The sequence below is a fragment of the Gracilinanus agilis genome, chromosome 4, assembly GCF_016433145.1.
Source record: "Gracilinanus agilis isolate LMUSP501 chromosome 4, AgileGrace, whole genome shotgun sequence".
Lineage (NCBI taxonomy): Eukaryota > Metazoa > Chordata > Mammalia > Didelphimorphia > Didelphidae > Gracilinanus > Gracilinanus agilis.
This window is the reverse complement of record NC_058133.1, coordinates 375,327,178-375,471,356: the sequence shown is the minus strand read 5'-3', so window position 1 is coordinate 375,471,356 and position 144,179 is coordinate 375,327,178.

The following is a 144,179-nucleotide window of genomic DNA, read 5'->3' as shown; positions in this document are numbered from 1 at the left end:
TTAAGGAAGTAATGAAGAACAGACAAAGTCAGATGGCTCAGTGAATAGAGCAGTGGGGCTGGAGTCAGGAAAACCTGAGTTCAAATCTGGTCTTAGACATTACCAATATGATGCTGGGCAAGTCAATTAGCTTCTGTTTACTCTTCATTTATTATTCAACAAGACTAGTGGTTATTTGTTCATTTAGTTTTCTTATGTAGGGATCTAGTTGAAGAAATGTGAAAATTAAAATTTTGTTCTGGAGACCTCTCCATATGTTCTTTAAAAATATACTACTTATCTTCTCATTTACTTATTTATCTATTCATTTCCTTATGTATTTTTGCTTATTCATTTTTTATTTTATTTGAAAATAGATATTTTTGTTAAAATAAACACTAAAGTATGATTGATAGTTTAGAACAGTGATGGGCAAACTATGGCCTGTGGGCCAGATGGGGGGGGGCTGAAATGTTCTATTAGCTGAGTGACATTATTCCTAATTTGATAAATACAATGAGTAGGATACAATACAATGAAACTTTGAAAGAGTTGCCTTAGAAACAGACTGACAGATGTTCATTTCCTTTCCTTTGGCCCCCTCTTTAAAAAGTTTGCCCATCACAGATTTAGAATATAGACTAGAGGGGGCAGCTGGGTAGCTCAGTGGATTGAGAGCCAGGTCTAGAGATGGGAGGTCCTAGGTTCAAATCCAGCCTCAGACACTTCCCAGCTTTGTGGCTGAGAAAACTTGTGTCTTTTAAGACTAACCTATGAGAAATGAAATGAGAATATAGCCTAAAATACAAAAATAATTTTCTTCAAAGATGAATATTAAACCAAAAGTAGAAATTTGTTCTTAATAGAATGAATGAAAGAGTAATTGAACAGAGACTTTAAAATGCAAACATAATATATAGAAGTTTTATAAATGCAAGTAAGTGTAAATATCTTGAAAATGATAGATGTTGGTCTAGTGATTGTCTCCTGAAGGAAGGGGCAAGAAAATAAGAATATTATGCCAAGATATCTCCAGTTTCCTCATCTGTAAAACAAGAAGTTTTGATTCCATGGCCTCTAAAATCTCTTCTATCTCTTAATCTATGATCTAATGATTATGTAATCACATCTTGTCTAAAAGTCATTGAATAAACAAAAGACACAATATTTGGTATTGTTGTTCAAAAGATATATCAAATGAATGGTAGAAATGTGAGCAGAAACAATATTTCTTGAAATTGGGATGCAACAGGTGAAAAACATTTAATCTTTAGGTTGGGCCTTGGGAAAACCTGGGGAGTAATAAATTATAATTATCAAATCTGAACAAAGGAAGGAAAATAAAATTAAATATGAAGGAAACTTCTCTATGGAAGGGAGGGGTAAATAAGGTGTCTGAATTTTATGATTCACTTGGGGAGGAGTTTTAGCAAAGGACACTACAGTTATTGAAGACTGATTTTTTTTAAAGGAATAAAAAAGAAGTTCCACTGATTTTGGTCTTGGTTTAGAAGAATGGAGAAAGGGAAAACAGTAGCATCAAGTTTTTGTTTTTTTTTTTTCTACCAAAACAAAGTAAACCACATATATTGCTTATTTAATATACTCAAATGCTCAGATGTTTCTGTGATCTCATTGATTCAGGAGTTCTCTCCAAGGATTTAGATCATAACTTGTTTATGACTGAATGTCCTCCCAAAATTTTGGCAGGGTTTCTACTCAATGTAATTGAGGTCTTCTTCACGTTCTTCTAACATGAGAGGACCAGTGAAAACTTCTGTGTGTCCCCCTGTCATCCCTAGTCTTATTTCATGAACAGTTTGATTTCTGTTATGCAATTCTTTGATATCTTTATTTCTGTTCTTCAGAGTCCCTCATTCATATGTATTAGAGTCTACTTGCACTCACAGTACCTCTGTCCATGACTCTCTGTGATGCTTATCATTGGATCTCTAGAGCCAGTTGAACTGTTGGAGTTAGAATGCACATAAAGGCATCAGATTTTTCATTGTTTATTTTAGTTTAAGTTTTGGGATTTTTGTTTTATTCTTGCTTATAAAAATGAACAATATGGAAATACATGATAATACATGTATAACCCAGATCAAATTTCCTGCCAGCAGTAGGAGGAGGAAGAGAAGGGAGGGAGAGAGATAAGTCTGATCATATAACTTGAGAAAATGCGTGCGGAAATTTTTTATAAAATGTAATTGATAATCAATAAATAATAGAACCAATAGAGTTTCAGGTTTTGCTGCCATAAAAATAAATCAGTACAAAGTAGGGTGGAGTACACATGTATGTTTAATTGAAAAGACGGGCCTTTGCTATTATAAATTCAGTGCAAGTAAAGGTGTTTTGCTGTGTGTATACATATACATATGTAAGTATATGTGTGTGCTTTCATTTGCAACTAACAATTTTTTTAGTTTAATATATATTGACCACTTTAAGAGAATGTAATATGATATAATTTAATATATGCTACAATAGGATTTGATGAAAGGAAGAAACAAAACTGATAATTGAAGAAAATAAACTTGTCCATAAAACAGAAGAAGATTTAGGAATGGATACTAACAATTGTGTTTTTTAAAAAGATAAATATAATTATTTACCATTAAAATGAGAGACTAGAGAAAAAATTATCAAGCTTCCAATAAAAAAGCAATAGTAGTTATGATTTTACATAAGGTAAGAGAAAAATAATTACTGTTGAAAGAAGCCAGGAAATGACCTCCAAAAATTGATGCAGAGTGAAAGGAACAGAACCAAAAGAACATTGTACACAGAGACCAATATATTGTGGTAAAATAGAATGTAATGAACTTCTGTACTAGCAGCAATGCAATGACCCAGGACAATTCTGAGGGATTTATGGAAAAGAACACTACCCACATTCAGAGGAAGAACTACAGGAGAGGCAACACAGAAGAAAAACAACTGCTTGAACACATGGGTTGAAGCGAACATGATTTAGGATGTAGACTCAAAATGACCACACCAATGCAACTATCAATAATATGGAAATAGATCTTGATAGACGACACATGTTAAAACCAGTGGAAATGCACATCAGCTATGGGGGAGGGAGGCAAAGGGTGCTGAAGGGGAAAGTAAAAACATGAATCATGTAACCATGGAAAATTTTTCCAAACAATAAAAAATTTTAAAAAAGAAAGAAGCAAATAAAAAACCAGACTATCCTTAAAAATAACAACAATAAAACAAAATAAATGTTAAACATATACGTATATTCATATAAATGCACCATATGCTATAGAATCTAAATATATGAAGAAAAAGATAACTAAATCACAAAACATGGCTTGAAAGAGAGGTAATGATAAAAGGTAGATGTAGTAATCTTTCAGACTTTAATATATAAGAAAATAATCATGAAAAATTATAGAATTGAATATATTATTAGAAAAATGCATATTGCTGGCTTATGGAAATAGTTATTGAAATTATAAATATATATTTATCATTTCTTGTTACTTTAATGAAAAATGATACTTTTCTCTGCCATTCAGAACTCAAAAATAAATGCCAAAAGGCAGAAATAATAAATATATCCCTTTTAGAGTGTAACAAATATATAGTACAAATAATAAGAGGAAAATGAACTAAAACATATATAATTATTAATATTAATTATTAAATGAACATTGAAAAGAAACAATGTTAGAAATAATAAATAATTATACTAAATAATTAAGATGTAACAACATTCCCAAACTCATGATATAGTAATAAAGTAGTCAATAGAGGAAATAATGGTCTTGACACATTTGCATAAAAGGTGAAGAGGGACCAGACAAATTGAATATGCTACCAAAAACAATAAAAACAACTAAAAATGTTAACTTTATAAAACTCCCATATATGCACAAAATTTGAAAATCAGAAAAGAAAAACATATTAAAATAACAATTGTTCTGATGAACAAAACAAAAAGTTGCTTTTGAAACTAATAAACTCATTGCTCTTTCACTAATTTGGTGAGAGACAAAGATAGAAACAGATAGGAAAACCAAATTGTTAATATATGAATTGAAAACAAGACACTTTCTCATGAAGAGGAAATAAACATAATTATCAGAAATTAGTATATATAACTACATATTGTACTGAGATATGCATATATTTTATAACATGCCATATTTTTAGCTCCAGTTTCTCCAGCAATTTGTGCAACAATATGTTCCACAAATGTCTATTTTGTTCATCTTTCTTTTAGACTTGTTAAAAACTGAGAAGGCATTTAAGTATCCCACAACTATTATATTATTGTCTATTTCTTCATGGATTTATGAGGGGGTTTTTCTCTAAATTTAGATACTCCAGCATTTAGACCATAGAAATTTATTACCTCTAGTTTCTTTTAGCATATTATTTCTTTTTTATCTTTTTTCATATAGCAAATATTTGCTTTTGCTTTTTTTCAATAGAATGATTAGACCTCACTTTTTTTTATTCATCTAATGCATAATAATTTTCCACACCCTCATTTATATTCTATGTATATCTTTTTAAGGTGTGTTTTTGGTAGCCAACAGATGGTGGGGGGGAGTAGGGATTCCTAGCTGTCTGTCAATTTTTCATTTTATTTGGAATATTCAATACACTCATATTTAAAATTATGTGAATTAAGTTTAATGTGCTTTTCCATTTGTTCCTATTTTTTATAGATTAAGATTTCCCCCCTTTCTATGCAAACAGAATTGGGTCTTTATTATTTAATGCTAACCTTCTTTAAAGCAAGCTTATTTCCACTAACTCCTTCTTGTTTTCAACTTTTCTTTTATTTCTTCTTTTTCAAGTTTTGGAATTTTGATTAATTTATTAGTTCTTTTTTTTCTTTCTTCCATTTTTCTAGTAATTTATTTTCTCATTGTAATTCCTTATCTTCTCCAAATGTTTGCCCACTCCAAGGGCATTTTTCCCCAGTTTTTTTTCATGAAGTGCTTCTACTATTTGGGGTGTTATTTACTCCAAAAGTGTTAATTTAGAGTGGTAACTCTAAGCACTTAAATACCTCCAGATTATATTTTTAATAAAGTCTTCCTAGCTGGTTTTCATTCTTCCTAATGCAAGCCTTATTCTTATGCTCAAAAGCTTCCAATGGCTCACTGTTGCCAAACCAACAAAGTTCATTAAGTTTGCACTCAAGGCCTCATAACATTCTGATCTTAACCTTCCTTTTTTGTTGCTCTAAACACTCCCTTACATGTATCATGTTCTTCAGCTTAATTATAATTCTTGCTGCCCATTGGACATTCCCTGTGCTTTCTTCTCTCTCTACCTTCAATCATACTATTTTCTCTGACAAAAATTATATATTTATATTTCTACCTAAAAAATCCTTATTCAAAGTTCAAGTCAAATTCTACATTCTTCATTACACTTTCCTTTGTCATTCCATCTACAAATTATATCTAACTCCTTTGAGTTCATATGCAGCTTTCTTTGTTCTTATCTTATAGCCCTTAACATATTCTGCCTTGAATTATAGTCATTTGTAAATTGAACATCTTCCTCACAACATTATAAATTCCTAATAGACCACAACCATTTCCTGTTTATAGTCATATTCCTCTACAACATCTATAACAGTGCCTTATCCATAAGCCTTAAATCAGTGATTCCCAAAGTGGGAGCTACCGCCCCCTGGTGGGTGCTGCAGCAATCCAGGAAAGCAGTGATGGCCACAGGTACATTTATCTTTCCTATTAATTACTATTAAAATTTTTAAAAATTTAATTTCCAGGTGGCTAAGTAATTTTTTCTGGAAAGTGGGAGGTAGGCCAAAAAAGTTTGGGAACCACTGCCTTTAATCATTTTTTGTTGAATGAATCAATGAACCATGCACTATTAATTTCGGTGTTTATTTTCATTAATTCAAGTTTGTCCAGCATTACCTCTCTTTAAAAACCCTGTTCAAGTTACCATGTTGCTTCAAAGTTTTGCATTACATTTCTTTAAAAATATTCAATAGGGGCAGCTGGGTAGCTCAGCGGATTGAGAGTCTGACCTAGAGACGGGAGGTCATAGGTTCAAATCTGGCCTCAGACACTTCCCAACTGTGTGACCCTGGGCAAGTCACTTGACCCCAATTGCCCACCCTTACTACTCTTCCACCTAGGAGCCAATACATAGAAGTTAAGGGTTTAAAAAATTGTTAAAAAATTAAAAAAAATATTCAATAATGTGAACTTTACACTGCTTCAGATCAATCTTCCCTTTCATTATTCTAATTTAAAATTTCATCTTCTACATTGTAATTTCCTTGTTTAAGTTCTTGCATACTAGAAACTATGAGTTTAACAAGATGTCTCCATTTTAATGGAAAAAATAAAGCCACCTCCGTTGAGAGTTTCTCATGATGCAATATCTAAAACTGGGATTTTTTTTTCCAACTAACAATCATTCATTTAAAATAATAGCTTAATGTAGCATTCAGGTCCAATGCTGTCACACGGTTGAGGAGGTGTCAAAGAAACAGCTGCCACCCTTCCAAAACTTCTAAACCCATGACTCATTTTTGAAAGTAAATCAAGAGTGATGCATACTGGAAAATTGTCAAAAATGATGGCCCTTAGATTTCCCTTAGCAGAGTCATTCAGCTGTTAGATATGCATTTTTGTATTCTACTTGGCCATAAGGGGAGCAAAGAAGGCATATGGGACAAGCAAGTCTAGAAGATAGGAAATTAAAAATCCTGAAGTTAATTTTTGGCTTCAGAGCTTTTTCCAAGTCTTTATTGCAATAACTTTAGATTGGGTTGAATTGAGCTTGCAAAGTATTTCATAAAAAAGTCATGAAAATAATAGAGTTCAATAAGGGTAATGAATTTATATACAACTTTAAAGAGTGAAAAATACTTTGTATGCATTTCATTTGAGTCTCACAATAACCCAGTGGGCTACAGATTATAAGTAAAACTATCACATTTATACAGATGAGCAAACTTGGACTCCCAGACTTTAAGTGACTTGTTGATGGTCATATGTAATATAAGTGATGTCACATGTAAGTAATGTTAGTGGCTAATTATGGATTTAGTCTTCCCTACTGTAAATCCATCATGCTCTCCCCTGTACCACATAATCTCTCTAAGGTTCATGTTAAAGTTTTTTAGATAAGAAGAAGACAACAGTTGCAAATGGGGAAAAGATCACCTTTTACTTTTTAAAGTGGCTTCTGTCCACTTCATAAAAAAAGTTTACAAGTAAGAATGGCCACGACATTTGTGATTTTTGAAACTGTAAAGACATAAATATTCTAAATTTGGATATAAATTCCTTGAGAGGAGGAATTATGCCATTCTATGCTTGGCACATAGAAGGTCCTTAGTAAATGTTTATTGATTGATTATTCTAATAATCCTCTTATGTATGGAGTGAAAACTGCCTCTTCTTTTCTTTCTCCATCCATCAATGTCTGTTACAGATAATTTTAGGACATTCTCGAGAGATATGACCCAAGGTAAGTCAATAGAGAAATAAAACAAAGCTGCAAGCAATATATACCTATCCCTAAAGGAAATTAGAACTTTTTTGGTTTACTCTTGGCCACTACATAGAAATGATGGTCAGCTTCTAGGATTTAATTACTAACATTAATAGGCAGAAGAGTAGACATCCTATGTACTCAGAATGGCATATTGTTTATACTTTCTGGTTATGATGAAAATTAGAATGTATACGTGTGTATACGTTTATATATGTACACATATATAAGAATATGTAAAATAATCAAATCATATATAAGAATACCATAATTAGAATTTTAAATTTACATTGTGATTCACATACAAATTTCATGCTGGCCTTTCAAAAATCCTATGAGAATTGCAGTACCTGTATAATTGCCCCAAATTCCACCTTAAAGACATAAGGAAATTGAGGTTCAGAAAAATTAAATGACTTTTTCATGTTAAGACAGCTTATTGTCTTATTCTGATTTTATGGCCAGTGCTCTTTCCAACATACAACAGGTTTAGCTCTGGTTACACCAAACTTTGTATTGAATGGTAGACACTTTAAAAGTCTTCTCTACTTCATACTAACACACTGATCAAGATGGTGTTAAACAGAAAGCAGAAGGAAGTAAACCTCATATTTATAACTGCCAAAACAGAGACCACAATGAAGTCTCCAGGTAAAGGACAGGAGAAAATCCCTTTGAGAGAAGGGCAGCCCAAAAAAAGGGATTCAGCTCTGAAATTTCCTGAAAATGGTGTTATTAATTCTTTCCAACACTGGCAAATGAATTTGAATAATAGGCACAATAAGCAGAAAGCTTAATGAAAAAAGTTATTTACATTTGCACAGATATCATTGAGACTTGGGATTTATCTTGATGACTAGACTATGGCAATCAAAGAATATAGTATATAGCTTAAATCAAAATAGTAAGAGGGAGAAGAAAATCAAAGAGGGTATATCATGGAAAATTTTGTGGTGAATCACAAAGGGAAAGCATAAATGATATTGTATCATTTATTTATTTAGTGTATATTACAGGAAACCCAAATAGGAGAAAGAACCAGGCAATGAGTTTGGGAAGCAAAGCACAAAACATTCTTGAAACTGATATATAACAATTAGGGAGAACTTTAGCTCTCAGACTTCTACTGGATATCTTTGATTAGAAGAGCAGCCAAGAAATTCTCAACTTGTCTCACTGCCTATTTTACACTTTATGTGATACAGAAAATGATGGGAGCAGTCTTGACATAATTCTAATGCACAAAGAAAAACTAGTGACACAAGTAAAAAGTAGGTCTTGAATTTCCTTACAAAGAAGGGACCTTATATAATATATTTAACTTCATTTTTGATAAAGAAGGTATTTTTTCCCATAGCATGAAGGCTAAATCCATATAGGCTTTGATGGAGCAGATCTCAAAGTTCAACAAAGTGCAATATCACTTGATTTTAGAGTTTACATAGGGGAAATCAAAAGAGAGGGACAAAGCATCAGCAAAAGGCTGACAATACAAACAAATGGCTTTGATATTGAAGAAAAAGGTAAGATATATGAGGACATGCACCACAGGGAACCCACAAATGAGCTCAGATTGTTAAGAAGATATCTATCTAAGAGGTAAGCCAGGGCTGATCATTTAGGATGAACATGAAAGAATAGCATACCCCTGTATCCAAATTGCTAAATCCAAAACAAAACAGGATGTTATAAATGCTAAATATAATAGAAATCTCTTTTTAGCTACATGAGGGACAAAGGAATAGGACTGCCACTTGAGAAAATGGGACATTGATGCTGATAATGAAGAGGAAGAATCATCTTTTATTTAAAGTCTATTTGTCAAAAGGAATGATCTTCAAAGAAAGGAAGAATAGAATAGATAATAGTTAACAGGAAATTGAGATCCATGTTAAGAGAAGATATGGTTAGGAAAGTATGTAACTGGTATTCATAATATTAATTTATCAGGTATAAATTAACTATAGCTCAGGATTCTAAAAGAAACAGTTGATTTATTTTCAGTGTTTTGGGGGAAAAAACTATGGAAAATCTAAGATGAACAACAGGAAAAATTATGAGATAGATAAATGTCCTGATATCTGAAAAAAGAAAATGGATGCTTTAATTTACAAGGCAGTGAACTGATCCTTAATCCCTGACAAAATTCTAGGACACATTTTTAAAGGGATGGTTTGTGAATACTTGGAAATGAAAGTGGTGATTGCTATGAACCAGATCACTTTGATCAAAAACAAGTCATCCCAGATGAACTTCATTTTCTTGTTTTTAACAGAGGTAGGAGACAGACGGGTCAGTGGAATGCTCTCTCTTTCTCTCTATCTCTCTCTCTGTGTCTCTGTCTCTCTGTCTCTCTCTCTGTGTCTCTGTCTCTTTCTGTGTCTCTCTCTGTCTCTCTGTCTCTGCCTCTGTCTATGTCTCTGTCTCTGTCTCTCATATGTGTATATGTCCTTCTGTGTGTATACACAATGTAATAAAAATATCATTATTACAGTAAGGCATGTAACAACATTTTTTTTCATGACAGATGTGGATAAGCTGGAGAGATATAAAATGAATAAATCAAATTGAGAAAATTCAGAACTGGCTGACTGACCAACCCTAAATATGATTAAAATATTGATTTATATAGGGAAGGGGGTCTAGTGAAGTGAAATGGATTGATATGTCAAATGGCTCTGTCTTGAGTCCTGCTGTGATCAATACATTTATAACACATTTGATCAAAAGCATGCTTATTGAGTTTGTGAAGGGCACACAACTGAGAACAAAAATAATAATTTTGTAAAACAAAATAGAGATTCCCTCCCTGCCCCCTGCAAAAAGATTTAATAGACTGGAATAGTAGGCCTAATCTCATCTAATGGAGTCTAAAAGAAATAAATGTAAAATCTCACAGTTGGAATTTTAAAATCAGAATGCACAAGTAGCAATGCGGAAGGCTTAGCCAGATGAAGAAGACAAAAGGGTTTTAGTGGAATATAAGCTTTAAAAGAATGTGATATGACTTCCAAAACAGCCAATGCAATCTGAAGCTATATCAACAGAAGAATTGTCTCCAGAAAGTAGTCTGTTGTGTATTCTGCCCTGGGATTTTGGGTATAGTTCTAAGAGGTACATTATAAAAATAGATGACTGAAAAGTTGATGCATACCCAGGAAGGTTTGGAGCACTCAAATCAGAGTATATAAGAACCAAGTGAAGGAATTGGATAAAACCTGGAGAAGAGAAAACTTGGGCATGAAACAAAAAAAGATAATGAGCTGATAATCATTTTTGAGAAGAGAGCCATAGTGGAGCATAATACAAAGTTCCTAATAACTAAAGTTGCCATGAAGTAAAATAGGGTGTCTCAGAGTTGAGAGTTTTCTCATGAATAGAAGTCCTCATTCAGAGCCTGAATGGCCACTTGTCCAAGATTTTGTATTGAGATACCTGAACAGAATGAACCCTATAGCCTCTGAGATCCCTTCCAACTCTTAGCTTTTGTGTTCTTATTCTTTCAAATTGGGGAGGGGGTGGGAAGTGTGGCATTTTCATAAGCATACTCCTCTGCATACTTTTAAGAAGACACATACATTTCCTCATTTCTCTTGCTGTTTCATTTCTTGCCACGAAGACCCTGGAATTGAGTCAAAAAGAGAAAAATTTAGGTAGGAAAAAACCTCACAAACTTGGAGGTAAATTCCCTAAGAATCAAAGCCATAGTCAAACTATTCACGTGATTCTAAAAGTAGAAGGAAAACTTTAGACATCTTGATTTGGGATTTACTTCATGGACGTTGTGGTTTCCAATTAATATGTTATTTTACAAAAAGTTACAAAACTTGTAGGAGCATTCATATAAAAAAGCAACGAATAGCAAACACCCATGTGAGGACTATTTTTAAAAATACTATCATAAAAGTGAGAAGCAGACAACAAATCATGGAAGAGAGCTCGGAGAGTGCCCACAGATATATCCATCTAATGTATTTATGTTACTAGAATGGCTTTCATTTTCAAAGATCCTCTTTAAACCATGTAAGTTATGAATTTAGTACTCTGCTTCAGAGAAAGTGAAATAACCCCAGGTATCGGCTGACACAAAACTTCTTGGAAAGTAATCATGTCCTTTTAATGACTTTCCACCAAAGAAATATTTTCATGGAGATTTAATTTTTTTTCATCTTACATTTTCGCTTTGGTATTACTTGAGTACAAAGAACCACTGCCACCAAACTGACCTCTTTTATCATCTTCTTTGTTTGTTTATTTTTGGTCATCTTATGACTTAGACATGTCCAGACAAATTCTTGTTCACTTAGTAAAATAAATTGTTCCCGTGCTTAAACCTCAGAGGCCATGTTTTATCCCCACAGAAAATGTTCATGGCTTAGTAAAACTACCCTCAATTCAGGGGTACGTTTAAGTAGGGAATAAGTCTAAATGTAGTGGTACAAAAAGCACCACTATGACAAATAACTGAAAATCTATTTTGATAGTCTGCCCATTCTACATAGAAAGTTGTGAGAAATAGTATGCTACTAAGAAGAGAAGTGGAAGCAGTAGACTGAGGGGGAATTAAATTTAGATCCTCCTCCCCAAGTATTAGATATTTCTGACTCTAAAACATCTTCTCATAGAACAACGGGTACTTCTTTGGGGTCCACAAATGAGAATAGATTATAATAATTTCCCTTTCTTTTTTTCTATGGAAGTTCAAATAAGTTTTCAAGCTGACTAGTAAACTATCATATTATTGTTTTGTTCATGCTCCCAAATATCATTTATCTACTCATATTCATTTGTAAAGGAGTTTGATTGAGAGATAAATTTGATAGTTCTTCAATCAACTTCCTGAGTCTAGAAGTCATAATTTTAGGCTGGCATAAGAGAAAAAAAAAACAAACTTTTCTATGGAAAGATTTTATATGGTAATCCTTGAAAAACTGGCATGATACACAAAACTTCTCAATGATTTTCAGTGGCTAGCTCAAGCTCCAAGGTCAGAACTTTGGGAAAGGGACTTCATCATAGACTATACATTCATGCAATGTTTTAAAAAATGATATCCTTGTTGAAATCTAAATTTTCAATTTAGAGATTCACCCTTTTAAATACCAACATGTGTGAATAAGTTCCTGGATGGCTTATATACATGGACCATTTAAAGGTTTATAAGGTGTTTTATATATGTACATCCAATCACACTCCCACTATAAATTACATAGGGCAAATATGTGAATTTCCATTTTAGAAATAAGGAATCTGAGACACAGAGAAATCAAACAACATGTCCACTGTTACACAGGTAGTATTGCACAAGTGATCAGCAAAAGTTGTCCCCAAGTCTTTGAATCTCAAATTAAGTAAAATTACGTAGTATTGTTGAGCTCTCCCCTGGAAATACCATAGCCAACAATATTTTGCTTTCATATTTTTCTTATGATGAGTCATAAGTACTAAACTCAATAAGATTTATCTAAAAATTCATAACTTTTATTTGCATAATACAGAATATATGATAGAACATTTTAGAGCTGAAATTCATCTACTCCAGCACTATGCATATTATATACATGAAGAATTGACTTTCAGGGTCCTGAAGTGACTTCTCTGAAGAAACGTAGGTAGGTAATGGAACAGGTGAGACTTGAATACAGTTCTCCTAACTCCTGCCTAACATTTTTGATGATACAGCTTATAACATCATCTCAAATACCCCCCTCCTTTTTTGAAGCATCCTTTGAAAGTAAAGAATTATAGGCTTTAATTGACCGATCACTTTGTTTGCCTAACACCTTAACTGTTATGTTAAGATTTCTGTATTGCCCAAATTTTTGCTATCAAAACTTTAGCTTTGCATAAAATGATTTGTTTTTATTTTTTCCAGATTACATGTCAATACAATTTTTAATACTTGTTTTCTGACATTTTGTAATCCAAGTTCTCATTCTCTATCCTTACCTTCCCCTTTCCCCAAGATGGCAGGTAATATGATGTAGGTCATACATATATTATTACACAATACATATTTCCATCTTTGCCATGTTATGGAACAAGACTCATATTGCTTCCATTAGAGAAAAAATTAATGGAGGAAATAAAGTGAAGAACAATATATTTCAATCTGCATTTAGACGCTGTTCCTTTTATGGAGCGAGTTATATTTTTTCATCATGAATCCCTTGGAGTTATACTGATCCTTTCCTTGTTGATAATAATTAAGTCATCCACAGTCAATCATCAAACACTATTGTTGTTACTTTGTACCACATTCTCCTGGTTCTGCTCACTTTATTTTGTATCACTTCATATAAGTATTTTTAGGTTTTTTGTGATCATTTTGTTTGTCATTTCTCATGGCAAAATAGAATTACATTACAATTATATATCACAACTTGTTCAGCCATTCCTCTATAATGTCATTTGATAACATGTAGAAAATATAGAAAATGTGTGAGCAAAGTAGAATCAAAAGGAAAAAAGAAGAAAATTGATTTGAAAAATATGTTAAGAGGCAACTGTGAGATAGTAATAGCATTACATCATTCCACATAACCCAGAAAAGATCAGATTAGGAATTTGCAAAACTACTTTGCACTTTCCTTGGATTTTCTTTTCATTAGCTCAGATCACTTATTCTGAAAGAGAAACCTAAATTAATAAATATATTCTATTGTTATTATTTTTTTATTCATGGGGTTCATTAGATTTTTTCTCTTGGGATTTGGTGAAGCTCATTTCTAATTTTTATTTATCCATTTATAATCTTGATAGTTTCTTTCTGTCTTCTCTCACCTTTTCTCCCTTTCTGACTCATGAATTTCTGAAATTAGTTAAATACTATCAGCTAGATAGCACTTTATATTTAGATAATCATACATGCTCACATTTTTTTTCTTTGCCACAAGTAATTGATTTTTTTCCTTGTCCATTTCTTATGGTTCTTCAGTTTTCACAGATGATTTGACTTTGTAAATTGATTTTCAAGATCATTCAAAGACCTCTCTTTCCAATATTTATCACTTCTGAAGATCCAAAAGTATCAGGATGCATGCTTGAGTGCCTCTTCTCTCTTACTTCCCTTTCCAGCTCCCTGTTCATGCTGGGAAAGGAGCCTGAGTAGTCTTTCCAGATTGTCTGCCCAAAGTTCCAAACAACCTCCTTGATGATTTTCCTTCCCTCATGCTTCCACTCCTCCTATCTATCTTTTTCTTCAGAGTCAAATTAATCTTCATCATTTAACTTCATAATTCACAAATCCACATTGATCATGTTTCCTCACAGAATAGATCCACATTATTCAGTCTTTGATATCTTACTTTCTATAATTGACTCCATTTGAATAGATCACATTGATTCTCACAAAAGATTTTGAAAACCAAGGCATCTTGCTCATTAACACTTATGATTTTGATTATGCCAATAATATTAATATCAATGATAATCAATTAACATTTACACAACACATTGATATTTGTAAACATTTACATTTTTTTACATTTTGTACATTTGTCTCATGTGACCCTCACAAAAATCCTGGAAGATAGATGCTATTATATCCCACTTTACATATGAGGAAACTGAAACAGAGAAAGAGTAAGTAACTGCTCAGTGTCACACAGGTAGCAAATATCAAAGAGTACATCTGCTCAAAAATCTAGCTTCTCTTCCACATAAAAACCATTCAGATACTTGAGCAAAGCTACCATGTACCCTTCCCTCAGTTCTTCTACTAAATGTCTCTTCCCCAGATAAATCATCCCTGCTTTCTTCAACTAATCATCATGTGATAAAGATTTAAAGTCTTACTGTCATCGTGAAACTAGTTTATCAATGTAATTCCTAAACTTTAGAATCCAAAATTAAGTAAAATACTACAAATATGATCCAATTAAGACAAAGTACAGAGTGATCATTCCTTATTCCTAGAAATTATGTAAATGTACCCAGAGATCATCAGGTTTCTTTTGTCTATTAAGGTGTACTGAAACCGCTGAATTACAATGAGCTTACATTCTACTAGCATAGTCAGGTCTTTGACAGATGGTTTTATCATCTCTCTCCTCGATCTGTACTTTTAAAACTGATTTTTAAGCCAAGTAAAAATATTTATATGTATGTTCTGATCCGTCAAGATCTTTATGAATAAGCACTCTGTCATCCTTCCAACCCACACATTTTTGGTGAGATATTATCTTGTATAGTCAATTTGCATTCAGCCTATGACATGTTTCATTAATATCTATATTTTGAATATTAGGCAACAGGTATTAATTTGGAGCCACAAAAGTGCTATGGAGGATTCCTAACATACATTAGGCATACCTTAATGGAATTTATAATTTATTAGAAAAAACTGGAAAATTATAGGAGAAAATAACGGGATTTACAGATAGCTATAATGCCCAACTTTGTATAATTTACAAATATTCTGTGTGCCATCTATGTATTTATGCAAGAAATTAATAAAAATATTAAATAGCACAAGAACTGAACCCTTGGTTACTCCATTTGAATTCTTTTGCAGGGTGGCCATTGAATTTCATTTCATTCTTAAAAAATGATGAGTATTGTAGTCCAATATTACTGTGTAGTATATATTAAATTCAGCACCTTTTCAGCAGTTATTTCTGGGACTTTTCCTTTATCTTAAATTTTTAGAATATCTTTAGAAAAATGTTTAGTATTTGGAAATCACCTGAAGCAAATTTATTTTCTTCTCTCTAGTTTGATCTCTATCTGTATCTCAAATAATAATAAAAGGCTTGTTTTTATTTTCATTTTGTGTATACATATGTGGAATGTGAACCATGAGCCTTCTTTTTGAAAGTCATTGGGTAAGGATGTGTTTTATTTTTCATTTTTCTTTTGGATATTTTTCTTTTGTTCTCAGGGACAAATAAGCAGAGGGACATTCTTAAAATTATCTAATGATAATTTCTCCCTTTAACATGAAATATACTGAGCTGGGCTAAACTATTCACCAAAAGCATATGAGAGAACATGTATTTCAAAGCTAATGAGACAAGAAAAAATATTTTGATGGTACAAATTAATTCTTTTTAAACAAACCTTTAGCCTTATATAAAAGGCTTTATCTAACAAAAGAAGCTCAATGAATTATATTACTACTGGATAGTTAACTATAAGTTGGTTTCTAGTTTTATGTGCTATTTCAAAAGTTACCTAAAGAGCTGGGAATTACAAAGTCATGATTTGCTAGGGATCTTAATTGTGTGTGTGTGAGAGAGAAAAAGAAAGAGAGAGAGAGAGACAGAGAGACAGAGAGACAGAGAGAGACAGAGACAGAGACAGAGACAGACAGACAGAGACAGACAGACAGACAGAGAGACAGAGACAGAGACAGATAGAGACAGAGACAGACAGACAGACAGACAGACAGAGACAGACAGAGACAGAGACAGAGACAGATAGAGACAGATAGAGACAGAGACAGACAGACAGACAGACAGAGACAGACAGAGACAGAGACAGAGACAGATAAACAGAGACAGACAGACAGAGAGACAGAGACAGAGACAGAGAGAGACAGAGAGAGAAGCCCTTACAGTTTGGTAAAGCCTATGGACACCTTAGATTTTTAAATTTTTTTTAATAATTGAAGGAAATGCTAAAGTTCAATTACTGAAAACAAAATATTTTTTCTCATCCAAGTTCATGGACTCTAGGTTAATAACCGATATATTCTGTTAGATGCATGATTTAAAAGACCATCTTTCTGAGATGACAATGAGGAGAAAAAAGAAGGAAGGGAAAACTGTCAAAAGAGCCCAAATATTGTAAATAATAAGCTATAAATTGATATTCAAAATAAAATATAATTTAAAATTAAGGAAATGGGAGCAGGTAGGTGGCCCAGTGGATTGAGAGCCAAGCCTAGAGAAGGGAGGATCTGGGTTTAAATCTGATCTCATATACTCTTTGCCGTGTGGCCAGTCACTGTGTTAAACAAATGTTGATATGTAAATGTAATTGGATATTCATATATTGTAAGGTACAATAGATGTATTGGTTGCTTCTGCTTAATGGTTTTTCTTAATGAGAATTATGGTATGATGAGGAGGGTGGAGATTGAGAAGTGACTATGTCATAAAGATGAATAAAATATCTTTAAAATAAAGAAATTTTTAATAAATTGATAGGAATAGACAGGGAAGCCATTGTTTAGATCTTATGAAAACTTACAGAAGATAGAAATAAGAGCAAGTAAATGGAAGAATTTTAAAATGCAGCATTCCCTAGTTAAAATAGTATCAAAGTTGCTAAAGGTCTAAGTGAACTGAGGCTAATGATAGAAATAAAGACAACAAAGGATTCTTTTTAAAAATTTCACTGGGGAAAAGAAAAGGATCAAAGAAGATATAGGACAACAGCTTGGGGGAAAATAGGTTGATGTTAATGGTTTGAAGGAAGGTAGAGTTACTCACCTTATTTTCCTTTACTTTTCTCTGCCAAGAAAAATGTTCTTTGGACCGCATAGGATAGAATAAAAATTATTACTAGGAAGCTGAAAATGAATGTAAGGGAGCTGTTAAGTGAACATCTATTTATTTTTGATGAATTGTAGTTACCAAGTATACATGAACTGCATCCAAGCAGACTGAAATGATCAGCAAATATAATTGCCAAGCCATTATTTTTCCAGTGATATTTGAAAGATTGTAAAGAATAGAGAAACAGCAGAATTAGAAAAGAGAAAATATAGTCCTTGTTAAAAGTAGAGAAAAAAAGTAAATTCTATAAAATATAAGTCAATGAGCTTCAATATTTTTCAAAATTCTGGCACCAATTGTAAATCATAATGAGTATCTAGATGAGGGATTAATCACAAATATCACAAAGTACATTACTTTATTTATAATGTCCTGACAATGAATTAATTTATTTTTAATAGTGATTAATAAGAGGACAATTAGATGGCTCAGTGGATAAAGAGCCAACTAGGAATAGGAGATACTGGGTTCAAATTGGGCTTCAGAAAATTCCTAGCTATGTGACCCTGGGCACATCACTTAATGCCAGTTGTCTAGACTTTAACACTCTTCTACCTTGGAATCAATATTTTACATTGATTTTGAAATGGAAGATAAGGGCTTAAAGAAAAGAAAATGTTTATTAGAATGGTAGATCAGTAATTATGGGTGATATTCTTTTTATATTTCCAATTTGCCTTTCCATGAAGCCTTATTGATCATAGTTTTTATGACATTATGACATGAAATAATTACATTTATTATTTCTGCTTTTCTACATTTAGTTGTGAAGTTTTTATGCCCTAGTACCTATTCAATTTTTATATATGTGCCAAGTGCTGCTGAAAGGAAAATACATTCCTTTTTATTCTCACTCAGTTTTCTCCAGATATCGATTAAATCTAAATTTTCTAAAATTTCATTCACTTCCTTTAATTCTTTCTTGTTTATTTTTTATTAGATGTGCCTGTTATGATAGGAGAAGGTTCACTTATATTGTTTTATTGTCTATTTTCTCCTTGTGCTCTTTGACATTTTCCTTAAAAATCTGGAAGCTACACTATTTGGTGCGTATATGTTAAGTACTGATACTACTTCATTGTCTATACTACCTTTTATCAAGATATAATTACCTTCTTTATCTCTTTTAATTAGATTTTTTTACCTTAGCTTTCTCTATGATCATGATTGCTACTTCTGGTTTTATCATCTCAGTTGAAGCCCAATAGATTCTACTCCATCCCCTTACCTTTACTCTCTGTGTCTACCTGCTTCAAATGAATTTTTTGTTAACAACAAATCATAAAATATAATTCTTATGTTATTCCACTTCCACCACCACCTTTTTTATTCCCCTTTTACTTATCTATAGGGTAAGATGGGATTCTATACTCCAATGAGTCTGGCTGTTATTCCTTCTTTGAGCCAATTCTGATGAAAGTCAGGTTTAAGGGGGCAGCTGGGTAGCTCAGTGGATTGAAAGCCAGGCCTAGAGACAGGAGGTCCTAGGTTCAAATCTGACCTCAGATACTTCTCAGCTGTGTGACCCTGGGCAAGTCACTTAACTCCCATTGCCTATACTTACCACTCTTCTGCCTTGGAGCCAATACACAGTATTGACTCTAAGATGGAAGGTAAGGGTTTAGAAAAAAAGAAAGTCAAGTGTAAGTATTGTCTGTCACTATCCTCATCCTTCCCTCTACTGTTATAGATTTTTTCCCCTGCATCTCTTTATGTGGTGTAATTTATACCATTTATCCTTTCTCTTCCCATTTCTCTTAGTACCAACCTTTCTTTCACTGCTTGATGTTTTTCCCCCATCCCTTCCTAAACAGCTTATTTCCAAACCCTCTGTCTATGTATAATTATTCTAACTACAATGATGATGATAAAAAATTTAAAAGTTTTAAATAACATCTTTCCATGTAGTAATATAAACCATTTTACCTTATTGTCCTTTAATTTTTTCTCTTTCTTATTTACCTTTTTATGCTTTTCTTTTATTCTGTATTTGCAATGAAATTTTTTTATTTACTTCTGTTTTTTTCTTCTGGAATGCTTGGAAACATTCTATTTTATTAAATGACCATTTTCCTACTGTAATTATATAGACAGTTTTGATGATAGGTGATTCTTAGTTGTAAACCTAGTTTCCTTGCCTTCTGGAACATCATATATCAAGCCTCCAGACCTTTAAATGTAAAAGCTGCCAGATCCTATGCAATCCTAACTGGGCTTCTGTGAAATTTGAATTGTTCCTTTCTGGCTGTTTGCAGTATTTTCTCCTTGACCTGAAAGATCTTAAACTTGGCTATAGCATTTCTTGGAGTTGCCATTTGGGGATTATTGCAGGAAGTAATCTGTAGATTCTTTCAATTTCTATTTTACCCTTTTGTTCAAGAATAGTAGTACTGTTTTCTTTGATAATTACTTGAAATATGATGTCTAGGCTTTTTTTTTAATCACAACTTTCAGGTAGTCCAATCATTCTTAAATTGTCTCTTCTGGATCTACTTTCCAGGTCAGTTGTATTTTCAACAAGGTATTTCATATTTTCTTCTATTTTTCATTTTTTAAAAATGTATTTGTTGATGTCTCATGAAGTTATAGCTTATATTTGGCCAATTCTAATTTTTAAAAATTATTTTCTTCCATGAACTTTTGATCCTCCTTTTCCATTTGGTCCATTTTATTTTTTATAAAATTCTTTTCTTCATTGGATTTTTGTGCCTCTTTTTTGAGTTGACCAATTTTGCTTTTTAAGCTGTTATTTTCTTTTTGCATTACTTCCATTTCATTTTTCCATTTTTCTTTCACCTTTTATTTGATTTTTTAAATTCCTTTTTGAATTTTTCTAGTGCCAGAGATCAATTCCCATTTTTCTTTGAAGTTTTATATGTAGTTGCATTGATCTCACTTTCCCTTACTGAATCTTTGCCTTTCTCTTCTTTGCATGAAAATTTTCTATGATTAGGTGTTTCTTTTTTTGTTTGCTCATTTTCCTAGTATTTTTTTTGCCTATGGACTAGGAGTTCTGAAAACTGTTGATTCTGTCTCTTCTGTTAATGGATTGCAGGATTCTGCACTGTGAGATATTTTGCCCTGGGGTTAGGGGCTTCTCTGAAGGCTTGAAAGGAACAAGCAAAATGGGCTTCCAGACCTCACTATGGACCGGTGCCAGGGCTTGGAAATTCAAGGAGTTGTTGTGGGATCAGGATCCTCTATTGTGGACTTAGGCAAAGTCCCAGGATCTCAAAATTGAAATGAGGCAGCTGATGGCTCAGTGGATAAACTACTGGACCTGAAGTTAGAATAGACCTGAGTTCAAGTCCAGTCTCAGATATTTGCTCTTTATCGACCCTAGACAAATAATTTAACCTTTTTTTGCCTCAGGTTCTTCAGCTATAAAATGGGATGAGTGTACTACCACCTGCCTACTAGGGTTCTTGTGAGGATAAAATAATATAATATTTATTAAAATGTTTTGCAAACTCTATAACACTATATAATACGCTAGCTATTATTATTATAGTGTGTCAGTTAAAACTAACAATTAGAATACAGCAAAAATACAATGGGTTTCCTTAAGAGAAAGAGAACTCAATATTATCCTTTATAAATAAAGGCTTCATATTAAGGTTGGTTGACTGTTGTGAATAAGAGTAAGTAGATTCTTTTTTATGTAATAGCAAAATAGAAGAGGAAATTTTAATTCATGTCTTTCTAGACATCAGTTTCCTTATCTGTCAAATGAAAAGGTTAGATTATAGATTCTGTAAGATCCCTTCAAGCTCTAATTCTTATGACATGATAGTAAAAAGAAATTTAAAATATGATTTAAATAAAATTATAAACATAATCCATACATATGTACATATATATTTAAATTATTTCTCTTTCTAAGTGTTAATGTAATACTTTGTGTTTCTAAGGTCAAATTTGCCACTTTGTACAGGGAAATTAAATCTGGGAATTCACCTTGTTTCACAAATCAAGAAGTAGACAGTAGTAATTATAGTTGCCTTTAGTAATATGAAAAGTACTTCATGTTAGTACAGTTATTGCATTAATATTGATTTGGCCACTCACTCATATTGGGCACAGAATACAACTGGAAGCTTGCAGAAGCCTGTTCTAATGCCACACCTTTTCTTGTCCTATGTTTTTACCTAAGATAATAGTCTCATGATGCATTAGAAGTGATAGCATAAAAATATGAAAAGATTAAATATAGGTCTGGATTTTTTAGATAATGCTATGAAATATAAAGAGGTCTCTGAAGAAATGTACAAGCAATTTTAATTTTTAAATTGTTTGGATTTTGGTGTTTTATTTATTTCTAGAATTCTAATTTTTATTTTAAAAAATTAATTTAAATTAAATTAAATTACTACATTGACCTTGATCTTCTAAAATTTACAAGTCTTTCCTATGTCCCAGTAGTTGATGACAAACAATAAGGTATAATATTAGAGAGGGCTGGTAAATGACTCCCTGGATAGAGTACTTGGTGGAGAGTCAGGAAGACCCGAATTCAAATCTAGCCTTAGACACTTATTAGCTATGTTACCCTATGCAAGTCCCTCAACTCTATATCCTTTAGTTTATTCATCTCTAAAATGATCCGGGGAAGGAAATGGCACATCACTCTAGTATCTTTGCCAATAAAATCTCAAATTGGGTCACAATGAATTGGACACAACATGAGTTCAACAACATTTTTTCTAGGCAAATGCATGGTTCAGTGGATAGATCTTGCTTTAGATCTAACCTGTTTTAAGTTTAGATCTTTCTATATCACTACAGTGAAAAACTACCCCATCTTATTTAAGTGAGTTCACCAGTTTTTAAGTAAAACATAGTAAGCCTGTAGCTTTGTATGGTAACATAAACATTTTAATATAATTCAATTAACACAATTGAAACTCATGATGCATTCAATGTCCTTGGGAAACCATATTTGGAATTAATATGTATAAATCTGAATCTGTAACTGTACACAAGCAAGGGAATAGAAAACAACACAACTTTTTGAGGTCTAATGGTGAAATTCTTGGCTCTTGTTGAATGCCTCCTGGTACCAGCACAGCTCCTATATAGGGTTATCCTTAGCACAAATCCTACTATTGAATCATCATAATTATTGCATGCTAGCTTTTTTCTCCTAATCTCTCATCTAAATCTTGGCAAATACCCAATGTGAATACCCAATTTCATGTAGCATAGTATAAGAACTCTTACTCATACAGCGTCTATATTTCTGCCCCATTTCACTGTGGTAAATGGAGAATAAACAAATATTCAGGCTTTTGAGGATTTTGCAAGGTGAGTAACTTTCCAATTATCTTGACAAATAGCTCTAATGTTAACAATACCTTTCAGTGGAGTGATCTTTCACTAGAATTTGTGCACTAAAATGCATTCATATTTACTTGCTAATCCACTGTCTGGCTCACTGATACTCCAAATTTATACTACATTAGTGTTGTTGAGTCATTTTGGTTGTGTCTGCATTTTTACAACCCCATTTGGTTACTGGCAAAGGCACTGGAGAGGTTTGCCATTTCCTTCTCCAGTTCATTTTACATAGGAGGAACTGAGGCAAATAGGGTTAAGTAATTCACCCACGGTCACACAAGTAGTAAGTTCCTGATGATAAATTTGAACTCATCAAGATGAATCTTCCTAATTTCAAGTCCAGTGCTCTCTATCTTCTGTACCACCTAACTGCCCTAAAATATATATATATATACATATATATAATGTCATGTTATGTTATGTCATGTCATGTCATGTCATTTCATGTCATGTTGTGTCATATCATATCATCATATCATATCATATGATATTACATTATATTATATTGTTATGTTATATTACATTACATTATATTATATTATATTATATTTCTAGGTTATTTTTAAAACATGAATCTTTTTGGAATATCAGGAATTAATAATTTTAAAAGTACCCAAATGAGGTATTTAATTTTCTGTCCCATGAATTGCCTAATTATTTCTGCAAAAAATGGATTCATCTGTCTCCAGAGGACTCTCAGATATCCATATATAGCCAAAGTCTGTCTTTTGAACTCTAGTCCTGCATCAACTGTCTATTAGATGTTTCTAAGTGGATGTCTAATAGTCATTGTAAATTTGAAAACTGAACATAGTAGCTTTCTCCTCATTTAGCTATGGATGGAGAGGACATAGTTTGCAAAATGTCAGAAAAGGATTATTAAAAATTGTATCAACATGTAACTGGGAATATATAATTAAATTTTCTCTTCTGAATTTTTCCATTTATGTCACGGATACCCAGTCATTCCGAGCAATTAATCAATCAATAAGCATTTATTTGACAGGTTATATATATTTATTAGGCTATTATTATATAGCAAGCCTTCTGACAGGCAATGGGCATACAAAGATAAAAATTAAAGAGTCTCTATTTTCAAGGAACATTAATAGATTTGGCTACACAAACCAGGCACAGAAAGGAATTGAGAGATTGTAGCAGTCCAATTTGATGCCACTCTTTTTCTTGCCCTATATCTCTACCTAATAAGGTGATAGTCTCAGAATGCTCTTTTGTAAGCAATATATCCATTGTTGGTATAAGCAAAATAAAGACAAAATGGTCACAATTCTTGGCCTCAAGGAACTTAACAATCTAGTGGAGATAGAACAACATCAATACATTTTGCAATTACTATAATATAAAAATAGAACAGTAGTTATTTTTACTACTTATTGCATCTTTTTTCACCTGGAAGTTCCATTTACCAATGAAATCACAGTTCACTTCCTATCCCCAACACTCATATAACTAAAATATCTCTTTTGGCTTGTATGTCTTTTTCTGAACTTTTTCTACTGTTATTTATTTCTATACATTTATAAAGTTAGAGTGTATTATGTTGATCTGATTTTACTTCTCTCTCACTTCATTTAATATCTCATATCTTTGTATTCTTCATATATCTCAATTCTTATGATTTAATACTATTCCCTTATATTCATAAACCACAATTTATTGATTGATTGATTACAGACATCATTGCCCACATGATATCAGCTTTTTGCTATTAAGAATATTAATGCTGGGAATATTATGAATTTTTTTCCTTTCAAAAACACCCATTTTTTGTAATTTATCGCATCTTGTTTTATCCACTCACTTTGCTTGCTTCACATACACAACTTTCAGGGTTTAAGACAACCCCCACTAACCTTTTCACAATAATAAAGCAGTTGTTAATAGTTCATTCATATGTTTTAGGACTAGAATGTACCTTATTAGTCATCTAATCAAGACCTCTCCTACTTGGAAATGGATAAGGAGTGGGGGTTGAGGGGGAGGGAGGAAGATGGCTGGGTGGCTCACTGGATTGAGAGCCAGTCCTAGAGAGGAAGGTGCTAGGTTCAAATCTGGCCGCAGACACATCCTAGCTGTGTGACCCTGGGCACTTAACCCCCACTGCCTAGCCCTTACCACACTTCTGCCTTAGATATTGATTCTAAAACAGAAGGTATGGGTAAACAAAAGAAAGAAAAAAGAAATGGATAAGTGAAATGGAGTGGTTTAGTGGAACGAGTATTGGTTTTAGATTCAGATATCTTCATTTTGAATCTTAGCTCTGTCATTTACTTGGCTGTGTGAGCTTACGTAAATATTTGACTTCTCTGAGAAGTCATCTATTTCCTCATCTATAAAATGGGAGAGATGGACTAAATGACTTCTGTGGTCCTTTTAAGCTCTAATTTTTAAAAAAATATGCTATAGTCACATTTCTGTTGTTGCTCACTTGTCTCTGATTCTATGATCCTGTTTGAGGTTTTCTTAGCAAAGATACTAGAGTAGTTTGTCAGTCCCTCAAATAAGAAGTTGGGCAAACAAAGGTTAAATGTCTTGGTCTTGGTTTTACAACTCGTTATTGTCCAAGGTTGGATATAATCTCAGGAGTTTAGGCCTAACACTTTATCTACTAAGTCAAATTAAGTGGCTTTAATTTGTCTGAGGTGAAAATCTAGCTGTTATAGAGACAAAATTCATACTGTATTCTTCAGCTTCCTTCATTCTTTTTTAATTAACATTTTAAAAGTTTTAAATAATTCTTTATTAAACATTATAATGTAATGTGTTTGAATTATACAAGGATAAATAATTCATAACCCCCACTACAGGAAAAAAAATTGGGCTAGATGTCTGCCAATGTCCTTTCCAGTTTTCAGTGCTATGATCCTATGATCACTGACCCTAAATATGCACTAAGAATAATTTTCTTTTGACATTTCTTAGATAATTTAAATAAAAATTGCATGTACTTGAATAGAGAGAGAATTTCTCATAGGAGACTTCATATTATAAAGTACATGAAAATCACTTCCAAAATATAGGAAATCCCTTATGAATGAACAAAATGAAATTTATGCTTTGGATTGTATTCCTAATTCATAAATTTTGTGATCTTATAAATGCTTGTTCCAAAATTATTTTCTATCTCTTTATTCTAGGAAATTGGAAATAATTTATTCGATATGGGAACCCAAGTAGTAATTCTTTGGGAACAATGATTTTAAAAACATGTTTTAAAAGCAATTAATCATGCTTCCTTTTCCAGGCTTTCTCTCCTATAAAATTAACCAAAATAGAAAGATTAGCACAAAATGATTTGCAAATTCTAACTTTAGGAATGTATTTCAAATAAGTCTATAAATTCAGCAACTATCCCTGTTTTAAAAACAAGTCATCAATGAAAATAAGGTTTGGAATAAAGGAAAAATAAATGCTGTTTCTGAAATCTCAAACTCCATAATTGACAGTTTATTTTCCATCATAAATAGAAAGTTGGTATGAAAGCCTACTTTAACTACTTTTTATTTATTTACATAAGCTTTTTGTACTTTTATTTATTTCTGCACATTTATAATCTGAATGTGTTATGTTTATCTGATTCTATTGCTTCATTATCACTTCATTTAGCACCCTGTATCTTTGTATTCTTCATACTTCTCAACTCTTATGTTTTAATTATATTTCATTATATACATAATTCACAATTTATTTAATGCCTCCAGAAAACATGACTAGATGAGGTGATTTTTAGCTTTTGCTACTATGAATACTGATGCTGCAAGTGTTTTTTTGCAAAATACTCTTCATGAGCTTTGCTATGACTTAAAAAATGTCATCACTTTGAAGTCTGCCTAATGACGATGCTTGCTAGGCTCATACTCAACTGAAGGACTTGTCCCCAGGACTGTTCTCAAAACCTTTATGCTCCATGATAAGGCACTGGAATATAAGTGGGATGGGAGTGGGATATAAGTTTTTCTTTACTTCTATTACAATGGTTTTTCTATTGCCTCTATACAGCTTAAACTTGTATTTTAATGATTGAAAAAAAAAGTATTGGATATAATTTTTCATTATTATAAATGGTCTAACATCAGTAATTTTTATTACATTGGCTATTTAAGGTGCCTCTTGCCATAAATTTGATAAACGTGAACTTTGTGATTGAATTTCTCAATTTTAATCTCAGATAAAAAAGATAATATTGATATAATAGATAATATATAATATTACACAGATGTATAATAAATTCAGCCTAAACTATGTTGAATTAATTTAATACTTTACAAAATGCAAAATACATTTTGATTTAGTTTAATTTACCTTCTTTACATTTCACAGAGTAGACTATTACATATCTGATGTTTTCATTTTGTGCAAAGAAAAACTACATCAAAAATAACTCATCTCTCCTTTCCTAAAAATAACAAACAGTATATACCTAAAACCATCAACAAGCATTATATGCAAGGGGGATGAATTAGAAGCCTTCCCAATAAGATCAGGAGTGAAACAAGAATGCCCATTATCATCTCTATTATTCAACATAGTACTAGAAACACTAGCAATAGCAATTAGAGAAGAAAAAGAAATTGAAGGTATCAAAATAGGCAATGAGGAGACCAAGCTATGACTCTTTGCAGATGATATGATGGTATACTTAAAAAATCCTAGAGAATCAACTAAGAAACTGGTAGAAATAACCCACAACTTTAGCAAAGTTGCAGGATACAAAATAAATGCACATAAATCATCAGCATTTCTATATATTTCCAAAACATTAGAGCAGCAAGAGGTAGAAAAAGAAACACCATTTAAAATCACCCTAGACAATATGAAATACTTGGGAATCTATCTACCAAAACAAACATAGCAATTATACGAAAACAACTACAAAACACTTTCCAAACAAATAAAACTGGATCTCAACAATTGGAAAGCCATTAATTGTTCATGGGTAGGATGAGCTAACATAATAAAAATGACAATTCTACCCAAATTAATTTATCTATTTAGCGCCATACCTATCAAACTACCAAAAAACTTCTTTATTGAATTAGGAAAAACTATAACAAACTTCATATGGAATAACAAAAGATCAAGAATATCAAGGGAAATAATGGGAAAAAATGCAAAGGAAGGGGGCCTAGCAGTACCAGATATTGAACTATACTATAAAGGAGCAGTCATTAAAACAATATGGTACTGGCTAAGAGATAGAAGGGAGGATCAGTGGAATAGACTTGGGGTTAATGACATCAGTAAGACAGTATATGATAAACCCAAAGAGCCCAACTTTTGGGACATGAATCCACTATTTGACAAAAACTGCTGAGAAATTTGGAAAACAATATGGGAGAGATTAGGTCTAGATCAACATCTCACACCCTACACCAAGATAAATTCAGAATGGGTGAATGATTTGAATATAAAGAGGGAAACTATAAATAAGTTAAGTGAACACAAAATAGTATACCTGTCAGATCTCTGGGAAAGGAAAGTTTTTAAAACCAAGCAAGAGTTAGAGAAAATTACAAAATGTAAATTAAATGGTTTTGATTATATTAAGCTAAAAAGCTTTTGTATAAACAAAAACAATGTAGTCAAAATCAGAAGGGAAACAACAAATTTGGAAAAAAAATCTTTATAACAAAAAACTCTGACAGGGGTCTAATTACTCAAATATACAAGGAGTTAAAGCAATTGTATAAAAAATCAAGCCATTCCCCAATTGATAAATGGGCAAGAGACATGAATAGGCAATTTTCAGGTAAAGAAATCAAAAGTATCAATAAGCACATGAGAAAGTGTTCTAAATCTCTAATAATTAGAGAAATGCAAATCAAAACAACTCTGAGGTATCACCTCATGCCTAGCAGATTGGCTAAAATGAAAGAAGGGGAGAGTAATGAATGTAAGAGGGGATGTGGCAAAATTGGGACATTAATGCATTGCTGGTGGAGTTGTGAACTGATCCAGCCATTCTGGCTGGCAATTTGGTACTATGCTCAAAGGGCTATAAAAGAATGCCTGCCCTTTGATCCAGCCGTACTATTGTTGGGTTTGTACCCCAAAGAGATCATAGATAAACAGACTTGTATGAAAATATTTATAGCTGCACTTTTTGTGGTGGCAAAGAACTGGAAAAGGAGGGTATGCCCTTAAATTGGGGAATGGCTGAACAAATTGTGGTATATGCTGGTGATGGAATACTATTGCGCTCAAAGGAATAATAAACTGGAGGAATTCCAGGTGAACTGGAAAGACCTCCAGGAACTGATGCAGAGCAATAGTAGCAGAGCCAGAAGAACATTGTACACACAGACTGATATACTATGGTAAAATTCGAATACAATGGATTTCGGTACCAGCAGAAAGCAATGACACAGGACAGCTCTGAGGGATTTATGGTAAAGAATGCTACCCACATTCAGAGGAAAGACTACAGGAGAGAAAACATATAAGAAAAACAAATGCTTGAACACATGGGCTGAGGAGGACATGATTGGGGACGTGGACTCTAAACTACCACACCAATGCAAATATCAACAATTTGGAAATAGGTCTTGAACAAGGACACATGTTAAAACCAGTGCAAATGTGGGTCAGCTAGGGGTGGGGGGACAACGGGGGGAGAAGGAGAAAGTAGGAGTTTGAATCATGTAACCATGTTAAAAATGAATATTAATAAATGATTTAAAAAAAATAACTCGTCTCCTTATTTGGCCAGGGCTTTATTACAAAATAAGTTATCTTTTTTGTTTGTTTATTTTGTGTTTGTGCTTTCATGATTTTATTTACATTAAATCATTTCTTCTTAACTGTATGCAACCAAAGAGAAATTATTCTGAACTCCAAATCCATTATGACAAAAAATTTATTTTAATGTTTGGCAAATAATTTATAATATCACCTGTTCACTTGAAAAAGGTTTGATTTAAATAAAAATATATTTTCTCAATTTCTATGGCATTGTAAGAGAATTAGATGTTGCAGAAAAGTGATTTTTTCAGTTGAGAAAATCTTATCTAAAATATAAAACAAACTATCATGCTTTTTCAAATAAAATACATGAAACATATCTTAAGCTTTGTTGATGACCATCACTGTTGTGACATTTATTATTGTGCTATGCATTATAAATACCATTTTTTCCTCAAGGACCATTTATCATTGCATTACATGCTTCCAGACTAGTATGCTTTTAAGTATTTGTGTCTGCTTTTCACAGGTTTTCTGCCTTTCCCATTACTGCCAGCTGCTCTTGCTGCTCTGAAGATGCCTGCTTTTATTATCTTTGTCCTTCTAATTTACTCTTTCTAATCTGTTGGGAGCTAGGAAGTTATATGAACAAGAAAGAGAAAATAGACTCTGATTAAGGTCCTCCAACAAAAGTGCATGAGGATTTTTCTCTAGCAGTCTGAGGTATTCAGAAGACCTTTTAATTTCTTTCTTTCTTCTAGGCCTTTGGCTATATTCCAAATAATCAATGTTGCTATAGAGATGACCTCTAGATAACTAAGTTAATCCTGAAATTTCAGCTGAGTTGATGGGGTTTTTCTTAACTGACAACCTAGAATTCCAAAGAGGTCAAAGATAGGAGAAAAGAACCTTCCTGTACAAAAATATTTTAGCAGCTTTTTGTGGTGGCAAAGAACTGGAAACTAAAGGAATGTCCATCAATTTGTTAGGAACTGAATAAGTTATGGTATATGCTTATAATGGAACTCTTTGATTAAGGCCCTCTAACAAAAATGTATGAGGATTTCACTCCAGAAATATTACATTACAAGGATATACCACAACTTGTTCAGCCATCCCCCAAGACTTTCAAATATTCTTGAAGAAAAGACCAGAAATGAATGGAAAATTTGATGTACAAAAATGAGAAGAAACATAAGATAATACAAAAAACAAATTATAACAAATTTAATAAAGTCAAAATGTTTACTTCTCATGTGGTTAAATGGTATATTCATATAATGAAATTCTGTTATGCCATAAGAAATGACAACGATTGCAAAAAATCCTAGAAAGACATATATGAAGGGGTGAAAAATGAAATAATGAGGCTAATAAAAGCAGGCAGTTTCAGAGTATGACTACTCTGAGCAACTCATGATGGAAAAAACATATTTACTGCCATAGGATATAACGAAGTATGAATGCAGATGGGCACACACCATTCTTCACTTTATTTGCTCTCTGGATCTTTCTCTGCTAAGCAATATATATGTTTTCTTTCACATGATAAACATGGAAATATGTATTATATGATCTTTATACAACCTATATCATATTACCTGTCTTCTTGGGGAGCAGAAGGGTGGGCATGAGAGAACATGGATTATAACATGTTAGAAAACAAATATTAAATATATTTTGAACCTGTAACCTGTAAAAAATTTTAATTTTTAAAAATTCAACAAATGAAAATCCAAAGTTAGCCTGCTTTGAAATACAATGGGAATGTAGCATTGAGTCCCATGAGTCATAAAATTGATTTATTTCACAAATGGAGCAATAGTTTCTGAAGGAGGGGGCAGCTGGGTAGTTCAGTGGATTGAGAGCCAAACCTAGAGATGGGAGGTCCTAGGTTCAAATCTGACCTCAGACACTTCCCAGCTGTGTGACTCTGGGCAAGTCACTTGACCCCCATTGCCTACCCTTACCACTCTTCTGCCTTGGAGACAATACACAGTATTGTCTCCAAGACAGAAGGTAAGGGTTTTAAAATAAAAAATAGGCTCTGAAGGTTTGCTAATTGTCATAGTAGAAGCCAAGACTGAACTTGATCTCAAAATAGTTTTTTAAAAGCCTCTCAATTATAATTTAAGTAGTTTATGCTGTGCTTTTTTGTGTATTACCTAGAATAGAAGAGATTAATGGAGATTATCTAGTCTGGCCCCTTCATTTTGCAAATAAGTAAACTGAGGCTCAGAATTTACTTGCCCTAACTGGACTATATTAACAGAATTAACATTCAGATTCAGACCTTTTGGTATCAGATCCAATATTCTTTGAATTGCTCCATAATATCTCTGGTGAAATCTAGAGTGGAAATTAGATAGATACTGAGTCTTTAAACTCATTTGACTTGAAAAAAAAATATATATATATATATATGTATATATACACACAAACATAAATTTATAACATATATACATCATGTGTATTAGATTAGGTTTAGAGTTGTATTTATGTCCTAGGTCAAAATCCAGTCCTTTCAAATGAATATATATAATGAAATGAAAAGAGCCAAAAAAGTATAGTGGGTAGAAATTTTTCTTTGGAATTAGTCAAACAGACCTAGATTCAAGTCCTAAAGCTAATATTTATAAACTGACATATTTCCATGTGACCCTGGGCAAATTATTTAAACTCTAAGAAAATCTATTCTGGATGAAAAGATAATTTGCATCATTTGAAAGAACTTCCTTGGTGGATGGAAACTAAAAAGCCAAAAAAAGAAGGAAGGAAAGGAAGGAAGGAAGGAAGGAAGGAAGGAAGGAAGGAAGAAAGGAAGGAAGGAAGGAAGGAAGGAAGAGGAAGGAAGGAAGGAAGGAAGGAAAGAAGGAAGAAAGGAAGGAAGGAAAGACAAAAGAACAAAAGAAAGAAAGAATAAAAATGATAGAATGAGAAATATATTTAGTTGATACTCTTCCCTCAACAATTTATAAACAATGAATTCTCTTAGGTAGCTATGCAATCTTTTTTTTTTACATTTTTCCATTGTAAAAATAATAACTTGACTTTACACAACACTTTAGGTTTTAAAAAGCCATTTAAATGCATTATGTCATTTGAGCCCCATGTGAATCTTCTCTAAACATCCAGCAATGCAGCAAAAGTTAAAATTAACTTTTTTGGCTGCCACATCATATTGCTCACTTATGTGGAGTTTTCAGTCCACTAAAACCTTTACTAAAATCTACTGGTGAAGAGAATGGCAAACCACTTCAGTATCTTTGCCAAGAAAACCTCATGGAGAGTATGGTCCATGGGGTCAACAAAGAGTCAGACACAACCGAATGACTGAAAAACAAACAAAACCCCAAGTTGTTGTTGTTTTTTTTTTCAGAGCAATTGCTGTCTAACCATTCTTCCCTTATGTTATATTTGTGAAAACGATGGCTTATATTGAAATTTCAAGATTTTACATTTATCCTTATTAAGTTCCATCTTATTAGATTCAGCCCAATGCTCTTGCTTGTCAAGATTCTTTTGAATTTGCTTCTGCCATATAGTGTATCTATCCTACCAGCTTTGTATCATTTGCAAAATTGATGAGTATACAACTTTATCTTCATCCAAATCACTGAAAAAAATGTTAAACATCATGGCACATGTATTTTAAAATATATCTTTGAGGTACTTCACTCTAAACTTTTAGTCATGTTAATATTAACAACTAGTCTTTAACTCTGATCATCCAACCAGTTATGAATTCATCTGATTAAATTTTTATCTAGTCTACATTTCTCTATCACCTCCAGAAAAATATAAGAAACTTTTCAAAAGTTTTGTTAAAATCTAGTTCAAGTATAACCACAGCATTCCTATCATCTTCTAGCTTATTAGTCCAAATCAATAAGAGAGATGTTAAGTTGCACAGCCTACTGCCATTGAAGTAATATCAATTCTTTGTAATCACTGCTTCCCTTTCTAGAAGCTTGCAAATGTTTTCTTTAATAATCCTTTCTAGAACTTTCCCCAAAATCTAAGTCAAGAAGTAGTATGTCCTTAGTTTGAAGATTCTGCTTTCATCTATTGTTGCTGTTTTTATTTTTAATCAGAACAATATTTGCTGTTCAGAAAGTTCTGTGGATCCTCTCTCATTTTCTACCACCTGTCAAATATCAGTAGCAGTGGCTCATCTATCACATCTGTCATTTCTTTCAGGACCTAAGAATATGGTTCTTTTGAATCAAGTTGTGTTAATCAAGGTCAGCTAAGTGATCTCTTGCTATCTCCTAAGTTCTCTTGGAAATCAACTTCCTATTAGTTATTTTTATTCCACCATTTCAGTAAAAAGTCTATTGTCCTTCAGAAAAAAAAACAGAAATGAATTGAGAAAGGCTATTTGACTGCCTGTGTTTACATAACTAATAAGTCTTGGAAGCATAATTTGAACCTAGATCTTCATGACTTGAAAGTCTCACATTCCAGTCACTTTACTGTATTGCCCAATCTGGCTAGAAATAAACATGACTAAAATGTTACCATATTTACTGACCCCATCATTTCCTCCACAAAACCATTTATGTAAACTGATGTCATAAACTCTCACAAATCATCTCATTAGTACCTCTAATTGGACAGTTCGTAAGACAGGAAAAGCTCCTATAAACATTGATATCAGTTATGTTCACAGTTGCAGTTCATTTTGTTACTCTATATCTTGCTGTTTATTTTTTAAATTAAGACAATGAATTATAAACTTTAAAATGAGACTACCATAAGGACAGGGAAGTATTTCATGAGAAATACTTAATATCACAATTTCACACTCAATATGAAATGCCATGTCATAAATGAAAAATGTTTAATAAAATTAGTGTCCTACAGATGTTTCTTCTTCCCTCCACTCATAACATATAAACATAAACATAAACTTTGGAATAATAAGGGAGCAATTTGGAAAAATAAAATAATGGATTTGGTTGGTATCTCCAGATCTGTCAGTATTATATTGTCTAAATACACACCCAGGAGAAGAGTTGCAACATATAATACATAAAACATTTTACTGTATATTTACTTAATGAATGGTCACCTAGCAACAGCAGTGTTATCTGATCAGCAACTCAAATTTTAAGAGAGATGCAAAAAAGGTGTGTTGATTATCTATCATCAGCATTCCTCATTTGTTATTTACCTTTTCTCCCTCCACTTCAATTCCAAGACTCATGAATTTGTGTGCACTGAGATGTCAACAATCCATTTCTGACTCTAAAGTTAATGCAAAAAAGGAGCAACTTTGGTAATCTGCTTATTATCCCTATAATCCCCAGAAACCAGAATGATGCCTCGCTACCATTCAGATCTCTTGATGTTGAGGCATGCATGGAAGCATTCAGCATACCAGAAATAAAGAATAAACTAAACTCTTTTCTCTGTCTCTGTCTCTCTGTCTCTCTGTCTCTCTGTCTCTCTCTGTCTCTCTGTCTCTGTCTCTCTGTCTCTGTCTCTCTGTCTCTCTCTCTCTCTCTCTCTCTCTCTCTCTCTCTCTCTCTCTCTCTCTCTGTGTGTGTGTGTGTGTGTGTGTGTGTGTGTGTGTGTGTGTGTCTGTCTGTCTCTCTCTTGCTCTCGCTCTCGCTCTCTTTTTCAAGATAAAATGTTGGGGGCAGCTGGGTAGCTCAGTAGATTAAGAGTCAGGTCCTAGGTTCAAATCCAGCCTCAGACACTTCTCAGCTGTGTGACCCTGGGCAAGTCACTTGACCCCCATTGCCCACCCTTACCACTCTTCCACTTATGAGCCAATACACAGAAGTTAAGGGTTTAAAAAAATTTAAAAAAAAGATAAAATGTTCCTAGCCTATTTTTCTAACCCATTAAAATCCTTTTTAAAAAATACAGCTTAAAAAAAGAGAGAATTTTTTTGGAAAGGGAAAAAATAGTTTCCAAAAATGTAACTGTAAACAAGATTAACTGAAGACCCCTTTAAAGGAAAAAGTTTGGGCACCTGATATATTGCTTTCTGCTACAATTAGCTCATAAACTCTGTCAGGTTTATTTTATTTGTTTTGGGAGGCGTATGAAATGTCTTACTTTATCAGAGAGAACCAAATCTCTAAAATGAAGCATTCAAGACATCCTTGAAGAATGAGATTAATTCAAATTGGCATATTTTAGATTATATTCTCTAGAGCAGGGTTCAGCAACCTTTTTGGCCGTGAGAGCCATAAATGCCACATTTTTTAAAATGTAATTTCGTGAGAGCCATACAGTGCTCACAGTGCACGCTCCTGTAACAGCACCTGAAGAAAATTGACTTTATGGCTCCTGCAGAAAGAACTATATCTGGCCCTCAAAAGAGCCAGATATGGCTCGAGAGCCATATGTTGCCTACCTCTGCTCTAGAGGTAGTATGGGATTGTAGACCAGGTTTCTTTGATACTGACCTAGATCAGGTTGAATTTACTCCTTTCATCCTTCTCCTCCCAAAATGACTTGAAATTCAGCTATGGCCTGACCCCTTTGTACAAGGAGGACATATATCTTATTCTATGGAATCTTCTGAAAACTCATGGAGCCACATTTCCTGCATTTACTTTTTTTCTGAGAGGAGACTGACACAAAATAGAAAATAATTATGTGTCTGAACCTTTAGAATCTGAACAGGATGAAGTATCCTTCACAGTTCCTAAAAACTCTTTTTTTTTTTTTTAAGATTGGTCAATTCCTCATGGAACCTCTGTTTTAGGGAAACTACCCAGACGAGCCTCCTTTTTTTTTTTTTTATTACTTTTTGTGTTCTATTTCTGACTTTTAGTATAGTCTTCATCAGTTCCCTCAGGACACTTTACTCTCTCTATCTTCTTCTTTTCAACATCCTTTTATGTTCTGTCTCCTCTCCTAAGAAAAAATCTTCTAGAGGACAGGGATTATTTTTCTTTCTGTTTATATTTGCATCCATAGCACTCAACACAATGTATGGCACCTAGTAAGTAGCTTAATAAATGTTTGGTGAATTGCCTTGGTGAAGAGGTCTCCATTCAGGAAAAGAAAATTGTAGGATAGGGGTGCAGGAATGCTCAGGTTCAGACACAAAGTTTTTCCTCTTAAAAATCCATGTATTAAATTTTCAGGTAATCATAAGAGGATTGATCATATTCTCATTTACATTTCTGTTGAGTACTGGATGCCAAGGCTGTCAGATCCAACAATACAATTTACTGGCAAAGCCATAATAATAAGCAAGAAAATTAGGACCTGAGGACTATTTCCACTGCTATTCTACTAATATGAGGACCTTCATTAGTGAAGGCAGATCTTTCAGAGGGGAAGGTGTATTGCCAATCTTTCCTTCAATGAAAGCCAGGCCTTTAAGATTTCCATAAACTGATATACTGTTGACATTCAGGAATATACTAATGGATAACTTTTCCTTCCACTTTCTTCAAACTCAAAGAAATAGCATATAAAACTACTATGTACATTGTTTTAAATAGTTTAATAATATTAAATTTGATATGCAAATTAGAAAACTTAAAAAACTTTGTAAATGTTATTTATTGTTATTATACTTACTAGAATTAATAAGGGGGACAGCCTTATCATTGGCAAAAGCAAAAATCCTCCACAGAAATCCACTATGGTATTTTATCATGGGATGAGTTGATTGTGTATAAATATTAGTAGGTTTTACTAGGCTAAAATTTCTTTAATAATGATAATAACTAAAATATAGCACTTTAAGGTTAACAAATCAGTTCATATGCTTTATCTCATTTGATTCTTAAAATAACCTTTTTCATAACTAATAGCTAGAAATTGCCTGAGGTAAAACTCAAATCTATTTCTTCTTGACTCTAAACACATAATATTTCTTTTCTGAGTAGTAACCTAGCTAATTGTGGAGAAATACATCATAAAGATAGCTATCCAAGTTATAAATTTTATTGGCCATGGCAACTTTGAAGATCCCCTATTAAAGTTTAAAGGCAATATGGCCTGTGACAGTTGAACGAATACCTATGCCAGTAACATAATGGACCATTGAAACTAAAATAATAAAAATGAATCACATTTATAAACATTTTCACATACATTATTTTGTTTGGTACTCACAGGGATTCTGTAAGGTAAATAAAGTTATCTCAGTTTTATACTTTAGGAACTGGGAGTCTAAAAAGTTAGTTTGTATAAGATCATAGTTAAGACTTAGAGCCAGAACTCACTCTCACTGATCATTAGCTTCCTAGCCTGGATTTTTTTCCCCTCTATGTCCTGCTTTTTACCAGAGTGGGAGCTGGATCATATGCTGGATTATAATCAAGAATAGTACCAAATACCATTTCTACACTAGAAAAGTGGAGCTTGTTGGGTTCTACTATGAGTTGGAATCATAAATTTAAGAATGACAAGAGGTCAACTCATTCAACTAAGAATTTATAGATCAGAAAACCAGTGAGGTCAAATAACTTGTCCAAAGTCAAACAGGCTAAATATCAGATAAGAATTTTAGACCTTGGTCTTCTGGCTCCAGAGTTATTGTCCTTTACATTATATAATGTGTCTAAGATACAGCCATAGTTCATGGATTTTACTTTCAATAGTACCTTCCACATAACAGAGAAAATTTGTTGGTATGTTTGCAATTGAAGTGGTGAAATAAAGCAAATGTTTTATAAAGTAGAGAAGTTCCCAGGAGAAATGAGTTAAGAATGAAAGTTTCTCAAAAGTGTCAGTCAATAGCATGATATATAAAAATATGTACTGCATTTGGAGCTGGAGGACCTAGGTTTGAATCTCAGATGTGTTATGATAGAGGTGGGGAGAGAGGGAGTCTATGAGGTGAGAGACTCTTCCAGCTCTCCCTTCCTGCCAAGTATACTCTGGGAGATTTTGAGGAGGTATCACCCCTAACCTGGGTGACCTGGATGGTCATGCCACCCCACAGGATTTGGGGTTGAGGCTTCTGTATAATATGAGGTATGGGGGACCCCAATCCAATTCCGAATGAGGGCGGGGTTCACACAAGGCTCCCCTGACGTCAGTCAATTTCACAGTGGTTGGTCCAGCTTTAAGATGGAGATAGCCAGACCAAGATGTGATTCCCTCCCCCCCTCCTCTCTCAGGCACTCTGGAAAGCTATCTGACTAATGAATGGCTTTTATTAATCACAATTCAGGGTTTGGGGAAAGGAGTAAAGAGTAGAGGGATTTTAGGGTACCCTCTTTTCTATTTCTAAGGGGTCCTTCACTCAGGTGGGAACCTCTGGGGTTCCCACTCCCAAGCATCTCCCCGTACCCCTTCTCCTTCTATTTCTATTTCTATTTCCTATTTCTATCCTTTTCTATAATTGCAAGTCAAACCGGAAAGGGTCTCTCAGCAAGGTTAGATAATGGGGGATGGAGCCTAAGAGATTGCTCCGAAATGGAGTCCAAACACTTAGCTCACTAGATGATTGATGTCTTGCTGGGTGAGAAGTGATGGAATCTTTGACCAGGGAATCAGGGTTTCAATGTCCAAAGAAAGATCCTCAGGAAGCCCTCAGGACTGGATCCAAGCTGATATGTTCTCCTCCTCTCTCTCTCAGTCCTCCACTGGAATTCTTTCTCCTCTCCTCCCTCCTCCAGAGCAATCTCCCAGAATCCCCTCTGGTCTCAACTGTCACCAACTGTCAGCCACTCCTTTGGCTCCTCCTGTCCTATCCACCTTTGCACAAATTCCATCCTTACACTTTGCCTTTTAGGCAAACTTCCATTTCTTTTATTGCAAAATGAGTAGGGTGAAGCAGATTACTTCTAAGGTCCCTTACAGTTTCTAAATTTATGATCCTATGATCAGTGTGATTGACAATTTTGTCTATTAGAAGGCTCTGGGAAAAGCATATATACACAATGAAATACACGGTATTTGATCATGATGCCATCTTTTCCAAAGCAAATCATTAAATATTCAAAAAAGCAAAGATGTTTACAAGAGCAAAAAGTAAATAAACAGGAAAGAATTACTCATAACTTAGCAGACAGATCTCTTATAGGTAATTTGAAGATAACATAATAATGTAGCAAGCTTTAACAAAGTGCTAGTAGTATAATCATTGATGTTTTGCATTAAGTTGTTTTTGTTTTTCCCCTGTGATCTACAGCATGCCAAGGACACCCAAAATGGAGTCACAAAAAGTTGGACACAAGTGAAACAAAATCAATGACCTATAACATAAAGGAATCCTAAAGATATTACAGTCCAATCAATTTAATTAGTGGAAAAAGAAAAAAAGTTCCTATAAGCTAAAATAACTCCCCAAAGATCACATGGATAATGAATAGCAGATCTGGAATTTGAATATAGGTCCTTCAGAAGAAAATATAGGGCTTAACAAGTAATTTTTCCAGTATACTAGCCTATCTTCTTCCCTATTTTAATGAAATTATAAAAAAACATAAAAATATAGAAAATCAAACCCAAGTGAAATACATTAAACATATTATCTCATTAATATTTCTCCTTCAAGTTATCTTGAATAATTCTCAAAACTGTTAATTATAAATTTATGTTAATATTCTTCTTCCTCCTGTCATTCATCTAATTTATTTTGTATTTAGCATACATTGCTTCATACTAGTAAATTTGTAGTTATTGTTTGGGCAGAACAACATAATAGACAAAAGGGTTTTGGGGTTGTTTCAATTTCAAGATTCATCTTAAAACTGCAATCATCCTTATTTTCTATTTCAGTTACCTTCGTCAAAAGGGAACATCTATTTGTGGGAGAGGAATATAGAATGAGGAAGAAATATTTGAAACAAAGTTCTAATTCCTCCTTTATGTAACAATCCTCCAAATATGTTAGCTTGAAACTATATGTCTTCACTTCTCACCATATTGGCCTCCCTTTCCTAAATATAGACTCCAGCTTCTATAAATCCTTTCTACCATGTTGTTCCTATAACTGAATACAAGACAAGATATGGTCCAATCAACCTTTGATCATAGTACAAGAATTTGCTCTTCATTTCTTTGACTCTGTCCCTCTGTATCCTTCTTTGTCCCTCCCTATTTCTCTTCTCTATGTTACTTCATCTCTTTCTCTCTCTCCTAGGTCCTTCCCCACTCCACTGCCTACCTATATGTCATACAATAAATCTTTCCTTTCACTGTTGAACTCCTGAAAAGACAAGAATAGTTGCTTCTAGTTCTTCACCACTTACTTGCTCTTCTTTGTAATCTGACTTCTAATCCTAATAATTTACTGATATTGTTCTATCAAAGGCAACCAATATGTTCAATTGCTAAATCTAAAAGACTTTTCTTCATATTTATCTTCTTTCAAATTTCTGTAACTTAAAACATTATTGATTCTACTCTGTCCCTCTTTTCCCCCTTCTCATCTCAGAAAAAAAAAAGCAACTCTTCTCTCTTGGCTTCCATAATACTCCTTTCTTCTCCTTCCATCTTTGTAATCATCCTTTCTCAGTCTCATTTTCTAGAATCATCATTGTATTTCTTCATCTTTAAAATGGGCATTACTCAAAGCTCTTTTCTGTACCCTCCTATTATTTTTTCCATAATCTCTTGTTGAACTTCGGGATCTTATTTTCACCTCTACATAGATGATTCCAAAACTAGATTGAACAACAACATTTTGCATCATGAAATCCATCCCAACAATTCTTATACCATTTTACCATCTCTACCCAAATTTCCCACCACTTCACACTCAGTATTTTCAGAATGGAATTTATAATCTTCCTGTAGAGAATTTGTCCCTTCTCCAATTTTCTTCTCTTCTATGATGGCAACCATCATCTTCTCAGTCATCCTGCTTTAAAATCTCGTAATCATTCTTTAATCTCCTCTCTCCTCATTCCTCATATCAAACTAGATACTGAGTTCTACATCTTCATATGCTATATCTCTTATTTGCATCCACTTTTCTCTATTCATTCTGCCAGTTCCCTAGTTAAAGCTTTCATCAGGTTTTTTCTTTCAATTCAACCAGCAGTCATTAAACATCTACTATGTGTCAGGAGGTAAGCTCAGTGCCAAAAATACTGAGAAAAAAAAGTAAAAATGAAAGTCACTACCCAGAGAATTTCATTCTACTGGGCAGGAAATGTCACATACTCAAGAAGTGAGTAGGGACAACAATACAATGATGATAATATGAGTAGGTAGAAGGGGACTGATGCTAAAGATGTTGTGGAAGTAAAGTCAATAGAACTTTTAAACTGATTTATTGGATTTGGGGGATAAGAAAGTGAAGGATTGTGGAATTGATAATGTTATATTGAAACTCTGGGAGCAGAGAGTCTCATCCTTGATTGATACATATAATATAGGCAAATATACATATATTAACTCTGACTCACTTCATGTTTAATGCCAGTGATTTAACCAATAAATTATAACTTAAAAATGTGGAAGGGGAGAGGCAGAAGTAAGGAGGCAAATTTTCCATGTTTTATTTTTTAAAAAATGGCATCTTTCCCAAATTTACACAAGGGGAAACATATGACCAGAGAATATTTGAGAATTCAGTTTTGGAAAGTCATTTTTGAATACAATGAATTTGATATCATTAATCAACAAGCAGGTAGTATGTGTCTCTTGGAGAATTTGAGTAGCAATGCACAAAAGGCAATTGGTTATACTGAAGCAAAATTCAAAAAAGAGATAAAGACTGATTATCAAGATTTTAGGGGAATTTCATAGAATCATTGAAGGCCTAGTAGATGACCATAGCACCAAATTGAAGAATGTAGAAAAAAAGTAGAGATGCAAGCTCAATGCAAAATCTTATAGTTCAACCACATAAAAGAGGGAGAAAGAAAACATAGTAAAAGCCATATCCTATAAATAACTCTTTATCTAAATTGAATTTCACAGATAAAGCCTTCCACAATTTGGAAACTTTTAAATCTTGTTCCATTTTATTCCTTTTTATGGGGAAATATATATTCTAGTCCACTTGTACTACCAACTCTTCCCAAAATGTGACACTCCATATCCTTCTGCCATTTACTTTCTTAAAGCTTAGCTCAGGTTCAACTAACTTTGTGTAGACTTCTTTGATGTACCAAATGAATGAGTGCTCTTTATTCTCAAATTTCTTAGAACCATTTCTCTGCATCTCCTCTTTGCCATCACGTTCTAGCTCTCCTTGTATTCATCTGTCAAGAAAGAGGAAGTGTGGCACAGTAGAATGCTGAGTTTTAGTCAGAAAGACTCAAATCCAAAACCAAGCTTGGAGACATTGTCTCTGTGGGTGGTCATTTAGCTGAGCTCCTGGTGCCTCAGACAATGGCTAAAAACTCATTTATTAAGTCAGTGATGGGTTTTTGTCTGTGTTGGTAAGGAGATTTCCTACAGCAGGAGTGCCCCAATCAGAATGAAATCATAGGTCTTTCACAGATATGTGAGTATGTTATATACTCCTTGAGGCCAGTAACTTTGCATTTTTATCATTTTATTCCTAGTACTTTGTACATAGTAAGCAGTAAGTAGTTTCTTGAATTTGTTAAATTATTAACACTTATTAAGGGACTCTTCACTATAGCAATAACAAAACCATTCCACTTAAGTTCCCCAGTATTGAAAAGCAAAAGCTGTGGGGAACAGCTGAACTGAACTAATGCAATCAACTTTCAAAACGAGATTTTAAGCATTTGCCATGTGGACCTAGGTAGAAGAGTGGATGGAGTTTTGTACTCTGAGTCTAGAAGACCTGAGGTCAAATCCCACCTGAGATATAAATACCTGATAGATCAGATACCACACTTTTCTCATCTCTATAATGGGGAGAACAATAGCACATGCATTACAGAATCAAGAGAAATAACACATGTGAAGTATTTTCCAAGGCATAAAAAATTACAAATGCTAACAATTATTAATATTATTTTGAGGAATCAAAGGGAAAGAAGAATAAATGTATATCCTTGGTCAGACTAGCCCACCTTGCACAGAGTATGAGTGGATAGTGTATGGCAAGAAGAGACTTGTGGAAGCTGGAAGGAACAATAGGTGGGAAGTACCTATGATATTGGGGTTCCTATTTCCCACCATACCACACCTTTTTTCTTCATTATACTTATAAAATTGATGATTTTCTCCCTTAGGTTATGGTTTATGCTAAAGGTTGTGGCTTATGAGCAGTGAAGAAGTTTTGTAATAATAAGCTTTGTAATTTAATAAATAATCCTTTTAATCCAATTGCGCTTGTTGATCTGTTTCCTTGGTCCTTTACAAGTGGGAAGAAAATATCATATGGGATACAGCATAATGGGATACAACAGACTCAAACCTAGGTGTAAATATTTCAAGTCCATTGTTCTTTCCACTAAATCACACTATTATATGGTAGCTAAAGAAAACAATTTGACTGAACAGAGAACTCCCTAATGAGATTAGATTGCAAAAAGATATGTTTAAAATATGGAAGGAGGGACATATAATATAAGGTCTGATTTGGAGGGCAAAGCAATAACAATGCCTAAAATTAAAATCAAAATAGAGCTAGGATTTTCCCCTGATATTCCCTTCCCTGATAACAGAATAGCAACAGATGCTCAAATAGAAAAGAAGGTAAAAATTATTATTCATTGGTCATCTTATTGAAAGGTCTCTTTTAGGCTCCTATTTCAATTTCCCTTACTATCAAAAGCATTTTGCTTTTGATAGTAAGGGAAATTGTAATAATATATTGTAATACTGTAATTGTAATAATAATAAAATAAATAATGCCTATTATATATTAGGCCACTGACATTCCCAGGCTGAGAGGAACACATTAATTTGAAGAGACTTAAAAATAATAGTCATAATCATCATCATCATGACAGCTAGCATTTTAAAGTTTGTAAAGGTATATATGTATGCATGTATATATGTGTGTATATATATACATATATTTACATATACATAGATATCAATTTATCTTTACAACAATCCTGGGAGTTTGGTGCTATTATTATCTCCCCTTTACAAATGAGGACACTGAGGCAAAGGTTAGGTAACTTGCCCAACATCACATAGTTGTCTAGGATAGGATAACAGACACAGCTATATATGGAAAACACCATACAAGCATTAAAACAGAATATAAATGTCAATTATTTCTACTGAAAAAAATTGTTAAATTGTTTATTTTATAACCCAGTAGTTAGAGTGAAAGCTTTTTCTTTGAGTCATCCTAAATGATTTTCATCATTTACTAGAAAAAGGTGGCAGTGCATTACCCAGAAATAATAGCAGTAATGGTCATGGTTATCACACTCCATTTAACTGCATTCAATATAATTATTAAAGAAAAAGTGGATTGATTAAAAATCCTGGGATTGAGCCACTGACCTCTATACTGCCATGTTGTACTAAGTATCTTGTTCACAAGTCATATGCTATGATGTCCAAAGAAAGATTAAACTGTCAGTGATTTGAACATTATTTTTCCTTTACTATAGGAAGGTTGCTGGGTGAATTTATTTCATCACTGAATTTTTTGTACTAATAATTATTTTTGTTGGTTATAAAAAATAGTTATGGTATTTGTACTACAACTCAAAACACAAGTTAATAGCAGCATTTGTAACCACTACAATGATAATCATTAACATTTCAATCATACTTTAAGGTTTGTAAAACAATTCAATTATATTATCTTATTTAATTTTATTCTTATAACAATGCTCTGAAGTAGGTATTATTATGATCTTCATTTCTTAAATGAGGGTATTGAGACTAAAAGTGATTAGATGACTTATCCAGGGTCATACTAGTGATATTACCCTGACTCCACATCCAGCACCCTTAAGCATTGCATCTCCTAGCTGCCATTTGATCTTACTGTTAATGTTTTGTGAAGAAGTAATTTAAATTAAGTATGGCATTTTAGTTTCCTCATTTCCATATTCTCCATGAAGAAACAAAAATATGCCAATTTTAGTATAATTTAATTCAATGAGCATTTATAATCACCTACTATGAGCACTGGAGTTATAAAATCAGATACTATCCAGTTTTCCATGGACTCACCATCTAATCCAATTAAATGGGATTCCACAATCTTCCAAAATTTATCACTTATAATTTAAGATTTCCCTAACTAGAGGATGTTTTCCTAAATTAGATTTATTAAATTTGCCTCAGCCATTTGAAACTACTGATGGAAATTAATTAAAGCTAAATAGAACAGTTGACAAATCTTATCAAGATATACCAAAGTCCTATTGCTAGAGGCTACTTCAACTCTTTCTCATCAAGGACTCCTTTGGTTAGAAGATTAAAAATAGAAGCTATTATGATGTCAGACAGACTTTTAAAAAGTCATAAAGCATTTCTAATTAATTAATCATGAGTCAAGAGTAACAATTGACCTCTTTAATGTTGATTGATGTAGCCATTTAGATCTATTATTTACTAACAAGAATGAAATTTCAATCATAATGAGTTCTCACTTGGAATTTCCCCACTAAGAATTGTCACCAGAACCTGAATCAATGTAGAACAGTCAGAACTATAACCCAGGTTAATATTGGGTCCATCCACCTGAGGAACAGCTAGCTAGCTGATTGTCTTAGTGAATGAGAGTAAACCTGAAAGGAGAAAGTATAGAACTGAGAAGAGAAAAAGGAGTGAAAGAAGAGAGAAAGCAAGAAAGCACAGGGTTGAGGGAAGAAAGGGAAGTACAGAAGTAAAGGAAGAAAAAAAAACCATAGGTTTGAGAAGAGGGAAGTACAAACATGATGGAAAACGTATAACACTAACATTCACTTCATAATGGCCAGATCCTTATTTCTATCACATCTAGATCTTGAGACCTTACAAATACACTTGACACCCAGATTATAGCCTTCTCATAAACCTACCTCACCATCCAAAAGGAGTTTTATACAAACAAAGCACCCTTCCACCACTCTCAGCTTAATTTTTCCCCAGTTTTTGAGTTTTACTTAAGGCTCTTCTTAATTAAGTCAGACTACTCTAGTTGTAGTACTGAGTAGTTAGACTACTCAATTTACATTGAACAGATCCCTATATTACTAAATTACATTATCAGTTGGACTATTCATTTTAGAAGTTTGGAAGTAGAGGAGATCAATGGGAGACAATGAGAAACAAGAGTAGTTTGTTGTCCTCTTAAGGTAAGGAAAAACCTAAAAAGGTAGAAAGAGAAATTGATTAAAGGGGAAAAAAGATATAAGAAATAAAACAGAGAGGGATAGATTTTTGAAGTCCTAATGGACTTCAAAAGAAATAAAGGAGGGAAGGAGCAAGATAGGGGATGGAAATTGCAAAATGAAGGGTTCAGATGTCAGTCATCCTTGAGATATAAACCTCTTCTTGTGAATCTTCTTGTGATCATTTTCAGTGCATAAATAATCAAATTATAAATACCTATTTAGAGGTACATCAGGAAGCAGTCATCAAGCATTGATTAAGCACCTACTATATTTATGGTATGTGCTTAATAAATATATACCAAATCTTGTACTAAATGCAGGGTATACAAAAAAAATAGTCTCCTATGTCAGAAAGCTTGAATTATAACAGGGAAGACCATATATAATCAACTAAGTATAGATGTTTGTAGAAAGCTAAGAGGAGCAGGGGTGTGGTACAGTGGATAGAAAGCTAAATCTGAAATGAGGAAGACTCATTTTCCTGAATTCATATTTGCCCTCAGATAACTCTAGATCTGTAACCCTGGGCAAGTCACTTAACTTACTTTGCCTCAGTTTCTTCATCTGTAAATTGACCTAGAGAAGAAAATGGCAAACCACTCAAATGTCTTGCCAAGAAAAACCCAAAGGTCAAGAAAAATCAGACATGACTGAAATGAATGAACAACAACAGCAATGGATATGTGTATGGATGTGTGTATCTTGCACTGATTCCCTTGAATAGAGATGGCCTAAAAATTCACAAAACAATTCATTTAAACCAAAGAAATTTTTCACTGCTCAGATGTTTTAGACAACAAAAAATTATTATAATTTTTCTATTTTTCTGAAAGTCTAAGATATAATACTATATCAATAAGTCATTAATATTGTCTTCTCCTTGATGTACCTGACAAATAATATGTCCATTGCATTAAACCAAAGCTTCCTTACAATAAGATTTCACATTTCTTGTCTTCATTATCTAGGTTAATGCCAAATAAACAGTCATTAAAGTGTCATATGAAGAATTTATAATAATTTTAAAGAACGTTTGTTTTTTAACCTCTCAGGATACATAGTTCCTAATGAATTAATGGTTGACCTTAGCCCTTTTCCTAACTAATTTAGTACCTATTGCTTGTTATTTGGATTAGTTCATGAAACCCAAATCAAAAGATGTAGACTTCTGTAGCAAAGATAATATAGTACACTAGAAAATACACTGACTGAAGCCAGAGGTCTTAGATTTAAGTCCTACCTGATGCATAATCCAAATCATTAATCTTGAGTTAGTTTCCTCATTAATACTATGAGGGACTAGACTTTGGATTACTTCTTGAACTGCATTCTCAATGCTAGTGTCATCACTACTTTCTCTGTACCAGTCAGCCCTACAAATATCTTCTATTCAAATAATCACTTCAAAAGGATGAATGCTAAGTACTACACCTGTGATTTCACCAGAATTGGGAATTCCCAGGTAAAGAAATTCCCTCTACAGTCATATGCTTCCTATGAAACTTTTCTTAGAGAGATACTTAGAATAGTTAATCAATCGATAAATGTATATTAAGGGTCTATTATTGCCAGCCACCATGCTAAGCCCAGGGAATACAAGAAGCAAAACAGGATTCCTGCTTCAAAAAGTTTACTATGTAATGGGAGACAACACACAAACAACTATGTATAAACAAACAAATGTGAGATAAATAGGAAATAATCAACAGAGGGAAGGCACTATAATTAAAAGAATCAGAAAGGTTGTCTTCAGAAGGTCAGATATTTGCTGAGATTTAAGGAAAGCCAAGGAAGTAAGTTTGTGCAGATGAGAAGAGAAAACAACCCAGGAATGGGAGGTAGTTGGTGAAATTGCCTGGAGTTGGGAGGTGGAATGTGTCCTTTGTGGAATCATAAGACCTATGTTTCTGGATCACAGAGTGCAGGGTTGGGGGTTGGGAAGGTAGGGAGAATAAAGTGTTGGAAGACTGGAAAGGTGTGAAGGGGAGATTATGAAGGAACAAATAGAGAGTTTTATCACCAAATAGGTGATTTTATATTTTATCCTGGAGGTAAGAGAGAACCATTGGATTTTGTTGTGTACCAAGCAACATGGTCAGATCTGCATTTTAGGAAGATCACTGTCAGCTAAGTAGAGATTGGACTAGAGTATGGAATATACTTGTGGTAGAGAGAATAAAGTGGAAGAGACACTAACCAGAAGGCTGGGTCTAAATATGTGGTGATGAGGGAGATTATGATTTGGGCAGGTTCATGCCTTGAGTGTATATCAGAGAAGCAATCTGAGCCCTGCTTTATCTTTGTGATGACAGTCTACTCTTCTATTTGAATACCTAGGTACAACCAGAGAGGAACACAGAGTTTACTCAGAACTAGTCATTAACTTGGGTTTATTATAGAATAGAATACAAAGGATTTCTTATCAATTACTTGCAATTCACTGAAGTAAAATCATAAGCAAAAATCAGGACTTCAGCTAGTTCATACACATGTGATGAATTTAGGAGCAAATGAATGTAGCCTGATGAATTCAAATCAGGAAGGCTTGACTGGGTGACCTAATGTGCTTTGGAGCTGCCATATACTGAACTCTCATACTATTTCATTCTGGATGAACATTTTCTTTAAAAAGAGGGAAAATAAACCACTTTCTTGTAAATGTTTAAAGGAAAGTTTATCTCATAATGAGTTGATTTTATATGAACAAGAAAAGATTACTATTAATAACTACATATTTAAATCAGTTCAGACTAGACTCCTGAAAATGTAAAGCCTTTTAAATTCACATCTGAATATGTTCCCCTGAGTGAAAATTATGAAAAGTATGCAACTTTTACAGTAGTAATCCATAATATAAAACTCTGAAGGATCTTTTTTAATTCCCCTAAGGGGATTTGAAAGGCTTATGGAAAGTCCATAATCTTTAAAAATAAGCCTACCATAATTGTGATACAGCTTTAGGTTTACTTCCTCATTTATACAATAATGTTCAAAATCACATTGTCTTAAATCTAGACATACCAAGAGAGATTTAGAATTGCACATGACCTGGATCACACACACACACAATCCCATCAATGGCAATCTAAGAAGCAAATCAGTGGGTCACTTAACCCTACATTTGCTTCTAAGGAAAATAATTGTGAAATCTTTATTTTTAACAAAGTTGCTTTTAATCCTTTAATCTTCAAAATGATTATTGATGTCATTGTATCTCCTTATATATTTTAATCACTGACTTGCATGATCTTTTTGTGATCATAAAAATAATGGACATTGAAATTATGGTAAGAAAATTCAACTATCATGACTATGAACTGAACAAATTATTATAAAGAAGGATATGGATGGGATGGGAACTAGAATGAAAAAAAGTAAACCCATGTTCATCATGAGCAGTGATTCCCAAAGTGCTGCAGCGATCCAGGGGGGTGGTGATGGCCCCAGGTGCATTTATCTTTCCAATTAATTGCTATTAAAATTAAAAAAAATTAATTTCCAGGGGGCTAAGTAATATTTTTTCTGGAAAGGGGGTGGTAGGCCAAAAAAGTTTGGGAACCTCTGATCATGAGTATGGATAGCCTGTTGCAGTCATGAGCTTTGAGATACAAGCACTACTCAGTACTATATCCCATATCACTTCCAGCCCTAAGTTTAAAAATGGAAAGCTTTTTCATTCAGAATATTCATGGGTTTTAGCATCCTTCAAATTTACTTTTGGTCAGTTGATCTGCAGTAATTCAGCAAATCATTCTTTGATCTTTCCAGTGCAAAATAGTCATGATTATGTCTAAGGCACAGCAAATCATAATTTACTGGTTCAAGAATTAGAGCTCCCATCAAAGCCTGAAGATCTGTTAAGATGGAATAATGAATCCATTATCTCATCACTGTGGGTACTTCCCCAGCAGCAGAGATGCCAACCCTTTCATATCTTGTCTTCTTTCTTCTCCATCCAATTCTATAGGTAAGGATTAATCCAGAAAGCCTTCTTCAGGTTCACATACATACCAGTACCTCAGGCCTTTTGTTAAAAAACTTTTACCTTCCATCTTATAAATAATACTGTGTATTGGCTCCAAGGCAGAAGAACAGTAAAGGCTAGGCAATGGGGGTCAAGTGAGTTGCCCAGGGTCACACAGCTAGGAAGTTTCTGAGGCCAGATTTGAAAGTAGGACCTCTCGTCCCTAGGCCTGTCTCTTAATCCACTGAGCCACCCAGCTACCCCCACTCAGTGTCTTTTTGATCAATAAAAGGAAAGATTCTTTAATCATTCCAAATAATTGGCCTGCCTCTTTTACTATTCATTGTGTAATAAATGTTGTCTTTTTGTTGATCTAAAACTAACTGAGGTTAAAAAATTCAAAATAATGGAAAAATATTCTAATAACTGTTAATTGAAATTTGGGAAATGCCATTTAAACGTATATATATATATATGCATATATATATATATATATATATATATTTTTTTTCCTATGGACACGTGGGGACCTTAAAAACCACATTTCCCGGGTTTCCTGTTTTGGATTACGTATTCAAGGTGAGGGACTGTTTTAAATAGGGGGAAGTGACTTTGAACTTCCTCTTTGGCTAGCAGACTCAGGAAGAGACGGGAGGTAACAATAATGGCTGAGGCCACAGTTTTGAATCCTTACAAGCACGTGGTCTAATGATTTTATCTCTATCAGCATGGCTTTAATTAAAATATTAATTTATATTATTATATCAGTCTTTATTATTTTTAATCGTAACATAACTATGCATATAACCTCAAGGAGGTCATTGATAAGAGGAAAGCACTCATGTAACCCAAAATATTTATAGCACTGCTTTTTGTATTAGCAAGGTACTGAAAACAAAATGGATATACATTGATAGGGGAATGGCTAACAAAATAGTGATACATGAATGTAATGGAATATTTATAAGCTTTAAAAAGCTATGAAAACCAAAAAACATAGAAAATTTTATATGAACTGATGCACAAGGACACCATTCTGAGCCAAGGAAACAACATGCCAAGCAATTAATTAGAACAAATATGAAAAAATGACAAAACAATTAAAAGTAACTTCTAAAATGACAAAAAACAAGTGTGACCTCAAAAAAATACATAGAAGATACCTCCATATCACTTTTTTGCAGAAGCAGGAGGTCCATAAATATGGAACATTGAATATATTTTCATATTTTAGTGGATTGTTCAGGATTTTTCAGTATTAATAAGGCCCCTTTCCCCCACATCATTCCGTTGCTATCTTCCTCTTCTTCAAACACCTTATGAATATTTCTCCCAAACACTTCATAATTCTTTTACCTCCAATAGAGACTCTTCTATATATACTTTAACCCAACTATTTCCCTTTGTTTTCTCTTTAATGCCATTTCCCCCACTCTACATACTATCTGGGACTGTGATGTTAGTACCTAAAGGTCATGGTTTAATTGTCCTTTGTAATACAAAAGGTTGTTATTTTAAAATTTTTTGCAGATTTTTCCATTTTTCTTCTGTATATTTTTGTCCTCCTAGCTTCATCTGTAAATGCCAAGGATTATTTATTTTAGTTTGACCAAGTTTTCTTTAGCCTAGTGTGATCCTTAACTCTGAGGTTTTCATTAAAATAATTTTACTTTTATTTATTCTCTCTGTTTAATCATGAAATATGATTCACAATTCGCACATAGTAGGGAGATAAGTAGAAGATAAGTGGCATAATTGAGAGAATGCTTGGTGTCAGGAAGTCCCAGGTTTGAATCTTGACTCAGGCAATTACTGGTCTTAAAAATCTAAATAATTGTTAGTTATTATTATCATTATATCATCTTTCTTTTTAACATTTTACAAATATTCTAAACTGGTTTGTCCTTGGCTGCCATAGTTCTCTTCTGGGCCAGAAAGTCAAGTGTTTGCTGACAAAGTTACTTCTTAGGCTTCTTTGGTCTTCTAGTTAAAGCAGTTGATTTACAATGGTTAGAATTCTAAATTCTAAATAAATTGTATTTTGTATCTGTATCATTTTTCTCTCCTTGCCTCATATTTTCTTACGATTAAAAAAAGTCAGGATAGAGCTGTTTTCATTAAACATCTTTCACTCATTTTTATTTTTCTTCCATATTATTTTCTTCTAGCTTTGTACTACATTTGAGCTTTGTTATAATATCAATGGTCATACTATACACAAATATCTGATTCCAGAATAATGCTCACATCAATAAAGTCTTTCACATTGTTAAAATACAATCAATTTCATTTTTCTGATGTTAATCAGTGTTCCCTACTTACAATGTCTTCGGATTCTTTTCTGAAAGAATATATTCATTATAGAGGCAGGATATTTCATTAGAGTCTATGACGCTTTGGTCTCTCTCATTCTTTATTCCAGATTCATAGTTTCCACTATATTACTTTCATTCTGACCTACTTTTGCACTGAGGTAACTTTGGCAGAAAAAACAGAATCCAAATTAGAAAGTGGGCAGCTCTCTATCATCTCTGTTGTTATTGTATATAAATATGTAAAAAACTAGTATCAATATGGTTATCTAAGAGTTGAGAAAACTCTTTCTGTCAATGTAGGTCAGCACCTTCTGTGTAACTTACTGTATAGAGAAAGTCACCTAGAGCATAGAGAAGATAAATGACTTTCCCAAGATCACACAGTCATACATCAGAGTTGGGACTTGAACCTAGGTCTTCCTGCTTTCATGGCCAATGCTCTATTCACTTTACCTTAGGATGGTGTTTGTCTCTCATTCACTTCAAAACTCTTAATAAATGAAATTTCATATATACATGTGAACATATTTTACCAGCCCTCACCAAAGAGGTCATATTCTTTGGCAACAGTAGAAATTGTTAGTTTTATTTTGTTCTACTGTTGCAAGTAAAACCCCCTTCTCATATACATTATTTTTAGCTCATCTTCCGTTTTCAAATTCTTCCTTCTCTTCTGAAGTCCCCACCTTCAAATGACAGCAGTATTGCCTCATATCTAAGGTATGTGGTTCTCCTTTAACCAAAATAATAGATTATCCACACTATTGTAGATAATTCAGTCATCAATCAACTACCATTGAGCATCTGTCAAAAGCTCAATAAAGATAGCTGATGCAGGCTGATATACATGTTGATGCTCTTTCTTCCTCTATAGTTTGAAAGTTCTATGCTTCTATTAACTGAGATCTGAAACAAAACAACTAGATTATGTCATCTCAGTCATATGCAGAGATATTTTCACTGAATTAAAATTGAATGCCATGTCTTTGGTCTTGTGTAAGATTAATAAAAATATCAGTTTAAATTGGGTTTCTGTGGGCTTGGTTTTTATCTATTTTGTAAAATTATGGTTGAAAATATTCTCCACCATGTTAGCACATATCTATTGGTAAAGGAACCACATAATAAAATTCTGATTCGGTTTGATTTCAGGAAAAATAAAAAGCCTGTCTTAGCAGATAAGTGAATGTGCTTTATTTTATTAAAAACTAAGAGTATATGCTATAAATTATTTTACTATCTTCCAGGGGAAAAAAGCCAAATTTAATATTCTATTTTAGTAATTAACTCCATCTCTTTTTAAATGAAAAACAATTGTTTAGGTTTCCATGTCATTCAAACTATAAGTCCAGAAACCAATCATAGATTCCTTCTTAATCTGATTGCAACAAAAGCTTTGATTTGCTCATTTTCCACCCAGAATCAAATTGTTCTTCCTTAAGTGACCTGGTACCCTACCCACCACCCCCACCCCATCAGACTTAGTGTAGACATTTGATTGGCTTTAGCCCTAATGTAGCAAGCAACTCCTAAATTCAAGTGATCTACAAGCTTCAGTTTCCCCAGTGGTAGGGACTACAGGCATATGCTTCCCTACCTTTGTGGAAAGCTTGTTGGCAGCCCAAGTGTCTAGATGGTGAGTCCTACCATAGATGAGAGCCCCTTCAGAACTGAGCCTCTATATTCTCTACTTCACTGTGGCTAGAAATTCTAATAGTTCTAAGACCCTGATGTCAGAGGAAAAATCATATGGCAACTAGATATATAGGGGTTGGGCTGACTTTATACTCAGTCTATATGCCAAAGCATACCAAGATGGAGGGGGATGAAGGTCCCCCAGGAGGGGTAAGGCATGGAGAGTTCAAGAGGGCTGAGACATACAGTCTACACTGCCTTTGATTTTAGAGTCCTATAATAACATAAGTACAGCAAGATTCGAGATCTGAAATACCTGAGAAGAACTCTTCAGTATCCTCTTTCTTCCTAAGAAAAATATTCTAGACAGAAGATGACTTTATGAAATAATGCCTTTTTGGGAAAGGGAATAAAATAGTTTCATAAGATGGTGAAGAAAGACATCTCTAGTAAATAGATTTTAGGGTATTCATAGCTGTGGATTTTCCATTACTTAAACCCCACATTTTTGATATTTCCAATTTAGAATAGCCAGTTTTTGTACAATACTTTTTGGCAACTACATGATACAAGGGATAGAGCATTGGGTCTGGAGTCAGGAGGACCTGAGTTTCTCACATACTTACTAACTGTGTGACTCAGCCCAAGTCACTTAGCCTGTTTGCCTCAGCTTCCTGATCTATGAAATGAGCTAGAGGAGAAAATTGTAAACTTCTCCAAGATCTTTGCCAAGAAAATCCCAAATTGCATCATGAAGAATTAAACATGACTGAAACTACAGAATAACAATATCCTGGGGCTGGGGGTGGGGGGAGGTCAGGCTTGTAAAATACTTAGGTTATCAAAATTGACTTTCACAACAACACTGTGAAGATGGTGTTATTATTTTCCAGATTTTACTGGAAAAGAAACTGAGCCTCACAGAAGAGAGGTTAAATGATTTGTCTGTGTCACATAGCAAGTATCTGTGAGAGATTCAAACTCAGGTCTTCCTACACTCAGTCAGAATGAGTTTTGCCTTAGAATGGAATAGGAAAGAACATAAATATCTTTATTTTTAAAATATTTCACGCAATGACACATGTTAAAACCAGTGGAAATGCGCATTGGCTATGGGGGGGATGTTGGGGAGTAAAGGGGAAAGTGAGAGCATGAATCATGTAACCATGTTAACTTTTCTAAAAAATAAAAATTATTAAATGTTAAAAAATATTTCCACTAATAAATAAGGTAGAAATTGTTCCCATTTTACATTTGGTGAGCACCTGAATAAGTACAGCCTCAGAGAAAACACTATAGCTCAAGCCTGAGGGGGTTGATATTAATTTTAAGCATAAAGATTAAATACACTTTGATGCAATAGCATTAGCAAATATATGGAGAATAATTCATGGGGAAGTGGGGCACATGGCCCACATATTGTTCTTAATTCAAGGTAGAATCTCTAAGGCCAAGATTATAGTATATTGGAAATTGAGAACCTTGGGTTGAAGATTACAGGAAATTGGAAAGTCACAAGCTGTGAGAGAGCCTTCTTTATGGCTTCTATTCAAAGTCTCTTGTTTGGGAAGCCAAAGTTGGAAGAATTAGCTCAGAATCATGTAATAAAGCAATATAGCCAGAACTTTATCAGATATACCATATGTTGTCACCTTTTTATTTTGAAGCTTTCTGAGTCTTGGAATATGAGGGTTATATGGAATAAGATTCCATGTGGATTGGATACGTTTCCTTCAAGAAATTAACAAAGATTTCTGTTGAAAGTAGAAGATTTGGCTTTCTTGGGGAATTATTGCAAAATGTGTGGTTTTTTTATTGCATTAAAACTCAGTTCTGCTAATGTCTCCAATGAAGTTTTCCTGAGCATCAAAGCTCATTTTATCCAGGCTGTTGAAATTTCTGATGTTTGTATTCATAAAGTGACTCTGGTTTAAGTTGCTCTGTTGCCTGTGCAAAGCTTCACACTGTTGGTAAAGGAATGGTTTTTTTTTTCTATGACTTTTTAGGATATTTAATGCCCATAATAATCACCTATAATGTTCCTTAGAAGTTTAGGAACTAGCCAGTGTTCTAGACAATTCTCTGAGGTAACAGTGTTTGAGACAGGCTGACCAAATACTGAGAGGCTGTGGCAAAAGTGACTCAAGCCACGTTCCTCAACACAGTTGAAGTTACTCAGAACATATGAGTCACACTCTCTAAATCTCTAGTGGTTACCCCCCACCCCCACCCCCAACCAATCCTGATTCTTACTGACTTCATTCTCTAACCCAGCCCCCATCTCGAAGGACAAGGAGAAAGATAGGGAACTTGAGGGTGGACAGCTACGTTCACAGCCTTCAATTAAAAATAGGAGCCAAATATTTAAATTTTATTCACTTTCGACCCTCTCTTTGTCTCCCTGTTTCCTGGCAAGTCTTTGATCATGGTTTATAATGAACACTGGCACTCTGGCAGCTTCCTGCTATGCTGCTGTTCCCCACCCTGTCAGCAGCAGACAGGTACTCCAGTTGGAGCCCCACAGTATTGCATTAGTGATTTAGGAGAGTTTGCCATAGCTCCTGGACCTGAGTTTCACCATGCTGGACTCTGGCAATTTTCCTACCCAATCTCCCCTCCTCACTCTTTCTTCTACATTATGCTCTGGGAATAGTAATTGCATCTATTTTGCTATTTATAGAAAGGATGTCTCAATCTAATTTCCTATGAATCCACTCACCAGCCTATGACTCTGAGTTCAAAACAGTTTTCCTTCCTGGCCACCACTCCTATATATATATATATAGTCTTCTCCATGAGCATGAAAGCTTTTTGAGGAAAGAAACTGTCTTACTTTAAAAGAGGTGTGTCCTAGAATTTAACCCAATGCCTGGCATATGATAAACAGTCAAAAGATTCTTTTTTCATTAAACAAATATTAAATTATTTACATATATAGAGCACTATGTAGATTTTATTATTATTCCTAGAGCAGGAGGAGCAGAGTAGAATAGCAAAAGGTAATAGAGCAGGAAAATGGCCAGGTACAGACCAGTGGAACTCAGATCCAGAAGATAAGATAAACTTTCATATATATTAGGAAGCAGCTAGGCAGAAGAGTGGCTAGAGGGCTGGGCCTAGAGTCAAACAGACCTGAGCTCAAATTTAAGTCAGATGCTCACTATGTCAAATAACCTCTGTTTCTCTCAGTTTCCCCAACTATAAAATGGGGATAATAAGAGCAGCTACTTATCAGGGTTGTTGTGAGGATCAAGTAAGATATTTTTAAATTGCTTAGTACAGTGCCTGGTGTATAAGAGGAGTTTATATAAATGTTGGTTATTACTATTTATTACAAAGTACTCATTTTCTTCATGAGGACTGCTGAAATAAATACTGCAAATATTAACCAATTTTATTTTACAGGTGAAAAAAAACAAGGATCAGAGAAGTTATGGGACATAGCTTTGGTCACCTGAAGAGTAAAAGTGGGAATTGGGGCTTGAACATAGTTCTGATTCCTGTGCTGCTGCTACTTCTACTACACTCTACTTACTATAGAAGCATAGTTAGAGAGTGTCAAGGGAATTGTACCTTTCCAATACATGCTGTTATATATTTTCTATCTCCTTCTAAAGCTAAGGTTTGTTGGAAAATAAATTTTGATCTTCTGGAAGTGGAGCCAAGATGGAAGAACAGAAAAAGTACTCAATCAACTCTCCCAATGTTTACCTCCAAACAATTTAAAAATAATACCTAAAGGCTAATTCTGGATTGGCAGAGTCAACAAAAAGGTCAGAGACATTCTTCTAGACCAAGCAACTTAAGAGGTCAGAACTGTAACTTAGGAGGGGAAGCTGCACCAAAATCTCCATGGATGAAACACCTGTGGTAGGACCAGGCAACAGAAGCACTGATAGAAAGGTTATAGAGAAGTCACTTTTCACACAAATAAAGACATCTATATGAACTGAGAATCATTAAATGCATGTGAGTAGGCTGAGACAATATAATAAAAATGGTAATGCTACATTGTTAATTTACTTATTCAGTGGCTTTCCAATCAAGCTGCCAAAGAATTATTTTGTAGAGCTAGAAAAAAATAACAGAATTTATCTGGGAGAACAAAAGATAAAAATGTCAAAAGGAATTAATGAAAAATATGAAAGAAAGTAGCCTAGTAATACCAGATTTCAAATTATATTACAAAGTGATAATCATCAAAATTATATGATATTGGCTAAGAAATAGAATGTTGGAACAGTGGAATAAATTAGGAACATAATACATAGTCATAAATGACAATAGTAATCTAATGTTTAATAAACCCAAAGATCCAAAATTTGGGAGTAAGAACTCACCATTTGACAAAAATTACTGGGAAAACTAGAAAGCCATTTGGTAGAAACCAGGTTTAAATCAATATCCCACACTGTGATAAAATCTAAATGACTAAATGATTTAGATATAAAAGATGATATCAAAAATAAATGAGGGGAACATGGGAAAAAGTACCCATCAGATAAATGGAAGGGAAGAGTTTATGACCAAATGAGATAAGAAGATTATGAGAAGTAAAATGAATATTCTTGATTATATAAAATTAAAAATGCTTTTGCACAAACAAAATTAATGCAATCAAAATTAGAAGGAAAACAAGGAACTGGGGATATTTTTTTACAATGTTTTCCTAATACAAACCTCATTTCTTATATATAAATAAAGGGAAGGAAACCAAATTTATAAAAATGACAGCCACTCCCTAGGGTTAAATGATCAGAGGACATAAATGAGCAGTTTTCAGAAGAATAAATCAAAGCTATCATAACATTTTTGAAAATATTCTAATTAATTAATAATTAGAGAAATACAAATTAAAATAATTCTGAGATGTCACTGAATACCTATCATACTGAATGCAAAGAAGAAATGAAAAATGACAAATGCTGGAAGGGACGTGGAAAAAGTGGGACACTAATGTGCCACTGGTGGAATTGTGAATTCGTTCAACCATTCTGAAGAACAATTTGGAACTCTACCCTAAGTGCTATAAAGCTGTGTATACCATTTGACTTAACAATGGCACTACTAAGTCTGTATCCCAAAGAGATCAAATAAAAGGAGAAAGAGTCTATACAAAAATATAGCAGCTCTTTTTGTAGTGGCAAAGAATTAAGGGAATGTCCATCAATTGGATAATGACTAAATAAATTGGGGTATATAATGTGATAGAATACTATTGTGCTATAAGAAATGACCAACAGGATGCTTTCAGATAAACCTGGAAAAAATTCTATGAATTCATGCAAGTAAAGTTAGCAGAACCAGGAGAATATCTTATTCAATAACAATAATTTAAAGATAATTATCTATGAAATATTTAACTATTCTTATCCAGCCAATGATCTAAGATCACTTGAAAGGACCCAAGTTGAAAAACACTATACACCTCCAGAGAGAGAGTTGATGAACTTTGAATGCTAGTTGAAGCATATTTTTAAAACTTTATTATTTGACTTTTTCTGTCTCTTTTTTTTTTTGCAACATGGCTAATATGGCGACATGTATTATATGACTACACATGTATTATTGACAACAAATTGCTTGATCTCTCAAAGATGGGTGGGGCAAAGAATGTGGAACTAAGAATTTTTAAAATGTATATGTATACTCAAAAGAGATAATAAGGAAAAAGACTTGTACAAAAATATTTGTAGCCGCACTCTTTGTGGTGGCAAAAAAATTGGAAAATGAGGGGATGCCCTTCAATTAGGAAATGGCTGAACAAATTGTGGTATATGCTGGTGATGGAATACTATTGTGCTCAAAGGAATAATAAACTGGAGGAATTCCATGTGAACTGGAAGGACTTCCAGGAATTGATGCAGAGTGAAAAGAGCAGAACCAGGAGAACCTTATACACAGAGACTGATACACTGTGGCACAATTGAATGTAATGGACTTCTCTACTAGCAGCAAAGCAATGATCCAGGACAATTCTGAGGGACTTATGAGAAAGAACACTATCCATATCCAGAGAAAGAACTCTGGGAGCAGAAACATAGGAAAAAAATGTGCTTGATCATATGGTTCAATGGGGATATAACTGGGAATTTAGACTCTAAATGATCACTCTAGTGCAAATATTAATAATATGGAAATGGGTCTTGATCAATGACACATATAAAAACCCAGTGGAAATGCTTGCTGGCTATTGGAGGAGGATGGAAGTGAGGGAGGAGAAGAATATGAATCATGTGACCATAGAAAAATATTATAAATTAAGTACATAAATAAACAAACTTAATTTTAAAAAATGAATAAGAAAAATGTTTCCATGTAGTTGGGAAATATTCAATGAAATAAAAATATATTGGGAAAAAAAGCATTCCAAGAACTCCATCTAGACCTGACAACTTTTAATGACTTTGTTATTGATTCATTGCTAATTAAGGGAATGGGAAGTCTTCCAAAATGCAGTCTAGGAGTTCTAGGTAATTGAATTTCTTGTGATGCTCAGCATTGGAGAGTATTCTACCTTTAAAAGGTGATCATGATCCTGAGATTTCTGCTAGTGGCATGATGATATCAATGGTCTAAAAACCATTACTTTGAAATTTCAGGATGAGATCACAATTGGAAAACGATGAAGAAATGAGAAAGTTTATCTCCTCCTAAAGCTGAGGCCTAGGATAGCTGCTATATTTTCTTTATTGCTAAGCTTCAGGCATAAAATGTAGTTATAGAAATCATTTTTATTAAAAAAGGCATAAAAGAATAAGGATGTGACACCAGATAATGTACGTGTAAAAAAGAAATGCTATTCTTATTTTTCCTGCTTAAGGGAAGACAAAAAAATTGGATCTTTTAGTTTAAATACAACTCAACCAACATCTATGGGCTTCCTTTGTGCTCTAATAATTGCTCAAATTTCTATAGCATTGCAAGGTTTCAAAAGCATTTTACATCTATTATACTTTCCAAGCCTCCCAGTTACCCTGTGAAATAGGTGCTATTATTATCAACAATTTAACAATGAATAAACTGAGGCAGAAAGAAGATAAATGATTTACCCAGAATAAATATCTAATATGAAATTGAAAATCAGATCTTCTATCCCAAGGGAACTGAGGTCCCAGCAGGACCAAGTTCCATTTTTTTTTTGTCTTTTATACCACCCTGTCTTTTGACCACAAGTATCTATCAGAGGAGATCACATATATATATACAAATAACTATTTTATAAATTAGAATGTGATAAATATACATGAGAGAGAATGTGAAAATACAAGAGATATGAAGTAGGTGGAAAATAAATATATAGAAGCTAACCAGAAAATTCAGAGAAATTTTACAGTGTTTCTTTCTTCAAAACATTAGCATCTTTAGTAGCTACAGGTCAAAAGGAAACTTGCTTTTGGGTTAGTGTTCCATCTTAAAATATTTTGAACTTCTTTGAAACGTTACCCATGAAAGCAACTCCCATGAAAAATTAGTCCAGGGGGCCACCTGGGTAGCTCAGTGGATTGAGAGTCAGGCCTAGAGACGGGAGGTCCTAGGTTCAAATCCGGCCTCAGACACTTCCCAGCTGTGTGACCCTGGGCAAGTCACTTCACCTCCATTGCCTACCCTTACCACTCTTCCACCATGGAGCCCATACACAGAAGTTAAGAGTTTACAAAAAATAGTCCAACCAAATTGCCTCTTTTTGCATATTATACTGGCACTCCTGATAGCCATAGGTGGTACGTATCCAGAAAAGACACTTTTTTTGCCACCAGGTCCATAGAATTATTAAAACTGTAATTATCAGGAACTGACATTGTTTAATTAAGCAAAATGAAACTAAAGAAGATACGTTTATACCTCAGCCTTATTTCCCTTCTGCATTCCAGCCAAATTAAATACTTCTTCAACTAGACCAAGTTTTACCAACTATCCTGTAGTTTTGCTATCCAGAAAGCTGGGCTGTTTCACCTGCCCTGCAATTACTTTCCTCTCTGAAATCCCAGATTTTGTCAATTCCTCCATAGATACACCTCAAGAAGTGATGGGCATTTCCATCTTTCCTATGTTAAAACTTTCCTGTATGTGTTGTCTCTCCTATTAGAATGAGTTCCTTGAAAGAAGGTACAGTTGTGATTTTTTTCTTTTCTAATACCCAGTCCCTAAAACAGTATTTTGTATATAGTAAACATGTAAAAATACTTTTTCTTTCATTCATGATAAGGAAAGCTGAATTACCTTCAGCTTCTGGTGTTTATTGAACTAAAGGCAAATGCAATTTTCTGAGGTGGGGGAAAATATTACTTTTTGAATGAATTTAGAGCATCACTTAATTACTGTTATAATATTACAAATGCATGGAGATATTAAAAGCATGCATCATCCAGGTTTGTGGTGTGAATCAAATGAGACAAAAATTGTATGATGCTTAGCAAAGTATCCTATACAAAATAAAAACTATATAATTTAACTATTATTATTATTAGACACAGGTTTGTTTTTCATCTGTACTTCAAAAACTTGGTGTAATTGGTAGGGATGGCTAAATTTATATAGATTCAAGCTTTTGCAACATACGATCTTCTTGCTATGTTAAACTTCATTTGAGTATATTATAAATGTTTTGGCATTTTGTGTGGACTAAATTTTCAAAGGAAATAGTGAAGTTATTATTTCATCCATGACACATATTAATGGTCCCACCCAAATAATTCCAGCTTTCAAAAGTTGTTGAATTTCCAGTTACAGGCAATAAATGGCTTTCATTTGTTCTTCACAGCTAAAACTATGTGAAAAATAGATAGCTGTAAATACAGTCAGCTTTGTCATGTTTTACTTGGATTATAAAAGAAATTGCTTCTTTCTTTCAAACTATGTTAGTAAAGAAAATCAGCATTTGCTATTTGAAGATATGTTTTTGTGATGCTCTTCTAACCTATCTGTTCTTTAAGAAAAACTTTCACAAAAACCAGACTCTGTTTTTACTTTATTACAGAGGGAATAGAAAATCTTTTGATGCCAGAGCTAAAAATAATTGAGAATTGTTTTTATTTTTAGTTTTAGAAAAAGTCAATGATTTGGATGGCTCTGTAAAAATTATAATATAATGTGCATTCTTACCTTTATTCCTTGTCATTAGCCATCCTCATTCTTGTAATCCATACCTTCTTCACAGAATCCCTGCCTTCCTTCAAGATATAATTCAAGAACCACCTTCACATATGAGGTCTTTCCTTATCTTTCCAACTATTAATGTCTCTCTTCCCTAAATATTCCTTCAAACATGAGCAATGTTCTGCCCACTGCATATCCATGTAAGGATGGAATTTTGAGAAAAGGAGATGGAACCAAAGGAGGAGACAGTTGTTGGCAGTTGAAACCAGCAGGGGATTCTGGGAATTTCTCCCAGGAGGAGGGAGAAGAAGGGTCTTCGAGCTGGGGGCTGGGAAGAGTGAAGAGGCAGAAAACCCAGCTCTAATCTGGTCTGGAGGCCTTCCTGAGGATCTTTCTCTTGCAAATTGATACCCTGATTCCCTGATCACAGCCATTTCAACAAAATTCTTCCTCAAGATTACAACCATCTAGTCAACTAAAATTTTGGACTCCACTAGGAGCAATCTCTTAGACTCCCTCACTCGTTACCTGTCCTTGCTGAGAGACCCTTTACAGTCAAAACTTATAATTAAAGGAAAGGAGAGAAATAGAAATAGAAGCGGAAAGGGGGTGAAACTTAGGAGTTGGAACTGCCTTGGTTCCTGCTTAAGTGATAGACTCCATAGGATTAGTTGAAGAGGGCACCCCAAATACCTCTGCCCTTCACCCCTTTCCTCAATCCCTGATTTGTGAATAATAAAAGCCATTTAGCAGTCAGATGGCATTCCTGTGTGCCTGAGAGACAACAAGGGAGAGGGGAACCATAGCTTGGACTGGCAGCCTCCATCTTTGAGCCAGACCACTCATTGTGCTGTTAGCTGATCTCAAGGGAGGCTTGAGTGAACCCAGACTTTGTTCAGGATCAGATTGGGGTACCATCTACCTCCTCTTGTAGGGAAGCCTTGCCCTCAACTCTTGAGGGACAGCACAACCACCTAGGTCACCCAGTTTTGGAGTGACACTCCTTTAAAGTCTCCAAGTATATATTTGGCCTCAGGGGAGTGGTAAGGAGAGAGTTACCACACATAAAACCTTAGGATAATAGAGTTACTGTTCAAAGGGACCTCAAAAGCTGTTTAGTCCAAATCTTCTCATTTTACAGTTGAGAAAAGTGAGGTCCAAATAGGTTAAGTGGCTTTTCTAAGGTCATATGTGCACTAGGCATGAATTGTTGGATATAGGAGATAAAGAGTAATAACTAGGGAGAAGGGGAGGATGGATTTGCCCAAGAATGCCAAAGTTAGATGGTATTAACAGATATTACAGTCCTTTAATAGTTATGGAAACATCAGAAATGAGCACTAAATAGCAAGAATAATAAGGTAACATAAAAAGCTATCAGGTCCTTCCCACATAAGGCTTTGCTTCCTTTTTGTCTCCTCCAACTCCTCTCTTAACTGAGACAATTCTGTGATAGCCCAGACATGGATTAAAAGTATGCAATATTTTTCTTGGTAATAAAAATTCCTAATTTCATCTTTGAAAACTTGGAATACATAAGTAGAAAATGCTACTTTAAACCAGTCTTTCCAAAAAAGGAGAGTTCCAATAATATATTGAAGTGTAAATCATGCACTTTGCTTCTCTGAAATGTGTATGACAGTTTGATGCCTACCCTGATGTATCTCTTTCAAGATGGAAAAGGTCATATATTGCTATACTTTCATAAATTAAAAAGGGCAAAAGCAGGAAAATCTAAAATAGTGGAAAGAGTTGAAGTCCTTTTAAATTACATAACTTTAAAAATTCCACCCATTACAATGTAAACTCCTTGAGAGTAGGTACTATCTTTGGGTTCTCGTTGTATCCATAGTGTTTAATACAGAGCCTGACATATAATAAGCAACTAATACATTTTTTATTGATTTATTGCTCTTAGGTCACTTTTCTTTTAAAGTTTGACCACTGGTTCAATAAAAAAAGAACTAATTACTCAAACCTTCCATTCTTCTTAGAATCAGAAAGGGTGATGCCCAGTGGACTTTGAACTGTGTTGGAGGCAAGAAAGAATGACAACTCACTCAAATACTGAGTTTCACTTCCTTGTCAAACTTTAGACTTTGAGTTAGGGATTTGGAAAATTGTTCCCATTTTAGGCTGCTATTTTAACAGCTATATAGGCCAAAGTGATACAATATCACCTGACTTTTAAAAGAAAATCCAAAGCCTTTTGACTTTTCAAATTTGGGTCCAGTACTAAAATGTCCATTTCTGTTCAAATCTTTGGTTTGTTCATTTGTTTTTTAAACAAAAAGAAAATGATGTAGAAAAAAATCAAGGATAGTCTCAGAAATACCCTCAATATGACTATAGTGCTGTTGTTTGTGATTCATCACAATGACTACCACAAGCAATGGTGATCCATGCAAGGCCTAACTTTTTTCTTACAACCCTAATGTTGTAATGCATTTTGGGGGAAAATAATCTGGCTGATTTTTTTTGCTAAAATGAGTAAATATCAGGATGTGGCAACAGAGTAGTAATGGGTAATTACAACAGCCAATTTTCTCTCAGACATTACAAGAGGAGAGAGAATTTCAATAGTATAAAACTAGGGAAGAATAAACTCTATAGTATTTAGGCTCAAGAATGGTATATTTGTCCTCTCTGATTGTAATCACCAAAACACATATGACATTCATCTTTTCCAAGGAGGCTATACTTTATGTGTTTTCTTTCTTATGACATAATAGTTATTTAGTAAAAATGGACCCAGAACTTACCAGAAAATGAAATATTATCAACATCTAAAGAAGGGGATGTCTATTTTATTTTATTTTTGTACAGGAAAATAAAAAAATAACAGACAGCAACATGGCACATTGTACATTATTCTGTGGATTCAAATCTCATAGGTGACACACACCTAATTTCTCTGAGCCCTATTTTTCTTATATGCAAATAGGGATAATAATAATACTTACCTCACATGAGTTGTTAAGAGGATTAAATGAAATAATGTAAGTAAATAATTGTATAAACCTTAAGGCTATGTGATATAGTGGATAGAGAACTGACTTCAGAGCTAGGAAGACCTTGCTTCTACTCATATCTTTAACACACATTGCCTGCGTACCCCAAGGCAAATCGCACCTCTTAGAATTTTTCCTTATACTGGATCCAGTTGCCATTCCTAGAATTAAATTACCATATTGATGAACTCACAGTTTGTCAGGGTATGGACCACTTATTTAGGACCTATGGATTTCATGCAACTAAATATGATGATGCCACAAGAAAATTAAAGTACTTGTAGAGTTAATGTCTGAGGCCACATTTGAACTTAGATCCTCCTGTCTCCAGGCCTGACCTGCAATCTACTAGCCATCTAGCACCCAATCCTCACCCTTTCCAGTCTTCTTATACCTTATTTCTTACCACATATTTTTCCATATAGTGACATTAAAATCCTCATTGTTCCAGAAACAAGACACTCCATCTTCATCTGTTCACTCCAAGCATTTTCTCCAACTTTCTTCCATCCTTAGAACATTCTCCTTATTTCATTCTGACTATTGAATTTAGTTTCTATTATGTACCAACCAAAAACCCATCTTTTACTAGAAGCATTGCCTGACCCTTCTTAATTCTATTGCTTTCCCTCTGTAAGTATTACCTATTAATCCTGTATATAGTTTGCATTGCTTACATACATGTATATGTATTTATATGCATGTGTGAATATATGCAGATTTGCATTTTTCTCTCCAGTTATGTTGTAAGCTCCTTGAGGACAAAATTGTTTTTACCCTCTTTTATATCCTCAGCATTTAGCTCAGGGCCTGGCCTATAGTAATAAATATTTATTGATTGATTTAAAAAGGTCTAGAAGTTTGGGAAACTGAAAGCTTAATTTGAGTCATCAATATGGTCTGGCAACATAAACACAGTTTAGAAAATCATGCAGTAGAATTCTAGTCCTACCTCTTTTCTTGCTCATGTATGTGGCCTTGAGAGTCTGAACCTCTCGAGGATTGAGGGGATTGGACTAAATGATCCCTAAGGTACCTCCACCTCTAACATTCTGTTTCTATACTACCCCAAAGCAGTGTTGTTTTTTGAATTGTGTATTTGAGTAACTCTTGGAGATCCTCTCAATATTTGTCTCTATGCCAGAAGCACCACTGAGTAGGACAACCACACCCAAATTCATCACTGATGCCATTATCTCACTGAATGATAACACATCATTCTCCATGACCCTATCTTTTCCTAGGCTTATGAGTCTCTCAGTAAAAAGCTAATTATTAAATTGAAGTTATTTAATTTCTGAGGAAAGTAATTATCTAAACCCAATATGATAGTTTAAAAACCTATAAATGATTCACAATGACTAAGTTTTTCTCCTATGCTCTCACATGTACCTGATGGAGAAATATAAATAGTTAAACAGTGGCAAATCCTGGCACATTTCAAGGTATTCCTCTCACTCATAAAGTAAGCATTCTTTAAAATGATGCCAGTTGCTACTCCATGCACATTTCTGATACATTGTTTTCCACACAAATTTAACAGATTTACCCAGTGCAACCATTCTAGATTTCTAACAATATGAATTTTTCATACACTTTGTTTTTCCGGTTAAGTAAAATAAAATAAAATAAAAATTGAGAAAATAACTTCCTTATTTCTATTTTTATTTAAAATATGCCATGTAAATCTTATTAACAAGTTCTTAATAAAAGACTCTTTAGGTCAGTATTTTGCATTAAGTGTTTTTACACTTTAATTCCATTCATTACTCAGTGACTTTTTAAATCACCCTTCAGTTACCACTCTTCTCTACATCTGTTGTCTTCTCTTCATTGTTCCTTAAGAGAAAAGGCTATCACATCTCTCTATTTGTATTCTAGGCACTGAAAAATATTATAGTAAGAAAGGAATGAATTTTAAATTTCATTCATTCATTCATTCACTCAAGTGAACATTAAGTGTTATTATTTTATGTGCATATTAACTTCTAGCTCCATATTTTTGAGATGCTTATACTAAAATAAGCTGAATTGTATATTCTATAAAAAGTAAAACATGTCACTACCCTTAAAAACTGTTAGGTCCATATAGTTACCATTTTTGTATTCTGTCCAATATCTGTGAATGTTAAAAGAGGCTGGGTTATACTTATCTTAAATATATGTATTTGTATATATATCAAACACTAGAGCTCTTTTTGTCCTCCTACATAAAAAAGTGAATGAATGAACAAATTAAAGATGATAGATAGATAGATAGATAGATAGATAGATAGATAGATAGATAGATAAAACACTACTAGATCCCTGGGGGATAGTTAGAATCAAGTTGCAATATTTTGGTAAGGTCTAATCACTTTATATAATTCCCCTTGACCTTTTTTTTTTTTCAGAAATGGAACTATTACTGGGATCCAAGTATTTAAATGTTTTTACATGCAAAGCACTGTGTAAAATATTGGGGATCAATAGAAAAACAAGCATTTCCTGCTTTCAGAGAGCTCACTTTCTAAGGGAGGGAAGCCACATATATATAGGAAGGTTCAGTTGAAGGACTAATAAATGACCTAAGGGCTTAGGGTTCAAATAACAAGGCAGATCATAATACATCTTCTTCAGTATTATTTCTTTATGTTAAATCACTTAATAGTGTAAAGGACTTCAATGCCAAAAATTTTCCCTTCTTGATCTTTATTGGAAGTCAGTAGAGAAGAAACAGTGGAGGAGGGAAGAACTTGATAAATGACATGTCAGTGGGAAGAAATGGGGCACTATTCTTATTAAGTCTTTCAGAGAATAGGACCCTGGGCTGTTCCTACTAACATCTGCATGAAGGTAGGCTTTGAAATAAATAGTAGTGTTGTAGTCACTGAACTTTAGGAATATAAATATCTATTTCAATACTGGAAAATGTGGTTTTACATATCTTTTTAAATATTTTCATATTCTTTTGCTCCAAAATTTATACAAAATCACATTTTCTTTATTAATCCATGGAAGTATTTTGTAGAGATAGTTCCAAGACTCTAGTCCAAGTAGAAACAAAACCATTTCACTCACACTAATGCCAAAGTCAAATCAAATTTTTAAAATCCCAATATTACTAACTATGCTAATAATAACATTTTTAGAAAAGAAATTATTACTCATCTTATTGTGAATAATGAAATTTGAAAGGAGTCATAACACCCTCCAATGATAATTCTGAATATCACCATCGTTTCACTATGTTTTCATAGATGTCAGTTCAGGATTTTCTTGTTAGTATATATAGGATACAAGGAAAGTGGGATAGCATGTTGCTGTACAGGGACTAAAAATGCTTCGCTTAGCATGGTATTGAGTTTAGAATTGAAAAGACCTGGCAAAAAGTCTTGGAAAATACCTGAAGTTAGGAAATATAATATAGATGATGAAACAGCAATGGGTATTATCAAGTTGAAGAAAAATCTAAAGAGAGCAATGTCATAAAAACTTAGAAAGGAATGAAGGGGAAGACGGAAGACAGACCAGAAGGGAAAAGAGAACAGTTCCAAATTTAATCAACAGATTAAGAAAGATGAAAAATAGGAGAATTTCAGCGAATTTGAAAACTCTTTGGATAAAGCAACTGAAATAATATAATATCATCAAAGGCCTAACTACAAACAGGTGAAAAGTAATTGAGAGAAGTGGAGGAAAGGATTATAAATAGATCTTTCTAGGATTTAGGCTGTGAAAGGAAGGAGAGAGATTTAATATGGTAATTTTTTAAAAATGTTTTTTTCTTTTTTTCAAACCCTAATATCTTTTATATATATATCATTCTATATTAATTTTTATTTGTTACAGGGCTAGGCAATGGGAGTTAAGTGACTTGCTCAGGGTCACACAGCTGGGAAGTGTCTGAGGTCAGATTTGAACCTAGGACCTCCTGTCTCTTGGCCTATCTCTCAATCCACTGAGCCATCCAGCTGCCCCCAAGGATGGTAATTTTAAGGGATGTTAAGGTCTAATGAATTCATTTCTTCATGATGAAGAGACAGGCCTATTTGTAAACTTCAGAGAAGGATCAGTAAATAGAAAGAGATTAAAGATATAGAGTACTAGAAGTTGATTGTCAATGCAATCTGCCAGAAAAGTATAAACAGGATTAGATCAAGGATCTCTTCATCAGATTCTGGAGTGAAGGAGAAAAGAAGGGAGGATGTCAAAAGGTCTTGAGATATATTGACAAGGAGAAGAGAAAGATGATAGCAAATAACCTCTATTTTACTAATAAAATGGGAGAACAAGTCCTCATCTGAGAGAGAGGAAGAGGTAGGTCATGTGAGGTATTTGAGAAAAAGAATAAAAAGTTTGGAATTTTCTATATGGAGGTGGAGATATGTAATGATTTAGGGAGAATATACAGCATAAATTTGTCATGGACCTAGTAGGTTCAATTTTCTGATTTCTTCCAACATTAAAGCATAGATTTAAAATTATTAACTATAAAGTTGATAGTCATGGTAAGGAAAGTGAGTTTAGAATAGGGATGATAGTCTAGGATAGTACTGAATGGTGGAGGGATTAGTGGTCCTGGTAAGAATAAAGACTAGCTTTAGGAAAGGTTAAGCAGAGGAAGCAGTAAATGATTGAAGGCTATGGTTTAATAAAGAGATTTCAGAGTGCTGGGGTTTTTGTTGTTGTTTATTTTAAACGTTAAAAGAGAACATTTGCAGGTGATTGAAAGAAAAAGAGTGTGGGAATCCTGGGATATGGTTTAAGTGGGCAGGGATAGGAGGTAATGGGATTGAGGAGATTGAGCAATTGGTTAGGTAAGGTCTTTGAGGAGGCATTGACATATATTTTGAAGATTCCGAATATAAGGGTTGGAGATTGGGGAGAAGATACAAAGAATAAAAAATTTGTTATGGTCCTTTAGGGATTATTGAAACTTGCATTATTTCTTTGCATGTAATGGGAACTCAGAATGTGGGACACTGAATATCATTTTGGAGATGAATGCTCTCTTGAGTAGTTTTGCTGAACTGATTTATTTCTCCTGTTTATTTTTGTTTATAATGGATAGTTAGGTGGATATGGGGTGGTCAGTGTATACAGTAAAATGATGATGGTGTTAAAACAAAAGATATCACTAACTAACTTAAAGGGGGAAATGGGTCCTAAATGTTCTAAATGACTTTAAAGCTGATAATGAAACTTAAAGAAATTTTAAAATGTTAGGCTTTTTGCTGTCATTAAGCATTTTTTGTTGTCATTGTATAAGATTCCAAGAAGATGTGAGACTGTTAGTGTGACTAGTGACCACAAAGAACTGGCACAGCTTCCATTAGAACGTATTCTTTAAGACTAATTTCATTTCCTTTTTTTGACAAGGCTATATTTATAGTTCAAGGAAATGTCATAGAAATTATTTACCTAGTGTTTTGCAAGGCATTAACATTCACTCACGCTAATTTTTTGCAAAAAAAAAAAATAGAGAAATGTGAGCTAGACAAGATCCAAAATATAGTTAGCAAAATTTTTGTCAGCTGAAAAGAAGGTATCCAGGATTGTACCTTACAGATCTCTTCTGGATCTGTGCAATTTAATATATTTTAACAATTACTTGTAAATAGACAAAAAGAGCATTCTTTTGCATAGGTCAAGAGAATAACAGGAACAGACACAATGCACGACCAAATAGGTTGGAATATCAGGTAAAATCTAAACTGATAGAATTTAATAGGGACAAATGTCAAGTCTTTCAACTAGATTCCCAAAATATCACCTGTATAAGTATGAGATGAAAGAAGTGTAGTTAGAAAACATTTATTCTACAAAATGTCAGAGGATTTTAATGAACTTTCATGATTTAGTAGTGTGACAAGACAACTAAGAAAGTTAATCTAGTCTTAAGTTACATAGACCTAATTAGGGAATGAATGTGTAATACTACTGTGTTCTTTCTTTATTAGGTCATGTACAGTGCTGTGTCCAATTGTGAGCACATTTATAAAATTCACATTTTATAATATATAAAATTAAAATATATAATGTATTATAATATAAATTATAAATATATAAAATTATAAATATAAAATATAAAACAGATTTTATAGAATGAAAATATAATATATAAAGTTATAACATATAAAATATATAAAAATATAAAATAAGTTTACAAGCACCCAGAGGAGGTCAATTAGTATTTAACATTATACAATTAAATAAGGTGAAGGAACTGGGGATATTTAGTTTGAAAAAGAAGTTTAAGAAAGGATAATAGAGGATAATCACTGTCATAATGTATTTGAATGTCTACAATATGAAAATTGTAGAGCAATGATGAGCAAACTATAGCCCATGGGCCATATGTGGCCCCCTGAAATGTTCTATCCAGCTGTGCAACATCATTCCTAATCTTACGAATACAATGAATAGGATACAATACAATGAAACTTCGAAAGAATTGCCTTAGAAATAGACTGAAAGATGATCATTCCTTTCCTTTGATCCCCTCTTTAAAAAGTTTGCCTGTGGCTGATCTAGATATTCTATATGGTACCACAGGGCAATACTGGGAGCAATTGGCAGAAGTTATAAATGGACAAATTTAGATTTAATATCAATAAAAATGTCCTAATCATTGAAAGTCTACAAAAGTACAATAAATACTGTCAGGAAGGGGTAGCTTCTTCTTTACTAGAAAACTTTTTTTTTAATCTCATTAGTCATTTATTGTGTATGTGATAGAGTAGATTCTTTTTTTAAAACCCCTAACATCTGTGTATTGGCTCCTTGGTGGAAGAGTGGTAAGGGTGGGCAAAGGGGGTCAAGTGACTTGCCCAGGGTCACACAGCTGGGAAGATGTCTGAGGCCAGATTTTAACCCAGGACCTCCTGTCTCTAGGCCTGATTCTCAATGCACTGAGCTACCCAGCTGCCTCGATAGAGTAGATTCTTGAAGAAGTATAACTTGAAGTAGAAAGATGTCTTCCAAGGTTCTTTCCAATTCTGACATATCATCAATGCCATATTAACATCTCACTTAATGAATCAATAGAATTTGATGACATTTTACATGTTGTCAGGTAGTTTCTTTAATTTTTTCATTACCACATATTTGATAATCACGTTAACAATAAATCAACACCTCCCCAAATTGACATTTGAAATCACCTCAATATCATTCTTAGCCTCTCCCCTGGGAAATACATTTTTTGTTATGGGTGTCCTAGAGTTTGTCTTGGATACTTACCTTATTGATAATAGTTAAGTCATTCACAGTTGATCATCATATATTATTGCTTTTACTGTGTACATTTTGTCCGATTCTGCACACTTCACTTTGCATCATTTTATATGTCTTTAAGGGTTGTTTTGTAATCACACAAATAATATTCCATTACAAGTATATATCACAATTTGTTAAACCTTTCCCCAAATGATGAATATCCCTTGGTATCCAATTCTTTGCCACCACAAAAAGAGCTGCTATAAATTATTTTGTACTAGTAGGTTCTTTTCCCCTTTATTTAATCTCTTTGAGATAGAGACCTATTAGTTATATTGCTGGATTGAAGTATATGTATAGTTTGATGGCCTTTGGGCATGGTTGTAGATTTCTCTCCATAATGGTTGTATCAGTTCATAGCTCTGCCAGAAGTCTATTGTGTCCTAATTTTTCCACATACCCTCCAAATTTTATCATTATCCTTTTTGGTCAAGTTAGCCCATCTGATGGGTGAGAACTAGAATCTCAGAGTTATTTTAATTTGCATTTCGCTCATCAAAAATTATTTGTAGTATTTTTTCATATTACTAAAAATATTTTTAATTTCTTCATCTATATATTGCCTGTTTATATCCTTTGAACATCTATCAGCTGGGGAAATGCTTTCTATGTTTGTAAATTTGACTCAGTTCTCTATATATTTCAGAAATAAACTCTTTATCAGAGATATGTTATAAATATATTTCATAGTTTGACTTTTATTACTTTCATTGCTTTTTTCATGCAGAAACATTTTAATTTAATCTAGTCAAAGTTATCTATTGCACATCTCATCATGGTCTCTATGTCTTTTGGGATAGGTATTTTTTGGTTGTAGGCCTATATCTTTTGCCTTGAGGAATATCATATCCCATGCCTTCCCATGCTATAATTTAGAAATTGCTAGGTCCTGTGTAATTCTAATTATGGCTCCGCAATATTTGAATTATGTTTTTTTCAGACTTCTTGTAGTATTCTCTTCTTAGCTTGGGAGTTCTGGAATTTGGCTATAATAGTCTTGGGATTTTTAAATTTTTGATTTCTTTTAGGAGGTGATCAGTGGATTCTTTTCATTTCTATTTATCCCACATGTTAAAGAATATCAGGACACTATTTCCTGATCATTTCTTTCAATATGGGGTCCAGGTTCTTTTTTTATAGATCATGACTTTCAGAAAATCCAATCATTTTTACCTTACTCTCCTGGATCTATTTACCAAGTCAGTTGGTTCTCCATTGAGAGATTTTATTTTCTTCTATTTTTTCACTCATAAATTTGTTTTATTATTTTTGCTGTCTCATAAAAATCATTAACTTCCATTTGTCCAACTGTAAATTTTAGGAAGTCATTTTCTTCTTTGAGGATGTGCACTTGTTTTCTTAGGGAGTTATTTTCCTTTTTGGGGTATTATATTTCCTTTTTTAAGAAACTGTTTTCATCAGTAAGTTTTTCTCCTAAACTATTCATTTTATTCTATCATCTTTTCCAAGTTTTCTTCTAAATTTTTTAATATTTGTTTTTTCTTCTTTGGAGCACTTCCATACATTTATTTTGGACTTGACTTCCTTTCATATTTTCCTTTGAGACTTCACAAATTTTTATTTTTTATTGCTGTCCTCTTCTGAGCTTGTATTTTGATTATTTCTCTTGGGGAAATATTTTTCTAGTGTCAATTTTTTTCTCTGTCTTTTACTCATTTGGGGATTATTTTCTGACTGGAATATGCAAGACTGCTTTTTTCCCACTGATGTTTGTCCTGTATTACATTGGTTTCTACTCTTTCCCTGCTGAGATTGGACCAAGCCACCATATTCTTTCCTCTTATGCTTGATCTGTATCTCATCCCAGTTCCTCTGAGTTTTTTTCAGGGCACTCTCCTCATAACACAGTGAGATGAATCCTCCTTCCAGTCTCTCCATGTTATTCTGGGTCAGAGCTCTGCTTCACTGATTCTTCTATTGGTTTCACCACTCCAATATTCATTTTGAGGCATTTTTGTTTTTCTATGGTTTTTTCAAGGGCGGTTAGTGGGCTTTGAGTATTTCTTACTTCACCATCATGGCCTGATCTGTCCTTGCCATTGTCACTAATGCCATCTTCATCACTACTGCTCCACCTAATATAATGTCTTATGAAGAGTTACATGTTTTCGACTCTGCTACAGAGCCATCGTTATAATCTCATGACATTCAGTTTCATATTATTTTTATTGACAATTATATTGTTATTGTCACTATATATATTTATATATAGTTTTTATTGTTACCGGCATCAGTTCCTATAAACCTTTTTATGCTCCCTCAAATTTCTAAGATTTATCACTTTATATTATAGTAACAATGTCTTACATTCATTTATCATAATTTCTATCCCATATAGATGAAAATATACTGTGATTCTATTTCTTTACTAGAACAAAATGGAATGCTAAGAATATTTTGGTATATATGATTATTTTCTTTCTTTCTTTCTTTGACATCTTCAGGTTAAGTATGTGGCAGAGGAATTTCTGTGTCAATGGGTATGCATGACTTTCTCATTTTTTAGCATAATTCCAAATCACTTCACATAATGATTTGGCTAATCCATAGCTTCAGCAACAATATGTCATTATGCCTGTATTTCCAAAATCCCTTCAACATTAACTATGTTTATGTGATGTCACCTTTTTCAATTTACTGGTTGTGACATGAAACCTCAGAGCTGTTTTGATTTGTATATTCCCTATCTTATTGATTACAAGCAATATTTCATATGTTTATTAATAGCTTATGATTCTCATATTGAGAACTGTTTATTTATATCTTTTGACCATTTGGAAATTGTTCTTTGGCCCCTCTATTTATGTTCTTAGTCTCACCCTATATTCTCCCAGATTCTGGCCTTCCAATTTTATCTCTCTCTAATTTTTAACATCTTATCCATTACGTATTCCTTGTTGGCTATAAATATTACCATATACCCCTTATTCTTAAAAAAATCATTCATTTAGTCCTACAATTCACTCAGGCTATAATCCTCTTTTTTCCTTCATATCCAAATTCCTAGAAAAACTTATCTTCACTTGTTGCCTCCTCTTCCTTACCTTCTACTAATTTCCAAATCCCTTTCACTATGGCTTCCTTCTAATACCACTTGAGTGACTGCTCTTTGCACGGATACCAGTGAAATCTTTGTTAAAAAATCTGGTCTCTTTTTTTGGTCCTTCTTTCTTGGCTTGTCTGCTACCACTGACCAGTTGTTCTTTCTAAATATTCGTTCCTACCTGAGTATTTTTTTACAATGTTACATTATAGTTCTCTTCCTACTGGTCAGTATAATTCATTGTAACCCTTGAAAGTTCATCATGGATATACCCCACACCTCTCTCTAGATCCCTTCAATTTTCTTCCTCTTTACCAATGGTTCTAAAACATTTTTTTATTTTTTTGCCGTGATAGAACTATTCAGTTTGAACAAAATATTGGCAGAATTCTTATACTAAATTTTAAAAATATTTTAAAGCCTTGTCTTAAAAAATGGGTCAATAACAAGTAAAAATACTTAAAGTATTTCATTTTTCCTTAAAGCACAGTGTTTTACCTCTATGAACTGATGCTGAAGTGAAGGATTACACTGAAAAAAATTATAAACAATAAGTTTGATCCCAAAGAAGAACTATAAAAAGATATCTACAACTTCTTCCTTTGGCAGTGTGTGAGAGCCACAGATGTGCATTTATTTTAAGACTTTTTTTTAACAGTTTTGATGATTATTTTTCTTTTCCCCTCTTTAGAAGATATTTTGTTATATAGGATGTCTCTGCAAAGGCAAGGTAAAGATATTCATTGAAATAATTTTAGGGATTGTGACATCAAAAGACATCAATAAAATTTATTTAAAGAATAAAAAATAATTTCTTCTGGAGAAGCATGGAATAATAGAATTATGATTGAGATAGGAGGCAGAAGTTGCCTCTGCTGTTACAAATTTCCTATCTGATCCTGGGCAAGTCACTGTCAGTGGAACCAGCCAGGGTACTCCTCAAAAAATAGGACATTTGAATAAGATAATTTTAATACTCCCCTTCCAGGTCTAAGAACTTTATAATCAAGGATTTAATTTACTATCCCAAGATATTCCTTAAACATAAACTCAATGGTAATTTATTTTGAACTAAGGATTGAAAAGTAATCAATGATTCAGTAAAAGATAATCTTTGTTACCTTTAGGATAATGAAGGCAACCTGCCAGGAATTAGGATGCCACTGAGACTGCTTTCAGTTCTGCTAATCCATTCTACCCCAGGGAATAGAGTATTTTTCCATTGTGAAACATCTGTGGAACATGCTCACATTTTCAAGTGTTACTAGACAGTCCTTCCTGAGCTTCCTGAGCAAAGGCTGCTGGCTGTCAGGATAGTTCTTTATGTCCAAGGGAAATTCTGCTGCAAAATCTGTCTAGGATGATTGTTCTGTCTCTATATGTGTCTTTCAGCTGGTTAATAACTTTTATTCTAATGCTTAAAAGAAAAGCTCAAATACAGTCTAACAGCAAGTTTATTACTCCTTGTAGAAATTCACCAGACACTAGTTGATGGAATTTTCCTTTTGAGGAATGACCTTAATGACATTTCAATATGCATCATCAAATTAAAGCAAATGCAGAAGTTTAACACAAATGTTTGCAAAGACATGTAAAAATAGTATAATTTGGGGTTTATTATAAATTATTTGGTTTTTCAGATATATATATATGCATATTTATATATGTGTTTGTGTGTATATACATATAGTTAACATCATTCAGTTAGAAAGAAACATTTACCAAAGGTTTTTTGTTCTTTAAATAGCCCCAGTTGTCTCTATTCCAGCAATATAATACAATGCTGTCTCAAGCCAAAAAGATATTACTAGTTATAGTGATCACTTGTCTTTTTTGAAAACCAACTTTGGTTTGAATGACCTAAAATTAACCAAAGGTATCATTTTACACATCTCAGATTACAGTCACAGTGACCTACTTGTGCTGCCAAATCTCCTTCCCAAAATGGCAGTAATCTTGGCAATTTGCAATGCTTTATATTATGCACTCTATCCCACAGTTTTCTTTGCTCTTGAAGTGTCCTGCCAAACTGCAGGTTAGTTAATAGCTGGTACAATCATGAAGATTTCAGGAATCCACAGAAAATTACCATTACTGAATCCAATTTGACCCTCTAAACCAAATATTGCATTGTTTTCGTGTTACGGCTTATATTCATTGGCTGATTTTAGTTACCTGTTTTTGTTTCCTCATCATACATAATCTTTTCTTTTTCTTTTTTGGCTTTGTTCAGTTATCTTTCTTTTTATGGTAATTTCCCCAATAACATGTAGATATATATTTTTAATAGTCATTCTATGGCATTTTGCCTCAGACTTCATAGCTACATGGCCCTGGGCAAGTCATTTAACCCCAGTTGCCTAGCTCTACTACTCTTCTGTCTTGAAACTAAAAATTAGTATAGATTCTAAGATAAAAGGTAAAGATTTGAAAAGTTAAAAAAATTTAAAAAGAAAAGTTTACAATGAAAATTTAAGGAGAAAAGAGAAACTGGGTCCTCAGATTTCTTCTAAAATGAAAAGTCTAGACTAGATGACCTACCACATACTCCCTGTCTCTGAATCTATGATTTACTTTCTATTTAGAATCTTTTTCCATGGTTACATGATTCATGATTTTTCCTACCCCTTTTCCCTCCCCTCTCCCAGAGCTGACAGGCATTTCCATTGGGTTTTACATGTATCATTGTTCATAGCCTATGTCCATGTTATTCATATTTGCAGTAGAGTGATCATTTAACATCAAAACCCTAATCATATTCCTACCAAACTATGTAATCAATCATATATTTTTCTTCTGTGTTCCTGCTCCCACAGTTCTTTCTCTGGATGTAGATACTGTTTTTTCCCATAAGTTCCTCTGGATTGTCCTAGGTCATTGCATTGCTGCTAGTAGAAAAGTCTGTATTTGATTTGCCACACTATATATTAACTTTCAAATAGTACTGATAATCTCATAAGTACAATTAAAATGATTATTCCTGAAATTGTTATGAGTTTTATGTACTTTAAGCTTAATTTTCCCCAGGAGTCTAGCTTAGATTTCCCCAATGGAGCACCAACTTCATACCAGCTTGCTTCAAACTGGCCAGGGAATCCCATGGAGCAGGATACATTTCAAATGCACTGTCACCATGAATTCAAACATATCCATTTGCAAACTTGTATCACCTCTCCGTGACAAGGCATGTGAAGCAGAAATCTGACTCTTAAAGCAATAATGCAAGGGGTGCCATAGTTAACTCTTTAGAGATGATAAATACATAAACATTGTCTTTAATTTTTGAGACATAAAGTAGATGTATAAAACTGTTGATTTTGACAATATGACAAAGTTAAAAGAAGTCAGAAACAATGAGTTTGCACCTCACCTAATAAAGTTACTGATAATGACAGTCATGGGCAAATCACTTAGTAGGGCACCTAAATGATGATGTAGATCAATGGTCGGCAACCTATTTGGCCTTGAGAGCCATAAATGCCTGCGGAAGGAGGAGGATGGAGGCGGAAGGTGCTGGAATATGTGGGGGGGACTGAAGGGCCCCCTGGGGAACATCCTGGGGCTCTGCCCGGACTGGCCAGTTGGGAGGTAGAGCCAGATATGGCTCCAGAGCCATCCGTTGCCAACCCCTGATGTAGATAGAGCAATAGGCTTGGATGCAGGAAAACCTGAATTCAAATCCAGCCTCAGACTCTTAATAGCAGTGTGACCCTGGGCAAATCACTTAACCCTCTTTGCCTCAGTTTCATCATCTATAAAATAAACTAGAGGAAAAAATGGCAAACTGCTCCATTATCTCTACAAAGAAAACCCCGATTAGGTTCATGAAGGGTTGGACAGGACTAAAATGACTGAACAATAAAAAGATATGAGGCTCTCTGTCAATCTTATCTCATTTCTTCCTAGCACATAACTCTCTCAACATTCAAGTAACTTTGCCTTTAGTAATTCAGGAGATGTGTCAGTCAGTAACTATCAATTAATTTCACACATATTTCATGGGAATGGGAAGGAAGACAGCTAGAAGAACATAGATTTAAAGACATGTAGTGGTTTTCAAGTCAACCAGTAGAGGAATAAATTCTATATTTTTCTTTTTTAATCCAGGATTATCGCTAGATCATGCTTCCACTCCACAAGATGTGAGAGGGGGAAAAATGTTAAGCAGATCACACTATGGTGATTACTTAATCCTATAGGCACAATTCAATCTAGCGTTAAAGAATGACCCACTCCCAGGATGGTCAGTAACAAAAAGTGATCTACTACGGATAACAAAGTATTCATAGTAACATTACTAACAGTAGCAGAAATCTGAAAACAGAGTCAAAGTCCATCAAATTGAACAATAAATAGCTGAATTATTTTTATACAAAAATGCAGTTTTTAATAATTATTCTATGCTGTTTTTACTACATTTTCTCATGCCCTCCCATATCTCTCCCTTTCCCATGATGGCAGGGAACATAATATAGTTTTTATCTGTATTATCATACGATACATATTTCCATATTTGTCATAATATGAAAGAAGAGGCATATTGCCTAGACTGGGAAAAAGAGGAAAAAAGTGAAGAATAGTATGCTTCAATCTGTATTCAGACTCCTTACTTCCTTCTATGGTGGTGGATAATCTTTTTATTGCAATTGAGTAAATTTTGAAATAACATAGATTTAGAACTGGAAATGGCCTCAGAGGTCATCTAATCTAGCCCACTTGTTTTACAAAATGAATTTATTTGTAAAACGCAAGGTCAAACAGGTAGTGGCAAAGGCAATATCTGAAAGCAGAGTCTTGTGACTCAAAAGCCAATGTTCATATAATGGTACCACACTGCCTCACTAATGAAAATAATAAGGCATTATTTGGTTGAGCCAAAAAAGCATGTTTAAGAATAAGAGAACTTGGATTCAAATCCCACTGACTGTATGTGTGACCTTTGACAAATCATTTAACCACCCTGGCCCTCAGCTTTCTAATCTATAAATGAAGATGTGTAAGTTTTATATCTATAATATTGTAGTAGAAGAAATGTAGGAAGATTTATTCACTGATACAAAGGCAAGTAGAATCAATGTATGCAATCCCAATAATGTACATAAAAGCAACATTAAAATGCTCTTGAACTCAAGTTAGTGGCAGCCACCCATCTTTGGTCCAGAGATCAAAGAAACAAGAATACTCCTCTCCTTCCATAAAGAGGAAGGGGCAACTAATCATGTAGAATGACACATATATTGCCTAATGCAGTTTTTTTTTTGGTTGGGTTTTAGGAATAATCAAGGGAATCCTCTAATCTCAATTAGGTCTCCTCTCAAGGAACAGGCCAAAGTAGGACCACAAAGCTTCATGAAAGGTACACGAGTACAACTACTTCTGTTAATTTTACTTATTTATTAACAGCAAGAATTCAATAAGGAGGATTAGAATAGAAAGAAATTATTCTAAAGTTTTAATAAAAGGCATTTTGTTGTTTAGTTATTTCAATGATGTCCAACTCTTCGTGACCACATTTGGGATTTTTTTGGCAGAGATATTGGAGTAATTTATCATTTCCTTTTCCAGCTCATTTTACAGTTGAGGAAATTAAGGCAAATGGGGTTAAGTGACCCACTTAAGGTTCCACTTCTAATAATTTTCTAAGGCTGGATTTGAAATTGATTCTATCCCAAATGCTCTATTCACTGCACCACTTAATTGACTTAAGTAAGTTATTAACTAAGAAAAAACAAAATAGTAAAAGAATAACCCCTTCTAAATAACAATGGCAGAAGTAAAGTGTACGGATATGATATGAACTATGCATGTAATACTATATAGTTCAAAGAGCATTGACCTAGATTTGAGCCTCAACTCCACTTTTAACAAGCTCTTGGACCTTGAGCAAGTTGCACGATTGAGGTAATATTTGTAAAAAAAAAAATGCTCAATATAGTGCCTGGCATATAGTAGGCACTTATCAATGCTTATTCTTTCCCTCCTTCACTCCTATCACTTCATTTCTTTGAAATGCAATTTCTACAGCCACAAAATAAGAGACTGAATTAGATGGACCGTGAGATACTTTCCATGTCTTCACTTCTATTTAGTAGTAAAAGCCAGGACTAGAATCTAATTTACCCACGCTCATGTTCTTTTCCCACATGCTGTTACCTGCATTTCAGTTTATAGCAATTATGCTCATAATATACTATTGCTGACACAAAACTGTCAACATTTAAAATATCTCAGCCCTTTTGATGGTTAATGGGGAGTTGTGGTTACAATACTACTAAATTGATTGGGAAAAAACCCACATCGAGAGCTGCCCTGGCCTGCCTAGGTCTTCAGGTCTCTGTCCCCATGATTCAATAATTAGAGAGAACTGAATTGTGTGAAGCCTAGGGCTCAATCCTCTGAGCTGAGCTAAGGGAGAATCAATTGTAATCTCTCCATTCCAAGTAGCTATGATTAGGCATAATAAAATATGTCTGGCAATTGAGGAAGCACTAAAATTACCTCTTGGTGTGACTAAAACTGTGATCAGACTAAGAACTCTTAATTTAAATTTTCAATTTGGGCATTAAACTATCTATTATGAAAATCAAGCCAAAGCTGCCAGAAATCACTCTTAACATGGGAATGACAGACTTTCTTTCATAGTCAATTTCTATTTTTCCCCAGAAAAATGGGGTGATTAGATTATTGTTTGATTACCTTCCTCCTTTCAGATGAGTGAAAATGCTTCTATTTTTCCCTTGCAGTACTGTATTAAAATTTAAAAAGTCATCATGTTTTGTGAATAACTCATTCCAAAACCAGAAAGGACATGTCTTCTGTTATATGGTCTTTAAAAAAGAAAGAAAGAATGAATGAGAGAGAAAAAAGTTCACATACCATTTGGTATTATTTACTTTGGTAGTACTAGTACAGTACAGCCTATTAGGTGATACTGGAAGCTAACCACTTAACTCTCTGGGCCTCAGCTTCCTCATTTATAAAATGGGGATAAGAATATCAAATTCAACTCCTTCATTTTATAGATGAGGTAACTGAGAACTAAAGAGGTTTAAGTGCCTGGTACAGGTTCACACAGTTATTAAGTGGCTGAGATCAAGCCTTTCTAATAGTCAATAAACATTTATTAAACATTTACCACATGTTAAGCACTGGGCATTGCAGATATAAATAAGAAGAGGAGAGAATATTTCTGACTTGGTTTTATCATTCTATTCATACTCCTTCTCATTCCTTCTTTTGAAAAGCAGATATCTTTGCTTCAATTTTTTTGATCACTTACAGATAAGAAAAGGTCTGTTTTCTAAAATTCAGAAAATTTCCCCTACCTTTGAATCTAAAGTTGAAAGCATTGGCTACCTACCTACCTAACTAACTATTAGACATCAGTTACCAGGTTATAAAATCACCAATCTTCTATTCTTTAATTAAGAAATATAATCATTCTTGACCTTGAAACTCAACTATGATGTCTTAGAAAACTGAAAGCAACACCAAACCAAAGAGAGCAACAAACAACTTTAGAGAAAAAATTCTGAGATAAGTCAAACACACATTATAGTTCCTTCTTCAGTACATTTCATAAAACAGATCTCAGAGAATAGGCAATCTTTGGATTTTTCACTATTATTATAAAATACCTTCTGGGAAAAGTTGAAGAAAGAATGGAAAAGATGGCCTCAGCTTTCCCATGACAACATGTGCTATCATAAGCATCAGGCAACAGAGGGAACTCTGTGCTTTGGTGAAATATATAATTAATGCCTAGTTAAGTTATTGTTTTGGGTTCCCCTCCCCCAAATGAAGGCTTTAAGAATTAAGGCTACTGATAGCTGCTCCTTTCTAAATATGGCTGTGAACCAGTGATAGAATGAGAACACAGTTGGTGGACTTAATTATATATCATTACTCAAGATAATGGGAACATTTTAGGTAGAAATTAAACCTTTAGTGGTGAAGTCTTGCATCAGTTGGGAATGTTAGTCAGCCCAATGATTAAAGAATAAAAAAAATCCAGAAACTTCAAAGACTCTTTTGGTTACCTTATACCTTTATCTAAAACTTAGTACTTTAATACTAGGGAGTTCCCTGAAGTTCATAGATGTAGAATGATTTATACAGGGTCACACACACACACACACACCTAGAAAGCATTGTAGATGCAATTTGAACTCAAGTCTTCTTGACTTCAAGTCCAGAGGTGTACCTATAAAAGCTTCTTCCCTTGTCATTCCCTATTGCTCCCAATATTGGTCATATGTCTTTTAACCCAAACATGAGTGTAACCTCCCATCACACTTTTTGCTCTGCAGGTACAACTTAAGCCTTGCTGTTATCCTCAACAATGGAATCAATAGAAATATTATCTCCCATTCACACAACCAGAGTTTATCCCCACACTAAAAGGAGTTCTACAAGATAATGCTGAAGATATTTATGAAGAGTCTATGATGCATCACTCACTGTTCTACACACTTTCCAAAGGATCTGTGAGTTACTCCTTTCTCACATGTACTCTCTAAGCTCAAGCCCAGTTCTCCCTGGACTCTACCTGTCCTTGTGAAAAAGTTTATTCTAGACTTTTGCAGGGGTATTTTTGTACTTCTTTCTCTTACTGTACCACATTAGGAAATACTCCTAAATTAAAGCTAATTAAGTCTGGTTGGCTGACAATCAGTAAGAAGAAAATCATTATGAGGCTTGTTAAGTATAGCCCTCTAAACCCTCAAGATTACTCCTACAATCTTCTGTCAACCTGACCTACTTGTTCAAGAAAGCTTCAGGAGAGCAAGCCCAGCTATCGTACCTACTTGCACTTTTTAGAAGAAGATTCCATCATTTTATCCTAGAATCTTGAATTGTGGAAAGAACAAAATGATAAACAAGGTCATTAAATTATTAAATGAGGACCTGGGATGCAAAAGTCACTTTGAATAAAAGATCACTTTCTTTTACTGGCTGCTGTCATGTTGAGCTTTGAGGGTTTTAGTTTTGTTTTTTAACAATATGAATATTCACTCTCATCCAATGTCCAAGTTTCTCAAGGAATTCTGACATAAAATAAGCATTAGAGTTAATTTGGAGGTTACGCATTATGTTTACATTTGGAAGCGATTCCTAATTTATTGTAAAACAAAAAGAGTAATGTTAGGTGTTTTATATTTTCCCTTAAAGTCAGAAGGAACTTTAAAAGCCATGTGAGGAGATTTGTGTGTATTGCTGGTGAGCATTCTCAATCAACTGATATGCCAAAAATGACTACCTTAAGCCTTAACCTGATCATCTATTTTACAACCAAAATAGATGTCAACACTTTCTTAATTGGAGGATCAAAATGGTATCTTGGGAGTAAAAGATTAGCTCACCTCTCAAATAAAAAACTCTTCTCATAAATGCCTCACTTATTAGACATACTTAGAATTTGAGTAATGTACATCAATTGGTACACAATACAAGATGTTTTAGAAACAAGATTAGAAACAATGATATTTAACAATGACCAGCTCACAACTGATAATACACTGCTACACGTTAAGAAGTCAGGCAAACACAGCTAGGTCCAGATTTGTGAGAATAATAAAACTCATGCAGTGGTGCATGTATTCAAATACACTATCCAAAGGTATAATTATATATGATATGGTCATCGGTTCCAACCCATTGGAAATATAAAGTGTGAATTTGAGTAATGCAACCATTTCATGGCATTCTTTATATGTTTTAGTCAGGATCTGATTGCATTTCTGAGCCTTTCTTACCTCAGAGCATGTAAAGTGATACTTTCTATATTTTGTTCAGTAATTCAGTCATATCCAGCCCTTCATGACCGCATGGATTATGCTATCCATGGGGTTTTCTTGACAAAAATACTAAAGTGTTATGGCATTTCCTTCTCCACCTCATTTTACAGATAAGAAAACTGAAGCAAATAGGATTGTTAAGTGTCTTGCCCAGGTTCACACAGCTAGTAAGTGTCTAGAGGCAGATTTAAACTGGTTTTCCTGACTCCAGTGCTCTATCTATGGTGCCATCTCATCAACTCAGGTACTTTCCTTTGTTTGCCAAAATAAGCCAAATAGTAATTTGTTATTATCACTTCACTTTCCTGGCCCTTCACCCAATCCATACTTTATCATGATGTCATATTGGATAAATTTTATAAAAATTCACAGTATTCAATGAGTGAATTATAAATTCACCTTGTGTTTTAAATTCAGCACCTTTCAAAATATATAAAGAACAAAGTGACCATGTGATTACCTGCATGTTGCACCATAGTAGCTTACTTTTTAGTCCATACATATATTATCGCTCTTCCCTTTTCCATTACTTTGTACTGCCATCTCTCATGTCTCATTATTACCTCCAAGAACACATGATATTTCTCAAGACTCAGCTCTAGTCCTTTGACCCATGTAATGAATTCCCATTTGGACTTTCAAACATGTGCTTATCTTTTATCACTGTATTCAGGTAAGCCATCCAAATTATTTTTGGCTTACTGGCCCAGAATTTGGCTATTGGGCCAGGCTTAAAAATAATGAAATTAAACCAAATAATTTTTTTGAAAAGCTATCTCCTTTACTAATATTTTTTCTAAAATTAATCTTACTATGACATGAAAAACCTTGCGAGGCAAATCATATGCCAAATAAGTAAAATGTTGGAAATTTCCATTTAATTTAGCAATCATCTAAGAAATATATTCTATGATTCAGGCACTTTTCTAGGTGGTAGGGCTAATTAAAGTCAAAAATAAAATATTCTATGCTATCAAAGAGCTTACAATCTATACATTTTTATATTTTTATCTTATATTTTTAAAATCCTAAAGTTAAATTTTAATACATTTTAATTTTATTTCTAAAATAAATATAATGTAATATGTTATAAAATTAATAATATAAAATTTAAATTTAAAAATTTTTAAATTTAAAAATCTTCATGTATTTTAACATAAAATGTTTTTTTTTTAATTACTCTTTTTCAGAGGAAAAAATTGGCCTAAGAGAATGTATAGACATTAACCTTATGTCAAGGAACAAAAAGGATATCTACTCTACTGAGAAGGTGATATGAAAAAAAATCTTTGATTTTTTAGGAGAGGAATGAAGGACAAAGAAAGGAAGGAAATCAATATTCATTTAGCTGTATGTGCTAAGCACTGTGCTAAATATTAGAAATAGAAATGCAATTCAAAAAGGAACTGAAAAGTAAGGGAAGCAAAGATGAAGGTAGGGACTAGAGGCAGGGCATAGTTCTGAAGTCCAGAGAAAGTCAAAAATAGAGCCTGGAAGAGAGTGAAAGTAGGCAGGTCTATAGGGAAAACTCAATAACGACAGAAAAGAGGAGAGTGGGAGAGGGGAAGAAGTGGGGTATGTTTTGCGGAGGGATAATCCATAGTGAATGGACTGTGGTAGAATGTTCTGTGGCAAGGATCCCCAGGGGCTGAGTCAGTTCCAGGATGAGTCAGTAATTGAGGTGGGGCATGGTTTTGAAGTCCAGAGGAAATCAGGAACTTCTAGAGGGTAAAGAAAAGTCATTTCACCCTGTTTGACTCAGTTCTTCATCTGTAAAGTGAGTTTCAGAAGGAAACGGCAATTCACTCCAAAATCTTTGCCAAGAAAAATCTCAAACAGTGTCAGGAAGAGCCAGATATTACCGAAAGCCTGAATGATAACAACAAAAGGAAAAATAATGATGAATGGAAGAAAAAGAGTGATCCTACTGAACATGATGAAAGGATTTTGGAAAATAGAGCAAAAGTTACTAGAAAATGAGAAATATATTATGATTCACATACTATTATGGGGAGATGCTGGCACAAATATGGCATTTCCCTTAGCATTATTAAAAACCAGATTTGGTGCTTCTGGACTGTGATCTATTTGGAATTTCCCCACTTTCACCAGGAGATTGCAATAGCATTTTGAAATATAGTGTCCTAGTCTAAGTTTAAACAGCTTCATGGTGAGTGTATTAAATTCAAAAAGGGATTAAAATACTTTTTCTCTATTGCTTCCACAGATAATGAAATATAAGTTACTCATTCTGAGTTGGGGCTGGGGTGGGGGGAAATTATTCTGATAGTTGCTGCCATTTTCCTCCTCCATGCATTCATGAAAGCCATTCCTTCTTCCTTAAACATATTCTAATTTCATCTTTTGTTGATTGTTCTTTCTTTCTAGATTACCTTCAATATACTTGATGGTGGGGCAGTAGTTAGAGGACCATGTCTAGAGTCAAATAGACTGAATTCAAATTCAGCATCAGGTACTTACATGATATATGACCCTGAGCAAATTGTTTAACCTCTGTTTGTCTCAGTTTTCTCATCTGTAAAAATAGGGAAAATAACAGACCCTACCTCCCAGAATTGTTGTGAGAATCCAATGAGATAACTGTAAAGTGCTTAGCATAGTACCTGGCACATAGTAAGTGCCATGTAAGTGTTTGCTGTTGTTGTTTATTGTTGCTCAGTCATTTTCAGTCCTCTCTCTCTTTTTTTTAAACCCTTGTACTTTGGTGTATTGTCTCATAGGTGGAAGAGTGGTAAGGGTGGGCAATGGGGGTCAAATGACTTGCCCAGGGTCACACAGCTGGGAAGTGGCTGAGGCCAGATTTTGAACCTAGGATCTCCTGTCTCTAGGCCTGACTCTCACTCCACTGAGCTACCCAGCTGCCCCCTCAGTCCTCTCTTAATTGTTTGTGACACCCTTTAGGGTTTTCTTGGCAAAGATACTGTAGTGGTTTACATTTCCTTCTCCAGCTCCTTTTATAGATGGGGAAACTAAGGCAAACCAGTTCAGTGATTTCTCTTGTGTCATAGAGGTAGTAAGTGTTTGAAACCAAATTTGAATTCAGGTCTTTCTGACTCTAGGATTGGTGTTCTATCCAAAGCACCACCTAGTTGCCCTATGTAATGTTATTATCAATTAAAATTGTCACTTTTAAGACCTTGCTCAGGTGTCTCTTCCTCCAAGAAGTCTTCCTTGATCTTACCAAAGGGAATGTTCTCTCCTCCTCAAATTCTTCCACAGTATTTTGGATCTCTCCCTGGACTTTATCATTTTGGCTTTAATTCATGCTTATTGGTGTATACATTTTATTCCATCTCTTTCAATGTCAACTCCTTAAAGGAAGGGACATTTTCATTTTCTTATCCTTAGGGCTTTGTGGATGCGTACATATACATAGATAGATACAATTATCCCTTCCAAATTGCAATTCTTCCCTTTGTGGTTTCGATATATCACAGGTTGACATAAGAAACTAAATGACAATTTTGGGAGGAATTTTGAAAAACACTCAAATGACGAGCAAAGGGAGATGACACAGAAAAAGTTTAGAAACTCAGAAATGCATACTTAACTCAAAATGTATAATAAGGTACTGTAAGGAACCCATAAAAGAAAAAAAATTAGAGTTCATCCATTGTACAGAGGAAAGGCCAAAAAAAATTGTCACCATGACCCTAACCTCCAGAATTTGGAAGGGATACAAGAAAATTCTTTATCCTGTTTCCTTAAAGAATGGCCTTCTCCAGAACTCTTAAATTTATTTAGATTTACTTTCCCCACAAAAATATGAAAGTAAGTGGTATAGAAGACAGAGAGCTGGAATTGGAGTCATAATGACCTGAATTCATGTCCTGCCTTAGGTACTAAGCTATGTGACACTGGATAAATTGCTATCTCAATTTCTTATCTGAAAATGGAATTAATAATACTCCTTTATCACAGGATTATTGTTTGGTAAAGTGTGGCATAAGGTAATCAAGGACAGCCAAGTGAGGCAGTGGAAAGATCTCCAAGCCTGGAGTGAAGAAGATTCATCTTCCTGAGTTCAAATATAGCCTCAAACACTTATTAGCTGGGTCACCCTGTGTAAGCCACTTAACCCTATTTGCCTCAGTTTCCTCATCCATAAATGATCAGGAGAAGGAAATTATAAATTACTCCAGTATCTTTGCCAAGAAAACACCAAATAGGATCTCAAAAAGTCAGACACAACTGGAAAAGATTGAACAACAATAGGGTTAGCAAATGAGATCACAAATATAAAGTGCTTTGTGAAACTTAAAGTGTTTCATTATAAGCTATTATTAATTATAGTAGTCTGGCATTTTGGTGAACACATCCATTGTATAAAGTGAAGTTAAAATATTTTCATTATCTCCTTATCACAGACTGCCGGTCAATGCTTAGTGCTTTCTGATAAGCTCAAAAGAGAAATCATACCTAGGTGATGAGTCCATCATGCATAGAAGATGACTAATTGATTGAAATTCCAGAAAGCTCATTTTAAGATGCAAAAATTCCTCTAAATGTAATCATTGACATATTTTTAAAACAATTTATTACCACTTTTTATTTTAAGATATAGTGATTTAGATTAACTTGCCACAAATAATATTATATTTTGTAAAGAAGCAGAGTCCCAAGCTTTATAAATATAAAGTTAATGCCTGAGCCTTTAAAACTTGAGGCACAGTTAATAAAAAGAATCATGTAGTTAAATTAATTTTAGGAAGACATGAAGATCAATTATTCTTTTGTTTTAAAGTTCCATTTTATTGATTGTCAGATTTATATCTTATCTGTTAGATATTAATGCCCAGTGAGGTAATTTAGAAAACTAATAACATTAGAATTAAGAATTAATTTCTAAAAGCAATTGTCCTTTACACCCCTCCTCTGCCTTCCCAAACATGCCTTCATGGATGAACCCATTCAGACATATCAGACAAGATTTGAAAGGATACTTTTTTATATGTTGGTTAGTTTTTCAGAACTTTTTGTTTCCTTTCTCTTATAAAAAATTATTTATTATAACTGGGAGATTGTAGAAAGAAGGAAACAGAAATGTGTTTGAGGTAAAAAAAAATAAGATATAAATATTTTTTAAAGAAAGGGATACAGAGACTTCCGGTTAAGATGGCGGCAGAGTAAGGAGTAGCTGCTTGATCTCTCCTAACTGAAGCATACAGGACTCCTCAAGGGAACATAAAAACGAATCCAGACGAATGAATGAAAGGACCCCACAACAGGGCGCAGCATTGAAGGTACTCGGAATTGGGGCATTTCCACGCTATAAAGGGGTGAAACAGCTCTCACTAAAATGCGAGAGGAAGAAGCCCCTCTCCCACCCCCACACCATGTACAACGCCAAGGCCAGCCCACAAGAGGTAAAGCAGATTTGGGGTACCCATTAAGTCACTGGCAGCTCCAGGGCTTGTTCCTGAGAGCAGCAAGACTTAGGACCCGAAGAGGCTAAAGAATGTGCACGGACTTTCCTGAGCATCTGCAAGGGTGAAGGCATTGCCCTAGGCATGGACAAGGATCTCAAACGCAGGCTTGGACCTTGAGTGGGGACCCTGTGCAGACAGGAGCATGGCTGTGGAAGCAGCCCCTGAGACTGCTGAAAGAGCCTCAGGCAGAGGAGCAGACCAGGGACAACTGGGAAGCTCAACCCCGAGAACAACAAGACCTGAGACCTAGGGAGCCTAGAAAGTGCAGACAGACCCTGAGTGTGAGTACAAAGCTGAGAAGGCACTGGGCTAACAACAATGGCAAGCCAAAATCGAGAACCCCAGAAGAAAAAGATTATCAAGAAGAACTCTGTAACACTCGACAACTTTTACACAGAGAAAAATCCAGACAACAGAGGAAAACAAACAAGAAATCATATCCAAACCTTCCCAAAATAATGAAAACTGGTCACAAGATATTGAAGAGTTCAAATCTGAGATGATGAAAAAGATGGAAGAGATCTGGCAAGAAAATAACAGTTTAAAAGGCAGAATTTCACAATTGGAAAGGGAGGATCACAAATGAAATGAACTGATAAGCAAATTGAACACCAGAAATGACCAGATTGAAAAGGAAAACCAGAAGATTAAAGCCGAAAACCAGTCCCTAAAGGCTAGAATTGAGCAATTAGAAGCCAATGATCTCTCAAGACAGAAAGAACAAATAAAACAAAGTCAAAAGACTTATAAAATAGAAGGAAACATGAAATATCTCAATGAGAAAGTGACAGACCAAGAAAACCGGTCTAGAAGAGACAATTTGAGAATCATTGGTCTTCCAAAAAAGCAGAAAATAATGGAAACTTGGACTCCATACTAAAAGAATTTATTCAGCAAAATTGCCCTGAAGTTCTACAACAAGAGGGCAATATAGACATTGAAAGGATCCATAGATCACCCTCTACACTAGACCCAGAAAGGACAAACCCTAGGAATATAATAGCCAAATTCAAGAGCTTCCAAGTAAAAGAAAAAATCTTACAAGAAGCCAGAAAGAGACAATTAGACAACTCAAATATCAAGGAGCATCAATCAGGATCACACAGGATCTGGCAGCCTCCATGCTAAAAGACCACAAGGCTTGGAATATGATATTCAGAAAGGCAAGAGAGCTGGGCCTTCAACCATGGATCAACTATTCATCAAATACTTCCAAGGGAAAGTATGGGCATTCAACAAAATTGAAGATTGCCAAGTATTTGCACAGAAGAGACCAGGACTAAATGGAAAGTTTGATATCCAACCACAAAAAATCAAGAGAAACATGAAAAGATAAATAAGAAACAGAGGGGAAAGAAAGAAAACTCATAATTTTATAAATTTGCCTCTTTAAGGGCTTCAATAAGATCTAATTATCTATATTCCTATGTGGAGAAATGCTATGTATAATTCTCTGTAGTGAACTCTATTCACTATTATAGTATTCACTATTGTAGCAATCAGAAGAATAATTCATAGGGAGAGGATAGGATACTAAATGGTCTAAGATGACATAGGGGGGTGGGAAAGGGGGAGAAATAGTAGGAGACACCAAGAGAAACTTGAGTGAATAAGAAAAATAGGATATCCTATTACACACAAAGAGGGCATGGGAAGGGGAGGGGACAAATACTAGTATAAGAAGCAGAGGAAGAGAGCATTAAGAGGTAATATTTAAACATTACTCTCAGTGTAATCAACCCGGAGAGGGAAGAGTAGCTACATTATCCATTGGGATAAAAAACTCTATATAAGCCTACTGAGAAAGTCAGAAGGGATAAACCAAGGGGAGCAGGGGAGTGGGGAGGTCAAAAAACGGAGGGGAGAAGAAAGGGGAGGGAATTCATTAGGCCTTTAAAAATAAAAAATGGGGAATAACAAGGGAGGGGGTAGAAAGGTAAGTTAATCAAAGGAAGGGATAAGAGATACCAGCTCAAAGCAAACCACTGGTTTAAAAGAAAATAGTGTAAGAAGAAGGGGTGGGACTAGGGGAGGATACAAAAATGTCAGTGAATGCACAACTGATAATTATAACTTTGAATGTGAATGGGATGAACTCTCTCGTAAAATGGAAGCAAATAGCAGAGTGGATTAGAAACCAAAATCCTACCACATGTTGTCTACAAGAAATACATATGAGGCGGGTGGACATACACAAGTTTAAGGTTAAGGGCTTGAGCAAAATCTTTTGGGCATCAAATGAGAAAAAGAAGGCAGGAGTGGCTATTATGATTTCTGACAAAGCCAAAGTAAAAATAGATATGATTAAAAAAGACAGGGAAGGTCATTACATCCTGATTAAAAGCAGTATGAACAATGACGAAATAACACTGCTCAATATATATGCACCAAGTGGTATAGCATCCAAATTCATAAAGGAGAAACTGGCAGAGCTCAAGAAGGAAATAGATAATAAAACCATAATAGTGGGAGATCTAAATACTCCTCTTTCAGATATAGATAAAATAAACCAAACAACAATTGGAAAGCCATTGATTGCTCATGGGTAGGATGAGCTAACATAATAAAAATGAAAATTCTACCCAAATTAATTTACCTATTTAGCACCATACCTATCAAATTACCAAAAAACTTCTTCACTGAATTAGGAAAAACTATAATAAATTTCATTTGGAATAACAAAAGATCAAGAATTTCAAGGAAAATAATGAAGAAAAATGTGAAAGGAAGGGGCCTAGCAGTACCAGATATTAAACTATACTATAAAGCAGTCATCAAAACAATATGGTACTGGCTAAGAGACAGAGAGGAGGATCAGTGGAATAGACTTGGGGTTAATGACATCAGCAAGACAGTGTATGATAAACCCAAAGAGCCCAACTTTTGGGACATGAATCCACTATTTGAAAATATTGCTGGGAAATTTGGAAAACAATATGGGAGAGATTATGTTTAGATCAACATCTCACACCCTACACCAAGATAAATTCAGAATGGGTGAATGACTTGAATATAAAGAGGGAAACTATAAATAAGTTAAGTGAACACAGAATAGTATACCTGTCAGATCTCTGGGAAAGGAAAGATTTTAAAACAAATCAAGTGTTGGAGAAAATTACAAAATGTAAATTAAATGGTTTTGATTATATTAAGCCAGAAAGCTTTTGTACAAACAAAAACAATGTAGTCAAAATCAGAAGGGAAACAACAAATTGGGAAAAAATCTTTATAACGAAAAACTTTAACAGAGGTCTAATTACTCAAATATACAAGGAGTTAAATCAATTGTATAAAAAAATCAAGCCATTCCCCAATTGATAAATGGGCAAGAGACATGAATAGGCAATTTTCAAGTAAAGAAATCAAAAGTATCAATAAGCACATGAGAAAGTGTTCTAAATCTCTAATAATTAGAGAAATGCAAATCAAAACAACTCTGAGGTATCACCTCACACCTAGCAGATTGGCTAAAATGAAAGAAGGGGAGAGTAATGAATGCTGGAGGGGATGTGGCAAAATTGGGACATTGATGCATTGCTGGTGGAGTTGTGAACTGATCCAACCATTCTGGCTGGCAATTTGGAACTATGCTCAAAGGGCTATAAAAGATTGCCTGCCCTTTGATCCAGCCATACCATTGTTGGGTTTGTACCCCAAAGAGATCATAAATAAACAGACTTGTACGAAAATATTTATAGCTGCACTTTTTGTGGTGACAAAGAACTGGAAAAGGAGGGTATGCCCTTCAATTGGGGAATGGCTGAACAAACTGTGGTATATGCTGGTGATGGAATACTATTGTGCTAAAAGGAATAATAAACTAGAGGAGTTCCAGGTGAACTGGAAAGACCTCCAGGAACTGATGCAGATTGGTGAAAGGAGCAGAGCCAGAAGAACACTGTACACAGAGACTGATATACTATGGTAAAATCAAATGCAATGGACTTCTCTACCAGCAGCAATGCAATGACACAGTACATTTCTGTGGGATTTATGGTAAAGAACGTTATCCACATTCAGAGGAAGGACTGCAGGAGAGGAAACATATAAGAAAAACAACTGCTTGAACGCATGGGCTGAGGAGGACATGATTGGGGATGTAAACTGGAAACTACCACACCAATGCAACTATCAACAATTTGGAAATAGGTTTTGATCAATGACACATGTTAAAACCAGTGGAAATGTGCATTGGCCATGGTTGGGGGGAGAGCAGGGGGGTGAAGGGGAAAGTAGGAGCATGAATTATGTAACCATGTTAAAAATAAATATTAATAAATGATTAAAAAAGAAAAAAAGAAAAAAGAAAAAAAGAAAGGGATACAAAGAAGAAATAGATACGAAGTAATCTGAGTAAATAGGAAGGGAGATAACAGTTCAAAAATGTTTCTCTAAGAATTGTGATGTTTTCGAAATCCTAGAAAAGTTTATGGTAGGATCGCCTTGTAAGTAATTCTGACTAGTGACAGTTCATTATGCAATAAAATGTTCTTTGATTTATTTTATTTCTAATTACTATTGTGTAATTAATGTGTAATATATATATATATATATAACCCTGCAGAAATATTCACTTTTCATCTTAATTTACCTAAAATGACCAATAAACTAAATGACCTAGATGTAGCTATAATTCAAATGTTATGTAGAAATACTCCAAAAATTTCAATTGACATCTCACCCATTGCCAGACTTGCTTAAAAAAATAAACAACCAAAAGACCTTCTTATCATCCAAACCTTGAAAAAATCTCTTCAGCAGAGCATAAATATGTTGCAGATAAACAGTAATAGTCTTATGTAACAGAGAGACTCTGGGCCAAATAGGATTAAGAGGAGACAAGAAGCTTCCCTCTTACTAAAACAATGTGTTTCAGGTCTCTGCAGCAGTAACCAGTACCATTGTCACCTGATCAGTTTGGACTGACCTTGACAGTCAAGGATCAGAGTAGGGCTCAGATTGAGCAATCACTTTCTATAATTTATATTGATACACTTAAAATATCCTTGAAGAAAGATATTTGCATTCTTCCCTTAAATGGGCCTCAGTAAAGAAAGGAGTGTTACACTACCTTGCTTCTCTGATGCTTATCACTTATTAATACATGCTACTGTTAAAGGTATTAGGACCACATTTAACGTTAACATCCTCTGAAAGTGTGTATTCACTACTTATTTGTTCATGGCAGCAAACCACAAAGTAAACAGAGTTGTACAAACACAATCCCTGACCTCTAGAAACTTATAATTCAATTCAAGCATTATGAAAACAAAACAAAACAAAAAGCAGAGGTCATATTTTACAGAAGAAAAAGTATAAGAAAAAGTTCATTTCAAAACTAGAAAGAAAATGCACACACATACATGAAATAATTCTATCAGCTGGCTTAGAATAATCCTGAGTAAGCACAACTGGTCTTATTCTTTGTCCCTATCTAACTAAATGATTCTCCTATAAACCTAAACTTAGATTAGAGCACATATCATATATATATTATATGCACAGATAATATCACAAACTATCTATTTCTAGACTAGGTGGAAAAGAGACTTACAAGTATGCCATATTCAATTGAAAGAATCCAGAAGACTTAATCTGCCCAGTGTATTCATTAACTGCAGTTATCTAATCTCTGATAAGCTTTCATCTTTCACCTGAATTATTGCTTCCTATTTGATCATCCTGCCAAGTCCCTCTTTTTCCTTAAACTATGTACCACATAATAGCCAACATGATTTTACCAAAGGACAAGTGAGATGATGTCACATACAACACAAACCTCCATTCAATAAAATCCAATGCCTCTTATTACATTTAGGATTAAATATCCTCCTCTATTTATTATTTAAAGCCCCTTACAAATCAACCCCTCTTTATCTTTGCAGTTTATAGTACCCTTCAAAAAATAAAGATAGATGTTCTAAAGGATTCAGACACTGGGTTCACAATTCAATTATATGCAATAATATAAGTAATTCTTATTCTTCATTCACAATTTTGTTTTATTTACTTATTTGTTTGTTTTTTTAAGGTTTATCTTTTTTAAAAAACAAATACAGATTTTCACCTCTTTCCTCTCATACCCCATCCAAATAACTGGCTCTTCCTCTTAAAATGATCAGGTATTAACTGTGAATATCTTGTATCATCCTGCTGAAATGTAAGCTCCTTGAGGGCAGTAACTATTCAGGTTTTTGCTTTGCATCTCTATTTCCTAACTAGAACATAATAATTTTTAACTGAATTTAATGGTCAAGATTCTCCATCTTTGAATACATATACACAACAGAAATACCACAAAATATCACCATCTATAAATATCTTTCTTCCATTGGAATGTAATGCCACTTGTGAGCACTTCATAAGCACAGCTCTGCGCATTTTGTACATCCCTTGATATTGATGTTCAAAGGATGGTTGAAAAATATAAGATCTTTTTTCATCTGTCAAGGATTCTTGCATGTTCTTAACATTTACAAAGGAGACAATTCTATATGAGAGATAGCCTTTAAGTGCACATTGTGCTCTACTAATAGTTTTTATTTATTTTGTTTTTAAATCAACAAACAATATATCCAATTGGATTTTGTATTTTATACATCTTTGTATTAATTATCTGGTATAAAGTTGTGGACTCTTAAGGAATATGGTTTCCAAAAATCTGTCTATTCTGTCTTCTTATTTCCCTTTTATATTCTTATAAAAGATACCCTTGATACATGCACCATTAAAATTTTATAGAGATGAGAAGTAAGGCATATGAGATGGTAATTGTAGATGTCTTCGTATTTATTTGTGGATTTGAAAGCTCACAAAACAATTTGTGTTCTTTTTATTCTTTAGAATTCTTTCTTTCTGAGCTATCTTGAATATTGGTTCACTTAGTGTTTTTAAAACCATGATATTGGGTTCCAGGCTAAGATGGCCACAGAGTAGAAACAAGGGTCTTTTTCTCAAAACCCAGAGATATAAACAACCTCAAAAGGACAAGAATCAAAATCAGATGAGTGAAGGGACTCTACCATAGGGTTTAGTCTTGAAGACATTTCCATGCTATAAGGGGGTAAAATTACTCCTACCAAAGTGTGAGCTGATCATCCCTTCCCCTCAATCTACTACACCAGAGTCAGGGGCAATCTCTAGGTTCTGAGAAAGGGGTGGGGGGCTGGCTGAGGACACTACAGACTTACCCCTGAGGGCAGCAAGACTTGGGAACCAAGGAGGCTGAGGAACACAGAGCTTTGGTGCAGAGGTAGCTCACAGAGGGGCTATACACAACAGACATGGCAGAAACTAGAAAATAGCCTCAGGACAAAAATCACTCTGTAGCTTGATAAACAAAGAGCTGCCTTCCCTCCTCACTCAGACTTCTGTCTGGGAAGGAAAGAAAAAAACTAACACAGCATTTACCACCAACATCCAAGAACTACAATCTATAACTAGCAAAAAAAAATAAGAAAAAGCCTCTTATCCTGGATAACTTCTATGGAGAAAAACAGCAGACTGCAGAAGAGAGAGCAGAAAATGACAAATAAGCAAACACATCCAAACTTTCAAAAGAATAGAAATTGGTCACAAGCTCTCAAGGAACTCAAATTGGAGTTCAAGAACCAAGTAAGAAAGATAGAAGAAACTTGGCAAGAAAAGTGGGAAATAGTTCAAAAATAAAATAACAGTTAAAAAGACAGAATCTTGCACTTAGAAAAAGAAGTCCAGAAATCTTATAAAATGATAAGCAAATTGGAGACCAAATTTGACCTGCTGGAAGCCAAGAAAAGGAGAATAGAACAAACTGAAAAGGAAAATCTAGAGATCGTCGCTGAAAAACTAGTCTTTAAAGTCTAGAATCAGGCAAGTAGAAGCTAATGATCTCATAAAACAGCATGAATTAATGAAGGAAAGTCAGAAGAATGACAAAATAGAAGGAAACATGAATATCTAATTGAGGAAATGACTGACCTGGAAAAAAGTTGCAGGAGAGATAATTTGAGAATCATTGGTCTAATGGAAAACCTAGAAAAAAAACCCAGAAGTCTTGACATCATATTACTAGAAATTATCCGAGAAAAACTGCCCTGATATTCTTAAACAAAAGGGCATAATAGACATTGAAAGAATCCATAGATCACATTCTACATTAAATCCTCAAAAGACAATGCCCAGGAATGTAATTGCCAAATTCAAGAGCCTCCAAGCTAAGGAGGAAATGTTGTAAGAAGTCAGAAAGAGACAATTCAGATATCAAGGAGCACAATCAGAATTACATAGGATCTGGCAGCCTCCACACTAGAGGACCACAAGATTTGGAATATGATATTCAGAAAGGCAAGAGAATTGGGCCCAGATCCAAGGATCACCTACCCATCAAAATTGACTATATACTTCTAGGGGACCCTATGGGAATTTAACAAAATAGAAGATTTAGAAGTATTTTTAAAGAAAAGACCAGAACTGACTGAAAATTTGATGGCTAAATACAAAATTCAAGAGAACCATGAAAAAATAAACAAGAAAGAGGGGGGAAATTTTAAGGGCTTCAGTAAGATCAAATTGTTTATGTTCCAATATGGAAAAATGATATTTGGGGTGGCAACTGGGTAGTTCAGTGGATTGAGAGCCAGCCCTAGAGATGGGAGGTCCTAGGTTGAAAACTGACTCCAGGCACGTCCCAGTTGTGTGACCCTGGGCAAGTCACTTGATCCCTATTGCCTACCCTTACTACTCTTTTGCCTTGGAGCCAATATACAGTATTGACTCCAAGATGGAAGGTAAGGATTTAAAAAAGAAATGATATTTGTAACTCTGAAAAATTGTATTCACTATCATAGTAGTTAGAAGAATTATTCATACATAGAGGTTGGGGTATTAAGTGCTTTAAGATGATGTGTAAAAAATGGGGAGGGGAAAGAAGATGGTACCAAGAGAAACTTGAAGGAAGAAGAAAAATAAGATAAATTTTACCACATAAAAAGGTGCATGGGAGGGGGAAGGGAAGAATACTATTATAAAAAGGAGATGAAGAGAGAGCTAATACATAATACTTAAACCTTACTTTCAGTGGAATCAATTCTGAGAGGGAAGAACATCTAGATCCATTGGGGTCTTGAATTCTATCTTATCCTAAAGGGAAGTTGAGAGGGAAAAAGCAAGAGGAGAAGTGGGACATGGAGTACCAAAAGGGAAAGAAAGAGAGGTGGGGAAGGGAATTTAATAAATGATAAAAAAAATAAGAGGGGAATAAGAAGGGAGGGGTGGGAAGGAAAGTAAAATAAGGGTGGGGATTAGGGGTACTGATTAAAAGCAAAACCCTGGTGTAGAAGGAAATAGTAAAAGAAGAAAGGGCAGAACTAGGAAAGGAAATCAAAATGATGGGGAATGCCCAGCTGGTAATCATAACTCTGAATGTGAATGGGATAAAATCACCTATAAAATAGAAACAAATAGCAGAATTGATTAGAAACCTAATTCTTATCATATGTTGTCTACAAGAAACACACATGAGGCAGTTAGATACAAGCAGGGTAAAGGTAAGAGGATGGAGGAAAATCTATAGGGCACCAACTGAGAAAGAGAAGGCAGGAGTTGCAATCATGATATCTGACAAAGCCAAAGTAAAAATAGATGTGATTAAAAGAGATAGGGAAGGTAATTACATACTTATAAAAGGTAGTATATACAATTTTACAATGAGGAAATATCAGTACTCAACATGTATGGACCAAATGGTATAGTATCCAAATTTTTAATTAAAAAAAAATTTTATTTGAGCTTAAGGAGGAAATATATATTAAAACTATACTAGTTGGAGATCTCAACATTCCTCTATCAGATCTAGATAAATCAAACCAAAAAATAAATTAGAAAGAGGTAAAAGATATGAATGAAATCCTAGAAAAAATGGAGTTAATAGATATATTGAGAAAAATAAATAGGGACAAAAAGAATAAACCTTATTTTCAGAGGCACATGGTACATTCACAAAGATTGACCATGTACTAGGGCATAAAAACATGGCAATCAAATGCAAAAATGCAGAAATAATAAATGTAAAGTTTTCAGATCATAATGCAATAAAAAATAATAATTAGTATAGGTACATGGATAGGCAAATCAAAAATTAATTGGAAATTAAATAATATGATTCTCCAAAATAAGTAAATTAATTAACAAATCATAGAAACAATTAACAATTTCATTAAGAGAATGACAATGAGGAGACATCATAGCAAAATCTAAATGATGCAGCCAAAGCAGTACTCAAGGGAAAAATTATATCCGTGATGCATATATCAGCAAATCAGAGAGGTAAGAGGTCAATGAATTGGACATGCAAATGAAAATATTAGAGAGAGAACAAATTAAAAATCCGGACGTAAAAAATAAATTGGAAATCCAAAAAATTAAAGGAGAAATTATAAAATTGAAAGTGAAAGAACTATTGAATTAATAAATAAAAATAGGAGTTGGTATTTTGAAAAAACAAATAAAATAAATAAAGATAAGATAAGATAAATTCAGAATGGGTGAATGACTTAAATATAAAGAAGGAAGCTATAAGTAAATTAGTTAAACATAGACTAGTATGTCTATCAGATCTATGGGGAAAGAAAGATTTTAAGACCAAGCAAGAGTTAGAAAAATTTCAAAATGTAAAATGAAATATTTTGATTACATTAAATTTAAAAGGGTTTTTACAAACAAAACTAATGCAAACAGAATTAGAAGGGAAGCAACAAATTGGGGGGAAAATCTGTATAACAAAAACCTCTAACAAAGGCCTAATTACCCAAATTTATAAGGACCATAAACAATTATACAAAAAATCAGGCTATTCTCCAATTGATAAATGGGCAAGGGACACGAACAGTCGATTTTCAGATAAAGAAATCAAAACTATCAATAAGCACATGAAAAAGTGTTCTAAATCTCTTGTAATTAGATAAATGCAAATCAAAACAACTCTGAGGTACCACTTCACACCTAGCAGATTGGCTAATATGACAGCAAAAGGAAGTAATAAATGTTGGAGGGGATGTGGCAAAATTGGGATGCTAATGAATTGCTGGTGGAGTTGTGAATTGATCAAACCATTCTGGAAGGCAATTTGTAACTATGCCCAAAGGGCTTTTAAAGATTGCCTGCCCTTTGATCCAGTAATACCACTGCTGGTTTTATACCTCAAAGAGAAAATAAGGAAAAAGACTTGTACAAACATATTTATAGACTCTCTCTTTGTGGAGGCAAAAAATTGGAAAATGAAGGAATGTCCTTTGATTGGGGAATGACTGAACAAATTGCAGTATCTGTTGGTGATGGAATACTATTGTTCTAAAAGCAATAACAAACTGGAGGAATTCCATGTGAACTGGAAAGTCCTCCAGGAATTGATACAGAGTGAAAGAAGCAGAACCAGGAGAACATTATACACAGAGAAGGATACACTGTGGCACAATCGAATGTAATGGACTTCTCTACTAGAAGCAATGCAATGATCCAGGACAATTCTGAGGGACTTAAGAGAAAGAACGCTATCCACATCCAGAGAAAGATTTGTGGGAACAGAAACGCAGAAGAAAAACAACTGTTTTATCACATGATTCAATGAGGATATGATTGGGGATATAGACTGTAAACCATCACCCTAGTGCAAATATTAATAATATGGAAATAGATCTTTGTCAATGACATGTACAAGCCAGTGAAATGGCTCATTAGCTATGGAAGGGGTGTGGAGGAGGGGAGGGAAAGAATCATGTAACCATGGAATAATATTCTAAGTTAATTAATTAAATAAACAAAAAACCCCGTTACCACTATTACACTTTTTTTTCCCATATAACTTTCCCATCTTCTTTTTCTCTACTCTGTAATCAATGGTGAGCATAGATCATTTGGCAATGGTGACATTTTCTGAAGTTATGCTGTCCATAATCATCATCATCTCTAATGACATTTTTAAATGACTTCTATTCTAAAATCATTTTCCTTTTGGAGTTCATATCTCTGTTTCTTAAGGAAGTTAAGAAACTACTAGATGAAACAGTTTGTCATCTTTTGGTCTCCTAACTGTGATAAAACTTTTTTATTGGCTAACTTTTTGTAGGAATCAGGTTAATGTCTTTACTTCAAACTTTTCTGATCTTTCCAAGGTCACAACTTGTTTAAGTAGAATAGATTGGAGTTTTTGTAATTGCACACAGTGTCTCCTTTTCAATTTTATCCTTTTGTCATAGTTGATCTTGACCTTTACACTGCACAAAGAAAACTGATTCTATGACTCTTATTAATGTTTTTCTTTTCTTATTTATTTCTTTTCTTATTTCTTATTTATTTCTCATTCATTTCTTATTTATGAAGCTAGTCAATTCTGATTTAGAATCATTGCTTGATGCCTACAATACCTAAAATTTTCTAGCTTCTTCTTGAAGACCATAATTATAATATATAGTTGCAAGGCTTTTAAGTAATTTATTTTTTAAATCTTAAACTATATATTCCATATTATTTACTATTTTTACCAATATCTATCTTTATATTGAAGTTACCAAGTAGCCAGTCATATGTTGTCTTGTTTTTGGGAGAACTTATCAAATCATTCATAGAATTTCTTTGATTGATCCTCTCCCATAGATATTGGAATTAACTAGAATTAACTTAAGACATCTGTTAGCTTATGCTCAGCACTAGTACTATAAAATGAATAGACCAAGTGTCCCATAAAATGATATTTCTTATTGCTTTAAGATGTACAATGAAACCAACTCCAGCTTGTGGAAGGCTGATGAAGCTCTTTTTTCCTTTAACTTTATTATGATTTCCAATTTCCATTATTTCAAGGACAATTTAGATGCAATAGTATAACAACTCTCTGATTTTTAGTTAAGAACATCACATTAAATGGATTCAAAAGTAATTTTATGCTGATATATAATCTAAATTCTCTTAAGACCCTTATGCATTTTTCCCATCCTGCCCTGCCATTGTCATTGCAGAAGTGGAAGGAGATAGCAAAGAATAATAATAATGATCACATTTATATAATTCCAGGCACTTTACAAATATCACTTGATCCTCACAATAACCCTGGGAGGTAGGTGCTATTATTATTCCCATTTTAGTTGACAAAACTGAGGTTGAATGAATTACCCAAGGCCACACAGCCATTAAGTACCTGAAACCAGATTTAAACTCACATCTTCATGACTTCAAACCTACCACTCTATGCACTTTATCTGGTCCAATTCTCTCCTCTTACAGATGAGGAAACAATGAATTAAAGATGTCACATGTCTAGTTATTTGTATAACTAGTAAGGTGTAAGCCAGGTCACCTGACCTGAGTCCATTGTTCTTTCTACTACAACAATATTGACTTGTTCATTATTGCCAAGGAGGAAATCAAAGGAAGAATCCACTTGGAAAGACACTTCTTTGTTCCTAGATTAGTGCTCGAGAGGCTCATGGTGCCTTCCATTGGTTGAACAATGTCAAATGGATGATTAGCATTCATATTTAACCAATTGAACAATTCTATTAAATGGATGACTAATACTCATTTCATGGTGGAGATATGATTTGGCACCTGCCTCTGGAATTTCTACAGTCACAGTTTCACAGTTTCTGATGACCTAGAAAAGAGAATTCAATCACCAGACTGATTTTGGCACTGCTAAATGAATCAGCATCAAAATCAAATATGAATAATTATTTTGTTACATATTAGATTAGATATCATATTATAATTATGTTATAAATAAAAATAAATGATTACTGAAAAATTAATATGCTTTCTCAATGGAAATAATATTTTAAGAGATGTTTTACCATTTGCTTTTTACCTTCATAGAAAGACCCTGGGCCTTTCAATTTTCTCTGTCCCAGTTAGAATGTCAGTTATGAGACCTTGACAAGGACTCCTTTCCTATTTGTACCACCAGTGCTAAGCAGAGTGACTTGCTCGTAGTAATTCTTAGCAAATGATTTTTCATTCATTCACATCTAGAACAAATACATAAAGTCCTTTCTGTCTCTCAAAATTTATGGTTATTTATATTTTGTTATCATTATATAATCATTATCATCACCATGACATTAGTTTTCCTAGAGAGTAAAGTAGAAAAAAAATGTGTATATACACAACAGGTTGTTCTTAAGCACTTTGTCCACTCAGTTAATTTGATCCAAAAGCACTAAACACTACAAACTCTATTGGTTAGCCATCAAACATTGGCTAATAACTGTACTAAAGATTCCAAAGTAAATAGCTTTTGTGTCATTTCTCCTCAGAGGTTTTGAGAGTGAATCATCATTTCAGATGGAATTTTTCTCATGTCTCACATGACCCTGTAGTTAGTTGACTCTTCTGAACTTTGCGAAACTTAGACTAACCCTAGAAAAGTCATTCAGACACTGACAGAACAGACATTGAACTAAGGTCAGAGGGAATTAGGAGGCAGATTCTGTATTATCCTTCTCATTAAGTGTACAGTGGCAGGAATTCTGAAAAACTTTCCTTTCTTAGGCAATAACCTCAGTGAGGAAAATGAAATATTCTTTAGAAAGAAATCACTACCACAATTCTCCTGTGTTCCAAGCTGAACCTATGGAAGAACAAAGTGAGTCATCCACATGCAGGGAAAAGGTTCGCCCTTCCTTCCTCACTCCTAATATCTCACTCGGTCTTCTTGATTTTAAATAAAATATTCCAGCTCATACTGTCAGTGAGCCATCAGCAAACAAATGGACTGAATAGACCTTGAAATGAAAATTAAATTTTTTAATTTTGAGAAATAAAATTAAAACTACAATTCAAGTTAAGTTTTCAGAAAAAAAATGTATTTTTTTTTTTTGCTGGTAGTGAGTGTGTGTGTGTGTGTGTCTGTCTGTCTGTCTGTCTGTGTGTTTGTCTGTCTAGAGAAAGAGAGAGATAGATCTATATGTATATAGATAGGGATCTTCAACTACACTTATATCAATCTATATTTTTCTATCTCTTTTTTCTAAGTGACAATACAAGTAAAGTTTCTTAGAGAAGCTTATTAATTGAAAATTTTTAAATATAATTGTAAGAAGTTAGGGCTAATCTGCTGCATCAGAGAAAATGGCTGCACATGCAGCTATCTTTTTATAGCCCAAGCCTTGTTAAGTGGATCATGGAGTAGCCTCAGTGATATTACTAGTCAGTGTGGAGTTATTTTCCTTTTTAAAATTAATTTATTTTTATCATATTTTGAGGTGTAAGTTTTCTTCTTCCCAGCCCCATATTAGAAAAGACCATATATATATATATAGAGAGAGATAGATAGATAGATAGATAGATAGATAGATAGATAGATAGTATACAATTATATATATATATAATTGTATACTATCAATTACGCTACTAATGCTGCCAACCCTTCATAACTTACTATTTCCCAATAAAATAAATCACTTTCCATCTTATTGTAAAAACATAATTATATTAGCCTTCTTCACTAGCCTTCTGATATATATATATATATATATATATATAAAACACCATGCAATAAATATTTCCATATATCAGTTCTTTCTCTGCAGGTCAACACCATTTTCTTTCATAAGTACTTCATAGTTGATATGAATGACCTTATTACTCAGAATAGCTAAATCATTCACGGTTACTCTTCAAATATTTCCATTGTTGTATACAACATCCTATTGGTTCTGCATTATTTCATCTATGTCTTTCCATGTATTCCTAAAATCAACCTGCTTATCATTTCTTACAGCACAACAGTATTACAACAGAATAATTTACTATGATTTATTCATTCATTCTCCAATTGATGGGTAACACCTCAGTTTTCAATTCTTTGCCACCACAAAAAGGGCTGCTGTAAAATTTTTGGAACATATGAATTCTTTTCCTTTTATCCTGACTAATCTGGGAAACAGATCTAACATTGGTATCACTGGGTCAAAGAGTATATACCCAATTTTGTAACCCTTTGGGAATCATTCCGAATTACTTTCTAAATTGCTCAGATAAATTGAAAATTTCACAAATGATGTATCAGTGTTCCAATTTTTCCTTATCTCCTCCAACATTTATCATTTCCCCCTTCTATCATTGTAACCAATTTGATGTATGTTAGATAGTATTGTCATTTTAATCTGCATTTCTCTAATTAATAATTTGATGCATTTTTATATCACTATGTATGGCTTTGATTTCCTCTTCCAAAAACTGCCTATTCTTAGTCTTTGGCCATCTATCAAATGGAGAACTGTTCACATTCTTATAAATTTTACTTAATTCTCTATGTATTTGAAATGTGAGGCCTTTATCTGAGAAACTGGATTTAATTTTCTCCCATTTTTTTGCTTTCCTGCTAGTCTTGACTACATTATTTTTGAACAAGAATTTTTTAATTTCATCTAATCAAAAGTATACATTGTGTGCCCCACAATGCTCTCGCTCCTGTTTATGCATAAATTCTCCTCTTATCCACAAATATGAAAGGTATTATGTTCCATGCTCCTCTAATTTATTCATGGTTGTTTCTCTTTATGTCTAGGTTGTGTAATCATTTCGACCTCATCTTGGTAAACAGTGTAAGATGTTGGTCTATACTTACTTACAACCAAACTGCTTTCCAGGTTTCCCAACAATTTTTTCCAGATACTGATCCTTATCCCCAAAGCTTAGATCTTTATGTTTATCAAACAGGAGGTTAGTCTAGTCATTTTACTGCTGTGTCTTGTATAACTAATTTATACCACTGATACACCTTTCTACGTCTTAGCTATTGTCAGATAGTTTCAGTAATTACACCCTTATAATATGGTTTTAACATCTGGAACTGTTAAACCTTTTTCCTTTATATTTTTTTCAGTAATTCCTTTGATAGTCTTGATCTTTTTTTCTTCCAAATGAATTTTTCTTTATTATTTTTTCTAGCTCAATTGCATAAATTTTGGAATGGTACTGAATAAGTAAATTAGTTTAGATAGAACTGTATTTTTTTAATATGGGCTCAGCTCACTGATGAATAATTAATGTTTCCCCAATTATTTAAATGACTTTATATGCATAAAAGTATTTCATAATTATGTTCATATAACCTCTTGGTCCTTCTTAGCAGGTCTGTGCTCCCAGGTATTTTATATTGTCTTTGGTTGTTTTGAATTAAATATCTCTTACTATCAGTTCTTGCTTTGATGGCAATACAAGGAAATGCTGATCATTTATATGGGTTTAATTGATATCCTATTTTGCTAATATCTTCAAATGTTTTAACTTCATTTTAGTTGAATCTCTAGGATTTTTCACATACACAATCATATTATGTGTAAAATGAGACACTTTTGTTTCTTCATTACCTGTTCTAATTCTTATACCTTTTTTCTCTTACTGCAACTGCTAATATTTCTTTTTTATTTAATTATATTAAGTAATAGTGGTGTTAATGAGCATCTTATTTCACTCCTGATCTTACTGAGAAAACATCTACTTTATCCACATTATAGATAGTCCTTACTAAAAATTTTATTTTTTACCATTTATTTTTATATAATATAATATAATATATAGGATTTGTTATAAATATGTGATAAATTATAATAAATATGCTTATTTAAGGAAAAAAATTCTCACATCAGCTAAATCCAAAAAATTTTTTTATTCTTTCCCCCAACTCTTTTCATTCTCTTCCCACCAAAAAAAGGCAAGTAATATGATATAGGTTGTACATAAATTATCATATAATACACATTTCCCTGTTCATCATGGTGTGAAACAAGATAAATGTTGTATACACTAGGAAAATACTCATAAAGGAAATAAAGTGAAGATTGGCATGTTTCCATCTGCATTCAGACTCAGTTTGTTCCTTTTATGGCAGTGGATATCCTTTTTCTTCCTGAGACTCTTAGAGTTTCTCTGCATCCCTGCCTTATTGATAATAGTTAAGTCTTTCTCATTTGATCATCATACATTATTACTGATGGATTTAGGTAGATGTTTCTTGTCATTTTAAGTAAAAATCCACTTATGCTTTCAAATGTTTTAATAGGAATGAGTGTTGTACTTTGTCAAAGGCTTTTTCTGTATCAATTAATGTAATCATATGATTTTTTCGTCTTCTTTTTTTTCTTTAAGAAATTAAATAACATGACCAAGATGTTATGGGTAGCATCTGAAGTAAGATATAAACTCAGATCTTCTAACTTCAAAACTCCACTAAGAGAATTATATGTCCCACTTTTTTTTTTCATTTTCCAAGCTGACTCAGATGTGGAGAAGGAAGGGGGGTGAATAGGAAGCTATTGTTCTGGCAAAATGAGCTGAAAGACTTTGACTGGCTTAGAGCATATTTCTGCTAAGGGCTAGGGAGTTCATGTGTGAGTGAGGTTTAAATAATAGTGAGTCAATTCACCTTGAGAAGATCAAGTCAGTGGGACCAAAAAGAGAAAGAGTAAGCTAAGATGGTTAGTGCCAGAGAAAATATGGAGTTTGCTAACACCAACAATGCATTGAGCATTCAGGAAGAAGTTTGAAAGGGAGTCTGAATCCTGTTGTCCTCCCCAAACCTTGAAAAAAGCAAGTATAACAACACAGAAAAGCAGTGATGAGAAGTTATTAATCACATTCAGTTTCATGCTGCTTAACTAAATTGAACATTTTTCTGACTTTTTTAATAGTATACTAGAAGAAAATGCTGGAATGGAGAGGCAGCTGGGGGAGATAGTTCAAAGGGTAGCGAGTTATTCTATGTATGCATAAGTATGAGTAGCAGATTTTGAACACACAATAGGGAAAGCCTGTCATAAAGTCATTTTTATATTTCATGACTGGACTGTAACAATGCCAACTGTTTTGGGACCGCCTGTTTCTAACATCCAGCTGAATATTAATCTAGGAAAATATTACAGACCACAAGAGAACATACTTCTTGTCTGCCACACTAACCTTAGCTATCTTTCTTCCGGAGACAAATATTTTTTTAGAATCTTTTATTGGATATTGTAAAAAGGGAAATGTTAACAGTGTCTAAGATTTACTTAATGGATACTTTTTACTCACTACAGTCACACTAGATGACATTTATGTGAGATCTGGTCTATGTTCACTTGGAAATACCTCATCTAGGAGGGAGTAGAGCAAAATGTTCAACTTTGGCTGATTCTAGGGCCAATCTCCACATTGTTCTTAAATAAAATATCATTGATTTCACAACCATTTATGATTTAGAACTTCAGGGAACAAAGAGAGAGGCCCAATTTGGTTGCAAATTAAAGTGTTATATTTATGTATATTGAAAGTGGCAAAATTTTTCATAGCCCCAAAAATATTTTTCTTACCAAATTGACTTTTGATTCAGCTCAGAAGTACTCTGTTTGCTTAAGGAATAACAACATTGACTGAAACTGACTATGTAGAAAACAAAACTCCAAAAATTGCATGGATTTCCTGGGGCCCTATAATTTTCATATTGCCTCTCTTAAGAAAAATGACTAAAAGAGAAACCAATACATAAAAAGACCAAGTTAGGAAACTGCATCTGTGTGTTGTCTTCCCAAATCTGTGTGCATATTTTCCAGCAGCAACGACATTTCTCAAGGAAGCTTATTTCTAGCACATAAAGCCCATAATTCCTGAGAACTGTTCCAAACAGATCAGCTTTCTTTTTATTACCTTGTTTTGAATTTTTCTCGGGTGGCACAATGCTACGATTTTTTTAAACATCTCTCTCCTCCAATCAGGTTTTTATTAATTTTCTTTTGAGTTGACCTGAAAGTGGACTACTAAACTTCTGTTGGACTATACTTCACACAAACTGAATCAATCATGTTAAGATTAGTAGATGATACCCAGCTCTGATATTCATCCACTCAGCAGCTAGATTAGCAGGCTTTTTAAATAATGAATTAATGACTCCATTGAATACTGTCACCTACAAGATTTATATGTTTGGTTTTGCTGAATTGCTTTCCCTGCCCCTTTGATGTTTATTCATGTGATTTACACAAGTGATGATTCACTGGAAACCAAGGAAAAGAGATATTCAGAAGTAAAGGTGATATCAGTAAAGGATATTCAATGATTCCATCTGATACCTTTAAAGATAAAGTATAATATTCTGACCAAAGGACAGGAGTAACATATTCTTGATCTTTGTTTCCTTAAATTTCACACTGCAACTTTGGGCAAAAGCACTTTACTTCCCTGGTCACTTCACTTCTCAGCAAAATAAAAATTTCAAAGTCTACTTATTTCATCCGAAGATCAATTTAATCAATTATTTCCTTTATGTGAAGTGTATTAAAGATGGGGTATTACACCAAATTCACTTAGCAGTTGGCATTAGCAGTGTCAGAAATGTGATACATCCAAGATTGAATAATATTTCCAATGTTTTTTCAAGCTGAAAACAATTTTGATCTATTTATATAAATTCCATATGTTACACTAATAATTACCTTCGGTTGTTTTTTTAACTATTATGATTTCACGTAAAAACAGAAGACTGCATTATCAAAGGAGTAAAGAAAACCCTACTCTAATGCCCAAGTTCCAGGCAGGTATGTGTAACCTGTTAAGAATACGGAATTAACTTTTCATTATTTCTGCCAAATTTGATGTTGGTTACCAGGGCTTAAAAATAAACCAGCTTTATTAGTGTAAATTGGAAATCAGAAAATCAAAATTACATTGCAGGCTTCTCAAGCATTGGTTGGACATACCGTTCAAATTTATCTGTCACTTCTGAACTCTTGAATGTGTCATCTTTCATGTTAGAAGTTTAAAATAATAATAGACATAATATATATGCAGTCTGAAAGCACATACTGGTGTAATATGTACTTGAATAGTGTGGGAAATTTTTGGATTAAACCTGTATTTTCTGGAAATCATAGATAATGAAAAATATATGTCATACCATAATGCAATATATTGTTTTAGAAAGTGATGAATACTTGGAATAAAAGTTGGATTTTTTTACCATGATACACATTTTTACTGGGCTCATAAAATTCTAGGTATGAAGCAGAACTATGAATTTCAACAATAAAACTCAATAGAAAAAATATGAAAAAAGTTCTCATGAGTAGCTTAAAAGGCACAATTGAGAAACTATATTAAAATTAAATTCCAAGAAACAGGTTGAAGCAAAACCAAATTTTGACCCCGGTATTACAACATATTCTGAACTGTTTATTGTTAATATGACATAAACCCTTTTATGATCATTTCAGGCTGACCTGGAAATATTTAGAAATGCCTATGGTTTCTCCTTGTCTTCTTTTTAGAAGACTTTAACCAGAGGGTATACTTTCAAAACTGGTGATATTTCATTTATAGAAAGATAGCCTTGATTTAAAAATAATAATATCCCCCTTTTTCTCCTATTCCATTCAAATCTAATCTATTCATTCTTTGAGAATACATACTGATCTATGTCTCTCAGATCATTTGCAATAAAGAAATCTAGATTCAGTAGCTTTCAATGTGAAGAAAAGGAAAACAAAGAATTGAGGAAATTAAGTAAAACCATGCATGTGCCATGGCCATGTTTACAAAAAGCCATTCTATGCATTGCCATTCAAGAGGGAAAGGAAAACAATTTTTTACATCAAGGCAGTGATGCATATAGTCAGGAAGAAATTCAGAATAGATTCTAAGAATAAGCCAATGAATCTCATAGAATCATTCTGTCTTTACCCTTACAGTTTGTTATATAGGTTTAGGATCCAGGGTTTATATGATCTTGCCTCATGAATGTCATTTACTTCCTACTGGCAAAACTAATGCCAGATAAATGCTGGGCATCACTGCCAGGAGACCTAGCCAGCAGCACCCTTCCTCCACTGAGTTTCTTGAAGTGAAACAATACTAATTTGACATATTGCCAGGTGATGTGCAATGAGAGAAGCATTCACTTCTCTCTGGATAATGAATAAAGCTTGCAAGACACACAACTGAACTGCTAAGTATTTTGAAAGCAGATTCGTATTCTACATTTTCAGTGGGAAAATGTCCAAGGATAAACTAACTATGTAAACATTCCTTGTGGTCATTCAGGGCAGTCGAGCCCAGTGGCTTAATTTTAGGGGTGACTGCCCAGGGCTAGGGTTGTAATGAATTGGAGACAGGAGATCAAAGATCCAAACATGGAGAGCTCGTTTCCCATGGTAGCCCAAAAAACATGGGGGTAGGAATTGTGGTCCAGAATTACTGAAATCCTCTCCATATACAGCTAGTTTGAACCTTGTAATTCAGGTCGAGTGAGGGTTAAACAAAGCCATCCCCCTGGAGCTGGCAGCATTGGTGTAACCAAATGCCTTCAAATTGTAATGGTCTTAAAAGTGTGGTCATCGTTCATGGGCTTGCTTGGAAAGGTAGACACTGCCGAGTAAGGGACTTCACCATATTTGGTTGCTTCAAGTTGTTTTCTTTCTGCTTTTATCCATATATTTCATATAATTGCTAAAATGGCTCTAATTATCTGTAACATGGGGAAAACTAATCGAAATATTAATCTGAGGATAGGATTTAAAGATTCTATTCTGCCAATAGAGTGGCCAGTAATATATGGAGCCAGCCTTGTTGTTTAGTACTGATTTTGCTTACACGGAAAAATCTTTGGTCAAATTACCACATAAGCATAGTATATGTGGACCTTTTTTTTCAATTTAACAAGCATGATGCTAGGTATTTTACCAGAGAAACAAAATCAAAAATGAAAAATCCCTTGCCATCAAGGATCCTATATTTTCCCCAGGGCATGTAACATGTATACAGATTAGTTAATCAAAGGTAAGAAGGAACAATTTATTCACAATTGAAAGAATCCAGGGATGGCTTCAAAGAAACTGAAATGGAGACTCAGAGGAGGAATAATTTTCTGGATATCCAAAATGAAGAAGTATGTTCCAGGTTTGGAGTACAGCTTAAATGAATGCATGGAAGCAGGAAATGAAATGCTATGTTCAAGGAACAACTAGTAGTCCATTTTGGCTAGAACATAGTGTGTGTGGAGATGAATAGAATAAAACAAACCTGGAAAAGTAAGTTGTAGCTACTTGATGGAGGGCCTTGAATGTTCTTATTGAAATATTTCAATAAGTGATTCTCCAAGGTTCAATGGAGAAGGGTTGAAAAGTCTTAAAGAATTTAAGAAGGGGCAGAGGTGTGTTACTAAGGCTTGAGAAACTTGAGTACAGTATCATTTTTCATGCTAAATGTATCAAAGATATGAATTATTTTATGGAACTTTAAGTGACATAATAAGTAAAATATATGTTCCTTTCAATTAAATAATTTTCCATCTAGCCAGCAAAGAACAGATTGCTTTGTATTCTCAATTAAACTGACCTGGCTTTGTTTCAAATAGAGAATGGGACAGTTGTAGCAAAGGGTAAAATGAAGATTCTACTCAGAGATTAAGTAAATTAGTTTCTTTTTTTGACTATGCCACTACATTAATAATTAAATCACTTCGACTTTCTGAAGCTGATTTTCCTAATCTGAAAAATAAGAGGGTTTGCTTTGACCTCAGGAGAAATGATGTACAGAACACCTATACATTGTTAGATGTGGCCAATATTTTATTTAACTCTGCTTGTTACAAGTCAGGGTACAATATTTAGGGAGAAAAATCACTGGGAAGTGATGAGGATACAAAAAATTAAGTACAGCAATAAAACACTCTACAATAATATATAAGGTACAGAAATTGTACTTAACAACTTTTTAGGGTTAGTTCAGATTTGTTGGTTTGTGACCTTTTAGGATTTACCATATCCAAAGAAAAGATCCATTGATTTATGCCTTTGGTTCTCCTTAGGTCCAGACCCAAGATTTCACCAATCTAGAGATCTCTCTGAAGATGAACTTCCTTCTATCAATATAAATCTGCAATATAAATCTAACATCTTAATATGCTGCCTAGAGCTCTTGGAGGTTAACTTACTTGTCCAAGATCTCATAACAAGTATGTATTAGAAAGAAGATGTGAACTTTGGTCATTCTGATTTTGAAGCCACATTTCAACACTAACTGCCTCTATTTCCTGACTCTTCTGACATCTTAATCAAAGAAATGCCATTTGAAGTACATAATTTGCCAGTCCTTTACAGTACTGGTATGAATGAAAGTGTATGAAAGTGACATCACACATTCATTGTTAGCAAGACGTGGATCTTCAGAAATTCAAAGACTTTTGTCCTGAGATCTAAACCAGTTTCTCTTGCACCAATGACACACATTCCCAACAGATATGGCCAGGGTTGAAAGGGTAACGGTCATAAATGACTTCTATAGTGACTGAAACCATGAACTTGAACTCATTAGCTTTATATTCTAAACAACTAGAATGACTAGCCTGTTCAACTAAGGGAAGCTAAAGAATATACTCTAGGAATTGCAAAAGTAATGGTTATTATGGATCATTGTCAGGTTTTAGAGGTATTGCTATGTTTAATTGAAAGTAGTGACATTAAAAGTATTTCGTGTTCACTCAGAGGCACTTTTTAAAAGGAAAACTAAGCAAAATTATGAAACTAAGAATTTTAATAATGTCTCTTTAGCAAAAATAAATCATATTAAATAATGTATTTCACAAACATAGGAAACTAAAGCTTAATGATGAAATTTATAATAAATTATAGGGGGCATCTAAATGACTCAGTAGACAGTCAGGCCCAGATACAGGAGGTCCTGGGTTCAAATATGACCTCAGGTACTTCCTAGCTGTGTGACCCTGGGCAAGTCACTTAACCCCCATTTCCTAGCCTTTACCACTCTTCTGCCTTGGAACCAATACCCAGTATTGATTTCAAGATGGAAGGTAAGGATTTTTTTAAAAAATAACAAGTTGATATTTTAGTGCATAAACTTATCTGTCTTAAAGGATGCTTCATGGATGGGGAATCAAGAAGCCTGGGATCTAGCATTAATTCTCCCACTGACTTACTGTGTGTCACTGACAGAGTCATCTCACTACTCTGCATGTCTGACATTGTCTAAAAAATGAGAGAATTGAACTAGGTAATTTCTAAATTTTCTTTTAGCTCTATCTTTAATCTAAATAAGTTCTATAAAATGTTCTTAATCTTTCTCCTTTTTCCCTTTCCTCTCTTTCTCTTCCTCCTCTTCTACCTATTTTCACACTCTACCTTGTCCTCATCTTCATCATCATTAATTCCTTTTTCCTCCTTCTTAGAGTAAGAAAATCTGAAATGAAATGCAAAGTCCTATGGTTCCAAGTGAGAAGATACAAGTTTGTATCTTGCTTTTCTGTTTATTGAATGAATGGAGTTGACTAAGTTGTTCGCATATCTGTAGCACTATTGCCATATCTCTATAATGATGAGATTGGACCAGATGTTTTCTAAAGTCTCTTTTATCTCAAAAACATCATGTATGTATTTATGGTACATATTTCAACATTCACTAATTTTTCTGTCCCTCAGTTTCCTCAGCTATACAAGGAAATTAATAATATTTATTTCATTTCTTTAATGTTGCCATGGGAAAAGAACATTGTCAGTTTGATAATGCTTTAAAAATGGAATTTATTAGTATTATTATTCATTTAAAATAATTTGTTATTTGGTTTCATTCCACTAAAATTTTCCTAGATAGTCCATCTTCTACCCTAGATGTACTTCTCATGTAACTAAGAATCATCTTTTAAAAGAAAAAAGAAAAGAACAAAACTGAATTAATAAATAACTCTAAAAAAATCTACATTGATATATATCAACAGATTTCTCAGTACTGCATAGGATGAGGATGAGGATGTCTTCTTATTTCTTTTTTAGGAGCCATGCTTATTTTTTGTCATTTTGAAACATTACCTTTCAACTATTTTGTAGTGGTTGTTCTTTCTGATCACATTGTTGTAGTCATCGTACATTCAGATTTTCTTGACGCTGTATTCATTCATGCAAGTCTTCTAGTGTTTTTCTGTGTTCATCATGTGTATCCTTTTACTCATTATAATAATATCCCATTATATTCACATGCCATAATTTGTTTAGCCATTCCTCTAATTAATGGTCATTTACTTTTTTTCTAGTTCTATATTCCCATAAATATTTTGGCATGTACACACACACATATATATATATGAACTATCTTTTATTAACAACTTACTTGGGGTGTATGCCTACTGGCAGAACATTAGGGTCAAAAAGTATGAATAATTTAATAATTTTATTTACATTTTTCCAGGTTGCTTTCCAAAATGTTTGTATTAATTCAGAACCCCACCACCAATATACTAGGGTGCCCATCTTCTCATAGCCTCTCTTAACTTGAACTATTCCCATTTTTGCTATCTTTGATAATTTCCTGGATATATGGCAAAAACTTAGACTTAACTTGATTTTCATTTCCCTTATTATTAATAATTAGATATATTTTCTTCTAATTATTAATAATTTACAATTATTCTTTTGAGGTTTATATCCTTTGATGAAGTATATGTTGGAGAATTGCTTTTGAATATACTCACACTCAGGTAATATACATATATATGTTTATACATTCACATACACACAGAGATGTAGAAATAAATATGATATAGTATGTATATATGTGTGTGGGTGTGCATGTATATACACACATTCATGTTTATATAGGATACCAAACCCTTATATAAGAAGTTAATATATTTTTTTCTGATTGGGCCAATTCTCTCTTTTTTTCCTAGTTATCCTAATTATTATTAACTTTAGAGTTTTTCAATTCCCAACGTATTAAAATGAAGTGAAAATTTTATTTTTCTGCTTCCTACCTTCTTAACTTACTCTGAGGAGAAATGAGATGGTCCATATAATTTCCTTTTATTTCCTTAAAAGTCATAAAATCAAGTAGCCTAGTTCTCTCTACCTTCTTTGGGAGTACCTCATAATGTTTTCTCAAGGGTTACTCAATGTGACTAGAGCATTAGTCCTTGTTTTCTCTGGGAAATGCACACCCTAAATTGTCTGTGGTGTCATTACACACAGAAAGTTTTTTATTGTGGTATATCATTTCCCGTCTGCCAGTGTATTTTTTTCCTTTTATTTTCTTAAAGTCAAGTTCTGCCAAACAGTTTTTTTTAATTGACATTGTGTCTGAGACCTGTTGCAGCTTGAAAACTAAATACTGACTAGATTCTTTTTAATTTAACAAAAAAGTTGTCAAGCTTGTCTCAGAACAAAGTAGAAAGCAGAGACCAGCACATCAATCTGGCACATCTCTATAAACTTCTAAGGGAAGTTTCATCTCTGAGCAACTACTTTTTGCTTTTGACTGGGTTACTAAAGAAAACCAGACGACAGGAAAAGGCAATGAGAAAAATCCTTTGGGATGTTGAAGGACTGCAGAAATGGAAGAACTTGGGTGTACTTTCTTTTTAAATAATGTAACTAACTTTTAGACATATATTTAGATTCATGACAAGCATATTTATAGTATGTGAATTGTTTTAGCCTAGATTCATCTATGTATTTAAGATTTAATTTAGTTATTTCAGTGAATGTTAAAATATGGGATTAGTCTGTAAAAATAGAATCATTGGATTTAGGAAATTACAATCTTAAGTCATTCATTTCACTCCTTTCTAATGCTGTGAGGTCCTCTGTCTGACATAGCAGCTGGCTCAGTCTTCTCCCTATCAAGTTGTGAAAAACTAGCTATGTTCTATACACTCCTGGGTGAAAAAGAAACAGAAGCTTCCAAATCTTTCAATTTTCCCTCTGTAGTTGGAACTATACCTGAAAAGGAAAGGAAAAAATCCAAGTCCTGAACTCGACTGAAAGTGAACAAGTTACAATTTAACTGAAGAAATGACAGGGAAAATTATTGTATCCCTGTGGTTTCCATTTCTTCCCTAATCCTAAACTGAGCCCATTCGCAGGTCACAAACCCTTTCCAAACCCTACCACCCAACTGCATTCATGAATATGAGAATATATTTTGACTGCAGATTAGAATGTGAGGAGAAATTGCAGAGCATCTTTATTTATTGTTACCTCTTCTCAAGGCTTAGAGAAGTAGAAGGAGTTAGGTATCATGAATTTATATAGTTTCTTTCAATAACTTTTAAAAGAACAGCATCATGACCCAGAAATCTCACTAACTCCAGAGGCCAAAGGATAGAATCAAGAAAGTCCTTTACATATCAAAATATTTTAAATAGAACTTCTTGTAAGCATATGTTAGCAAAAAACTACAAACAATTTGGATACCCCTTGATCAGAGAATATCTGAACAAATTTTAATATGTGAATGTGATGGAATATTACTGACAGTATGAAATGAGCAACATAAGTAATGTTATATTCATTTTCATATCATAAATTGTATAGTCAACAAGATGATCACAAAACACTCAGAAAGACTTCTTTGAAGTGATGCAGTGTGAAGTGAGCAGAACCAAAGAACATTGTACACAGACACAGCAATAAAATAGGATGAGCAACTGTGAATGGATTAAGTTATCAGAAATTCAAGTATCTAAAACAACTCCATGAGACCCGTAATGAAAAAGACTATCTACTACTATAGAAAGAACTGATGAAATCTGAATGAAGACTGAAATATGCCATTCTTCACTTTATTTCCGACATGAATTTTCTAATATGAGTAGTGTCTTCTTTTACAACATGAAGAACATGGAAATGTATATTGTATAATAACATGTATGACCTATATTACATTATCTGCCATCTTGGGGAAAAGGGAGAATGGGAAGGAATGGAGAGAACAAGGATTGCAAAATGGTAGATAATTATTGTTGAAAATTGTACTGATACATAATCTCGAAAAACATTAAATAAAAAACAAATGATTTAGTCATTATCATTCTAAAATTAATGACACCCATTGTTTTCTTTTGCTTTGGTTTTTGTCTACTTTCAAAAACAGGATACTCTGAATATTTTGGTATGAGGAAGGAGAGAAAAAAAGAATCAAGAGAACATATGCATTCCCTTCAATAAATCAAATGAAAGCAGCACTTTAAGGATCCGAATTTGAATTAAATGCAAAGATTTGTTTGGTTCCTGAAGACCAATGAGTAAAAATACTTTCATCCTTTTGGTAAGGAGCTGTAGTACTACAGGTGTGGCATGTTGCATAAGCTGTTAGAAGCAAACACTGATGGGGCTTTTTTGTTTTGTTTTGTTTCTGTTCTGTTTGTTTAACTCTTTCTTAATTACAAGTAGGAAGGACTATTGAAAAATAATGTCTAAGAGACAAAAAGCAAAAAAGCATTAATAAAACATATTTTAAAGAAGAGCATGATAGCAAATACTATTATATCAAAACACTCAATTTTTTCCCATAAGCTGTCTAAACTTAGACCATTCCTCCAGAAAACTGGGAATTCAAGTGGAAAATTAGTTTCCCTTTTTTACTGCACCTATTAGAGATTTGTCACTAATCCTAAGCTGTAGGAGTCATTTCCAAAAACGAATCATAGGCTGTAAATTATTTATATCTTAACTTCATGTCTAAATATCAGGTTCTATTCTCCTAGTAAACTAACACCTGGAAACCTCAGTCATATTGTTCAAAGATACTGCTGCAATTTATGCTATGTCTGGTGCCTACTCATAGCCCTTCATGTACACATGTGCACATATAAATGGAAACTGCAATTTATAGGGTCCTGACCAAGTCACAAAAGGGTCTCTAACAAAGAAACAACAAAGAAAAGTACAATGAGAACTTTTATTTGGGACTTCTTGGGAGATGATGAAATTCCCTAATGTTGTAAGCTTTCACGCTATAAAATGTTTTTCCAAGGAAGTAGTTACCCCTCTTAAGTCATCTAAAATTTGACTAGACAAAATATTGGTAACAACACTGTGGGGAAGGAACAAGATGCTTTATCAGGTCTTCTCTCCAGTTCTATGAATCTCAGACTATGTATAATTACAGGGGGAAATTCCCACTGTATAGGTTTTTTTCTGGGAGTCAGGTAAGAAAACTTTGCAATCTAGAGTTTTATATATACATATATATGTATATGCATTTTAATAAATATATAGTTAAACCCAATGTAAAACTTTCTTAAATTGGATATACCAATTTCAAGACAAAGATAGTCTTTAAAAAATTAGAATACAAGAACATATTACTTTCTTATTTGGAAGAGAAAAGATTAAAATTATTGAAAAAATGAAAGTTTCTGTTCAATAACATTTATTTGATATTTGATTTTTGATAGGCCCTAAAGGGTTTTAAAATTTTGTTTTCACTTTGCCATGTGTTTTATTAGATGTACTAAGATGCAGGAAATTCACATAATGTCATTGGATGCTTGCAACAATTCTCTGAAGTAGGCAATGCAAATATCATCTTCATTTTTCAAATAATGAAACTGAAGTTCAGAGAGGTCAAATGATTTTCCAAAGTGCTGAAAGAAAACACAGCAAGGTACAAGTTGCAGAGAGGATAGAGAGCTGGCTCTAGAGTCAGAAAGTCCTGAGTTCAAATCCAGCCTCAGATGCTCACTGTACAACACTGGCAAAGTTCCTTAACCCATTTGTTTCTGTTTCTTCATGTGAAAAATAGGGGAAATAATAAAATCTACCTTGTTAGACTGTTGTGAAGTTCATATGAGATAACTGTAAAGTGTTTAGCATAGTGCTGGTACACAGTAAGCACTATACAAATATTTATTATTATTATTGCATATGTATATCACAAGCTCTTTACAATATCAAGCAAAAGATACTTAAAACAGTAGATATGTTTGCTTAAATTCTATTATGAAGTAAGCTCTTTGAGAATAAAGATAACTTCATTCTTTGTTAATAAGCAGAGCCAGAACTTGAATACAAGCTTTAAGGCTCCTAAGATCCTAACTTAAAGTCAATGCTTTTTCTGTTACTACTTTTATTTAAATCTTTACCTTCCCTCTTAGAAGAAAGTCTATGTATTGGTTCCAAGGTAGAAGAATGATAAGGGCTAGGCAATGGGGGTCAAGTGACTTGTCAAAGTCATTCAGCTAAGAAGTGTTTGAGATCATATATGAACTTCTAGGACTAGATCTCAAACCACTGACCCACCCAGCTGCCCCTTATACTACTACTTCTAACATTCTGACTCATTTAAATATGAATGTATATGTGTGTGTCTGTATATATGTATATATGTATATTTGTATTATTTACATTAAATGTGGAAAAGAAAAAACCTCCAAAGTTTTGAGCCTTTGGATGAATGTTTATAAAATGAATTCTGTAATCAATGATATAGAAAAAAGTTCTAGATATTTCATCTATCTAGCAACAAATATTCCTCACATGCAGAGGGAATAAGAGCTTTTCTTACCATCCTGAATTTTCTTCACACACTCAGTTAAAAACTATCCAACTGGTTCTTACAATCATATTCCAAGCTGAGATTTGATTGTGCCTGCTGAAGGGTCCACTTCTATACAGAGAAATAGAAAGGAGCCAAGAGTAGACTGTAGTGAAAAATGGCATTTGAAAATCTTTTTACCTAAAACAATAATACTATGTTTAGTTAGTATATGTTTACAAATTATGACTAGCTTTGCCTAGCAAAAATCTCAAGACCACATTTATGTATCTATCATTATCTTCATAAAAGGTCAACCACAGATTATATTCTAACTATGCCTGTAGTGATTTTTGGCCCTTTGGCCATTGGCAAAATACACAATAAACTCATGGGAACAAACTCTGAAGAGCAATAAATAATATGGACCTCTTTCTACGCCTACACCCACAAAGGTTTCTCTTACTGCTAGCTTCACCATGCCTTTCTCCATAATCTATTTATTTTGATTATCAATGGGTTGAAAGATGGAGTAAAAACAAATGAATGCTAAAGAAAGAAAACACTGTAAGGTATGTTTGTCTAAATATCACAGATTATAATGTCGAGAAGGATATTAAAAACAGTAGATTTTCCATTTATTAAAACTCAAATTGAATATAAGCTCCTTGAGAGTAAGGATTGTTTTGTTCTTAGTATTTGTATCCCCAGAGCCTAAAATAGCAAATTGCCCATGGTTGATGCTTAATGAAAGGTTAAATGATTGTAGATACTATAACTTAAGCTGTTCTGGCATTCTAGGAATAGATATGAAAATATAAGAAGGTTGGATGAATTTTCTTCAACCTTAAGTATTACCAATACATATCACCACCCACCTACTACTTAATAAATAAATTCCAAGGTTGCTGCCAAGGCTCATAAAAGCTAAATGATTTATCAAGAGTTGCACAGCTAATAAATGTTATAAGAGGATTTCAAAGAGACTTCTTAAGTTCATAAGTTATCCATTCAACCCTTTAATTTTTTCTGATTAACTGAGGACAATAAAGGAAGAAAAACGTACCCAAGTTCACCTAAGTAATAAATAAGAGTTAGGATTTAAACAAGGCCTTCCTGAACCCAAGCTCATCTTCTCTGCATTGTTTCTCAAGGAATGGACATTAACAAAGAATTGCTGTTACCACATCAAACACTAATTCTACATACATAGGAGTATTAGGATAGGTATCCAGAAAATTTAAGGCAATATTTGAATTGAAAAGTGGTTTAAGAAATGTGAGCTTTCCATATTAAATGTCTATGCAGGCTGAATCATCCAAATGATCCCTTATCTTTCTACTCCACTATCTGTAGACACTATCTTTATGACCCCAAGTCATAACTTTGATATTTTCTACCTCAGTCGCTTTCCTTTGACTCCTTTCAGTCAAAAGCATTGTTTTCCTATTTTAAAATGTGTCAGATTAACGGCACTAATGTATGCCTTAGAGGGCAGTGGTCTAAGGCAGTAATGGGCAAACTACAGCCCACGGGCCAGATGCTGCCCCCTGAAATGTTCTATCTGGCCACACAACATTATTCTTAATCTGACAAATACAATGAGTAGGATACAATACAATGAAACTTCAAGAGTTGCCTTAGAAACAAACTGACAGATGAGCATTTCCTTTCCTTTGGCCCCCCCTTTAAAAGGTTTTTCCATCACTTTCATAGACCTATTGTTCCCACTAATATTGTTAACAACACAACATAGGTAGGTAAAATCATCATCGTAATCATTGTGTTAAAAGTAAATCCAAATATTTGGCAAACTACACATGTGTGTGGAATTAAAATGATTTTTTCAAGGACTCAGTGATCTTAATTAAGACCATGAAACTTAAAAGTAAAGTCCAAAATGAAATCAATTTATTAATAAACAATATGCATTCCTTTTATTTTCAGTTCACCCTTTTCCACTCCTTTTTTTCCAAAAATTCTACACCATATGATTAAAATAACCAGTCATTGTTATCTAAAAGGAGATTATTATGCCTTTATTTTTATTCTGTCCATCTCTAAGCCATTAGAATTTTTCATATGTTTGCTCTACTTTAAAAGGAATGGAATTGAAGAGGAACAAGGATAAAAGATAATGGAAGAAGAAAAATTGGGTAGTGGCAACCTAAGGTGCTGAATTGGGTTAATAGTGCCAATTAAGTAGAGTGCAAAGTCCCCTGCCTAGTAGTCACTGCTACCCTAGTCAGAATAGGGGAAAAAGGTCATAATAGATAAAACAGTAAGACAAGAGAAGAGCCATATACAGAATTAGTATGCAGTCTCATTTATAATTTCACATTCACAAAATGGACCCCAAAATGACTAAATATCCAGTGAATCAGTGTATTTCAAAGCATGTCAGTTAGAAAGAACCTTAGAAGCCATCTATTCCTACCTGTACCCAAACAGGAAATTCTTCTCTAATATCCCTAAGACATAGTTACTCAACTTTTAGTTGAAAAGTAACCCCTTCTTTATCCACTCAAGTTAGACCATTTTACTTTTGGATAGCTGTAATTGATAGCAAGTATTTCCTTTCAATGAACTTAAATGTACCTCTTTATCATTTATACCCATTGCTCATAGTTCTGTACTATGGAATCAGGTAGAGCAAGTTTAGTCTCTTTGGATAGGGTTCTCTACCCACCATATTCTACTTCCTCCACTCAAAAATATTCAGAAATTTTTTAAAAACTGAGCCAGCTGAGGTATTTTATCAGGCACACTGTCACACTATGTTTCCTGGGGAAGTTTACTTCTTCCCTTTAGGCAATGAATTCGCTAAGCTCCTTTGAGCTTTAGTCTACCCCAGTTATAAATGGAAGGCATGGGGAAGTGACTAATACTTTTTAGTAAACCACATGTATTAATTTCCAGGATTGGATAAATATTATACCTCCTCCTCCTGCTCCTCTTTCTCCTCCTACTGCTACTACTACTACTACTACTATTAGGTGTGGTTCTGTTGTTAGTGCCTTTAAAATCCATTCTCTTTCTCAGAAAGACAATTTTACTCACTTGTCCTTAGTTCAAAATGGGATCTTGCCTCAAAAGCAAGAATCACTAGATAAGCAAAGTCAGGTTGGAACTGCATTTATTTACTGATACTAGGTAAAAACCTTACATTACTTATTTAAAAATGTACTAGAGGACATATTTGAGTCTAATATATATATAAGCATATGAAATAGATATGAGAAATAAATATATATATATATAATATATGCTTGTGTATGGATATAGTATGTAAATTTATAACTGAAATATAGTAACAGAAAGTAGTAGAAAAACTAAAAGAAATTGACATAGCCCTGTCTTTTTAACGCATTGCCATTCTTTTCAGAAAATTTACCTTCCTAAATTCCCATTAACCAATCAGGAAATTTAAACAAACTAAAGATAATTTTGAAACTTATTTGTGTCCTCTAAACCCACAGTGACTGGGAAAGGATAAAAGAGGATAAAAAGTAATCTGTGAAAAAGCAGCACAATAGTAAGAAACCAAAGTCAATTTAAAACTAGCTACAAACGATCTACATGGAGATGCTACCATATTTACAGAATATATTTAAAGTTAACAGAGCAACTTTTAAAAATATTTTATTATAAACAATCTCAACAAATGTAATAAAATAAGGAATAAAATCTTATAAAAGTCATTATTTTTCCTAGTTACATTAAATGTATGGATATATATACATATTTATATACTTATATCCTCTCCCCCATAACTATTCCATTCCTCATTGTTTTACATTGTATGGCTTCTCCTACCTTCTTGTGTAGCCAGGCATAGGGTTCAAGGTATTTAAGAGAGCAGAAAACTAGCTACTCTCTCTTAAGACAGCCCTCACTTTTAAGTAGGGTGGAGCCAATCTTTCCCAGCATCCCCTTTCAGCAAGTGAGGGAGTACAACCTTCCCTTAACCAACACTTACTTTTTTTCTTGCAGAGTCAAATGGAGCTTTGAATAAACAGCAAGAAAGTTTGATGGGATACAGTGAATTTCTTGAAGTTCCTGCCTATAAGGGAAACATCTCTTGTTTTTTCTTCACCAGCCTCATTACACTACTAAAAACTGCTTATAAGGCTCAGACACTGCCTGAAGTTAATGGTCCAGATTTGTATAGTTGGTTACACCCTAGAAAGACTGTTACCACAAAAAGTGCTGCTATAAATACTTAGACTCTATGGGAACTTTCATCTTATCAATAACTTTTTGGGGTGTAAGTCTAGTAGTGAAATCTCTAGGCTAAAAATTATGGATATATTAGTCACTTTATTTGCATAGTTCCAAGTTTCTTTATAGGATGATCTTTCCTATTCATAGCTGCACATGATGCCCCAATGTGCCAATCCTTCCCACAGTCCAACATTAACTATTCCTATGTTTTCTTCATATTTTTCAATATGATATGTGTCAGGCTTCTCTTGATTTGCATTTATTTTTTTCAGATGGTACTTAAAGACTTACAATTCTTCTTTTGAGAAATGTTTGTATCCTTAGCCACTTATCTATTGGTGAATGTCATTTGGTTATCTATATAAATGTATGCATATAGAGATGTAGGTATTCTACATATGTGTATATAAATATTTATATGTATATCTGTTAATTATTTTTGTTCTGTTTATATTCCATTAATTTTTCTATATCAAACCCCAATCTGAGAGATTTAATATAAAGATTTTTTTCCTATTTGACCACCTTTTTCTTTACTATAAATGCCTTGATTTCATTAGGGAAGAAGAGTTTCAGTTTCATATAACAAAAATATCTATTTTATCTGTTGAAATTAACACTATGGATTATTTAGTTAAGAATATCTCTCCTGCCCATAGCTATGAAAGGTAAGTGATCATATTCTCTACTACATCTTTATACTATGAATTTTAATTTCCAGGTTATGTATCCATTTTGAATTAATTGTAGAATATGGTATAAGATGTTGGTCAAAGCCAACACTCCATCTTAAAATCATAAATTCATTTATTTAAATTTGGCTAATAGTTCTTCGAAGTTGTTTTAACTCATGTTTCTCTAAGTTTTAGAGAATTGAATCAATTTTTTTAATTTTATTTTTTAGAAAAACATTTTTCCATGGTTACATGATTCATGTTCTTCCTCCCCCTCCCAAACCCCCCCCCCACTTTAGCCGATGCACATTTCCACTGATCTCTTCATGTGTCATTGATCAAGACTTATTTCCATATCACTGATAGTTGTACTAGGGTGATCTTTTAGAGTTTAATTCCCAAATCCTGTCCGCATCAACCCATGTGTTCAAGCAGTTGTTTTTCTTCTGTGTTTCCACTCTTATAGTTCTTCCTCTGAATGTGGGTAGCATTCTTTTGCAAAAATCCCTCAGAATTGTCCTGAGTCATTGCATTGCTGCTAGTAGAGAAGTCCATTACATTCTATTTTACCACAGTGTATCAGTCTCTGTGTACATTGTTCTCCTGGTTCTGGTCCTTTCACTCTGCATCTGTTCCTGGAAGTCGTTCCAGTTCACATGGAATTCCTCCAGTTTATTATTCCTTTGAGCACAATAGTATTCCATCACCAATTTTAAGTGATAATGAAATTTGTTTTTCTGTCTTTGAAAAATTTAAAACAGAGCAATTAATGTTAAACTTGAAAGCTGCACTTCCATTTTTAATGCAGCTTAATAAAAGTCATTGATAATTCAACCAATTAAATTCATTTTTAGCTCACTAAACCAATCATCATTCTAGTGAAAAAAGAATGGAACAATGAATAACTATTTCATGTAATTCACTAACCACAGAGTTATTCAGCATCTTCTCTATGTAATGTACAACATTGTAGTACTCAGTCTAAATGATACTATTATACAATAACTATTATACTATAATTGTCTCATAAAATCTTTGTTTATACCGAGGGAAAATAAATATCATACTTCATAAATGTGCATCTGGTATCAAAAGCAAGCATTTATTTAGCATCTAATATGTATATACTTGGCCTTGGGGATACAAACACAAAGAATGAACTATCAGGAGCAAGTTAAAGCATAAATATATTTACATGGCTCAGAGCCTTTGAAGAGGGCAGATTTTATAATCAATTGCAAAAATTACTCTAGAATTAGAGAAATGTTACTTTAAAAATGTCCTCATTATTTCAATCCAATTTTAAAAGTTAAGAAGAGGAGTTCTGAGGACTGTTTCTAAATTTCATTTAAGGAGACTTGCAATCTTTTTAGTAGCATTCTATGTCCACCTTGTTTGTCCAATAGAGACACACTGAATATAAGAAAATTCCTAGTATTATTTTGTGCTAGTGGGCAGTTCTTCTACTGCAGAAATTTTCTGTTTTGTGTATTCTAAAAAACATTTGTCATTTTAAACTGGAACTGATAAACTGGTCACTAAACATACTAGACAGATATAAGTATATAAAGCAACACGAGTCTTTGTGAAGTCATTCATATGGAAAGCACTAGTTTCTATAGCAAAACTGAGAAAAGCACTTTAAAAAACTTAAAATCTATATAAATATGAACTATTACTATTTAATGTCATGACATAACAATGCCAAACTTCATCATATTATGAAAAAAAGACACATATCACTTACACAAAAGAAAAATTCCAGAAGAAATAAAATGAAAAAATGGCATTTGCTTCAATATGAATTCAGACATCACCAGTTCCTTCTAGAGTCATAGATAGCCTTTTTCATCATGCATCCCTTGAAGTTTATCTAGATCCTTGCTTTCTCATAATATGTAAGCAATGCACAATTGGTCATTATTACTATTAATGCGTATAACATTCCTTGGTTCTGCTCACTTCACTTTGCATCACTTCATAGAAGTCGTTCTAGGTTTTTTTTATTATCTTGTCTACTACACAATTTATGATGTGAAAATAAATATAACATTACTTATGTTGTTCATTTCATACTGACAGTAATAATATTTATATACTAAAATTTGTTCAGATACTTTCTAATTGATGGATATTTACCTTGCTTGTAATTTTTTGCTACCACACACACAAGAAGTGCTATTTAAAATATTTTGGTATGTTGAGGACTTTTTAGATCTTCCTTTTGACCTCTAGAGTTAGTGAGATTTTGGGGTCATGATACTATTCTTTTTAAATTTATTGAAAGAAACTATAAATTCATGATGCCTAATTCTTCCTATTTCTCTAAGCCATGAGAAGGGGTAACAGGAAATAAAGATGCTCTGCAATTTCTCCTCACATCCTAATATATGGACAAAAATACTCTCACAGTCATGAATTTAGCATCATAGAAAAAGTAATAATAAAAAATTTCCCACATAAATCTGAAGTGTCCTTTCTCATAAATGTACTCACCAGTAATAAGAAAATTAGATATGTCTAGAGACTATGCAGTGGAGGGTAACCCATGGGAAGCAGGTGTGGCCAGAGCAGATACATAGAGTCACACATGTAGGAAATGCACATGGCCAGCATGTATGCATGGAGAAGCAACTCATACATCCCACACACTGAAAGGTGCCCTTATATTGCAGGATAAAGAATGCTTGCAGTATTTCTCTTACCCCTACAATATGGTTAGCAAAATCCAAAAGGATGGAAGATAGGAAATAATTGGGCTAAGACTAACATGAAAATACAGTGAGATAACAGTCTCCAGAAACCTTTAAGGTAACTAAATGTTGAACAAAATCTCTTGAAGGTGCTATTGCAACAGCCTTAAATAGGGAGAAAAAAATATCATACTCATTGACGTATTTAATTGTTATCTTAACCAAATATACATAGGAAAATGAAGCTTACATTTTTAAAGGATTGTTTGATATGTACCAATTTGGGGATGTTATTTCTAAAACACTGAGTCAGGTTACCTGAGTGGTAGATCAGTTTGGCCACTAACAAGCCCATGTGTCCTTGGGCTAATCATTTCAAATCTCTGGGCCTCGATTTCTTTGCCTATAAAATGAAGGATTTTAACTGCATAAATGCAGCAAATTCTAAAGTCCTTTCCAACAATGACATTTATTCCATAGTTTGGTCTTGCCTTTTATGATGCATGAACAGAGGAAATTTTTCCCCACAACTACAGAATTAGACCCTTTCTGAATTGAAAAGGCAACACTGTGTCTTCAACTGAACAAAAATGCTTTGGCAAAAGGGTGCAGGAAAAGGGGCCAGGCAGCTCATTTGTCATTGATTTGTGATCTGCCAAGCCAATTTTACTTCATAATTCATCCTTTCGAAACAAGTCTGGGCTTTATCAGTGACTTGAGACTTCCCAGGTATAGAAAGACTGCTTATGCAAGCCTTTCCATTTTTCCTCACTCTGGTGTTGAAGCTTTACTAAGTACAGCATGTGCATAGTAATGATTTTTTTCAAGATGTCATCTTGCTCTACCTTGTATATTAATTTGGGTCTTTGAAGGTTTTAAATTGATGTTCGAGGCAATAAGGAGCCCACAATAGAAAATGAGAGAAGTGCCACGGAAATTGAGCTGCACACTAACAGGACTTGAATGAAAATAAATGCTGACACTGAAGTTAATTTAGCCTTTTCTTGAGGCTGACCTGATTACTTCCCATTGAGAATTTTAATATCCTGGCCTCATGGGCAAAGAAGGGGACTAACAGTTAGAAGATTTGGGATCCGTTCCTGAAAAGAAATGGCTAATAAAAGAGATTTAACCATTCTGATATTTTATTTCTCTGGCCTTAAAGATAAAAATAATATTTTATTCTTATTATTACCTTGATAAAGTCATCTTCCAAAGCCTCATTGCCTGGGTTTTCACAGGCAATGTTAGCACAATGAAAACTCTGGCAACATCTACCATTCTGGAAAGACTTTGAGAAGGACTGGATGTGGGTCATTTGGAGAAGAATCAAGCTAAGTTCAGAGATCTTTAGCACCTAAATGGTTATAGAGTGAGAAATATTTGGAGCACTTACAAAGTCCATTTATCTACTAAGAAGTATGTCAGTCTGGGTCTGTCAGTGGAGAGAGTATCCACACCAACAAAATCATGAACTTCAGAAGTAGTGAAGTACTGGTTCTAAGTCAGAAGAGTGTTAAGGGGTAGGCAATTGGAGTTAAGTGACTTGCCCAGGGTCACAAAGGTAGGAAGTGTCTGAAGCCAGATTCAAACCTAGGTCTTCCTATCTCTAGACCTGGCTCTCTGTCTTCTAAGTCACCTAACTGCCCCTTACCATTGATCTCTTAATTAATGCTTCTCTAACTTCCCTTGTGCTTAGAATGCTCTCCATTCTCACCTCTACCTCTTAGAATTCCTGGGTTCCATTAAGACCATTTAAATGTGAACTCCTTCAGGAGGACCTCCTCTGGTCCCACTTTCAACCCCAGTTAACAGTGTCTTCCTTACCCACTAAGATTAACTTGACTCTATTTATGTAAATGTGATTTCACCTTTTAGAAATATATGTAAAGTGCTTTGGAAACTTTGAAGTGACATATAAATTTTAGTTAAGGATAATGATGATGATTACATTGTTTTTCAGTCATTTTCAGTCATATTCAAACCTTCATGACCCAATTTGGAGACTTCTTGGCAGAGATACCAGGATTGTTCACCATTTCCTTTTATAGCTTCCTTTACAGATGATGAAACTGAGGCCAAATGGGTTAAGTGACTTGATCATAAAGATTTAACAAATGTTCACTGGTTAATTGATTAGGGAACTAACATTTGTACTGATGTTTCTTCAAATACCCTAATGTCCCAATTATGAAAATAGCACAACTTACCCTACATTCCACTTAGCCACACATTGGAATTATAACTATATAGATTTCAATATTACCTAGTAGTATTCTACTTCCTAGATCAAAATATGACATTTTTCTGTCTGTCTATAACTTTTTATCAGTGTATCTCTCTCTTTGCCTCATGATACTTAAATCTTTTTCTTTTTGCCAGTAATGTGATTCAAGGCTTTATTAAGATTCGTAAATCTATTCTTTTTTATCAAGACCTAGGATTGCTCCACCCCTCAGTGCTTTCTCAGGGTATTACCCCTATCTGACTTGTCTTCTTTCCTAACTCAACCCTATAGTTAACCACTTAGACTTTAAATGGTCCTCTACTCTTTAATCACACACTCCTTTGTCCTATCACTGCTTATGTCTTGCCAAAGTGAAATCCTGAATTACTTTCACCATCTCTCTTCTCTCTTCTTATTCATATACTGCTCTTACTATAGTAGGACTGATTGGTTATAGAACAAATTTGTATTTTCCAAATTGCTACTTCAAAGTGATCTTTCTACTCTTCCCTAATTGATTCTTTATCTTACTCCTCATAGATTCTTTATCTCACTCTTCAAAACTTTTCTTTTTTCTCAAATATCCCATATCTTCTCTTTCCTAGAACCCCTCAGCTGAGGATCTTTGCTCTTACTTTACAGAGGAAATAGAATTCTTTCAACATGAGGTTTCTATTCTTCCTTTCTCCTCACTTTAAAGTCCTCTGACATCATACCCTCCTCTTTTCCAACAACATTTTATAATGAGGGGGACTGCTGGGTGTAGTGGTGTACAGTTATTACTCCTGCTCCCAAATAGCCTGAAATGGGAAGATCTCTGAGCTTTGATGGCTTTGTTGATCAAGTAAACACATCAAGTTCAGCATCAATGTGGTGGGCCTCCAGAAGCAGAAGATCACCAGGATGCCTTAGGAAAAGTGAACCAACTCAGTTAGAAAATGAAGTCAAGACTCCTATGTTGATCAGGATTGGGATCAGGCTAAGAGTGAACCCTGTATTCTGACCTGAGTGAGAAAGGGAAGACACAATATTTTAAAAATAATTGAGTAGATGACCCTTTTTGTTGGCAAAGTCAACCTCTCTATATGTACCTTTGATCTCATTTGCTTCCATGTTCTTCAAAAACCCCATCACCTCTTCTCTCTCTTTCATATTCAACTATTTCCCATCAGTTGGTTTCTTCTCTAAATGTGTTAAAATCATAACTAATTTTAAAAAATAAAAAATAAAAACATATATCTTCTTTCCCATTAGCATCTCTAACTTGCTATGTCTAAAATGAAATTGATCATCTTCCCTTTTATCCAAAGGTTTTCTATTATTGTGGAGAGTATTTTTGTGGTCATTTAGGCCTATGATTTTGAAGCAATAATTAATTTTTATCATTTGTTTCCTATATCTAGGTAAAGTCTTATTCATTCTTCTTCAATATAGCTATCTCTTTACTCATCCTGCCATCACAATAGTCCAAGTTCCAATCACCTTTTGCCTCTCAAGACAATAATCCTCTGACTGGCTTTTCTGCCTCAATTCTCTCCCATCTCCAATTCTATTTTCCACAAAGCTGATAAAATAATATTCCTCAATCATGATTCTGAACAAGTAACTCTTTTCAAGAATCTTCAGTGACTCCCTATTGTCAATAAAAGAAAATCCAGTTCCTGGGTGTTATATTTCAGACCCTCCACAGTCTAACTACTATTTACTTTTCCAGCTTTATTTCCATAACACATAGTCTTTATGTATTCTATGTTCAAACCAAATTGGACTATTTGATGTTCCTTGACCTCAATCTTCTACCCTCCGAAGTTAAAGACTAAAATGGATTCCTCTCTTATCTAACTTTAAGGATAAATCTAAATATCTGCTTCCTAAAGCCTTCCTTGATCCTCTCATTTCAAATTATTATATTGTGTCAGGGGAGAAGGAATCTTAGAAGCCATCTAATACAGTGATTTTTTTAATCCTTACTTTCCATCTTAGAATCAATACTGGGTATTGATCCCAAGGCAGAAGAATGATAAGGGCTAGGCAATGGGGATCAAGTGACTTACCCAAGGTCATGCAGCTAGGAAGCATATGAGGCCAGATTTAAACCCATGACCTCCCATCTTGGGGCCTGGCTCTCAATCCAGCTGCCCCCTATTCCAGTGACTTTTAAATAAAATCTATTCCACAAGATCCTTTATGATTGATTATCTAGACATTGCTTTAAAACCTCTATTAGAAGAAATCCAAACTCCCTATCCCATCTAGTGTACCCCATTCCAATTCTAGAGAGCTCTCACTGTTGAAGTATGATTATATTGATTATGTTACCATATATATAAAATCATATTATATATTTAAAGTATCCTTATATTCAGTCTGTTTTTATCCAACTTTTACCCATTGCTCATAGGTCTGTCTTTTGTGGCTAAATAGAAAAATCTATTCCATTTTTCAAATAACAGATTTTCAAATGCATAAAAAGTTATGCCTCCCCATAGGATCTTACTTACATTTTCTCTGAACTCTTTGTACCTCCTCTCCATAAATCTAAGGTGCAAATCATTCTATGTTTACCTTTCTTTTCCTCATAAATTTCAAGATGGTGTGAGCACTTTTCCCCAAAGCTCTATAAGTCCATACAACTAAGAATTAGTTGTATCTAAGAATCAGTCCTGGAACAACAGTTCCTCTTAATGAGTTCCTTCTCCTTTTGAAAGACAAATTTATCATCAAGGTAAACTAGGACCATGATTCTCATTTTGGTGGTTTCAAAACTCTTATGGATTTGCTACAATGATCTAAGGGATTCATGTTAAAAATTATTTAATGGCACATGCAACAGTAAATAATTGCCTAATTATATTTTAAATATATTTTTCTCTCTGACAACAATCATGTGTATGTATGAAATGTTCTAAGTTTGTTTCCATAGCAATTTAAAGTTGTAATGATCATATGCACAACATTTTGGTATTCACACAATAATAACATGTAAGTGATTTATGACTAAGTGCAATATGTTCTTGCAATTACTCAGCCTGTCATCAAATTGTTTCCAAATTGCTATAAGAATAATGCTTTTATGTGTAAGTCATTTCTCAACAGATGGTCAGACATAAGCACATACCCCAATTTGCACCAGATTAGCTTCATTTTCTTTTTCTGTTACCCTGTAACCAGTCCTCATTAATGTAACATTATCATGATGTTCCAAACATTTGCATTCTTACAGGATAAATGTCACTATTTGAAAACCATGTTGACTTGGGCATGTGTATTATAAGCCACCTTTAAACTATTGCAAATGTTCTGCAGAAACAAGTGTTATATTGCCTCTTATTGCAGTATTAAGACTTTCCTCATTTAAACTTAACTCCTACTTATGATTTTTCTACCTAGCATATTTCCAAATGAAAGCATTGGCAACACTGGTCAGTCATTCACTAGAATTTCTGTATAACAATATAACTAACATGCCAGTGGTAGAAGAAAACAAAGTCAAATCTAAAGAGATTTTCCCTCTTAAAATGGCTTGTTTATATGTAGACAACTAATATAGGATTTTTCACTTTCCAATAGAAAAGTAAAAATTTTATATGATAATTTTGATTGATTAGGTAGCTAATTTTTTACTAATTAGTTTTTATCTCTTATACACTTTATAAAATTATCCAATGGAATATACTATCACATAGTTGTATGAGCAAGCATTTTCAATTTATTCTTGTTTTAATTCAAAACACAGAACTACAATCAATGTAGAACTAGATTTGAGTCCATTGGTTTAGTGTCGAGCCAAATATAGCAAACTGGCCAGAGCTCCTTGCTGTTCCTCTGGTTGTGTCCATTCACTTCTCTTCTTCCCCTTTTCCCCCTCCTTTTCTTTAGCATTGGCCTTGACCATGAAGCCATTGACATTCAAAGCTTACCTACTGGATGGAGAAGAGATGTTCTCTGAGAGGTAAGGCTTGACCCTGAACCAGCTTGACTACCCTGGTCTCTTGGCACAGCTGCTCTGACTTGTGGCTAAAGTTTTTTCTGGTGCTGTGGCCCAAGGGTTTCTAGGAGTACAATTGAGATGAAAATGGGGACCTGTTTGCCTCTTCCAGTTGAAGAACAAGATATTGGCATGTACTACATTAAAGAAGACGTTGTCAAGATTTATATTAAAGATATCCCCATTTCTAGAACTGCCTTGGGATGTCTGAGTCAAAAAAATCTCTAGCCCTTTTTTTATCAACAACCAATTTTAGATGCATCACTCCTAATATCTAAAGAGCAGATTATCAAGGAAAGAGAGATCTCAGAATGGAAAGACAAGTGAGAAGAAAGTAGATGGGAAATGATGGAAATGAGAAAAATAGTGGGAGAGTATAAAAAGACCATCTCAAAGTTAATAGAGGAAGAAAGAGAGAAAAATTATTCTCCCACCATACTGTCCAGCAGCTGATTGAGGAGAAGGAGCAAGCCTTGGTTGACTTGAAATCAGTGAAAAAACCTTTACCTGATCTTTTTAAGAGACATGAAAAAAATGAAAGAGGCCCTGGAGGGATTTCACAAGAATGAAGAAGTGCTAAAGAAATGTGCTCAGAAGTTCTGTTCTACATGACAGTTACCCAGCAATCAAAGTACATTCATAGAAAACTGGAGTCAATGATAAGATTGCACAAGTCCTAGGAAAGGCTCAGCAGAAACAAGCTGAGTCTCCAGAAAGATCAGCTGGAGGTATATGTGGAAACAAAAGAATAAAGAAAAAGAACTTAAGATGTGTGATGAATTGAATGTCAAAATGCACCAAACATTTGAACCAAATTTTCAAAGTATCCAAGTGCAATACAATGTTTGTTACATTGATATCTATACCTTTGTGTGAAGGAAATTATTGGAGGGACTTTGTTTAATTTTAACACCTTTATGTGGACAGGTTATATTTTCACTTTTTCACATGTAGTATTGTATTTTTTCTAAATAAAATTGATTCAGTTGTATAAAAAGACTATCAGAATTTCTTACAATTTGTTTGCATTTTCATAGTATAAGTCATATGAAATTGATCTCAGCATTCCTGTATTAGGGAGATTCTTAAATTCTCTAATAAATGACAAATTGTTCATCCTAAAAAATGTATACTCTTTTGTTCAAATATGAAAGTGTAGCATCAAAATTAAGGTTAGAAATTATTATCTTAAACAACTTCCATGTTGCAAGTTATTTCATTAAAATGTAATTTATATTAAACAAAATTTATAAAATGAACAAAGTGAATGACAGTTTGCAAATAATATGAAGCATATGAAGTGTTGCTGAATTACTCCTTTTGACTTTTATAAAATATCCCAAATAAAATATTTATAATTATTTTATAAATTAGAATTTTATAGCTTTACAAAGTTTTCATAATTATAGATATAATAGAATTTTGTTTTACAATGATAATTACATTACATAATTTTAAAGCTTTAGGGGGCAAAGTTATCATCGTAGTTTTAGCAAGCATTTAATAAATAAATACAAAAGTATAGTATGAATGTATGTCAAATTACTCTAGGGGTTTATGACATTTTTGGTTACTTAAAGAAGTTAACAGAACAACAAAAAACAAAAACAGAGGAACCACAAAGTTAAGAAATTATTCACTGAGGCAGGCTAGATGTCTCAGTAGATAGAGAGCCTGAAGACAAGAGATCTTGGCTTCTACTCTGGCCTCAGACACTTTCTAGCTGCCTGTCTCTGAGCAACTAACAACCCCAATTGCTTAGCCCTTACTGCTCTTCTGCTTTAGAATAGACAAATTCTAATACAGAAGGTAAAAGTTTTTTAAAAATTATTAACTTCATTTTGGTATGGTGGTTCACCAAATTTTTAATTAGTTAATGTCTCTCATCGCTCTCCAAATTTGTTTCTGTTCCTCATCAATTTCTCTTTTCTGACAAGATGTTCTATCATATATTCTGATAACAATATCAATTTTGTTTTTTTCTTTCATTGAACTTCAACCTCAAATTTTCTAGTATGATTTTTTATGGTGATTCTTGAACTTCCTGAAATGAATATATCATCTTGTTAACAGCAGTGCTTTTCTACTATTTCATACCCCTTTTTATGTATTCCTACATATGCAGATATATATAACTATATAAATATCATACATATGTGAATAATATATGTAGGTATAAGAACTTCAATTTATAGTCCTGGCTAGTTAGAATAATGAGAGGTTAAGTATGAGATTTAAGCACAGATCATTCTAGATCTGAGGCAAGGGCTTCATCTGCTATGCCATATTGTAAGAAATATAGAGCCTTCCAGTGACTTTCTTATGGTAAATGCTAAATAAATATCTGTTGTATTAAACTGAATTAAATTAAAAATGGCTAGGGTTTAGCCCAACTTACTGAACCATTTAGAGGGGAAAATTCAATACTGAGATCAAAACATTATTGAAGGCATTTTCCTTTCCATCATTTTTACCACATTAGAGTTAGAAATCCAGGAAATATATGACCAATCTTTTCTCATTGCTGCTGACTTTGTCTTGAAACAGTTAAAGAACTTAAAGGAAATCTAGGCCATCACAAGCCAGAACCATATCTGTGGCTTTTCCTATCATTGCCTCTGCAATTCTCACTCAAATTGCTTGAAATTGTGGTAAGAGGAGGTTGTAATCTGGGGTTAGAGCTTCAGTGACTTTCAAAAGATGAGTAAAGAGAGAGCACTATCATTAGCCTTTGTCATGTGAGATTAAAAAGTACCTTACCATGCCATGGCATAGGAACGGACTGGGCAGGGCAGGTTTGGGGAACTTCAACATTCAGCATTTAATGCAACTCGATTTTTAATATATTTAGTTTGATTTTCCTTTTCCTACTACAAAACCTCACAGCCTGCCTTTTAAAGCCATCAAATCAGGAAGTATATCTGCCTAGAGTTTATATATCTTTTAAGAGGCAAATGGACAGTGGGCAGGGACAAGGGAGTACAGTAGGAGAAGCAACATTCTCTTGGCACTTGTAGAATTTCCTCATATCAGTCTAACCTTCCCCCTCTCTCTCTTGTCACCTTCCCCAACCCACCTCTGACTAGAGAATTATAAAGCTGTTTGATTTCAAATTAATTTATTCAGCCACTCAATCTGTGTCCTCTCTCTTTTCTCTTCCTTCTACCACACTCTCTAGATCTGATTCTTGAACACTACCAAGCCATTACATGGCAATATCTTCTCATATCCACTCATCTCTCCCACACTATCACATCTCAATCATCTAAATTCCCACACTTATCAGATCTGAGTTTATTTCATGAGCCCCAGGCAGTGTTAGGAGAGATAGCAGTCTTGCTGAGTTAAAAGACTTGGTCCCATTTCCAAAGTCAGTTTATGGGCATGATATGGTGGCACCATTGAAGGAAATAACTGAAAAAATATCAATCGGATGCCACAAGTCAATCAAGGACTCTGAAAAAGAGATTTTGATACTCAAAGTGAGAGGAAGGGGATATATAAAAAGCTAGAGCCTACTTAATTCAGGAGTGGATGATCAGAAGTTTTAAAATACTCTAATCTTTACAAGTTTATATAGCAATTTTCTTTCTGACCATCATGGTTTAGGCCCTCATCCTGTCTTACCTTGAGACCTATAATAAACACTTAACTAAACTATCTGCTACCATGTTCTCCCCTTTCCAGTTCATCCCTCTCACAGCTTTAAAAAAAAAATCAACAGCATTCTTACTGGGACACTGCGCTGCTTTAAAGAGCAAAACAAAACAAAACCTCCTACAATTCCTAATACTTCTAGCATAAAATGCAAAGGTCTCAACCTGGTCTTTAAATGTCCCCTCCTCCCCTTGCATACACTGGCCTCAGCCTGCCTTTTAAAGCAGGTTATTTCCCTTCATAAACATTACATGTCCAACCAACTGGACCTTTAACTGTTCCCTCATCAACATGTTATTATCCTTCCTGCTTCTGTACATTCACACAGGCATAAGAGTCCCTCCTCATCTGTTTTTCAGAACCCTTTTTCTCCTTCAAGATTCATATTAGGTTCCAACTCCTTCATGAAGCTTTCTCTCTTCCCCATTAGTTAAAAGTGGTCACCTCTTCCTCAGATTTCCTTAAAGCAGTATATCTCACTCTCTCCTTTGGTCCCATGATATTCTAACTTGTATTATAATTCAATCAATTAGTGAATAAACATTTATTAAGTATCTACTATGTGAGAGACACTGTGCTAAGCACTTAGGGTACAGAAAGAAGCCAAAGACAGATCCTGCACTCAAGTAGCTCACAAACTAATGGAAGAGACAACATACAAACAAATATTTATAAAGCAAGTTATATGAAGGAAACTGAAATAAATAATGGTGGAAGGGACACTGAAATTAAGAGATGTTAGGGAAGGCTTCCTATAGAATGTGGGATTTCAGTGGAGACTTAAAGGAAGCCAGGGAGATCTATAGTCAGAACAGAAGAGGGAAACCATTCCAGGCAAAGAGGATGGACTCAGAAAATAGCAGAATGCAAGAGATAGAATGCCTCATTCATGGAACAGTCAAGAGATCAGCATCACTGAACTAAAGAGTAATTGTCAGGCAGTAAGGTATAAGAAGACCAGAAAGGTAGGAGGGAATTAGGTTATTAAGAGCTTTGAATGCTAAATGCAGCATTTTGTATTTGATCCTGGAAGCAACAGGAAGCCCCTGGAGTATTAAATACTATACCTTCCCCCCTTTTTTTCTCCTTGAGGACAAGGCCTATGCTTTTCAAGTTTTTGTTTGTTTGTTTGTTTGTTTTAAGGTTTGCTTTTTCAGAGTCTAGCACTAGGAGACATTTAACAAATATTTCTTACATTGAATGAAACCAGTGGTAGAATTGCTGCAACTAACAATCCACTGAGAATATGAAGCAAAGGCACATCAACTACCATATTGCCCAATTCAGCAATATTCCAAATTCAGCTTAAGATCCCCCTTAAGTAGAAGCCTTTCAGTAATTTTCTAAGATCTTTTCTCAAGGATTCAGAATCATCTTGGTATATCTGTTGGATGTTTTGCCTGTGTCTCTGTTTTCACTGCACAAGGACAAGGACAAGAGTTCTTAACCTGCAATCTCTGGGCTTATTTCTATCTAGCTATCCATTTATCTGGCATCTATCTACCTATCTATATGTGTGTATAAACACAAACATGCACACACACGTATATAGTACATATCTGTTTATATGTCTGCATGTATGTGTATAAAGATATATGTTTGTATATCATTTTAAAAGAATTTCAATGTAATTTGTTTCCTTCATAATTCTACATATTTCATTTTATGTATTTTAAAACATTATTTTGAGGAGGGGTATGTAGGTTTCACCAGAATGACAAAGGGGATTATAACACAAATCAGAAACTTGTCCCTTTCTTTTAAAAAAACAAACTTCTTACCTTCTGTCTTAGAATCAATACTGTGTGTTGGTTCCAAGGCAGAAGAGCAGTAAGGGCTAGGCCATGGGGCGTAATAGCTAGGAAGTGTCTAAGCCAGATTCAAACCCAGGGCCTCCCCCATCGCTAGGCTTGGCCCTCAATCCACTGAGCCATCTAGGTGCCACCTAGGTGCCCCCTTTCTTCATCCCCTTCTGCCTCTTCCTCATGAGCACAAATGAGACTGGGATCAAGGTCCCTGGCTATAGGCCTGGCAGTTCAGCTTTACAGGTGGAACAAGATGACAGTCTGAAATACTCCATTATACCTCTCCATCCAGTGGCTCAAACCTTAGATTTCTTCTCTTCCTCTCCATCTCCCCCACCCACACACACCCTGAGCTCCATCAGTCATTTTCAAGGGTGGAGAACTGATCTCCTTTTGGCAGGCAAATAGTTGAAGCTTCTGGTGCTGCAATCTTCACAAGGGGAAGAAAAGAGAAAAAACTATGTCACAAGGCAGAGGAGCAGGTTGCCCAAGTTCCTACAGCCTGCAGAAAAATCTGAGTAATGTGGAAATAAAAATAGTCTACCAGAGGAGGTCCTTTGTGGAGCCCATAGAACTAATCTCAAATGAAAATTTATTTAAATCTTCTTAAGGGCAATAGCTGAAGACAGGCTGTCTCTACATGCAAAGTAAAGCCACTGTGGCAGAATCCTGGAGGATGTAAAAGGAAGCTCTTGAATATAAGAAGCCATGCCTCTTAAATCCACTTTGAGGATACAGCCAGAAGCTGTGATCTGAAGTATGCTTTACATTGCTTATTTCCAAGTGTACAATGGTATTCTTGGAGTTCCTACATGGAGAAATTCTGAAAGGGCTCTGAATTCTACTTGGGTGTGTGTTAGCC